The sequence below is a fragment of the Lotus japonicus genome, chromosome 6, assembly GCF_012489685.1.
Source record: "Lotus japonicus ecotype B-129 chromosome 6, LjGifu_v1.2".
NCBI lineage: Eukaryota > Viridiplantae > Streptophyta > Magnoliopsida > Fabales > Fabaceae > Lotus > Lotus japonicus.
In genome coordinates this window covers 667,520-789,185 of record NC_080046.1, presented here as the reverse complement: position 1 = coordinate 789,185, position 121,666 = coordinate 667,520, and the positions used below count along the sequence as shown (strand labels likewise).

General features: G+C 36.2%; 6 protein-coding genes and 1 long non-coding RNA gene across 9 annotated transcripts; 4 read left to right on the top strand and 3 right to left on the bottom strand.

Moving 5' to 3' along the window:
• The first annotated feature begins 37,301 nt into the window (after positions 1-37,301).
• LOC130724655 (phosphate transporter PHO1-like) lies at positions 37,302-47,006 on the top strand. Its single transcript, XM_057575932.1, has 14 exons — positions 37,302-37,622; positions 38,985-39,300; positions 40,416-40,764; positions 41,526-41,574; positions 42,666-42,737; positions 42,856-42,985; positions 43,710-43,830; positions 44,055-44,304; positions 44,456-44,560; positions 44,897-44,941; positions 45,052-45,204; positions 45,873-46,151; positions 46,244-46,380; positions 46,598-47,006. The coding sequence occupies exons 1-14, from the start codon at positions 37,392-37,394 to the stop codon at positions 46,686-46,688; spliced, it is 2,328 nt and encodes a 775-aa protein (XP_057431915.1). The 5' UTR covers positions 37,302-37,391; the 3' UTR covers positions 46,689-47,006.
• On the bottom strand, positions 44,455-47,392 carry LOC130724657 (uncharacterized). Its single transcript, XR_009014588.1, has 2 exons — positions 47,254-47,392; positions 44,455-44,645 (listed from the first exon to the last, which is right to left on the bottom strand). It is a non-coding gene; the product is annotated as an uncharacterized LOC130724657 (long non-coding RNA).
• A 3,331-nt stretch (positions 47,393-50,723) lies between these two features.
• Positions 50,724-55,008, bottom strand: LOC130724654 (KIN14B-interacting protein At4g14310). Its single transcript, XM_057575931.1, has 3 exons — positions 53,601-55,008; positions 52,146-52,759; positions 50,724-51,528 (listed from the first exon to the last, which is right to left on the bottom strand). The coding sequence occupies exons 1-3, from the start codon at positions 54,771-54,773 to the stop codon at positions 50,982-50,984; spliced, it is 2,334 nt and encodes a 777-aa protein (XP_057431914.1). The 5' UTR covers positions 54,774-55,008; the 3' UTR covers positions 50,724-50,981.
• A 6,254-nt stretch (positions 55,009-61,262) lies between these two features.
• On the bottom strand, positions 61,263-67,364 carry LOC130721876 (CRIB domain-containing protein RIC1-like). Of its 2 annotated transcripts, none has more exons than XM_057572463.1 (5): positions 67,066-67,364; positions 66,184-66,341; positions 65,678-65,775; positions 65,518-65,575; positions 61,263-61,834 (listed from the first exon to the last, which is right to left on the bottom strand). In XM_057572463.1, exons 2-5 carry the CDS (start codon positions 66,239-66,241, stop codon positions 61,434-61,436), a joined length of 615 nt encoding a protein of 204 aa, XP_057428446.1. In that variant the 5' UTR covers positions 66,242-66,341; positions 67,066-67,364; the 3' UTR covers positions 61,263-61,433. The 2 variants fall into 2 exon arrangements, with proteins under 2 accessions (XP_057428446.1, XP_057428445.1); XM_057572462.1 differs by having other exon boundaries at positions 67,070-67,363.
• Positions 67,365-68,025: 661 nt separating this feature from the next.
• Positions 68,026-69,521, top strand: LOC130726798 (probable 60S ribosomal protein L14). Its single transcript, XM_057578103.1, has 5 exons — positions 68,026-68,182; positions 68,287-68,388; positions 68,814-68,943; positions 69,020-69,132; positions 69,315-69,521. The coding sequence occupies exons 1-5, from the start codon at positions 68,180-68,182 to the stop codon at positions 69,366-69,368; spliced, it is 402 nt and encodes a 133-aa protein (XP_057434086.1). The 5' UTR covers positions 68,026-68,179; the 3' UTR covers positions 69,369-69,521.
• A 6,099-nt stretch (positions 69,522-75,620) lies between these two features.
• On the top strand, positions 75,621-89,373 carry LOC130726033 (putative protein phosphatase 2C-like protein 44). The gene is made up of 5 exons (XM_057577242.1): positions 75,621-75,653; positions 76,034-76,312; positions 87,789-88,047; positions 88,931-89,043; positions 89,137-89,373. The coding sequence occupies exons 1-5, from the start codon at positions 75,621-75,623 to the stop codon at positions 89,272-89,274; spliced, it is 822 nt and encodes a 273-aa protein (XP_057433225.1). The 3' UTR covers positions 89,275-89,373.
• A 1,592-nt stretch (positions 89,374-90,965) lies between these two features.
• Positions 90,966-99,692, top strand: LOC130723274 (COP1-interacting protein 7-like). Of its 2 annotated transcripts, none has more exons than XM_057574261.1 (13): positions 90,966-91,257; positions 92,303-92,482; positions 92,873-92,993; positions 93,069-93,108; positions 93,251-93,303; positions 93,374-93,429; positions 93,580-93,732; positions 93,869-94,065; positions 94,376-95,790; positions 95,964-96,914; positions 97,876-98,284; positions 99,027-99,092; positions 99,206-99,692. In XM_057574261.1, the coding sequence occupies exons 1-13, from the start codon at positions 91,196-91,198 to the stop codon at positions 99,274-99,276; spliced, it is 3,774 nt and encodes a 1,257-aa protein (XP_057430244.1). In that variant the 5' UTR covers positions 90,966-91,195; the 3' UTR covers positions 99,277-99,692. The 2 variants fall into 2 exon arrangements, with proteins under 2 accessions (XP_057430244.1, XP_057430243.1); XM_057574260.1 differs by having other exon boundaries at positions 93,069-93,126.
• The last annotated feature ends 21,974 nt before the right edge of the window (positions 99,693-121,666 follow it).

Genomic DNA, 121,666 nt, shown 5'->3' with positions numbered 1-121,666 from the left:
ATAGATGTCGGTCACCTAACCATTGAGAAATGTTTCTTAGTTTGATACGAAACACGCGAGTTTAAGAGTGCGATTGACAGTTTAAAAAATGATTTTCTTAATCTAATAATCCTGGACTAGCTATGATTGGTTTACACAGTTCCATCTAAGCAATTCAATGTTTTCCTGTTGTTTCTTTTTGTAAAACAGCAACCATGGGAGAGAATCAAAGAACCCTAAGAGACCTTTAATATATAAGCATCTTCACTCACATACGGATTTTGGGATCTAAGCCGAGTACTTTTTTCATTTGGACAAATTTCCACAATTTAGAGAGAATAAAATGAAGAGAAAAAAAGTATCAGGCAAAGATCTTCAACTAAAAAGGATAAAAAGTTTGTATGAGGTACATTCCATTGACAATGATTCCGGTTATGTGCATCTTTTTCCATGATGCTTGGACAAGTTGACTAAAAAGTGAAACTAATATTATCCGTCAAGTTGGCACGCTGCGGATGTGGAATGTAATGGAGGAATATAAAACGTCTTTTTCATTTGGAAAGAGATTTTTGTGATCATAGTTATGAACACCATTTGAAAAGATATGGTTTTGGTTCCACATTTGTACTTTTTATAGTCAAATTCAAACTATATGCTCTTGAAGTACCAGCAGCCTCATCCCAGATGTGCTTGCCCTTGGGAAAAAAAAATTACATATCTCTTGTTTGATTGCTCTTTCCTTTCTCTATCTCTCAACGAATCATGGGTGGGGTTGGTCATGATTTCATTTCTGAGCAGACTCTTAGCGAATTGGTATAATCAAAGAATTTTTTTATGCCATCCGCAAAAATTGATACATTCATCATGTGGAGATAATGGATCTATTAACAATGTGCACTACATGAAAAGCATACATTATACACTTACACTAAAAAAATGACACATATATGCTTAATTAGGGCCCCGTTCGTTGTTGAGGATTTGGGGGATCCCATGGGAAAATACTGAAGAGCTAGAGCATCTCCAATGCTAGGTTCTTAGTTCTTAGCACTATTCATGTGGGCTCGTACTGCCACATGTTGCTTAAGCAACTCTTTGCAGATTTTACTCTAACCATGCGTTCTTAATTCTTAGTTCTTAGTAGGGTTGGCAATGGGCCCCGTGGGTGCGGGTTTGATCATTCCCACACCCGAACCCGAACTTAACACCCAAATCCAAACCCAAATCCAAACTCAATATGGGTGCAAAAGTTAAACCCAAACTCCAACCCTTGGGTTTCAGGTTACCCAAACCCGAACCCAAACCCCGATGTGAACACCGAACCCGCAAAAAACTCAAAAACTCTGATCCGGAAACAACATGAACATAAGATGATTAAACCTCACCGTCTTTTCAATACAAAAGAAAAATTATAGTTCATTAACATAACCTGATAAACAACATAATTCATGAATCTATAAACATCACAATTCTAAATGTCTAATTAAACTTCCCAGTCGAAGTCTTCAACAAACAACAACCACAAATAATATAACAAAATAACAAAAACAACCACAAATTCGGGTTTGGGTTTGGGTGCGGGTTTAATCAATCCCACACCCGAACCCAAACAGATTTTAAAGTTCGGGTGAAACCCAAACCCAAATCAAAACCCAAGGAAATCGGGTTTCGCCCGAAATTTCGGGTTGGGTTCGGATTGTTTGGGTTTTCTTGCCATCTCTAGTTCTTAATTAGGACTATTCATATGCTTTCACAATACCATTATATTAAATTATTAATAATTTTGATTTAAATTTAAATGTTAATTCAATACTTCAATTAAATTAGTTGATGAATGAGAGAAAAAAATTAATTTTTTATACTAAGAACTAAAAAAATAAAACTTCCTATATAAGAACTAGTTCTTATTTTTAAGAACTAAGAAGTTCATGTCAGCCTCCTCCAATGGTTAAGAACTGAATTCTTAGTTCTTAGCTCAGAAATAAGAACTAAGAACTTTGCATTGAAGATGCTCGAATCCCATTAATATTATTCTTCTTGAATAATTCATTCCCTATAATGACATAACTCAAGGCTCTAACCTCACCTTTTATTTCAACTGCAACACTGGGATTTCGCGATATTCGACTAAGGGTTTTCTCCAATCATTTGGAACCATATTATCAATGGACAATATCTCGAAGCCTGATGGAGTTAATTTTTCTTTTATCTCAATTAACTTCTCTAACTTCTTCTTAGAGACTTTGTACCCAGAGGCAATATGTGCTAAGTCATTTGCCTCTTGATTCTCTATTCTTGGAACATGAGCAATTTTGACATCATCAAACTTGCCTAGCAAATTTGACGCTCGATCTAATGAAATATTTCATTAGATTTTCACTAATACATTTATATTCCTTTGTTAATTTTTTGGCAACTAGTTCTGAATCACCTCGACCCAAAACTCCTTTATCCCCAAGGGCCAACAAAATTTCAAGGCTATAGATTAAAGCCTCATATTCAGCCTCATTATTAGAAAAATTTCCTTTGACTCTAAACTTAAACTTGGTTGGAATTCCTTGTGATGAAACAATAAAAACTCCAAGACCTGTTCCCTTTTTTTGTCTTGATCCATCAAAATATAGTTTCCAAGCCTTCAATCCCACCAATGTCAAAAGCGCTTCTGCTAGCGTGTGCTCAACCAGAAAATCTTCCTAGGATCACCATTACTAGCACTTGAAACTAGTGGCGGATCCAGGAATTTTGTGTTGTAGGGGAAAATACACATACAAATTTCAATATGTAGAAGTACAGTATATTACTTCATCTGTCTCATATTATAAGTTACATTTTCTTTAAAACAACTATCCGAAAATATAAGTCACGCTCCAATATCTATGAAGCTCTGATAAATAAAATAAGAATATCAAAATACTAGAAACTCATGGTGCAGTTTAACGATTTACAAGCATTAAATGAAAATCTCAGTCTCTCACTCACTTGAATAGGTTTTTCTCCAATTTAAACAGTAGACATTCATCTTATTAAACGGAAAAAAAAAGCAAAAGTTAATCTCTCAGTGGCACTTAAAATAAAATTATCCAACTATGAGGGCAACTATTAAGTGTGTGGGGGCAATATAATATTTTATATTATAATATATAAATAGTATGAAGTAAAATGAAAAGTGAGGTGGAGCCAAATGACCCCATTCCCTTCAACGTGAGAGATTCTAATATTGCTTGTTCAGCCTCAATTATTCGGACATATAGAGCATAAATGGTTTTCTGAGTGAAAGTTTGCGAACCCTTATTACAACCAGTCATATATATATACCTATAATACAAACTGCCAACAACGGCTAATAAATTCAAAGAGACGCCTGGATTCTAACTTGTCTTCTTCGATGGTCTTTGAGCTCTCCAACTCCTTTCCAAATGATTAACTGGTTAACCACCTGTTACTCTACAGTCTTCAACCAAACAAACAACCTTTTTCGAGTACAAAATAGTTAACAATTCTCGACATCCCAACAAGACCGGTCGAAAATATCACATTAAAACACTTAACCAATTTTATATGTCCCATGATAAAAACAAACATTTCAATGTCGAGAAACATTGGCTACAACACAAATTAGCACTTCAACACAAATATTACTAAGTGTAAAATTTCAAGCCAACACCCGCATTTATCTTTTCCTTTTATTTTCATGCATTTACTTTTCAGCCTTTTAGCCTTCTTTACAGGCTTTCAGCCATTTATCATTTCAGCCGTTTATTTTTAACCGTTTTAGCTTTTATCTATCCATTTTTCGCCTTACCTTAGTATAGTCGCCTTTGCCACTAATACAAACTTCTTAATAACGATCATTAAGAGCTTTTTAGAGTGTTTTAGGAACCTGCATTGAGGAATAGAGTGTCTTCCTCAAGTAATCGCTTGATTAGGGAATCGTTACATTGGTTTCTCCCAACTGACCCAAACAGCTACGTAGTCCCTTTCTTGTAAACCAACAGAGAGACAGGGGGAGCTCTAACCATGAGACGATGCACCAATTGGTCAACACCGAAGACCACCAAGAGATTTTGACACTAATCCTTACCCAAAACCTTAAGACATGAATTTATGGGTCATCTCTCTTATAAAATATTTATCTCACTCATTCTTAACCATTGCGTGACTCCAACTAACACTTGAATGCTCAATATTCTCCCCTCAAGTGTGAGTCACCACCACATTACCATGCCCCCCCTCCACGGGAGTTATCCACCCTTACACCGTCGTTCACTTCTCGCGTCTGTGGGACACACTATCTAACCACACGAGAGGGGCTAGGGTTGAGAGGCTAAGGGTTAAAATAAAGTATATATAATGGGCTGGTCTGGAGGAAACTAGGGTTAGCGGGATATTGGGTTGTGCTGATTTTTTTTTTTCTTTCTAATAGCTGGTTTGGTTGAGTTGGAGTCCAAACTTAAACTGACCAATCAAACCAAGATGAACCCATTAAATTGGACCAGTCAAATCCGAGGCCAAACCGAACTGAACTTTCTTGTAAAAACCAACAATTTGGTCGGGTTTGGTTCAGTTCAATCCTTTTTGGATAGCTCTAAGACTATCACCAAAGAGAACCCGACGTCACCACATATTTACGTAAAACCGACATTTAATTACGAGTCATATCTTTTATAAAGTCTTCATCCTCATCCATCTTAATGTTGAAAGATTTTTTACCACTCTACGTTTGAATCTCTCAAGACTCAATTGTAGTATAGTAAAGGGTTTTGTCGTATCCACAGAGAAGTGTAATACTTATGTCTAGGCCTGTCCAACTTTTTTGGGCCCGACCGAAACCGACCGGCCCGCTACCAAAAAAGGCCTTCTCGGTTCGGTCGGGTCGGGTGGCGGGTTGAGTAATGGAGAAAACCGGCTCCATTTGGGTTGGTTCGGTCGGTTACGGTTTGGAGCCTGGTCCGACCGAACCGACAGAACCCAATATAAAAAAAAAAATTTCACCCGGCCCAAACCCAACCCAAACTAAACCTATAAAAAAAAAAAATCACCCGGCCCAAACCCAACCCAAACTAAACCTAATAATCCGGCTCCTCTCTCTTTCTCTTCACTTCTTCCTCTTCTTCTTCTTCTCTCAATTCTCAAACCCGCCGCCGTCGCCAGTCGCCACCACCACCCTTCTCCTCTTCTTCTTCTTCTCTCAAACCCGCCGCCGCCACCACCCTTCTCCTCTTCTTCTTCTTCTCTCAAACCCAGAAACCCTACCTCTCAAACCCGCCACCACCACCCTTCTCCCCTTCTTCTTCTCTCCAAACTCCAAACCCTAGCCGCCACCACCCTTCTCCTTATCCTCTGCGCCGCCATCCTCTGCACCCTCACACATCTCAAACCCTAGCGGTCTAGCCACTCCACCACCACACTCCACAGTGCAACAACATCTGCATGAGCTTCTTGCCTTCTTCCCTCACAGTCTCACGCATCTCAAAGACTCAAACCCTAAGCCTCTGAAATCGGTTCATCCTCCGTGGCTCCATGCTTCTCTGATCCGAAATAGCCTGTTCATCTTCATCAATCGATTCTGATGTGAAATCGCAAGGATGAAGTGAACATGCTCTTTCGCATGAGAAAAGCAATGGAAAACATTCTTGACTTCTTGGTAAGTTGATACTTGGTAGTATCTCTGGAATCTGGATCTGATCTGAAATTGCTCAAATTGAAATTTTTCATCTACTTGATCTCTGCGAAACCGACCCAACCCGCCCGACCCGCCCATTACCCGAGAAACCCGAAACCGACCCAAACCGAAAGATGTCACGGTCGGTTATGGGCCAAGTTTTGTGACATGCGGGTTCGGTCGGTGGAGCTTTTTGGGCCCGAAACCGACCGAACCCGACCGGTGGACAGCCCTACTTATGTCGTTTAATAGTTAACACACTTAAATGATGGTTTACAAAGATGATTGTTTAAGAGCATGAAAATAAATGAAAAGCAAATAAACTAACGGAGAAACAACAAGTATGAGGAATTGTTGGGATTAGATTTCATTGAATGGCCTTTGTACGTTCTAGTGATTCAAATACAAACCAAGCCTAAGAATATGATTCATCTACACCAGTTGAACCCTACGTCATTGATGTCTCGCATGAGTGGATAACAATAACTATCTAATCCTAAACATTGATGTCTCACATGATTAAGAAATATAGTTATCATGAAGTTTAGGTGTTTAAGTGACTAACAAACCTAACTCTATGTCTAGCAATTAGGATTATTAGGTGATTAACTCTAGTTCGGACTCAAACGTTGTAGCTTCCGCTCACAAGTCGAATCAAGCAAAATATCCTAAATGATCAATCTAAGATATAGCATGAGGATCAAGAGAAAACCACTAAACCATAAACAAGAAACATGCTTTATATAAAAGAAAATCACATAGAAAGCATAAGTATCATACAACTACATCAAACCCCAACAAAAGAGAGATTAAATATCCATTTTCATGGATAACTTTACAAATAGAGATGAAGAACATGAAGAAACGAAACCGTCGCGATGTCTCGCCGCCGAATCCGACCTCCGGAGCTTCTTCTCTAGCCTCCTAAGCCTTTCCCTTTGTTTATCTAGTGTTTCTCTGAGTTGGGTCGAAGTTCTGATCCAGATATCTCCGTCAAAATCTGAAAATGACCTTTTTATAATGTGTTGTCGAGTGCCAGAGCGCTGAGCGCCCCTTTTTGGCCGCTGAGCGGCCAATTACTTAAAAGGAAGGTTTCTGGAACCGCCATGGGCGCTGGGCGGCCTCTGCAACCCGCTGGGCGCCCTGTACATCTTCAAAGTCCATTTTTCTTGCCAAAACATGCCCTCTTTCTTGAATCTTCAATCCTACAATACAAGTTGAGATTAAAACAAACTTAAGCACATTTTAGCCTAATGTTTACCTATTAATAAGTTCTAATAAAAAAAAGTAAGATTTGATCAAGATTTCCCATGAATTTACAAAGATAAGTACTGTCTAAATTGCTCATCAAAACTAGGTAAAATTGGCACTTATCACTTAACTTATGTAAAACCCAAACTCACACTTAAATTGGTCTTGTAGTACTCCACTAAAATTTCCACCGCAAATTTTCAGTCACATATTTTCAACCTTTTATTGTTGGTTTTGAGGTCGACGTTGTGCATTGCAGCTAACTTAGTTGTTTTTTGTAGTGCAACATATGTTTTTTACATTTTTCTCAAACAGTTTATTCCTGGGGCATTGTTTCGCCCTTGTTCAACTTTTGTTTCGAGATTATCATTTTCTAATCAAATTGCATGAATTTTTGAAGGAAAGAAAACAGAGTTTGAGAGATGGAGGTTCAAGAGAAGATAGGTGACTAGATCGAGGAGGGAGAGGTTTGGGGATAAGAGAGAAGGTTTGAGTGTAGTGGTTCAACAAAAAAATTATTTTAGAAACAACATATTTAACCCTAAGAAAAATAAGCAAATGTACAAGACAAATTCTAATATAATTAAATTTTAGGATGATCTAAAAACACAGTGACAATTAGAGTGTTTATTATTATTATTGGGTAGGACTAAGCCCAAACAATTAGAGTGTTTTGAAAAGTGTGTTTATAGCATCTTTAAAACATGGTCGAAACCATTCAATTAAAATGATTTACATTAACTTCATGAATACATTATACTAGATATCATACTCGTGCGATGTACGGGCTTACTTAAAATATTGTTTAACATTATATAAAAATTATTATAGTTAAATAATTAAAATTAAAATATTTTTCACTATAAATATAAAAAATTATGTCAAGACATTTCAATAAATATTATTATAGTTCATTTTGTATAAATAATTAATATTACTCAAATTTAATTATTAGCATAAAATAATTTTAACAATTAAATTATTTATTTATTTAATAATATGAAAAATTATTAAGTTAATTGAAATATTTAAATTACTAAAAAATGTTAAGTAGTAAGTGTTTAATGTCTTGAAATAAGTTTTAATATCATTTTTTATATTTTTTTACCTGAAAAAGCCATTTGGTGTGACATGTCAAGACAAAGAAGAATAAATTAATTTTAACTTTTTGAATTATAATAAGTGATAACTTAAATAACCTTTTTACAAAAAAAAAATCCCAAAATATTATCTTGTGAATTTAATTTTTTTGAACTTATTTGGTTTAGGAGTATTTTCTCACAGTCGATAGCCATGAGACTAATTCCTTGAGGCTCTACGATCACGTTAAATGGATAGACCATGCCTCTCAAAGCAAACATTTATTTAACTTTGACCATTATTATTTTCTCTATTATGCTTCATTGAGTAATTTTATTAATATATCATAGATAAAAAAACATATATTTTTTTCAATAATGCACATATATGTTATAGTTAATACTCCCTCCGGTCCTTTTTATAAGAAACACTTTGGAGATTTTTCTTGGTCCTTTTTATAAGAAACACTCTTATAAAATTAAGTCAAATAATCAATACCAATGCAAAGGGACTTATTCCCAATACAAAAATATGGAGGGAAATTGCAAGCACCCAATAGGTATGATCAACATTTATGGTAATTAGCATGATTGTTCTTGTAAAAAGAAAAAAACATCATTGGAATTAAGCATAGTAGTTAATTTTATAAAAAATATTAGTTTCCTTGGTTTGTGTGATTTTGTCCAAGTTTTTCTTATAAAAAGGACCGGAGGGAGTATTAAATACCTTGTAGCAGCATTTTTCAATTTTAAAATAATTTTAATTTTTAATATTTGTAAAATGCAAAACTTAAATAATTTTAAATAAATATTTAATATTTGTCAAATGCAAATAAATATTTATTGTTTTATAGTTTAATGTATTTAATATAAAACTCAAGTCTCCCTCACATTTTTTTTGGTACATCGAAAAGATAAATTGCACTCGCCAGGAATCAATTCCTGAAACTCCCTCTATCCAACCCATATGTCCCCAGCTCTTATCACTTGAGTTATCATACGGGGACCAAGTCTCCTTTACATATAAACTCAAATGCACATATTTGTTTTTAATTGTATTTTTTGATTGTATGATCTTTATAAATTATAATTTTTTATAAATATAATAAATATATTAAATAGAATAAGAGTCACTATTTCCTTCCCTATTTTCTTATAATTTTGTTTTTTAATTAGTTAATGGCTTTAAACATTGTAATTTTATTAAGTTTTTAGAGTTATGGTATGTCACACGATTTCAGATTATAATCTCATTATTTTCTAATAACTGATACTTAAATTTTTTTTTAGTCGGTTACATCTCCATGGATATGCATGTAATATAATTTTTTGCGAGTTCATTTCATTGACCTTTCATTAAAAGAAAAATGAAAATACATCAGAAAATACAAATACATTCTAGGAGTACATTATTCATTGTATGTTGATTATACATATTCATCTATTTATTTATTTAATCATTATTGGGGACTTTTCATTTCTGTCAGTTTCTTAATCCTTACTCCCTCATATGCCAACTTACTAATGTGGATTATCATGCTTGTAAAAAAAAACTAATGTAGATTATAAATTTAATTCAATCTTTGTATTTAATACAATGATGAAGTCTCTTATACATATACACATTTAATGTTTAAAAAAACACAAGTGTGCTTTATATATATACTAAAAGTAATACTCGTGCGTTGCATGGGTTTATTTACACTATTTTTTTGATATTATATAAAAATTATTATAGTGTAATTAAATTTCTTTTGTATTAGCATTGAATTAATTTTAAAAACTTTGGTTTTAACCTATTCTATTGATTTGGGTTCTGTATTTTTAGGTTTATTATTGTGGTTTCAATTGCAGATGGGCCGATTCATCATATATATCTGGTTGTAATCATTGATACTCAATTAGGGGAAATATTGTCCCCAGGTTTTATTCTATTTTTCAATCATAACTAATCTTTAAAAACGAATTTAATAATTTGAAAAATCCTTAAGTGAATTTGAAATATTTCAAATCAAGTAATATGGTTTTAATATAATTTATAATAACATATTTTTTTATACACTTTTATCAACAATGAAATAATTTTAACTTAAAAATTATAATAAGTTATAATTTTAGTATCGTAAAATATTATTTAGTAAATTTAAGTTTATTCAACTTTTGTTGTCATTATTTTTCTCTGTCATGCTTCCTCAAGTTATTTTTACTTCTATATAATAGATCAAAAATTGTATTTAAAGATTTTTTTTAAATAATATATACATTCGATATAGTAATAATTATATCTTATAGAGACATTTTTTTTTAATTTTCATCTATTTCTTCGACATTATTTATCAATAAATATTTTTTTATAAGTAAAAAATAGTAATAAATTTTATTTGTTATTTTTGTTTTAAATTTATCAACTTATGATTAATAAATATAAGATTTATAATTATTATCAACAATTAGTAAAGAATATAAACTAATTATTATGAACAATCTATTATTGTCATTAATGTAAAGGTAGTCAATTTCAATTATTATTATTTTTTTAAAAATTCACCTCAATTTGTAATGAATAATTAAAATTTAAATATTTCATTTTAAATAAGATAAATTGAAATTTTTTAAATTTTAATATTTACTTTTAGATATGTGAAATTGAAAAGTTTAACAATATTTAATAATTAATATAATGAATAATAAAGTGGATTAGTTTTTATTTTAGTTTTCAATTTTTTTATTTAATATTTTTAATTCAAAAGAAACTTACTATTTTTTTATTTGTTTAATGCTATTTTTTCAAGTGTGCTTTACATATGAATATAGAAGATAGATATTTTTTATGGAAAAACCAAATATATATATATATATATATATATATATAATTACTTTGGGAAATAAGAGCCCCAAGTACAATATAGATAGATATATATTGAGAGAAAACTTTTTATTTTAAAAGTATTTTATCTAAATTATTTATTAATAAATATTATTTTGTTTTTTATTTTGATTTTTTAAATTTGTCAAATGCAAAGCTCAAGTCAATTTTAAGTCTATGAATGTTGTTGTTTAATATAAGTAGTTGAATAGTTTTTTATAATAAATTTTTTTCAGTTTTTAATTGATTAATTTTTTAATGTATTTAATATGAAGGTATGTGAGCTTTTATGGTTTAATACATTAATTGCATGAAAAAAAAATACAAGTGTGCTTTACATATATACTAGATATAAAACCCGTGCGTTGCACGGGTGTTTTTACAATTTTATCAACATAATATAAAATTTATTATAGTTTAAAAAAAATAAACATTTTTACTTATAAATTATAATAAAATAAAAATAATTGTGTTAAAACATTTCATTATGAGTATTAGAGTTTTCTTTAAATAATTAATACTATTCAAATTTAATAATTAACATTATAATAATTTTAAAAATTTAAAAATAAAATAAATTATAAAGTGCATTTCAAATATTTTCAATTAATAAGTTTTAATCTCACCAAATAAATTATATCAACATTTTCTTATACTTTTTATCAACAATTAATTAACTTTAACTTTAATAATTACAATAAATTATAATTTTAATATTTTAAAATATTATTTAGTAAAATAATTAATTTTTAATTTTATCCTTAATTATTTTTCTCTGTTATACTTCTTTAAGTTGATCTTTTTTACTAATATATAATAGATTAAAATTTATAATTGAATAAATTTCTGAAAAAAATACACACACGTCATACTTTTTTGACATCCACGTCATACTTAATAATGTTAATTTTAAAAATATTTTTATAAATTATTGCGGCATTTTTTAATTTTAAAACTATTTGCTAGTAATTTTTTATTAATAAAATTAATTAATTTTAATTATAAATAATGTTTCCATATAAAAATATTGTTTAATAAAATTTTATTCTAAATATCATCTTGTGTATACTCTATACACTTTTTAATGTATATAAAAAGATATTCTAAAAGACTTAAATAATTATAATATATTAATTTTTTATGTTTGTAAAATTATTTTATAAAATAACACAAAACAACATTATAATAATCTATATTAAACAACACATGTAACTATTAAAAAAAATTATAAGTATATATGTACGAAGAGTATTTAATCATTGACTATTTCTGATATTTCATATATTTATTTTATATAAATTTAATTTTTTTCTCAAGTTGAGGTCAATAATTAATATTTTAACTACATATGTTTAAATTTTTTATCATATTATATTTAGCTTTTACCTAAATATATAGGAAATTTTATAATTAATATATAAATAATTATAAAAATGAAGATAAATAACTTTATAAATATATTATTTAATGTTGGTAGTTGAATAGTTGTTGACATTACAATTTATTCAGTTTTAATTTTATTATTTAATATATTTATTGCAAATGAAATTCTTTATTTTTAATGTATTTTAATGTAGAGGTAGGAATTGTTTGATGTATTTAATGGAAAAAACTCAAGTCTCCTTTACATATATATATAGATAGAATTTTTTGAATTTTAAAATTATTTTATGTAAATTATTTGCTAATAAATATTATTTTCTTATTTAATTTAATTTTTAATATTTGTAAAATACAAAATTCAAGGAAAATTTAAGTTTATGAATGTTTTTATTTAATGGTAGTAGTTGAATAGTTTTTCACAATATATATTATTTTAATTTTAGTTTTATTATTGTTTAATATATTTATTACAAAGTTTTGTATTTTTTGGTTGCTTTTAATACACACTTGAGTTTTGCTTATGTATTTAATGCAAAAACTCAAGTGTGCTTTACATATATATATATAGATATATATAAATCTGACCAAGTACATTAATTGATGCGTTAGAATCCATGAAGGCTTTTTTTTTTGATAAATAGAATCCATGAAGGCTAACCTATACTAAGTTGAACATAAGACCTTTAATTTGCTCGTAGTAGGGGGAAGATAGGGAAAATGATATTGGCCTATTCTAAGGATAGGGAATGCCTAAGTACTTATAATATTAATGAATGACATAACAACTATATATGCGCTGTTTGTATAATGGATTCAGCCACGATTCAAATGTCTTCTTAATGTAAAAAACTTTGATATATTTTTCAATCGTCTCTGCAACATATTTTACTTTATGCAACCGTTTAAACGTGTAGTTATAAACATAAAAATAATGTTTTCTAAACTTTACACAACATTTTTTTTATGGTTTTATGTTTTAGCGTTATCTCTTTTTTTTTTTTCAACAGCTTTTCGTACTCTATGGCAGCACTAAAAAAATGTAACCTATTGTATAGAATAAGCAATAATTTTCACGTTAGAACTGATATGTGTTATAAATTAAAGAACACTTATTTAGTGTTGTTGTTAGAAGTCCCACATTGACTAAAAATAGAGCATAGATAGCATTTATAAGGGAAGTGCAAACCTCAACTCCTGAGCTAATTTTTGGGTTTAGTTAGGCCTACCTAATGCTTGAATGACTAGAGTTAAGAAAGAAATCTGATTGAGTTCTATGGAAGGTAATTCCTTTCTCCATTTTCTGGTCCATATGGCTAGAGAGAAATCAAGTTCTTTTTAACAATCACACAATGTCTTTTGATTCTATTTGGTACATGCATCTTTCCCGTATTTCTATAAGAATTCGCAATTGGTGGAAAGATTGTCTTTTCTCAGCTTATAACTTCACTCAGTGCTATGCGGAAATCTGTTCGGTCTGCTGAATAGGGAATTTGTGGGAGTATTCTCTGAAGCTCTGGGAAACAGTTGGGCGTGTGAAGCGGAGGTCATCGCAATCTTGAAGGCTCTCCAGTTCAACAAGCAACATTCTCTCAATCATCTTTTGATAGAATTTGATTCCTCTCTTGCGGTAGGGTGGGTCAACAATAAAGCTAATAGACCTTGGAAACTAAGAAGTGAGCTGAATCTAATTGACATATTAGCTAGTGATATTGATTGTACTGACATTGTCCATATCTATAGAGAGGCTAATTACATAGCTGACCACCTAGCCAAAACTAGTTGTGATAGACTATCCCTTTTATCTGTGTTTTTTGGTTTGGGTTTGGGCTCTATCTGATCCATCATTTGCTGTTGTTGCTGTGCAGCTTTTCCTTTGCTGTTTTTGGCTGAATATGTAAGCACCTACTTGAGAAGGTTGGTCTCAAGGTTATTATTATCAATATATATCTCTTCATCTTTCGAAAAAAAATTCTAATAGTTGTGAAAAGTTATGTTGCATAAAATGAACTGTTTATGGCACCATATACGAATTAATTTCTGATGCATTTTAGACAACACTTTCCGCTTGTTGCATAAACTAGTGTTACCAAACGTATAAAGTGGTGATCTCTTCCATCATTCTACCTATTTTATTTTATTATTTTCAATTATTTTTCTATTATATCCTTTATTATATCTCATACTTCTTTATTTGTCATTCATATCTCTCTTAGTGGAAGAGGATGGTTTGTCCCAATGAATTATTTTCCAAAAATTTCTTTTAATTTGACAACAATATTCCAAAGTCCATTCACCGTGCATTTTGTGACTTATTTAGCATCTCTTGACTAACAAGGATTCTAACATATTGCTGTTCGTATAATATTTCAATTTTATTATGAGATAATTGGTTAGTTACACCATTAAATTAATAGAGGTGCATTTCAGGATTCTCACGTTAACTATATGGTGGAAGAAGCTGGCAAATAGAAATTTAACCAATCATCGTGTAAAAAGAAGAATATTATACACAGATTACACAATAAAATGATAGCCATTGAGTCAAATTTTAGCTATCTCCTTATAAGGAAAGGGATCATACTCAGAATACACTAAAAAGTAGGCGATATTCTGTGTCTATATAATAATACAGTCTAATGTAGCAGAGGAATTTGGGAAGTATAAGGAGCCACCCACTTTTAACACATAAGGAAAAACTCAGCACTAGCTCAATTTTACACATGCAATGGATGTAGATCATGGGTAATATTGGCTCAATTTTACACATGCAATGGATGTAGATAATGGGTAATATTGGATTCTCTCACCACAAATTGTGTTTGAGGTAGACAATGTTATTTATAATAATAAAAGTACAGATTATGCTAAAAATATTATGAGACATATTACAAAATAAGTTAATAAATAAATAAATATCTCGTAGGATATTATGCTTATTTATCTCTAACACCCCCTGTCAAGCTTAGCGTTGGATTAAGACCAACTCGAAGCTTGGATCTAAAAAGGTCAAATAACGGACGAGGCAATGCCTTAGTGAAAATATCAGCAAGCTGGAGAGAAGTGGGCACATGGCGAACAACTAATCGACCAGAGGAAACTAGCTCACGAACGAAGTGACAATCCAAGTCAATGTGTTTGGCATGCTTATGAGCAACATAATTTTGAGCCATAAACAAGGCACTCTGGTTGTCACTAAGAAGAAGAGGAGTCGCTGATAACCGAACACGAAACTCATGAAGAAGATTAAGCAACCAAACTAGCTCATAAACAGTATTAGTCATGGCTCGGTACTCAGATTCACAACTAGAGCGAGCAACAATAGGCTGTTTCTTGGCACTCCAAGACAAGAAATTATCACCAAGAAAAATAGCGTAGCCATAAGTATAGCGGTGAGTGTCCGTGCAGGGAGCCCAATCAGCATCACTATAACCAAGGACAGAGAGGGAAGAGGTACGACGAAACGTAAGACCGAAGTGTTGTGTGCCACAATCATACGAAGAATCTGTTTGACAGCCTAAAAATGATCCACGGTCGGAGTCGGAAGGAACTAACTAACGGTATTAACAGCATATGACAAGTCAGGGCGTGTAATAGTCAAGTACTGCAAGGCCCCAACCAAAGAGCTATAATGCGTAGGATCGGAGTAAGCCTCACTGGAACTGACAAGATTAGAACCAACAGCTAGGGGCGTCGAAACATGATTGGCCTCAAGCATCAGAGCACGAGAAAGCAAATCATGTGCATATTTTTGCCTGCCCCAAGAACAAACCATCAGTAGTATAAGTGATCTCAAGACCAAGGAAGTAGCCAACCTTACCCAAATATTTAATGGCGAACTCAGCTTTAAGACGAGCAATAAGCTGAGTCAGAAGAGAGGGATCATTGCCAGTAAGTAGGACTGTTCATGGTTCTCTGAGAACCGAAGCTAACCAAGAACCGAACCGAAAACCGAATCGTTTAAGAACCGAACCGAACTCGAACCTAAATTGAAAAATCGGTTCGGTAACCGAACCAAAATATCAACTACCAATTCAGGTTCGGTTCGGTTCGAACCATAGTATATCGGTTCGGTTCGGTTCAAACCATCTATAAATATGCATATTTTACCAAACTAGTTACCGGTTCGGTTCGGTTCGAACCATACTATATCAGTTCGGTTCGGTTCTCTCGAACCAAAATTTTGGTTCAGGTTCGGTTCGGTTCGGTTCAAGCAAAGAACCGAACCATGAACAGTCCTACCAGTAAGAATGATGTCATCCACATACTCAAGAAGATAAAGAGTAATATGTCATTTGTAGAAAAAGAACAGGGATGGATCAGCCCGACTACACGAAAAACCATAACGCGGGAGAAAAGAGCTCAAGCGCTGAAACCAAGCACGACAAGAGATAAAATAAGGCGTACATTAGTAGCTTTGACAACAGGACTGAAAGTAAGAGAGTAATCAAACCTTGGAATCTGCGTGAAACCCTGAGCCACCAAACGCGCTTTTAATCACTCAACAGTGCCGTTACTATGGAATTTAGTGCGAAAAACTCATTTACTTCCAACAACATTAGTAGTGGAAGGACGAGGAACCAAGTCCAAGTACAATTCTTATGAAACATCTCACTGATTAGGATATTATGCCTATTTATCTTTAACGTCATGCTTCATTTTGAGCCTCAATATATGATTATAATTAGCTGTTATATGTATCTCTATCTAATTTGCGTGTCTAATTTTACTAAACATGCATTAGAAATATGATTTTTTATATATGGGATCTACGTCAACTGCATTTATTATTATATTGCGTGTGGAAAGTTATCAATCTGTTTATCAAACCGAATACGTATATTTTTTTTTTGATAAGCCAAAATTGTATTGATCAAGAAGAACAAGGGGTACTTCAACCCAACACAAGAGAAAAAAGCAAACAAAACAAAACAGGCTAAGCTAAATAAAACACCAAAATAAAAACTAAACACCAACCCCTGTGTGCAATATTACACATCACCAGACAAAACAACCACACCCACGAGCTGCTCAAAGGACAAAACCGAGAGCCTGCAACAACAGAGCATTACACAGACTGCACACAAACAAGTGGGTTGGAAACCCATTCAAAAAGTGAATAAGTAAAGCCTTTCCAATTTGATTTATTCCACATCCACGACCGCCATCTAACCAGCTCCATTGCAGATGAGAAACCAGCAGCCTCTCCCCGGAACATGACTCCATTCCTAGTAATCCAGATGGTCCAAACTGCTGCCAGCCAAATGGACAGAACACCCTTCCGCTGTGTCTCATTCCAACCAAAATAAAACTGCAAAAAATGTGGTTTAAATGTCCCTGGAAGAGCAGTGAAATACCCAATCCATTTATAACATTCGTTCCAAATGTCAACTGCAAACCGACAAGAAAAAAACAGATGCGAGGAAGACTCCTCAGCCTCATGACAAAGCTTACAAACAGCCGCGGCTTGGTTCAGAACCACACCTCTTCGCACCAAATTATCAAGACAAGGAATGCGAGCTCTCAAACATCTCCAGGCAAACGCTTTCACGGACGGGGGTGCAAATGAACTCCAAATAATGTTGTAGGCATGATCCACAGGATCGAGAGAAGGTTCCTGCAAAAAATCATATGAAGATTGAACTGTGTACCATCCTTCTGAGTTTGGCGTCCAAACCCATTTATCTGGGACACCCTCCATAAGAGGTGAAGCATTAACCTTGTCCAGCAGCTCACGGAGCCAACCGCGTTCCCTCTCCCCCAACGGCCTAAGCCAAGACAGCTCCCAATGCCACACATTCTGCATCCATGCACCACACTGAGAGACAGAAGCAAGTTTTAAAGAGGACAGATTATACAATCTATAGTGAGATTCACGAAGTGCTCCATGCCCAGTCCAATCATCTAACCAGAATTTTGTTTGGTCACCACACTTGACTGATTTTTGTACCCCTTCTTCAAACCAATTCACCTCCCCAAAACAACAAGCTTCCTGCACATCTTTCCACCAAGCTGATTCTTTCACATATAAGCCATCCCCATATTTTGCACGGATTACCTGACACCACAGGGAGTTAGGTTCTGTATGCCACCTCCACATCCACTTACCAAGCAGAGCTCTATTGAATAAATCCAGGTCTTTTATGCCCAAACCACCTACCTCCTTAGGTTGACAGATATCAGCCCATTTAACCCAAGCAATCCTCCTCTCATCACCACTCCCTCCCCAAAGGAAATTCCTCATTATTCGAGTGCAAGCCTTAACAACACCTGCTGGGATTTTAAAAAATGACAGGAAGAAAAGAGGTAGAGCAGATAAAACGCTCTGCACCAGACAGATTCGCCCCCCAAAAGAAATTACCTTCTGCTTCCAAGATGAAAGCCTCCTTGTCAGTTTCTTAATAACATGCTCCCAAGTCTTTCTACAATCAGCTCTCCCACCCACCGGAATGCCCAAATAAACAAACGGAATAGTCATAACCTTACAATTGAGAAAGGATGCAAACTGGTGAGTGACCTCCTGATTAAGTGCAACAGATGCTAGCTTACTCTTATGAAAGTTTACCTTCAGCCCAGAACAAAGCTCGAAGAACCTTAGGATACACTTTAAAACCACCAGGTTCTGAATAGTAGCCTCACCCATAAAAATAGTGTCATCAGCAAACTGCAGAAGAGAAACCACAAGGGCACCATGTAGTCCTACCTTGATACCCTTGAATTTTCCCGCATTAACTGCATTTAGGAAGAGACCATTCAGCCCCTCCGCCACAATCAGAAACAGAAAGGGAGCTAACGGATCCCCTTGGCGAAGCCCTTTCTCCATCTTGAACTCCCTTCCTGGACTCCCATTCACCAGAACGGACACAGTGGCAGATCTAAGGCATCCCATGATCCAAGAGATCCACTTAGCACAAAAATTCATTCTACCCATCGTATACTTGATTTGTCATATTTACTAAACAATAAAACAGACATGAGAAAGAGAAAGATACATGATCAGTTTGTGTGTGTAATGTTTATTGCCATTTCATCTAACCCACTTAATTCCTTGTCATCGATCACATGTTATATGTTATACTTTTGTGGTTCAAATAAAATGTGATCAGGATAGTTCGTGTGGGTCTATTAAGAAATTAAAGTAATGACTTCTTAAATAAATGATTACTTGAAAAATAAATTCTATTATTAAATGTCATTTTCTAAAACACTAGTGCAAAAGACTCTTAGTTATCGTTATTAAGAGAATATAAGAGAAACCATAATTAAGAAATAACTAAGGCAATAAGCAAAACAACTAATAAGGTTATAGGTAAACAACGGGATAAATTAAGATAAGAGATTAAATTAAATAGATAAATTTAAATAAATGGCATAAACAAATTAAAAGTAACGAAAAGGAAGGTAACTAGATAAGTATAAGATATTTGTATTTTGATTTCATGGTTTGAATGAGTGTTGTTACACATAACCTTATCCTTATTTATAAGGGTATTTCGGCAAGCTACTGTTTAGTTTGAATGGTTGAGTTCCATATTCGTCCTATAAACTCATAAACTCCCTTTTGGTTCTACCTGTCATTGTTTGAATGTGCAGCTCTAGCAGCCAACTTGTTTATGATGTCAAGTGCTGGTTGGGTTGTTAGAGCATCAAAGGCTCCATTTGTAGTTGTGTCCAACTTGTCTCTAGTGTAGTTATTGAGAGCTGCATAGAACTTCTCCACTTGGTCAGCAGTGGAGATGTTGTGGCCTGGACATTTCATCAAGAGTCTTTTGAACCTCTCCTATGTCTCAAGAGATTCTCAGAGTCCAGCTGAATGAAGGAATTGATCTCTTGCTTCAACTTCCTTATGCGATTGGAGGGAAAGAACTTAGCTGTGAATTTCTCAGTTAAATCATCCCAAGAAGTAATACTCCTCAATGGTGGTGTTCCCAACCATTCTTCAGCAACATCCCTGAGAGAAAAAGTAAATAACATTATCCTGATAGTGTCCATGCTGACATTCCTTCTCATTGTGGAGCAGTGTCTGGTAAAGCGCTCCAAGTGTCCATGAACATCCTCATTTGCACTCCCACCAAACTGATGTTGACTGACCAAAGTGATGAAGTGTGGTGGGATTTGGAAGTCTAGAGGAGCATCTTGAGGTACAACAATGCTCCCCTCAAAGTTGTCGTCCACACGAGGTGCAGTGATGTCCCTCAAGGACCTTTGAGCCTCCTGCTCTTCTCGAAGTTGCCTATCTCTTTCATTCTGGGCAGCAACTTGAGCAATGATCTCAGCACGAAGCCTTGTTTCCATCTCAACACGAAGCCTTGCTTCCATCTCAGCTGGTGTTTCTTCAGCGGCCATGTTAATAGCCTGAGTGCGTCTCCTCTATTTTGCAAGTCTGCGATGGAAAGTACGGTCAATTTCTGGATCAAATAGTAATGACTTAGGATCAACTGAACTTCGCATAAACTAACAAACAATTAATAGCACTTATTCACTCAGCAAAGATTTAAGCAAGCAAGTAACAAAGATTCTAAACAAAAACAATCCAAGAATGTTTGATAAAACAAAACTATCCCGGGCAACGGCGCCAAAAACTTGATAGCAATTCCGCAAGTGTACGAATTTCCCGAAGTAATACAAAAATATCGAACCACAGAGATAGTTGTTTATCAAATTGTTCAAGGACTTTAGTGTTCAAAATTGTAAAAGGAAAAAAGCAATATAAGTTTGAAGTTTGGTTGTGTGTAAAAACACTTGTAAACGAAAGCTAGAATTACAATTCAGAAAAAGAAGTATCCTGGGAAAAGCTCCACTTAGTCCAATTATGTTTCTCAAAATCAAGTTCTTATCTGAAGTTTAGAATCCTTATCCATGATGTTATAGCCTCTACCTCTACTTGTTAGTACCTTAATCAAGTAAATCATTCAATTTCATTTGCCAAACCTAATGCCTTAGTGCCTAGTCAAATCAATTGAAGAATGAAGTTTATAAGTTCAGGCCAACACAATAAGTTTCTACCCTTATACCTAAGTGGTAGCAAACAAATCAATCTAATCCCAAGTCCCTTAATCCTCACCAACTACCGTTGTGCAAGAAGAATGCAAGAAGAAAGCAAAACACTTGTGTGCACTCAAGAGAATATTGATTCAGGGAAAAGATACATGGAAAAGAAACTTTATTCATATAAGAAACTCAGAAGTTCAAACCATAATCAGAACTAAGGTTCACTTCACTCAGAGTACAAAGAGAAACTAGCCAAGCATGGCTAGAGAATTCATAATGCAAATTAAAAGAACAAAAACTTGAAATAAGAGTGCCAAGAAGCCTCCCACAAGCTCCAAGAAGCTAAAGTTCTAAGTTTTGTTAAGAAAAGTACAAGATACCTAAAAAAAATAACAAAAGCCCTATTTATAGAGTTTTCAGCGGCCTGCCACGCGTGTGCGTGGCCTCCCCCACGCACATGTGTGGATCATCTGTTCAAAAACAACCTTCAAGTTAGCTTACCACGCATGTGCGTGGCCAAAGTGGCGCACATGCGTGGCCTTGGACGAGTCTCCCTTTTCTTCAGACAGAACAGTCACGCATGTGTGTGGCATACCTAGCGCACATGCGTGACTCAACAACTTCTTCACCAACTTTGTAACTCCCTCTTCAACTATCATCATTGCTCATTACTTGGCCTTCAACCATCATCATTAGCCATAAAAAACCTATTAAACCTGAAATGAATCTCAAGAACCTATTAAAACAACAATGTAACTCATGGAAACATCTCATTAATCATGATAATTCATCAATCCTTCATTCAATTCAGCAAATGAAATCCCCAAAAGACCATCAACACTCATATTCTCACAAGATTTCAGATCAAATCTGACCATAAGAATTTACCTCAAACTAAAACTAATAAAAAGACCAAATAAATAAATTAAAAATACCTAAACTAATGCAGATGAAATTATGAACTAGAAAGGGACTCAACTTGACTCAAAACTCAATAAAGAACTTAAAAAGGAAAAGAAAGAAACAAGAAGGACTCGACAAACATAGAATAATTCTCGAATCATCAACGAGTTCAAGTCCTATTGTACTGGTGCTTCTCTATTGTTGGCTGCTTATCTTGTACATGGGTGCATCACCCTTTAGTGTTGCTATTATTTATTCTATTCATTTTTTTTGGCCTTTCAAAAAAAAAACTAGCTAATAGTTAAAAGTATAGGAGGAAAACATAAACAAGGACTACATATAGTCAGGGTCGGTCCAACACCAAATGAGGCCTAAAGCGAATTTTAATTTTGGGGGCCTTGAAACATGTTTGATCTAATATAAAATTTTGTAATTTTAATTTTGGGGGCCTTTTTTACTTAAGAAAAAAAAATTGGAGGCCTTTTTACTTAAGAAAAAACAAAATAATTTGGAGGCCTAAAGCCCTTGCTTGGGTGGCTTTACCCTTGGGCTGGCTCTGCATATAGTGATTAAATATATATAACTTAAAGAGAAAAGAATGAGTTGCTAAGTGGGATTGCATTGTGTGGTTTTGATAATTAATATAGTACTCTCGATTTAAAATGTGACCTATAGAGAAAGGATGCAACACAGAATGACAATGATCTGCTCCAATGTTGAAAGTGGGAACCAGAAGATAGTAATATATATATACTTGAGATACCTTATATAATTGAAAGTTAAGTTTCTTATATTAGACATTGGTAAGTTAGGTGAGACATGCGCCCCCATGATGCCATGACTCTTAGTAAAGGATAGAGCCATCTTATCATATAGGAGGGAAAACAAGGCCACAGGATCATTTTAGTTGGAAAGTAAACTCTATGCAGCACATTCCTTATTATTAGATATAGATGTAATGTAAGAACTGCATAAGAGTTAATTTTAACAGTTAATAAACTCAACTATTACTCAAGTTCTATATTGGAAGGACATGTAAACTCTGTTTCATGAATGATGAATTAATGAGTAGTAGAAACACAATCTTCTAAGAACACACTCACTGTGATTAGTTAATTTTTTTTTAAAAAAAATCAACACATTTCTCCTACTTCTTATAAATTGTGTTGACTATTCAAAAAATAAACCAATTAAAATGATTGTGTCAAAGTGTGCCTGTAAAAGTTGTGTTGCTAGTATTTCTCATGATGAATCTTATCCTTGTAGGGGAAGAGTATTATCCTTCATCCCAAACTTAGAAGTGAGAACAGTTACTGAAATTTAAATAATAACCATATATAACAAAGCAGATGCTCCAAAAGAATGCTATTATATATATTATGTTTTCTTCTGTTTCCAAACTCAGGTGTTCATGAACACAGAGACATTTATCTATCTGTTAACCCCAACTTTGTCCTTGATCTAAAAGGGTTTTCACTTAGCAGTCACCAGTGCCCCCACCCACTAAGCATAATTTTCTGCCCCCAAGTAATGGGCAATTTTTGTCCTTAAATTAAACTTGCCATTCATACCAAAGGCCATTCCTGCACAATCCCATTATTAACTTAAAGGCTTAATTCCATTTTGGGCCCCTGATGTTTTTAAAATGTGCCATTGACACCCCCCGTGTTTAAAATGTGCGGTCAGGGCCCCTAACGTTACAAAAACGTTAACTTTGGGCCCTTCCGTCCACTTCCGTTAGTTGACCAAACGGAAATGCTGACGAGGCACCCTTTAATTAATAAAAAGTTCATTTTCTAATAAAAAATACATAATAATAAAATTTGATTAATCAAAAATACAATTTAATAAAAAATAAAAGGCTTAATTCCACTTTGAAACTTTTTCCAGAATTCATATCATAATCTTTGTCCAGAACTCATCATCATCATTTTTTTCCAGCATTCATCACATTCATCATTTCCAGAATTATTTTTTTGTTTTCCAAATCATGAAGCTTTGAAACCATCATCTCTTGAAGCTTTGAAACCACCATCTCCTGAATCCAAGCAGCGAGAGCAAGAGCGAGGGAGAAAAGGATGAAGAATATCGAGTGAGAGCAAGAGTGAGCGAGAGAAAGAGCAAGAGTTCTGCAATTTTTTGGTCAAAATTGAACCCATAATTCTCCCAAAATTAACCCTACCTGATTACCCCCAATTTTTCCCCCAAATTGAACCCAGAATTCTCCTTCAGGCATGAACACAAAACCCAGAAGCCATCAATAACTGCCACCGCCATGACAAATCTCTAATCAGAACCTGAACCCACATCAAAGAACACAAACCTCAAACCCAATGTAACCACCAAATCTGCCTTACGACCCAAAAGCCATCACCTTCATCCTCAAACCAGAAAACCTCAATCAAATTAAAGCCCCAATTCCCTCAACCAAATCCCCAAATCCATGATCAGAAAGAGATGAAGGAGGAACAACAACTCCAAACTCCAATACCAGAATGAATGCCCGCTCGAGCCACTTCCTTACCGCTGCTTGTTCCACCTAGCTTGTTGTGACCACCGAGCTTCGACCATGCCGCCACGGTAGGGGTGTCGTGCCTCCACCAAAGTCGTCACTGTGGTCGTGGGCCTTCTAACCCTCAATCTCCCTTCCTCCTTCATGATCTTCTTTGCCTCTACCGCGAGTTCTAGATCCATCCCTCTGTCACCTCTGCTTCATCTCCTTGGGTGTGACAACTCGAATCTGTGTGTGTGAGAGAGGGGTTTTGGGGGATTTTCGGTAATGTTTTTTAGGGTGGGCAGAAGATTGGGTTTTGAGGAGTTGGCGGTGGTGGTGCGGAGGCGGGGGTTAGAGGAGCTGGTTGCGGTGTTGGGTGAGTGGGGTTGGCGGTGACAGTGTTGTGGGGGGTTTTTGTTGGTGATGGTGTTGTTGGGTGGGAATGGGATAAGGAGGAGGAGAAGCATTTGATATGAAATTGGGGTTAAATTAAGGTTGAAAGGGATTTAGGGTTAATTTACCAAAATTTAAAAAAAATTAATATGTTTTAATATTTTTTTATTTGAAAAATGAATTTTTTTTATTAATTAAAGGGTCCGACGTCAGCATTTCCGTTTGGTCATCTAACGGGAGTGGACGGAAGGGCCCAAAGTTAACGTTTTTGTAACGTTAGGGGCCCTGACCGCACATTTTAAACACGGGGGGTGTCAATCACACATTTTAAAAACATCAGGGGCTCAAAGTGGAATTAAGCCTAACTTAAAAAAATGTATTTTTGTCTTAGTGGGAGCAACATAATTTTGGCCATCCTTCCTACGTCATCATCCACACTAAACCCAGAAGTGTTAAATAAACTGACTCCACGATTACACTCCCACTATAGCTGGATCAAAGTTTTCTGTTCACGAATAGTATCAATATTTCTCATGCTGTTAATAAAATTGTGTCATATCAATTAAAAAAAAAGATGTATTTACAAACTTACATGAAGATTTTTTATTCACATATTTATCAGTATTTTATTGTTGAGACAAGAAATGAGATAGTAGAATCTGGATAAAGAAGATTATAATCCACTAAAATTCTTTGGACTGTAGAAAACAACTCTCCAATAGTCGAAGATCCTCTAAACTTCCTATTTGCAATTGCATACTTGGTGTATATTCTGGTGAAGAATCTGTACACGTACGTGGTTTGGTATGTTGAAAGCTTGGCACCACTACTGGTGGCTTGCCAAGTCAGATATTCTTAAACAATTCTCAGCTAATCATCGCTCTAAATTTTCAAGCTAATTATAGAGCCGTACATTAATCAAATGATTAAATATTTAACAAAAAAGTGGATATTATAAAATATTTAGGCTGAATATACATGACTATGAAAGATAGGATCACATTTTAATTTGTTAGGAGAAGTTCTCACATTTCTTCCTCCCTGTCAGCTTTTGATAGGCCTTCATGTTCTGATGTTCTCATACTTCATTAATTGATTCAGATCTTTCTTATTGGTAATGGTATTCTATGTAGATACAGATAAAGATTTTGATTAACCGCGTGCAAAGAAATCAGTGCTATTCTTGCTAGTTATTGCTATCAATATCATCAACCTTAAATCAGCCAATAATTTGAGAGCATGCACTTGAAGAAGCTCTAAAATAATTGGCCCAAGGCATTTCCTCTTAGGAGGAGTATATATAGATTTTTTACATAAAACAACAACTATACTAGCAAATCTTGACAAAGAAGCTGTATGATACTAGAGGGAGGAAATTTTAAAAATCGTAATAGTAACCCTTCATGAATATCTCGCCAAGCCAACGCATCTACGACCATGTGTTTATTCTGATTTTTTGTAAACAAATATTTTCTAGTTCTTAAACTAAAAACAAGTTAAATTGTGACTTCTTTAATGAAAACGTTTTTCAAAAGTGTTTCCAAACAAAGATTAAATTTCACAAAAATAAGATTGGATGATTTTCGAAAAAGAGTAGCCAAAATACAATAATTGAAACTTGATGTCAAAACATATTCCTTAATTTGTAGTTTTACTGCCGTCTTCTATTTATTATTTATCTTCGTTTTTTTTTTCTAGCTGTACTTTGTACTTTGTACTTTGTTCTTCGTAAAAAAAAAACATATTCAATAATAAACTTATCAACTTGAAGGTAATAACATTAAGCAAATGACAAAGAACATGAATCGAAACTACAATCAAACATGCACAATATTGTTTCAGAATAATGTAAGATTCAAGCAAACACATACTCTGTTAAATTTGAGAAAGCTTATCTAGTCGTTTAGAGCATGTGATATTTTGAGTGAAAGTTTGCCAACCCTATTGTTAGGAAATAACACAGCTGAAGAAGTAAAATAAATCAGGAGCGCAATCAACAACACAAGAATATAACGCAGTGTTTTAAGACTCAGTTAGGTGTGGTCGATTCGGTCGAGGCACTGAGTTAATGAGTCATTGATCGGCCAGTGGGTCAATGGGCGGATTGGTTGACTCGGTCTGTATTAAAAAAATTAAAAAATCAATAATATTAACTAACATTAATTAATTACTCACAATAAAAACACATAAATAATTCATTTGAAGTTTAATGTTAAATGTAACACATATATATTATCACTTTTTTGTTGTGCTTTTAGTTATTTTAAGTAATAACATTGATGTTCTATAACAATTTTACAGTGTATTATTGTATATATATAATTGAGTGCAACAAATATTGCAAAACAGCTATCCAGCCCAATGGTAACGTGTTCAACATAGAACCTCATGGGAACAGGTTCGAATCCCAGCGAGGTTTTTTTCCCAAAATTTTTCGCAATTAATATACTGGAAAATATTAATGACTCGCCGGTTCGGTTGAACCGGCCGAGTCACCGATTTAAACATAAAAATCGGCCGAGCTTACCGGTTCCCACCGGTTTGATAGCAGAACCGATCCATTAAGAGGCTCGGACCGGCCGGTCCGACCGGTTGTGTCAAAACCGACAACCAGAGAATAAACAATATGTGAAAATTATTACAACACATAGACTTCACCCTCAACGACCCCATAACCCCAGTACACCCACACTCTCCAAAGTAAATATTTGAACTACATCTCACAATACTCTAAAACAAGAGTATAAGAGAAAAAGAAAACACAAATATAAACTTAAAGTGTTTTCAGCTGTTACATACAGTAACTTGAGATGGCTGCGGAATTATGCTGGGGGTACTAAAGCTACTTTTCTCATTATGGCTTTGGTGATTACAAGAGAAGTAGGCTACCGGGAGTATTATACTTATCTGCTGGAGTATTTGTTGTAGGGTACCTTGAGACTACAACATGAAAACCTAACAGTGATCTAACGAATTGTGCCTTGGATGTGGGAACTGAATTGGATGTAAGGCTTGGCAGCTGGGTTTGGGGTGGGGTATTAGAATTCTTTGTAAGCTTCCTTGAAGATAACCTCTTGGCTTTTCAAAATTGGTACTCTTTTTCCTTGCTAGGTTTTCCCAAGGGGGTTTTATCCTAGAAAAGTTTTAATGAGGCCTGTTTTGTTAAGTCTATTTTCTTGGAAGTATTAGGTGGGGTAGTTTCGTCACTTTAGGGTCTTTGTTTTGTACATGTTAGTTCTTAGTCTGTCTCTTTTCTCTTCTGTATTGGGTTGAAGTACCCCTTGTACTTCTATTCAATATAATTCCCATTGCCTATCAAAAAAAAAATCTTTGGTGTTTTGGTGTGTTGAAACAAGGAGCTTGAGATCCCTATATATAGTCTTGGACTCTCCCACCCCTAACTAATCTAAGCGATGTGAGACTTCTCCAAGATGCATAACTTGATCTTTTTTTTCTCCTTCATTAGCAATGTGAGACTTACATTGCAATCAACCCCAACAATGTTCACCTTGATTGTAATGGTCTTCAATCTTCATTGTCTACACCGACAATCATTGTCTTCACCGACACACATAATTCTCATTGTCTATATACCGACAAATTAAATTATCATACTCCACTATAAAAGAGTACACTACACTTGGAACTAAATCATCCCAAGAATTTTCTTCACTTGGAACTCAACCATTCTAAGAATTTTCTTCACTTGGAACTAAACCATCCCAAGAATTTCCACATGCCGAAACCTTGCTGAAAATTTATGGTGCAACTTCCATGTTGGCTTTCTCCGGAAGTTCATCAGCCATCGACATAACCACGCACCTTGCATCAACGCCAACCAATGCCCGCACGTTATCACCACACACCTTGCATCTATATCAATCAATGCATGTGAGCCACCTGGACAATTTCATGCCAGAACGCCTTTTGTAATCATGATTGCATCAACTCCTCCATCACAGCATAATCGCAGCTGCAGGCCGACTGTAAACCGTGCACCAGGTTGGTTCCTAGCCAGAACCTCCCAAAACCGCACTTCACAATGTCACACTTCTTCAGCACCTTCGCAATATCACACAAAGTGATATCCATCGAACCGGAAGATCTGATACCACTTGTTGGGGGAGACAGGGGAGACAGGGGAGCCCATGGGCCTAGAAGCAAGACACCAAGAGATCTCGACGCCACATCTTAACCCAAAACCTTAAGGCATTAGGTTTATGGGTCACATCTCTTATAAAGTCTTCCCCTCACCCAAACTTAACCAATGTGGGACTCCAACTACGCATTTGAATTCTCAACACCTATTACATTCGAGAAAGCACTATAGACAAACTACATAAACTGCCAATAATGGCTAAAAGTCCTAAAATAAATGTGTGGATACTGACAAGTATTCTTCGATGGTCTTCAAACTTTCCATGTGTTTCTTCTCAAAGGGCAACTAGTTAACTTCTTATTATCCTACAATTTTCGACAAAAAGAAACAATTATTTTCGAGCACAAAATGGCTAACAATTCTCGATATTCCAACGATGCTAGTCGAAAATATAACATTTTAACACTTATCTTCTTGATTTTTGAATTTTTTATGGATGTGTAAACCGAACGAAACCACCCGAGGTAACCGGGCACCGCTCAACCCGAACCCGAGCCACCGTCCACCGATGACTTTTCAACCAACCAAAACTGGCGTTTGGGCCTGAACCCGCCCGTTGGACACCCCTACTATGAACACACTTGTTGCAAGTGCAAACCATGTGTGGTCGTTTATTCATCCATCGGCTATTCGAGTACATCAATATCTCATTGTAGCATTAGCACGATATCCTGAACTTCAGGGTTCGTATGTAAATCTTAAGATGTCGAATAAGAAGGTCTTCATGACTCACGTATTAAGGAAGAGACATCAGGTTCGTGACAGGCAAACACGGTATTGAATTGGTAGCATATATTTTCCCCTTCACATCATTTGTGTCAACCCATAATTTGGTAATAATGGATGAGGCAAGATATGTTGACACCCTGCAATGGGAAACAAGTGAGGATTAACTGATTAAGACATTTTTTCTGCATACTTAGCCTAAAATTAGAAATTAATATTACATATATATACATTACATTCATATTAAACGTAATTCAATATAAATGCTTAATTATGCATACTAAAGTTTTCCGGACGACTTCTAAGCTTTGCGGTTTAAGGGCTTCTCAGGCTACTGAAAAACATGAACTGAAGCATTTGCCATAAGGCTGGATTGAATTACTCAGTAAGAAACATCTTGTCCGACCAGCGTCCGCTCGGTCGCCTAACATCGTGAACTAAAGCAGGACATCCAAAGGCCAACTTAAAGGATTTCCCTCACACTTGAAAGGATAACTACCATAAGCTCTGACCTATATATATATATATATATATATATATATATATATATATATATATATATAGAAGTTTTATTGTTCAGTTACGTAATATGTTATTAATTAGCATTTACACTTGAGTTCTTACTGAGTCCCTGAGATTCTCTCCCGACACTTGCACTGACTTGAGCGTCGAAGTTTCTTCTGCAGGTCCCCGTTCACAATGGAACCTAGAGCTTTTCCATATCAACAAGGACAACAATCACATCATTCCACCGTGAACTACTATCGCGGCTTAGAGAGACATCGCTCAGACGATCAGGACCGAACATCAAGCATTTGCAAACCTTTTGTCAACCCTACTTTGGCATGTGTGTGTACGTTTGAAGACTAAATGGATATGTATCTCTCTGCCAAACTCTCTCGCCTAATGTTGAGAGCATAATTATTAAAAACACTTGTAGGCTTGGGTGTGAAGGGATGAGGGGCTTTCAACAAGGTCTTTTTGGGGAAGTGGCGGTGGAGACTTTGCATGAATAATCCAGGCTTATGGTGTACAATCCTCAAGGCGAAATATGGGGTCCAAATGGTGATTGGATGAACTCGCGGGCAAATGCATCCCTTTGGTGGTGTGACATTCGAAGATCATGTTTGGACGATCCTGGAGGCAGCTGGCTTTCAAATTCCATTTCTAGGCGCTTAGGCGATTGCAGTAGCACTCGTTTTTTGGCTTGACTTATGGGTGGGGGATGCCCCGTTGGCTGTTCGTTTTGCATGTCTGTACAATCTTTCTTTGCAGAAGTTTGGCTTAGTCTCAGAGGTAAGCAAATACATGGACGTGGTTAATTCCGTGGCGTGGAGCTCTTGGAGATTAGGAGAAACCACTTGCAAAGGAGTTGTACATGATGGTAAACCAGGTATCTCTGAAGCTGTCTACGCCTGATGAATGGTGCTGGAATCCTGATGCTAATGCAGGTTACTCAGTTCGTTCTGCATATGCTGTTCTTCGAGGTTTGGAGAATATGCCTTCGGTGCCGGTTTTCAGTCAGGTTTAGAGGGCTTGTGTTCCCTCGAACACTAAGGCTTTTGTTTGGAGACTGCTCTTGGGAAGGGTACAAACGAAGCTTAATTTATTTAACTGTGGTGTTCCTTTTTTCTGTTGATGAACTTCGTTGTCCCTTTTACAAGCTGGAAACATAATCTTTAGAACACCTTTTCTTCCTCTGCCCTCGCATCTTGGCTGTTTGGTACGATTTTTACAATTGGTTGGGTGTTTCTAGTGCGCTCCCGCGGGAATGTTGGGCTCATTTCCTGCAACATGCCCAAGGCTGCTGGAATCCTAAAAAGCAGCGGGATTGGTGGTCTATTTGGTGCTTCGTGGTTTGGACCATTTGGGTCTTGAGGAATAACTTGGTTTTCCGGAATTCGGAAACTGACTGGGGTAATGTCTTGGACTTTTTTTTTACCAGCAAAAAGAATTGTATTAAATAAGGGGTACTAGGTGTACTCCAAACTCATACTAGGAGAAGAAGTAGAAAGAAAAAAAAAATGTACAAGAATCCCACAACACGGTCAACACCCCATGTTTCCTAATAAAAACACAAGATAAAACCCGTTGTCCCATTGTAATGTCTTGGACTTGATTAAATGGAAGGCTTAGGTCTGGATCTCTTCTAAAGTGAAGGAGTTCTGTTGCTCCCATTTTGAATGGTTAATGAACCCACAGGTGTGCATCTCGCATGTCTGATTGTTGGGACGTGTTTGGGATCTTGTAATTTGGGTGCTCTGTTGCCCCATTTCTGTTTCGCTTATTTTCTTTCTCATCTTTTTATAACTCTTTCCCCCTCTTTGTATTGGGTTCTAGCACCCTTGTGCTAGTTTTTAATACATATTCATAGCTTATTAAAAAAAAATTATAAAAGTTAGAAACCTAATTAATAAACATTCAACCTGCATGCTCGGCCGTCGCAATGGAGCCACATGTGTGAAGTAATCCAGTATCATAAATTAATCTAATTAATTTGACTTTCCTTTTCATAAAATTTTAAATTATAATGCATATTAATGCATAGTTTTTTTTTTATTAGGTTAATGTTAGTTGTTACTCCGTTCCTTATTATAAGGCCATGCACTTTTGAGAGTTTTTCTTTTTCCTAAATATAAGTTCATTTACAATATCAATGGAGCATTAATTATTTTTTTCCAAAACTATATCCATATTTAATATGAAATAGACAATGTGATTTTGAAATAATAACTAGGAGAGAGAAATTTATAAATAATTAAATAAGGGTAATCTAGGAAAGTGAATAAATTCATTTACAAATTTATTGTTTGTAACTACTTTTCTTAATCTAAGAAAATTATGTAAAATGGACTTATATACAAGAACGAAGGGAGTAGTAAATTAGTTCCTTCATCAGGATTCGAACCCTGACCTTTAATTTCACCCTACAAATCTCTTTATTCCCTTAGCTCACCAACCTTCCCTACCATTGTAATGAATTGTCACCGTTTATTGATATGAATGTGTTAGGGCGATAAAACCCGTGCATATGATCCGCACGCAATTCCTACCAGATTACGATGAATTAGTAGTAATTCGGAGGTAGGATATATATCATTGAAACTTGTGACCAATCTTCAAAATTGTCAAGAAAATTTGAGCTGCGTTCAAACTCAAGCTAAACTTAAAATATATACTAATTTCAAAGCTAAGATATCAAGCAGAAAAGGAGTTCCAAAACCCAGTTGTGATAATTGTTACAGCTCGAAAATGCACGAGATTGAGACGAAATGCAAAACCCAAAACATTCTTGTATTTGCAGACATGTTTGACATTAATCACGGCATAGCTAGAGCCACGATGGATAACCTTAATGTATCACACACCTCTACGTCAAAGCAATTTGTAACTGTTTAATTATATGATTATTTAGTTTCAATGAGATTGCTCTCAATTCATTTTTTCTTTCTCTTCATTCTTTTTTACATCGAAAAAATAAAATCCATCCTTCAAATAAAGATTGATCACTAGACCTTTCTATCCTAACTCATATATTTCTCTCTCTTATCGCTTGAGTTATCCTTAGGACATTAATCACTTTTTTATTATGACCATGATTTTATTTTTTCTCTTGTATCGCTAATTAGTATGATTAGTTTTGAATTAAATAAGCCCTATACGGATAGGTGTTATTTAAGACATACAATAGGTTTAGATATGCTATGTGTCTTATTCCCTCAGTTAAGCAATAGTACCTCGGATTTGATTATGGTAAATGTAAAAAAGAAAGTCTTTGTAGGATTAGATACTTTTATACTATCGACCTTTTATATATATATATATATATATATATATATATATATATTTATAACTTTTGTTTTAAAAAAAATGTAAAAAAGAAACTAGGTGAAATTGAAATTTGCCTTCTGCCATGATATCATGTTCCTGATTTCAAAAAAAAAAGTTCCTTGAAGTATGCCTTTGTTTGAAATTTCCTTGAAGTATGCCTGATCTTTCTTTTGTAGTATTTTAAATTTGAAGTCTACTGGTATTTTAGGAAGTATGCTCATTTTATTTTTATTTCTCGGTTGAAAAATTATTTAAAATTTTCAATTTGCATAATAGCGTTGGCCGGGTATACCGCCACTAAATGTTGAAAAAAAAAATGTAACTTTTGCACATTAGCTGCACTTATATATACCACCATTAAGTTTAATAGCGGTTGAGCCATATCAGTTATCATTTAACCCTCGTTTATACATTTGTTTCGCCACTTTCCACGCTTGATTTTTAACTGACGCAAAGCGTTTTTAGCACCGTTCAATACCGATGTTAAACGCTAAAATTACCGCCGCTACTATTCTTATAGTGATAGCTCTTTTTCACACAATAATAATAATAATAATAATAATAATAATAATAATAATAATAATAATAATAATAATAATAATAGCTCAACAAAAATAAATGGCAAATTCTCACAGAAGTTAATTGCATGGAGATTCAGATAATAGTTGTTAAAGGCCAATAAATCCCAGAAAAAGAAAAGGAGAAGAAAAACCATTCGAACATTATCAAGCAGAGTACAAGTAATTGGGGCTCTAAATTATACGTCGTGGAAGATGACCTAGCTAGCATGCAAAAGCAATAATTGGGGGGTCCTGCATTTAGTCCCACAACTTATTTCTAATGTAGATGATGTAAGCCATTGCATTTAATGATTTTCCTTCATTGAGAATATTCCCCAAATAGATACTTCTTCACATTAAAAAGTATAAACCCTTTTTAAGTTTCCACTAAGGAAATGGATATATTATCTAGTAAAAAGTTGTATAATTTTGAACTGAATTGGCATCTTGACAAACTGTTAAAAAAAATTCAGCAGATTTGGATCATAAACCCGGTGTTCATTCTTTTTTTTTTCAACAGCAAAATATATTTATTTTAAAAATGACTTGAGAACAAAACTCTCTCAAATGAGTAAAGGTAAATATATATATATATATATATATATATGTAAAACAGAACAGAAATAAAAGTCACCTAAACCGAATAAGCCCACACAAGATAAAAAGATAATAGTTGTTTTTTTATAAGCAATTAAGAATATATTGAAGTGAAGCACAATGGGTACTTCAACCCAATACAAGAAAAGAGAAAAAGAAGAAATACAATAACTTACAAAGTCAAAGAATAGTTGTTAAAGGCCAATAAATATCAGCCAATAAAAACAGGCCCAATCACCAATATACTCCTATGCCCCCAAGAACTCAATCAAGCTTGGGTGCTCATTCATACTGTTTTAACTTTTAATGAACCATTTTCATCTCCTAAATTGAAAGGGCACTGTAGGATATTGTTCCAGCCAAAATGATCACAAAGCCCAAGAATAATTCAGCCAACCTAAATGTCTTACAACCATTTGCAAGTAAGTAAGCTAAGGAACATCTCATCCTAGCAATGGCTGAGTGGATCGTCTTGATATATTTAATGAAACATGACAAGGTTATTTAAAGATCATAATTATCCCGGAAGACCTTCAACAAGGCTTCCTAAAGACCTCGAGTTAAAGATACGATAAACTTTGTCCCTAGAAATACAAGTTTAGTCGTTCATTTACTCAAACATTATCATTATGAAAATTCTCAGCTCTTTTTAAAATTTGAGATTCTCTCTCTGATCTACAAACTTACTTAAGTGTTGGAGTGTCTTTTGTAGGTATACGCCACAATTCCTCGCTATGCTACATCGCGTTTATCTCTACCGAATCCAAAGTATTCAGCCTACAATCACCACGTGGTGGTACGGTGCTTCAGCGAAGTATAATCAAGAATCTTTATTTATAAAATTATTTTAATATGTTCATTCATTACAAGAATACTTATAATTATCGACAATTTTTTACTGGCAGCCACAAATTATATTCATTTGTAATTTTCCTAATTATCGAGGGCTTGACATTGATTAATTGTTGTTCTCTCAGGAAAAAAAAAACATTGCCGATGGCTATTGCCACCCATACCTGGCGAGAAGGCTTGGTGGTAAGTTGTAGGTGGCAGGAGCATTTGGCAGAAAGCTTATTAACGACATTTCCCGACGGTTTTAGTCGTTGTTAATGCCATCAGCCATTTTCTAACAATGTAGGTGTCTTTATGGCACTACCCATTTACCAACAGTTTGAACCATTGGTAACTTAACCTTTTATAGGTTATGGATGACTTTACCGACGATTCTTGCTGTTTGTAACTTATATAGGCCAGCATATCAATTTCATAACACTTCACTTTCTTTTTTATCTTTCTTTGGTTTTTCTATTTATTTTTTAAATTTTTTAATTATTGCAAGTTTTTTCCTTATTTGCTTTTGAATATGTTTTATGTTGTTTAGTGCTTGCTGTTTAAATGGAGCAATATAGGACGGACAAAGTCGTCGGTAATATAACTACAGACAAAATCATCGGTAAATTAATGATGACTTTTGAGAAACCATCAATACTTCCTCTTTTCCTTATTAACTGTCCACTTTGAAGAAATAATTGTGTTCCTATATATCTGTCCACTTAGAGTTTCAAGATAGCATTAATTGATGTTTTTCCAAGAAATGCCCTTACAGAAACAATAAATGAAGAAAGATAAAATACATTCTAAAGGGTGATATAGGAAAACAAATAATACTTTTATGAAAATCAACATAATTGTTTTCCTTAATTTGTGCGAACCTTCTCTTCCTAGACAGATAAATAGGAACGGAGGGAGTAATATTTTATGACAAGGTCCATACTTACGACTTTTTGATTGTCAAATTCCTATTGGTAAAGGTTCATTACCGACGACTTTTGCGGGTTATCAACGACAAAAAAAAACCATCAGTAATTAGCTTTTTTATCGAGTGGCCAAAATTTCTTAAGTGTGTGAGCTTAGATTTTGTCTAATGCAATAGTAACCTGAGTTAATAACATCGAATATATTTATTCCTAATTTACTAGTGTATCTGAGAATTGAGTTGTACAATTTTGATGAAACATGAGTATTGAAGGACTAAAATTACATGAATGCCTGAATTTAATTAGCATAGTCCTGAAAGTAGAGAAGTCAATTCTGACTTTCAGAGGGGATAACTCACTTGGTTGAGCTAAGAGTAGAAATAGATATTGGTTTCAGATGGGTAACTCACTTGGTTGAGCTAAGAGTAGAAATAAGTATTGGAGATAAAGGTCCAAGATTCGAAACCTAAGGAGGAGCATTTGTAATTACTAACAACTAACACTAGTATTTACCTATAAAAAAAATAACAAATTTGAATTAATTACTTTCGATGCTTCATTTATTGCATCTTCCTGAAAAGGGAACAGCTAAAAGCAAATTTGAAAAGCAAACACCACTATTAATGTTGTCCACACGGCTTCTTCTCTTATAAAACCCCTTGTGATCACCAGCTCAACCTCGCACCATGCTTTATATATAACTCATCTTCAATCTTCTCCTTCATCCACCTTCACCATCTCAAAACAAAACACACACACAAAAATGGTGAAGTTCTCAAAGGAACTCGAAGCTCAACTAATACCAGAATGGAAGGAGGCATTTGTGAACTACAAGCTTCTCAAGAAACACATTAAGAGGATCAAAGTTGCAAGAGTTCCAAAGCAACAATTACATGCCCCCAAAGGGGACTTTGGTCGTTCCATATTTGATTCCCTTTGTTTCATAACCAAAAAGTTTTGCACTTCAGACAACAATAAACAAGATATCATTCAGGTAAATTGAGTAAAGTAGTGTTTGGTTTTCTGCTTTTCAGTGTTTTTTTGTGTTTATCGTTCCGGTAAAATAGGAGTAGTTTCAGGGACAGGTCTAAATTAACATTTGCGTGTGTCTATGATTTTTTCTGTGGGTTTTGTTTTAAGTGTTATTTTTGTGTGATTCATGTGCATAAACCTTATTGCAAGAGGAAAGGTGATGTAATATCAGGACAAGGAATGTTTCTGAGTACTCTTAATTATAATGCTCTTCTTGCAATAGGACTTTTTATCACGTACCTCACGTGTTTCTCACCAAGGAGTTCAAATAACAGATTTGTTTACTTCTATATATGGTCATCTATGATGATGCGTAGATGTAATTAATCTTCAATATAATTAAGGGTCAATTCTATTGGTAGCACAGAACACTCTGAAACTTCTACAGGAAAAAATATTGAGAAACCAAATTATAAACCTCTCACTAGAGAAATGAAAGATGTGATAATTAAGGTATCCTCACAATCAATATCCGTATGTAAGATGTGATAAGTAATCTAATAGGAAATTAAATTTTGGAGAAAATGTGAACGAAAAATAAGTGCGTAAAATTTAAATTTAAAATGAAATGAGATGTTGTGTGTATGAATGAATCTAAACCTTTTACACCAAGGTGCAATATTCAAATAAATAACTTAGGAGTTAGGAGACAGCTTGTCTCTAGTCTAAAATAAAATAGTGATATATTTTTGAAGAGATGTAAATATTTAGTCATTAATTAACTAAAATATGAGTAATTAATATTGGCAAAAATATTTCAATCTTAAATTTTGGTAAAATAATATTAATATTGTTTTTTAGCCATTTATATTAATATTATATTTTTCATTCTTATCCTTCATTTTCTTCTCTGTTTTTTATTTTTTTAGTCTTTGACCCAATTGTATTAACCCGTTTGAGAAACTATAGGTACATCTTGAAATTAATAACTTTCTCAGGGTTTTAGCTTGTATTCATTCACTCTGACAACTAGTTTGCTTACCACTATGGTAAACACTCTGTTAGTTCTTCTCTTCTCCATTCTAAAGCAGGGTTTAGTGAGACTTTTTTTTCCTGAACACACTTTCTCCTTTATTTTTTTATCTCCTGAAGTTCCTCATTCTCTCACGAAAAGTAATAGGAAACGGATTTGGCGTTAGTGGGAGGCACTGTTGCTCACTCATCATATCACGAAACAAATGTGCACCACCACAGCCAAAACATGAAACACTAAACACATGCACATATGAATTATTAACTTAATAATTAAGCTTCAACAATAATGATTGAAAAAATATCTATAAATGTTAAATATTTGAGTGTACATATGTTGGAAATTAAACAGGTGAGGAGGAGAAAGATGGAGGAGAGCGAAGAAGAAGTGTACGAGACAGAGCTGGCGCAATTGTTTTCAGAGGAGGACGAGGTGCATGTGTTTTTTGCGAGTCTGGATGAGGAGCTTAACAAGGTGAACCAATTCTACAAGAAACAAGAGACTGAGTTTCTAGAGAGAGGGGAAATGCTTAACAGGCAGCTTCAGATCTTGCTTGACCTTAAGCAACTTCTCGCCGACCGCCGCCGGAAACATCCCCGGCCACCACCAAAAGCTTATTCTAGTGACAGTTTCCCTCCTTCCCCGGGCAAAAGTTCTAATTTCTCAGGTCAGTTCTTTCTTTTAATTAATTTATTTAATTAGAAAATTTTCAGTCAAGTGTCTTCATGCAAATGAGAATGACAAATAAGTAAATAGATGTGATGTAATCAAAGACATAAAGGGAAAATAATGTGAGATGTTACATAGAATAAATTTTTTTGGTACATGTTACAAAGAATAATTAAAAATCGGGTTTGTATTTATTTTCTTCCATATATATTAATTATTACGGGATTGTTTAAAGTCGTCAAATAATGATATTTTTAAAAGGTAGAATTTATCTTAGTTTTGAAAATTAAACTAGACTAGTCAGTCCAACCGGTTTAATTGAGAACTAAATCAAAGGATGGACTCGTTTAAAAGAAAAATTGATAGATTTTAAAATCAGTGAAAATCAATACTATTGAACCGATTAAAATTGGTGTTATTAAACCGGTTTGAACTGATCATATTTTAAAAAAGTTTCAGAAAATTATATTTTTATTGAGTTTAATGGATATGCACTGACAGTGTAAAATAGTTTTACAGTCATCCAATCAAAGCATGCCACATAGGAGAGATAATTACATTTGACTTTAATTTTAATTAAAATAATAAGATATTTTCTGATTTGGCGGAATTCAATTGGATGTCTGTGTAAAACTATTTTACACTGTCAGTGCATATTCATTAAACTCATTTTTATTTTAAATTTAGTACAATATATTTGATTTAAACAAAATCTAATATAAAGTTAGGAAATCCAAGTGTGTGGATTTTTTATTCACTTTTTATCTCATTCATTATGATATATGTCAGTTTAAAATTTAATTTACATAATTTCTTCACATGATAATCAAATATTTAGTATATTATATAACAATTAACAATATTTATTTACTTTTTGCCGGTTCAACCATGGATGAACAAGTATCTTCAACTGCTCAAGGACTGATATGATTTTTTAAACATTGGTTAATTATAACATAATTTTATGTGTGAAAATAAATTTACAAGTATGTCAAAAAAAATTACAAGGAAATATTTGTAATTTGGGAAGAAATTATTTTTTATGGTAGATTAAACTTTATTTTTCTTCACAAATGTATAGACAGTTATTGATTAATTTTTTTGTGTGTGCAGATAGTATTGGAGAATCTGATGAGACAAATTCAGAAATTTCACAAATGGATGATGTAATCTCAGCATTAGAAAGAAATGGTGTAAATTTTGTGAACTCACCAATGAGGAATAATATAAAGACAAAGAAGGGGAAGCCTAAGACGGCAATGAGAATTGACATTCCGGCCACCACACCAACACGGGCTATCACGGCGGTTACTTCCATGTTGTGGGAGGATTTAGTGAACAGTCCAGTTAAAGAAGGGTATGGAGATTTCATTAACAAGAGGAAAATCCAATATGCTGAGAAGATGGTTAGAAGTGCATTTGTAGAGCTCTATAAAGGTCTTGGACTTCTCAAAACATACAGGTAATTATTGCTTTTTTAAATTACATGTTCATTTATTATTATTATTATTATAATTTAATATATTATTGATTTTTCTAACCCATATTTTTTGGTGTAGAAAAAATATATGGGTAAGAAAAATCAATATTATATTGCACGTACATAATATTTTTTGACGGTATGTTGCATAATATTTTGGATATCCAAATTGGATTTCGTATATATTGGCGATAATCACTGAAAGAAACCCTTTCCAAATTCCTCGTTGATGGGTGTTTCTAATTTCGTATATATTGGCGATAATCACTGAAATTAAAGAAACCCCCGTTGCATGCTTCAAATCAGGAATGAATATGACTTGTACACCTAAGAACGTAATCTGGAAATTTCTAAAATTAATTGATACAAATTAAAGCAATCATTGAAATAAAAAGTTGCGGGTAGGAAAAGAAGGTACGTACGTATATATATAAAGCATTTTGTTTTGTTGGACAATCGGAACAGCTTTTACACGTGAAATATAGCTTTTGATGAGACCAGTGATATGCAAACATGTAATTGAAATGTGAAACTTTTTCTGTGTGAAAGAGTTTCACATTATTTGATCACGCTATATATGTCACTCAATTAATTTTCATTCCTTTACGTTACACATATGCACGTTTAATTTCATTGAACATGTGGTGGTTATAATTCTAAGCTTTCCCAACTACTTACTATAAGTGCAATTTTCATGACGACAGAGCAATTTCTAACCACATTCTCTGCTTTCATTTTGGCAGCTCACTAAATATGGTAGCGTTTTCAAAGATCCTCAAGAAATTTGACAAGGTGTGTAGCTTCAAACATATCATCACATGCATTATTACACTACTTACTACATGTGCAAATATGAATATGAATCTCTACAGTGAGGAATTTCAGATATTCCTCTTGTCCCTTGTCAGTTGCATGTTGGGTATACTTGCATAAGTCATGCTTAGATGTTACTCTAGACCGTACTAAAGATTGATTTTGCACGAGTGAAGACAAATAAAGTGAAACCAAAATCATAATCATACTTTGTGACATATATAATTCATCATTATTGGTAGAAATATAACGATTCATGTGTGTTTTAGAAGGTAAGTTTCTGGTTCATGACATTTTATCTGGGCTTTTATCACTAAGTTTATTAGAGTTTTATTCTTGTCGCCTCGTTTCTTCTTATAAAAAAAGTTAAATTTCAACACATGGTAAATGAGTTTGTACATTGTTCACGCTTCAACTCTAAACGAGCTCTTGTGTGAAAAGCCTTATAGAAATATGATCATTCATGTATCATTTACCAAATAAATTAAACATTTGAGATAATTGATTCATACAATCATATTTCAAACTAACTTGCAATTGTAGACGACTATTCCTGATGAGAAACTAGCAAACTATATTGAACATAGAAGGGCAGGCCCAAACTGTACTATAGAATTTGTGTGAGTGTGATTTGCTAGTGTGGGTGTGATATGTGGTAAAAAAAATTAACAAAATTGGACAAAACACTAAAAGTTATAAATCATTGTAGTCCCCTTCATTTTATTTCATGTGGGACTTGTTTTGTTTAGACAAAAATCAATTATCCCCCCCCCTTCATTTTTTTATGTGTATATCATTTTGCACTCCACTGCTTTTTCATAATGCATCTCCAATGGATTGGAATTTTAATTAATAACATTGTGGGGGTGCATTGGGGGAGTGTTTGGCACCATACATCAACTGAACATAATTTATTCGGCAAGTATGAGTCCATGACAAAAGTATAAATGATCAATTATTAGCTATAGTGGGAATTTCAGGTTGGTTTTAATAATCAAATATATGGCATTAAGGTGATTAAATTACATAGTCCTTACATTTTTATTTATAAATCACTTTTTTATGATTAGGTGTCTTGTCAAAAGGCTTCTGCAAATTATCTAAAAGAAGTGAAGAGATCGCATTTCATTAGTTCAGATAAGGTATGCTCGGATAATTAATTTGTTCAAAGTTCATTTATTTTAAAAGGATGGGAAAAGAAACAAGTATGTATTTAAGAATTGATGGTAAATTAATTGCAATATAATATTTTGACTGAAGATTGTTAGACTAATGGATGAAGTGGAATCCGTATTCACAAAGCACTTCACCAACAATGATAGGAAAAAAACAATGAAGTTTCTAAGACCACAAGAGCAAAAAGGTTCTCACATGGTCACCTTCCTTGTTGGTAATTCCCTTCTCTATCTCCCATATGACCTAAATAACCTTCCTTTAATAATTTCAATTATTATTTATGTATATTAGTGAAGAATCCATAGAAATATTATCCTTTATATTAGTTCCCTTTAAGTTTTCTTATTGGATGATAGTTATAAGATTCTTATTTTTGTTAATGAGAATCCATTTTTTACATGAATTTTATTTAATAATTACTAGAATTCGAGTTAGGTCTAGTTTTATCCCAAAAGCTAACTTAGGGGTGAAAATTACTCTATTCTATATAAGGACTTATTTGATCATATCTCTAGTTGGACCTTTTTAATAAAAATATATTCAATAAAATATTTTAAATAGAATTTTTTAATTTGTGAATGATTAACATAAAGAGTCTATTATATTATGATTATTATCCACTATCAAGTTCTTGTTTTTGCCTTTTTGGTGCTGTCAAAAGTCAAAACCTTGTAATATTTTATTGTTTTATACCTAATGAAAGCTGCATCATCAAATTGTAGTGCAGTATCTTAGTGATTGCACATAGGCCAACATCCAAATAAAACTTTCATGTATTACAACCAGCTAGTGGGCACTATAAGTGTGATTAATGAATCCACTAAGCTTAAAGTCAATTTTTATATTCATTTTTTTATTTTGAGATTTTGATTGGCTAATCAATGTTTTTCTTTAGTTTATATTAACACTTTGATGTTTCAATTTTACTGCCTCTACAGGGTTATGTACAGGTTGTTTTGTATCCTTATTTTGTGTGTATGCAATATTGGCCCATTTATGTGGCATATTCTCTTCTAGCACAGAGCCAGCTTATGTAGAAGCAGTCTACCCTGTTTTCAGGTACTACATCCCATGGTTCCTACTTGAATTTAGTTGATCCATTACTTTTTAGAAGGAATCTATGTGGGAGAGCTAGTCTCATCAGGATATGAATGTTCCCGACTCGAGCATTATTGCCTCCCATTGAGGATACCCTAAGGAAAAAAACTAAAACACCAAAATTACAAAATTTAAAACAAAGACACATATGTAACTACACTAATGATCACAACAATTTTGTGCAGTGTGTTTGCATTGTTAAGCCTACACTTGTTCATGTATGGATGCAACCTGTACATGTGGAAGGTTACAAGAATCAACCATAATTTCATATTTGAATTCTCACCAAACACAGCCTTAAAGCACAGAGATGCATTTTTGTTGAGCACTACCTTCATAACAGCTGTGTTTGGGGCAATGGTGATACACCTGCTTCTAAGAACTGCTGGATTTTCTCCTGGCCAAGTTGATGCCATTCCTGGAATTCTTCTTTTGGTAATTAGTCTAATTCAGAATTAATTTATTCCCCATATTACTCAAAATATTGAAATAGCATAGCAAGCTTGAGATTTTGGGAAATGATTTATCATTTCATTTCTAGTATTCAAGTTGAACCTTTATGCTAATTATGAACTGTTGTTTCCAGATGTTTATAGTAATGCTCATTTGCCCATTGGACATTCTTTATCGCCCAACTCGTTTCTGCTTCATCCGTGTTATTCGCAACATAGCTTGCTCTCCATTTTATAAGGTAAGTCCTTATATATACTCCAAATATGTGTATCTATAGTTGTATGTGTGTGTTGTGGGACTCGGATTCCTTGCAGTCAGCATCCCTGCATTCAGAGTCAGAGGTTCACTGCTGTCTGGTCAAGATCAATGGCTCAGATTTGAAGATATTAATATGCAGTTAAAATAGTTTACTTTAAATGTGAATCTGATCAGACATCTATGAACTTCTGACTTCCCTGAATTCAGAATCCTGCAGGGAATCTGATGTGTTGTATTTCTTTGACAACTAGATACATTGCTGCATGTGTGGAAAATTGAACTTATCATTGTTTGATTTAATTTTTCACTCCTACAGGTTCTGTTGGTAGACTTTTTTATGGCTGACCAACTAACTAGCCAGGTAATGTTACATCTTAATTTCAACAAGTTAATTTTGCTTTTGTCCTTTATTTTCTTTCTACTTCTAACTATGCATCCTAATCAACATTAAATTGGATGTTATGTTTACAGATTCCATTGCTAAGGCATTTGGAAACAACAGGTTGTCACATTGCTGCTAGACTTTTCAGAACACACCACCCTGAGACCTGCCATTCTGGAAGGCTGTACATGGAAATAACTTATATCATCTCATTCTTGCCATATTTTTGGCGTGCATTGCAGGTATGCCATAAATACTTATTTTAATCTATATTTTGTATTCGTTAAGGTCTTCACAAGAAATATACAAAGCAAAACAGTCATCACCCCTGAGCTAGATTTTAAGGTCGAGTTAGGTCTGGCCCAAATTCTAAGATTGTAGCAGAGTGTCTATTATAGATCTGTTTATTTTGAGAGCACTCATATAGTCATATATGCCCAAGGAAAACCTCTAAGCGTGTGTTTTGAGTTGAGTTTTAGAGGGGAGAGAAGGGAAGGGGGAGACTTATGAGAAGTCATCCCCTTGTTTGTGAGAGATTTTAGGAATGGGGAAGGGTTTTGGGTATTTCTAGAAAATCTCCAAAACCCTCTTGTAGTTATGTTTTTTAGTTCTTCCAAATTGGAGGGTTTTGGCTTTGCAAACAAGAAAATGCCTTATGGGGCCTTCTTTTTCACATTGCCTAGAAATATGGCAAAATAAATCCATATATAAAGTAGTACAGTACTCACATCTGAACTAGACTTTTTGGTAAAGTTAGGCTTACTCTAAATTCTAAGACTGATAGTAATGTAGGAAACTAATCATTTGCATCAAGAATTTTGGGACATGATATAATTGATAATTGAACTTTTTGCATTGTATATACTTCATTATGTCATCAACTAACATGCTATTTAAATGTCATTACCAGTGTTTAAGAAGATGGTTTGATGACAGTGATGTTAACCATTTAGCTAACATGGGGAAGTATGTTTCGGCAATGGTAGCAGCAGGGGCAAGAGTAACATATAACAGGCAAGACAACCATTTATGGCTTGCAATAGTCTTAATCACTTCTGTGGTGGCCACAACTTATCAATTGTACTGGGACTTTGTCAAGGATTGGGGGTTCTTTAATCCCAACTCCAGAAATCCATGGCTTAGAGATGATCTAATTCTGAAGAACAAGAGCATATACTACATGTCTATTGTAAGTTCTCTTAGATAATTACCTCTTTTCTGATCTAAATATCACAATCATGATTTAGTTTTTTAAAACAAAAAATGTGATTTGGATTGTAGGCATTGAATGTTGTCCTAAGAGTGGCTTGGGTGGAGGCTATCATTCATCTCAAAGTGGGTCCTGTTCAGACAAGGCTTCTAGACTTCTTGTTAGCTTCATTGGAGGTTATTCGAAGAGGGCATTGGAATTACTACAGGTACTTTCTCAAAAAATTATAACAGCTAAACATAAAATTTTGATTTTTTAAATTGTCCTTGTTTAAGTACAACTATTTCATTTTTTATCAAAATATCTTGATACCAAAAAAAAAGTCTCGTATACTTGACAGAGGCCTGGTCATGAAATTTTTCATCTCAAAACTCTGATCTTTTAAGATGAATTTTTCCTTATGAACTTGACAATTTTTTGAACAGGCTGGAGAATGAGCATTTGAACAATGTTGGTCACTACCGGGCAGTGAAAGCAGTACCATTACCATTTCGCGAGACAGACTCAGACAACTGAGGTGACTTTCTCATACATGTATAGATTGACATGTAAACATGTTGAGATCAAAGTGGCAAGGGCAATAGCTGCAAGGGAATGATATTTTGAAGATGGGAGATCCCAATTTAAGTATGAATAGACACCAATTGTAACATATAAAAATGCATCATAGGTAGCATTTGTCCTATAAATTGACTCTCTTAAGTCTCTAGTTCTTGTTCTGGATCAACCTGGTTAGATAAAAAGCAACAAAATTATTTCCTCTCTTGGTTTGTCATCTAACTCTATTTTGTTGAATTGGTTCTAATAATCAATTAAAAGCTTATTGTACATGCAGTCAAGGAGATTTGAGGTGTCAATTTAGTTTACTGAAATGAGCAGAGAATAATTGTTTGATGGTTTAATGAGAATGACAACCCCAAAGTAAGTGTAAATTTTGTAATCTAACAAGTGATACTATATTAGGCTTTTTACTTTTGGATAAACTTCTCTTGTCCAAAAAACATGATTAAACAGAAATATATCCAGAAGAAAAACAACAGAGTAGTTTTGAAGTGTGAAGAGATAAAATAGAAAAACAAACCTTGGAAATTGGTGATCCTGGACTTTGCCTTCCACTTACTCGCGTACCTATTTGAGGGAGACAAATGAACAAACAAGGGTGACAAAGCCAGTGAATCAATAAGCTAAAGGAGAAATAAACCAAACGATGAGTCAATCAAATCTCAAGGGAGAATTTATCATAAACAGCAGGAAGAATTTAGCAAAACAGCAGCAGAAAAAAAAAAGTAGATGTTGAACCTACTGTCCGGTAAAAATACTACCTATTTAACTGTCCAGGAATAGAAGAAACACACATATTAAGGAGTGCAATTAATTTTGTTACTTTTCATAAAAGTATTATTTGATTTCTTATTTCACCCTTTAAAATGTATATTATCTTTTCTCGTTTATTGTTCCTGCAAGGGCATTTCTTGGAAAAACATAATTTAATGCTCTCTTGAAACTCTAAGTGGATAGATATATAGGAACAAATTTTTTTCTTCAAAGTGGACAGCTAATAAGGAACGGAGGGAGTACATGGGAACGTGAGATTATGAACCTTAAGTGTGATCATATTGTCAGAATATTATCAGCTTACAATCATGTCATTATTCACGGGACACAGAGAGGTTGGGATGGTCTTTGCAGTCATACTCATTAGCATATTATTTTCACGAGAAGGGAAATGAGAAGAAATATGAAGGCAAAGACCGTCAAATCCCTCTCCATCATATACTGACATGATTGTAAGCAGATAACTCTGACAGTCACTGCAGGAGCTTGGAGAGCAGGTCACTTCTAGAGCTAGTTGAGCAGGTCCATGGGAGGCTCACTGCTACGAGCAGGTCACGTGTTCTCTGTTACGGAAGTGTCAAACGACCATTGTCTCTAAAGCTTAAGTTGTTGGGTAAGGGTCACATAAATAATTTTATATTATCATTTCTAACACGCTCTCTTACTGAAGAGCCCCTTTGAGCTTTCTTGTTAGGGCTTGAAGTGTTGATAATGCACTGGTTCACTTATCATGTGTTTGGATTCATTTTTTCATTAGAAGAATTGAGGGCAACAAGGATTAAATTCTAGACCACTTGGTCACAGAGAATCTGATACTATTTAAAATGATCAATTATCCCTAAGGTTTAAGCTTTTTGGATAATTGGTTTTATGACATGGTATCAAAACGGCGGTGGAGGAGCAACAAAGTCGTCAACAAAGTGAAACAGATTTTGCGAGCGGAGAAGAGATTCAACTCGTTTCTACCAAAGGAGAAAATTGGTGGAAAAGAGACGAACGGTGATCATGTGGGTCATGGTAGCAAAAGGGAGGGTTAATTGGTGGTGGTAGTTCATCGCTAGAGGTTTGGTTACTATTAGAAAAAATAGGGGTGGCAGCATGAAAGATGACGGCTAGAGGTTTTGTTACTATGGTTTCTATAACCTACCTGATACCATGTATAGTTTTGGGTTATAGTACTCAACACAAGGGTTTTAAATGTCTGGATCCCGCAACCTCAAGGATTTACAACACTCGTCATGCTCAATTTAATGTGTTAAAATTCCCTTTTGTAGGTACCAATTTTTCTTCATCGCGCTATTCTCTTGAACTTTCCTCTTTTCATGAACTAGTTGCTAGACCGATGTCTCACCCGGTTTTGGCTCATTCCACTAGCCAGCCTGCTGCGCAAAGTCTGAGTTCACCTCCATGTTCTTCCTGTCTTAACTCAAGAAGAATAGAGAACGTGTAGGATTTCAAATTTGGGGGAAAGGAGAAAAAAAATTGACAAAAATAGGGGTTGTAAACGAAAGGAATGAATGGCATACTCATGATTCCGCAAATGCTCCATGTGTCCATAATAAGGATGATAATTCTCACCTGAGTATGGGATCTCATGGGGACAAATGAAGGAAACAGGGACAGGGAGCGGGGAAGAATTCCTCGCCCTCGTCCTGCTCCGCCTCATTGTCATCCCTTGTTTAGGAAAGCTATTAATAGCGTGGTTGCGAAGGAGCGGTGGTGAAGCCGACAATGTGGCAGCCACACTCCCACAATGGTCATGCAATATAAGCTTCTCTTTGTGCAAAGTGAGAAACATGAATCCTTATGTTGGTGGGTCTCACCATTGTAGCACTCAATAGTGAGGACCACTAGACACCCATTTTTATTTATTTTGCTTAGAACTTTCTTGCAGATTTTGCTTCAAAAGCATTTCGCATGAAACTTTCAAAAGGAAACCACAAGAAATTTTTTATGTAATCATTTTTAAGATTTGTTGGAAAATTTTTAGAAGCAAAATTCGCAAGAAAGTCCGCATGAAATAACTTTTTGATGGTTTGAAACTCCGCTAATGTTTTAGCAAAATGATCTTCGAAATCCGGTCCACAAATTATTTTTGTATTTAGTTTTTTATAAGCCGAATATTATGCATAGCCCATAGGAAACACAACGGTGCCCAGCCCAATACAATACCGTGAAAAACTGAAAACTAAGATACCCTCGTAACGTAAAACACCTACTGTGACACAATTATCATAACTTGGAATTGAAATTGGAAACTTAATACAAGGACTACAACCCCAAGTCCCAACAGTTCCCGACCTGCAGCTCAGAATGTTACACTGGTTTTCTTGTTTATCCATGTCCATCACCTATACCCTTCCTCACAATCACAAAGCTAAGGTCACCCTTCATATCATGTTCCCATCAGTTCCACTGGGATAGCATTATTGCATTACCAGTATTGCCATCTTCATTGTGTCAATCTCAAAACCAATTATGTTTGGGAGGGTCACATACTAGTCCATGCCTTAAAGGTAGAACAGGCCATAGAGAGTCTAAGCAGGACAGATTTACAGAATTTCCAAGCAGGACATGGGATTCAATGTCCATTCATAGTGAGAAATTTAAATACTTAACCTTAGCTGTCAGCCATATCCACAATCTGTACTGGATCAAATCTGTGGAATTAGATAGATCAGTATCACATTCCCTTAAAACCACCATGTTTCTATGGTTCCAAATGAACCACACTGTTCCCAACCATATAATCCGAGCACCGCTTCTCCTGTGCAGGCACGTGTTGGAGGAAGTGGATTTGTCCTTTCTCAAGGAGAACCAACATGTGAAGTGTGAACACAGCAAATGAGAGAGGAAGAGAAGCAACTGTGATATTGAAAAGTGAAGCAGGGAAGAGAGCAACTCAAAGCCTAGTGAGAAAGAAAATTGTGATGATAGATTTGAAACAAATCTCCTATTGAGAGTTAGCTCCTTCAAGATGTGGATATTCTCATATCGAACAAAATTGTCTTACATGTGAAACATACATGTCTTATACCAGAGAAACAATAGAGCAACTGTGAATTTATCAAGCTGCATTCAACACTTTTAGTGGACTTGTCATAGGCCAAATTGAAACGCTCGATTACAAGTTTAATTCAGACTCAAATATTCAAATTCGGCAATTACAGGTTTGAGTTCTCCTACTGATCATTTTATTACCAAATACACAGATCAAGAAGAAAAACCAGTAGGTTGAGCTATATATAAAATACATATTCCTCTTCCAGTGTTGCCAGTCTGAAGATATAAGTTTTCACCCTGGGAAAACAAAGCTATTGCATAAAAAACTAAGACAATCAACACATCTAACACAAAAAACACAAAATCTAGTCCTTAAAAGCACAGCAAGGAAATACAAAAGCAGTGATTCATCATTTAAACCTAAAGAAGCAAATTCATCCTTCAAGTTAATACCAGAAATTCATTGATGTCTCAAACTATAAGATGCCTCCACATAGCTGGTCTATCTCTGGAGATCAGAAGAGCACGAGAACCCAGATAATCAAATGAAGGCCAATACAAGTCATCTGGACCAACAACTTCCCTCAAACTTTGAGCATTGGAGGACGAATCCATATTGAGATTGAGAACCCTTAATGGATCATCTTTCTGCGCATCAAACACATGTAGTCCTAGGCCGTTAACAGCCATGACAAAGTCAGAATTACCCCAAACTTGGCTGATTGCTGCATAATGGGAATGTACACTGGACTCTGGAAGAGCATAAGTGCTAAACAGTGCTTGTCTGCGCAACGAAAATTGTTGAACTTGTGGTGATGAGGACTGCTTCTTGCCCATTGAGCTTGAGCTGGTGCATCCAAGGAAGACGGAATCTCCACTAGAGAAAACTGATTGCACATTGACACCAAGTTTTGATATTCTGAGGCCCACGCCGGATGGCTGGCGAAAGTCCAAGACATTGATAGAATCTGAAGTGCAGAACACACCGTCTTTTCCTTCAGCCGCTGATGAGCTTACTCTGCATCATATTTCTTAACTTGATTAACAAAAGGGAGAGAAAGTAGTGAAAATTCATGACCATGAATGAAACACTTGTAAAAATTCTCTTTTCCTCAAAAGATGCTTTCCTCAACAAGTACAAAACAAATTGAGAAGATTTGACCCGGAAATTTCCTTAGATGAAAAGATAACTAAAATAAGAATAAAGAAGTCTTTGTCTACAATGACGATGAAAAAAATGGTAAATCAAAGAGCTTTCTTGCGCATTTATTAGCACATAACAAGCATACTATAAATGACATATATTAAATATCGTAGACCAACAAAAATCGGTTCACAAGCTAAAAGAACTTCTCTGCAAATTAATTTTAGCACATAAGGAGCATATTGTAAATAACATGTACTAAATGTTAGGAGAGGAAATATGGGTCATAGGTGGACCAATAGAATTGTTCCTAAAGTAAAAACATAGTTAACGGATGGACATGGTCCAACACAAAATTACCCTAAAGATAAATGTGTTTGGGTTGTGCTAATAGTTGATAGAATGAATACAGTAGCTAAGATAGTCTAATGAAGAAACAGAACATCTTGGGCAAAGGTTGAAGCAAGAAGCTAAGGTCCAAATCTACTCACCTTTTCCTAACCCCTCCACCCAGCTCTGCATCAGTATTGCTCACATGGAGAGCAGAAATTTTTCGACCACCAGAAGGAACAGAGAGCAAAGCCTGCGGACTGAGTGAGTTCACATCCCACAAAGAAATGGATTCAGCTTCAGCTACCACAACCTTTCCTCTGTTCCTCCACTGCAAGGGGCTGGAGTATTCCATGGCCAGAACAGGCTTCTGAACATCCCACTTCATGATTTGCTCTCCATCACGAACATCAAAAACTTTTATACTCCTCTGTGAGCTGGAAGTAGAGATGATAAGAGGTCCACAGGGTTTATACCACCATTGCCTTTCTGCTGGCATAATGCAAGACGCAGCAGAATTCCTTCTTTGCACAAGGTTATTAGGCAATGGTCGAAGTGCTGTTCTTGAGGAGGTTGTTCCAGACTCAGCTTGGAAAGCTCGAATTTCCTTGGTGTAAAAATCCCACGAGCAAAAGCCTGAATCCATTGTATTGCCAGCAGAGGCAGCTACTACAAATCTTCCAGAGCAACCATCTGAACCCGGAGCACGAATTACCCAGCAATCTCTCCATACATTACTTGAAACTCCAGGCGGTGGCATATATACAGCTTTTTCCTGAAAGGGAGATAAATTTTCAGCTGAAAAAATGTTTTTTCTTTCTTACACCAAGTCCATACATGAATCTGTTGGTATTCGTTGTGGAAAACATCAACACCAAATGATACCTATGTTTACCTTGAATGAATTGATTATATGTAAATGAACAGCATACTAGCATCATAGATATAAAGAGATGATAAATTCATTCCTGAGTATCTTGACGACAAACACATTAATCTACAAGTGTGACAATTCCATGCTACACCCTAATATTCTCAAATGTTTTTTTTTTTGAAATTAATATTCTCAAATGTTGATAATATACTACTGATTGCTAGAATACATTATTAGCCCTTAATTAGAACAAAAGGATTACCTTTAAAGTTTAATCACCAAATAAATAAATTGGCTCAATATTCAGCATTGTTTTCAGGTAAATCAGAAGATCAACTTGGTAAGACCAAAATTAATGATACGGGTTGCAATTTAAAGACATGATCATTAATCATATATTAAAACCATGAATTCATTTCTGAAAATTTTAGTGACAAATAAAAACATCAGTCTATACAAATAGAGAAGTTTCATTGGACACATTAGTCTTCTTCTATAATAGGTAACTATGATCAATATTTGAGAAACTAGAGTGAAATTTTTGAATAATTACTTCTCAGTTCCAGCCCCTATAAAGAGAATAAGAGCATCTTTTACTAAAAAAAATAACACTTCTTTCCATGTCATGTGACTTATGGTAATGGTCATATGAATCAACTACCTCAATATTCATGCAAAACAAGAGATCAACTTGGTGTCAACAAAATTAATAACACGGCTTGAGAATTTAAATTGGCAATACCTCACAATTGGCAATATCATAATAAGAGCAGGAAGCATCATCATGAGCAAGAAGAACAGCCTCCCCTTCAGAGACAAACCATCCAGCAGCCGCGGTTTTGTTCCCTATTTCATTCAGTTTGAAATTGAAATTCTCATCAATCTCCTCTTCCACAAACATCCCTTGCTTGTTCTCCTGATCATCAAACTCCTCAAGCTTCTCATCAGCAGCTAGTAGAAGATCAATGTCATACTTTTGATTGTTCAAAGCAGAAGCCTTGTTCCCATCAGAAGGGCCACCACCACAAGCATCAACCTTTCCATTCCCTTTTTCAAGAGAAGCCAAGAACTCAACCGCGATCGGATTGTCATCAACAAGGCTCAAAACCTCATCTTCCACCTTCACACAGTCCTTATTCACTGTCCGATCCCGAAGCAGCTTCTGATGAGGAAACAACCTGGCCTCAAGCTCCTCATTGTTCAACCCTTTGACCAAGCTCTTACCTTTCTCAGTTTCAATTTCAACCCCATCATTGTCATCAACATTAACAACACACACACCCAATTGCTTGCTGGTGCTACCATTATCACCATTATCATTTTCATTTTCGGTCGAAACGACACGAACCATGGCCTTCTCGATACCCGAGATCTTGTCTTGAATATCAGAAAGTATGACCTTTGAAGCATCAGGGTTGTTCATATCCAACATCTCCTTGGTCTTCTTGATATCAGAGGCAATTCTCTTCACCTTCCCTTCCAAAAACGCAAGCTTCTCGTGAAGCCTGCTAGGGTACTTGTCCTTCTCTTCACTTTCCTTCGAGCAAGTTTTCAACTTTTCGTTGCGGCTGGGTTTCTCGGCTGATTTACCGATCGGATCACCGCGGCGCTTCAGGTGGGTGGGGTCCTTGGCGGCCCGGTCGACGGAGACGCGGCGGGTTTGGCGGAGGTCGGAGGGGCTGGGGCTTCGGCCTCGGGGGAGCGAGGAGAAGGAGGAGGAAGATCTGCGGTCGACGCGAGGGACGGGTTTGGTGACGGGTTTATGGGTCGGGTTGTGGGTGGATCCGGATCCGCGAGAAGTGGATCTGCGAGGGTTGTTGTTGTTGTCCTTTTCGGTGGAGGTTGAGAGAGGAGTGACGGACCTGGTGGTGGATCTGAGGGCGGCGTCGCCTCCGCCGCCGCGGCGAGTGGACATGACGGTGGTTGAGTTGCTGGCTGATTAATTAAGTAAGATAGATAATATTCATTCAAGACTAATATGGTGTGATATTTGATGGATTCACATGACATGACATGACATGGATTGAAGAAGAACAACAAGAGATTGGTGAAGGAAGGAACTAGGAAGAAATGGAATGGAGAGATGAGCGGGAAAAGAGTGAAATTTTGAGTTTTGAAATTTTTCAGCCGGGAGTGGAATTTCACTCATTTTCATCATTTCAGTATTCACAGCATTTTCCTTAATCAAAGGTAAACAAATATTAATGATTATCATATTGATTGTAATAAGGTTCTCAATGTTTAATTTTTCATGAATTAAACTCATAGAGTAATTCATACGAGTTGGCTAATAATTGGTGATTGATTTGTTCAGTTTTTTAAGTTATTTCCTTTTTTTAAGGTAAAATACTATGAATCAATCAATATTTCTAAAAATTATTCATTACAATTATTATTAGGGTATTGGTCAAGTACCTATAAAATTAAAAAGTTCTAGTATTTCTAGGAATATTCTGTAAAATAAACCGTGAAGATAACGTAGCACACCAAACTATTATTTTTGGTGCATCGCAGAGACGGACCCAAAACTTTTGTAAAGTCTGGCCAAATTTGAGTAAGAAATTTAGTTTTTATGAAATAATCCTTCAATTTTGCCCTCACCTTTAAATTTTGCCATTTTTCTTCTTTTTTTTAGGCCCAAAATATGGTTTGCTCCAAAAGGAAAAAAAATGGCCAAAGCCAGGGTGTCTAAACGGTGCATCCGCCTATGGTGCATCAGAAATACACACCAAACTATTTGGTTTTTGTATACCAATTTCACTATAATACGAAATATAATTGAAAACGTTTTCAAAACGAGCCTAAAAATGAGGTGGTGGCCATAGTGTTATGAGTTATTATTGAAACTAAAACCTATAATTACAAAATTATTTTTTATTGTTTTAAATAATTGGTCGAAATCGTTTTGAAATTAAGTAAAAGTTAATAATTCTACACCATTTTTGTTGAACATGTTTTATCTTTAAGTTTACATTTGAAAATAGGCTCAAATTATACTCATCAACTTGTTTTAAATTTTGTGTTAAATTTTTTTTATAGGCAAATTTTGTGTTAAATAATTTTTGGTCCTTACAAAATAGTGAATTATTAGTTTTGGTCCCTAAAAAATTATTTGAAATACATTCCAATTTTTGAAAATGCACATGTTTATGTTTCTCAATCATTTAAGTGATGATTTGTCTGCATAAAATAGTGAATTTCTGAGTGATGTTTAAGTGATCATTTAAGTTGTTGGTCCCTATGAAATAGTGAATTATTAGTTTTGGTATCTTTAAAAAAATCTTTAAAATACCTCCCAATTTTTGGAAACACACATGTTTATGTCTCTCAATCATTTAAGTGATGATTTTTCTGCCCACTCATTTGAAGTACCAAGTTGATGACTTTGTAGGTCCTTTTCTTGTTGTTCGACTTTATTTCTTACAGTGAATTTTACATGACCTATATTCCTCGTGTCATTGATTGGCTATGAGATTTATGAAGATTGAATGGATAAGTATTTCATGATGTTGATGATTTATGTGGATTATGAGATTGGTGGATTTACCTTGGCTCTGTGAGCAAGGTAATGATTACGGATAAGCCTTGGCCTTGTGGGCAAGCTTAAGTCTCATGTGTCTCTTTGGCTCTATGAGCAAGGGCATGATTTGATAAATGTTTCTTGGCTCCGAGAGCAAGGATTTCGCAAGTCAATACTGGTTAGCTAGAGTGTTATCGACGTGATAATGCTTGGGTTGTCAGTGACACCCTAATTCTGGGATGGTCGACACCAATGAACTCGATTTCCCCCAAATAATGCGCACAAAAGGTTCAAAAAGGAATGAGTTTCCCAAGCTGCATGGAAACAAAAAAGGTGTGCTTTATAATCACATGTATACGCGTCGCTGATAAGTGCTCATTTTACGTATGTTTGGATATCATGTTAAACACTTATTTGACTTGTATGCTTGCATTTTTTATCATTATACTCCCCAAACGAGTTAACTTAGTACGTATTTAGCTTTAGCATAAATATAGTGAAAATATCATTAATTTCATGTTCTAACTTGGAGTTTTGATGTAGGGAAGAAATTCAAGGAAGAGCCAAGTTGGAATTAAGAAAATGAAGATTTGAAGGCTTGATGCTTAGCACGAGGAGATGGTGCTTAGCACCATTCTGGCAAAGAGACCATGGCGCTTAGCGCCAGAAAGTGGTACTTAGCACCAAAGGCGGTGGAGAAAACCCAAGGGGGAAGTAACAGGGGCGCTTAGCACCAGAAAATGGCGCTTAGCACCATTCTGAAGGATTCAACTTTTATTTAAGGGCCAGAAAACGTTTTTGTGGGTATCTCTCCATTTCCTCTTCGAATTTCTCCCATTTTTGCAGCAAAACAGAGCTAGGGAGTTGAGCTTCATGGAGGAGAGGTCCCTAGGTCTAGGATTGACGAATTGAAGCTCCAGAGCATGGCGGCGACCGCCGAAGACCGTGACAACCTCTCGGAGGCGATGGAAAGCTTGGGAAAGCTTCTATCGCCGTGGATCCTTCGTCGTTCTTCTGGGTTTCATATCTTCTTCCTTATCCCTTGTATATGTTGTTTCTATTTTTGTATTTAGCTTGTTGAAACTTGATTATTTGATTTGTTCTAAACTCATTCATTGATGTAAATGGAAATATTTCATGTATGGTGTTTCTTTCTATACTTCATGCTTCTAACCTATCAATTGATAATTAAAAGATCTCCACTAATTTATAAATAGATCGGAATGTTGATATGAATTAGTGCATGCTTAGTTCAGTGAAGGTAGAACGCCTATGTCTTAGGTCACAATTTGTGTGTTAAAGTCTTACTTTCTTCGCTTCAAGTATTGATTGGTTTGTGTTAGATTCTTATGGACTAGCATGAGATCGGGAGATAATTGCGGGTCCGGTTCAAGAGAGAAATCACTTAGTGAACTAGTTGTCTTAGGGTGAGAATATCTTGTGTAGGAGAAATAGTGGATTTACACGTGACCGGTGGGGTTCTGAGTTCTAACAAGAGTTTCCAGGGTGACAACGGAGATTTGCAAGCATACAGTACCTTGTTATAGGAAAAATTGGTCATTGAGAATGTCTTTGAGAGAGAATTCGAGTTGTATTGTTCCTTTTGGGCTTTCTAGATGGTAAGGGATTACGTCTAGGAATTCCAATTGATAGATTCACCTAGGCTAGGGATAGTTAGGTGCATAACTCTCGGCATCGTAAATGAAATGAACCATTGCAAAAGTGTTTGAGTTGAAAGCAATTAGAGAATTAGGGGAATGCATTCTAAATACGTTTTCTTCTTTGGTACCTCAGTAAATCTTCTTTTACTGTTTTCTTTTATATTCAAAAATCACAAAAATAATTTATCAAACATCTTTTTATCCGCTCAGATCGATATTTAACTGGTGGAACTGATGTTCACACAATCCCTGAGGACGATAAACCCGTATCTGCTTTACTACGATTGAATCATAAGGGTTTGGTTCCAAAGCAGTACAAACAATGAGGAAAAAACCTTTATCAGTCGCACATCACCAAAAGCGAGCAGTGATCATAGTATACTCGAAAGAGATGTTCCAGACATGCCTCCAAAATAAGTGTATCCAATCATGATAATGTCAAAGTTCTCGAGCTTATATTTGGTCCGTAGTTTTGAAACTTGTATCATCATCATTCAGCTTCTCCATAAAGATCTTGATGTTTCGCTTACGTAAACGCCAAATCTCCATCCTTCATCTCCCTCGGGATGACTGTGGTATCATATCGATGGGCAACCCTCTGATAGGATAAGTTCTATCTTAGCTCCCCCTCATGATAATTTTTACACATGATGGACATGATAGTGCTACCATATCCTGCTGGCGTAACAAACAACAGATAACAACAAGATATGATTACTATTCTGTCATATCATATTCTGTCCTGACCACCAAACGGACCCTACAACTATCTCTGAAGAATGTATTAAATGCTCAAGCCAAAGCTTTTAATCTCAACAGGAAGAGATTCTCAACGGTCAGGATTTTTTCCTTGGCTATTTAAGTTAAACGTATGAAGAATGAAGAGCAATATTCTTTCATTATTTTATTGCACATTCTTTCATTCTTTGGTTTGTTTTGCCTTTAAGTTTCTAAGTGCTTATTTCATATTCTTTTGAACTAGAAAATTTTGTAAAACTACTCATAGCTTTAAAAAGAATTATCATTATTTGAATTGCAAGTTTGATCTAGTTTAGAATTTATAAAAGATGGTATTTACACCGCTTACATCATTAAGAAGATAGTTTAAAGAAGCTATTGAAAGTAATGCTCATTTTAGCTTAGAGGAACTAGGTCCAATACTACTCAATGTTAGGCTGAAGAGTTAGGCTGTTAGGGTACCAAACATACTTGCAACTTTGTCAAATTAGTGAAAATACCCTTAAGAAGTAACAAGACTAAATGTAGCCAGAGGGGTGAACCAATGTAAACGCTTGCATGATCTTCCTTTTTCCCTTATCCATTTTTCTTTTTATTTTTTACCACTGATTGAGGATTTGAATTAAAAGTTAAAAAAAATTACTGTAAGTCTTAAGAAGTTATATATGCTGACTAAGCAGGGACGGACCCCGGTACTACTCCCTCCGTCCCTTATTAAAAGAACTCGTTCAGACAATTGCGCTTATCAATAAAACATGTAATGAAGCTATTTAATGTCTTGATTTAAAAAAGTGTTATACATTTTTACATATTTACCCTTTTCTAAATTAATAATTTGTGTTTTTTGAATTTCACTATCTCTCCAAAATTAACAAACTTTCTCTCCAAAATTGGTTGGAAAACAAACTTGGCATTAACTTTTTTAGAACAAAGCTGCACAGCAAACCGTAAATTAAGCTGTGACTACTAAAATTGGTTGGGAAAACTAATAAAAAAATATTGGATAATTTGAGGTAGAGACAGCGGCCGGCCCCCGAACTATGAGGCCAGGGGGTCTCGCCCATAGTGGTTCCCCCGCCTTTGGTGATTGACCTCTTTGAATAAAAAAAATTGGAGAGAGATTTTCAACCGAGCAAAAAGAGAATTGTGAGCTCACTTTTGAATTTTTTCCATCTCATCAAATTTTTTCTTCATTGACACTATGAAAAGAGAATTGTGAGCACGCTTGTAAATGAATCTGCAACAATTTTTCTAACTTTGAAACAGAACTCGTGACATCAGCAGGTTATATGTAAAATTGGTTGAGAAACACACTTTTGAAATTGAATTAAATCTGCATATTGCAAACCATGAATTAAGCAGGTGACTAATAAAATTGGTTGGAAAGCATGAAAGGTAGCATGAATAGTGAGTGATAATTAAGATTTTAAAATTTAAAAAACAAATGCAAGGGGTAAATATGGAACATTATAATATTATGTTTTAAAATCTAGTAGAGGGTCTTATATTAAGGAATAAGAAATATGCTACTAAAAAGTCTTATAATAAGATACAGAGTGAGTATTAAATAGGGGCAGTTGCCCCCTTTTCTAGATAAAAGTTAACATTGTTCTAAAATGGAATCCTCGCCCCCCTGCAATATAAAAGCACCCACCTTCCAATATTAAAATAGACTAAATGCTTTCTAGAAAAGTGTTTGTGCTACTGTATTCCCCAGCCAATAAAATATGTAAAATATTACATATGGTTTCAAAGTTTTAATAGCAAAAAAGAGTGGCAGTGTTTTGCTATTGTGAACCCCCACATACATTCTTTTTAAGAATAAAAGAAAAAACTACCAGAAGGAAAAAAGAAGAGTCACCTTACTAATGGTTTAAACTCTAAAGTTCCAAAATGTTCAAAAAATATATCAATAACTAGCTCTAGCGTTCTACTCTCTTGTTGTTTCACTCTTTAGTAAAGAAAATCTTCTTCTCCCCATTAAGTGGGTTTTCCCTTTCTTTTCAAACTTTAAAATCAGTTACTCCACGTGAGTTTTATTCTCATTTAGTATCATCCTTGGTCATATTAAGATGTCCATATTAATTGGATACTTGTGTAAATTTGTTTACCTGCATAGACATTTAAATAATCCTAATAGTACTATAAGTTAGTCATTGTAAATTTTCGACCCCCTCATCAAGTTGTTCTGGTTCCGTCCTGTGACTAAGGTTGCACTTTTGTGCTGAACCTTATCAGCACGTGATGTTCTATAGAATTTGCTTTGAAAACATCCTAATTTTCAACCTTAGCTGAATGTAATAGACAAAAAAATGTGAGTGTTTTGAAAAGGATTTTATAAACACAATTCAACCTCATTCTTGTGTTATTTATGTTTATTTCAATTTTTTTTATTACACTACCTATAATCTCCATTTAATTTTGGGCATTTGCTTGAAAACCAAACCAGAAAATATTAAAAAGATGTTAAAAAAATATTAAAAAATGGTAAGAAAAGGACCGAAGCCACATCCCAATTAAAAGATTGCACCAAAAATATGTAATTTACAACTTGTAAAACGAACAAATTTACCTTCCCTTCTTGACTCCCTAATTAATTAACTCTTGAGATGATGAGCATCACTTTCTCTCTCTCTTACTCACTCAATTTAAAACTCTATCGGGCCAACCCGGATCCAGATTCACCCGACCCAAAATCCGAAAGAGAGATTTCAGTTAGCGAATCCCCTTTGGATGACCTTCTGGACGATGGCTTTCGCACCGAACCACCGTCTTCGGAGTTCTTCGATTTCCTCCGGTGACCGTGTTTACTGCCCGACGCTGGAGCGTCCTGCGATGGCGAATCAGAGCCATGGTTCGAGCCGCGACGGTGCCGCCTGTGTCTAGAGCCACCCGACGATGAATCGTGTGTGGAGGAGTCCGCAGATGGATCTGATGCTCGGTGGTGGCGGCGCGTGTGCTTCTTCGCCGTGTTGGATTCAGTGTCGATGGATTGGTGTCTCGACTTGGGAATCAAATGTCGAATCTTAGACGGTTTGTCCTTTGTATTGTGATGTTCTGGAAAGGAAAAAAAACACTCCATTCATGATCATGTTTCAACTTTGTAACAAAGAAAATAAATACATAAATGTGAATAAATCTGGTACCTTAGTTTATTGGATTTACTTCATTCATTTGGTAGATTTTATTTAAACTAAATTATCTTATGCAAGTGTTTGAGAAGTTATGTATACAACTTATGATCTATTTAAAAGTTGTTTTAAGCTTGTTTTTATAATTAGAATAGTTTATGAATAAGAACTTATGTTGAACATATTTTTAACTTATTTTAATAAAAAAAACCAATTAGCTTATTGTTGATACCAAAATTTTATATATATCATGTGCCAGAACCTTATAATTTCTAGTCGAAATATGGTGCTGGTTTTGGTGTCGAAATTATATGTTGATGGAGCATTGTTCATGGTATTGGTTATCAATTCAACTATTTTTTAATGTGTCCAAGTTGTCTAATTGATTGGTGAAGTTCTCGACTAAAGACAAGGAAAAAGATGGCAACTGTCAAAGAAAGTGGAACGTGGCAATTATGGAGGTGGAAGTGGTGCAAGGAGTTACCTGAAGTATAGCTACGGGAAGTTGACACAAGTTGTTGCAAGTTATTTTATTTGTAATTATGCCAAGTATGTGGCTATAATGTAGGGAGTTATTTTCTAAGATTTAATCTCCACCGTAGGATTAAAATGGTAGTTCCATTTTAAGCTCTATAAATACTAGTTTGTAACTAGGACAAAGGGTTGGATTCCTAAATGACTGCAAAGCTCTAAAAAAGCCTTCAAGCCCACGGTTATGGCAAACGGCTTCAACGAGTGTGCAGTAGACGGATTCCTTCCACCATTTACCATTCCAGTAATGAATTTGCTTTGTTCTTATTTGTTTTCTCTTTGATTACCTTTTGATTCCTTGCAATCTTTTTTATCTTCTTTTAAATTTCTACTTGTTTCTACATCTATTGCAATACTCACCGGAGTGTTGTTTCTTTCAAGTTGTCACCGGGCAACTTCTTCACTTTTTCACTCTTGAAAACACACATAAATTGCCTGTAAGCCGTCGGACTTGGAGAGCCCATGAAATAGGATCTGATCCTTGAAATAATTAATTTACATGTGATTTTACGAAAAATCAGTGTAAACAAATTGGCGCTAGAAGGAGGGTCATTTCAAGTTTGAAGCAGGGCATGTGTGTTCGAAAATTTTGGTTTTTATGGATGTTCATGCTTCAAGTTTTGGAATTACAAGTCTGAAAATTCCATACATGATACATTCAGTATCACTTCCACGAAAGGGAATTGGATGAAGTAATTTCAAGCACTTAGTTCGAATTTCGGCTCACATAGCCGAAAATGAAATTAAACGGTTTTTCAAAGCCGCAGAAAAAATTGGCTGCGTTTTAAAGCTAATGAACATATTGTTGTGGAAGGCTTAATGGCATCACCAAGTTCGAATTGGCCTCATGATTTCCAATTTGGCCAAGTTAAAGTTCAAGAAGAGTCTTTTGAAGTCTCAAAATGACGTTGAAAATATTCATAGTTGAAAGAATATGGTGCTGTCCACAGAATCTGAATTGGAACTGTACAAGGAGAACTCAAAGAATATTCAAATGGGAAATGGCTAAATAATCATGGAAGGCCATGAAGTGTTTGTTCAAATTTTGGTATTGCAATTCAAATGTTATTCCTCTCACTTCCTTCGAGCAACAACATTTGGGGGGCCTCTGTTGATACCAAAATTTTATATATATCATGTGCCAGAACCTTATAATTTCTAGTCGAAATATGGTGCTGGTTTTGGTGTCGAAATTATATGTTGATGGAGCATTGTTCATGGTATTGGTTATCAATTCAACTATTTTTTAATGTGTCCAAGTTGTCTAATTGATTGGTGAAGTTCTCGACTAAAGACAAGGAAAAAGATGGCAACTGTCAAAGAAAGTGGAACGTGGCAATTATGGAGGTGGAAGTGGTGCAAGGAGTTACCTGAAGTATAGCTACGGGAAGTTGACACAAGTTGTTGCAAGTTATTTTATTTGTAATTATGCCAAGTATGTGGCTATAATGTAGGGAGTTATTTTCTAAGATTTAATCTCCACCGTAGGATTAAAATGGTAGTTCCATTTTAAGCTCTATAAATACTAGTTTGTAACTAGGACAAAGGGTTGGATTCCTAAATGACTGCAAAGCTCTAAAAAAGCCTTCAAGCCCACGGTTTTGGCAAACGGCTTCAACGAGTGTGCAGTAGACGGATTCCTTCCACCATTTACCATTCCAGTAATGAATTTGCTTTGTTCTTATTTGTTTTCTCTTTGATTACCTTTTGATTCCTTGCAATCTTTTTTATCTTCTTTTAAATTTCTACTTGTTTCTACATCTATTGCAATACTCACCGGAGTGTTGTTTCTTTCAAGTTGTCACCGGGCAACTTCTTCACTTTTTCACTCTTGAAAACACACATAAATTGCCTGTAAGCCGTCGGACTTGGAGAGCCCATAAAATAGGATCTGATCCTTGAAATAATTAATTTACATGTGATTTTACGAAAAATCAGTGTAAACACTTATCAATAAGCACTTATGTTGCTTATAAAAAAAGACACTTATACGATAACTTTAGTGTTTTCTTTATGAATTAAGCTCTTGTGTCAGTACCTGTTTTGTTTTAACCTCCTTTCTCTATGTAAATGGAGTAATGAATCTACAGATTTACAATCGTGGAATATATATATATATATAAAAATAAATTTATAACATGAACAACATAATATATTACTATTAAAAATTTAAAAATACATTATAATTATTCTTTACAGTTTTTCACAGTTTAAAAATTCTATACAATGTTATGGAAAGATATGGCAATGTAGGGACATTTTCTATTGTGTGGAGGCAATATACCACATAATGTTTTAATAGAGTTAAATAAGCTTTTAGTCCTTGTATAATACGTTAAGTTTGAAAATGGTCCCTCCTCAGAGCAAAGTTTAAATTCAATCCCTTCTGTTTGAGAAACTACATAGTTTTAGTCCCTGCAAGAGGTGGTGATCCGATAACATTTGCTACATGGTTTCACCGATCCTACATGTAATTGCCACATGGCTTCACCAATCTTGTCGGGGTGATATTGATTAGTGAGTTAGTGGTAAAGGTCACCGAACAACCACCTCCGACAGGGCTCAAAATCAGTAATTTCTCAAACAGTAGAGACTGAAATCAAATTTTGCTCCGAAGAGGGTTCATTTTCTAACTTAGCGTATTATACAGGACCAAATCGTTATAGTAGACTATTAGTTTATTATTTTAGAATCGTGTGAGGCTGTTGCCCCACCAACCTCTCCCTGTGTATATAGATTATCAAACCTCTTATGTTATCTTATATGCATGTTCTTTGACCTTTAAAAACAAAATAAACGTTTAATTAAGTTATTTTTCTTACATACCCTTATTCATACCCTTATTCATAGCCACTTATCATGTGGGTGTATTCTTAAATGAGATGTATATATTAAAAAAAAACTTAAATGCTATGTAGTTTTGATTGTAATGCATTAATAAGAAAATGAATAGGTCATTAATTATCATACATCTAAATGTGCAGTGTGTAATGTGTATGATAATGTTACAACTACACGCAAGCAAAAATAGTGTGAAGCTTATTCATAAATGTTGTGTATAGAGAAATGTATACAAACCTTCAGGTGCCTCAGGGGCGTTTATTGTTCCATCTTTAGGCGTTTTGAAGTCGCCCATCTGCATAAATTTTCAAATTGCACACAAAATAATGTTTCTTGAAGAAGAATTATAAACTAGTTATAAGATAAGATAGAAAAGTCTAAAGAATGAGAATAGTACCCAGCTTGGTGCATTTGCTGATGGATCATCTGATCCAATATGTGCCACGTGCTTCACATCTGTTGGGAATCCAATTTGAATCTCTTCCTCTTTCTCATCTGCAGAATGATTACCAATTACTCTCTACATCACACTTAATAATATGATTTTTCACATCCTAAGCATAACTAAACTAACAATAAGAAATTTCAGTGTGTTTGGGTGATGGATCTAAGTGAGGAAATGCATTGGCTGAGGTTCGAGTTTTGTGGGGTTAGAGTTTAACGGAAGTGACGAAGAGACTATTCACAATCTTAAAATATAATTGAAGGAATTGTATACGCCTTGAGTGTTAGAGTTTTCTTTCTTTTATTTTTAGGCTTGGTTCTCGTACATGTATTTGGTTTTTATTTTAAAAGAATTAATGCATAATTGAAAAAGAATAATTGAAGCATAAGAGTAAATGACTCCAAATCAAATCAGAGGTCTAAATTAAAGTTACTATCTTCTATGGAGATTTTACTTACCAAATATTTGGGATATGTATCGAAGTCCTTTAAGGAGGCCTTTGACCTTGGTCGACATTAATGATTATGGATGAAACTCGATGATATTTTTGCACCAGAAACCCTCCACCCAAAAGTTGCTGGTGCTTTTAATCTTCAGTGGAAGCTACTAACAGTTTCTGAAAGAACAACCAAATGGTGATGTAAGAAATCATTCTTTTTACCAATAATCTTTTGACCATTTTAATTGATGACACAATAAATTAAAGTTACTAAGTGCATGTTTCAGAAAACATTTTTACAACTGATTCTAAAACTGAAGTCAATTTTAGAGGAAAGTTTATGTGAGTAGCTTCTTGTTTTATAATTAATTCTGTGAAAAAAGTTGATTTGTCGATTTAAACAAGTCATGTCTCTAAATAACTTCTCAATTTTAGAATTAACTCAGAGGAAAAAGAAGGAGAATTAAATGTGTTACTAATTGCATGTTTGAAATTTCTTATAGAGTTGACTCTGCATACATAAACAAGTTTGGATAGAATATTTTAGTAGCTTATGATGTCATAATTAATTATGATAAATGAAAATTTGATTCAAACATCCTGTTTGCAAATTCTTCTACAATTAATCCTAAAACCATAATTAATTATGGGGAGAAACTTATGAGAGTAGCATTTGAATTTTTAATCATTATGAGGAAAAAAAGCGGAATTAAACATGCTACAAGCTAGCCAATCTCCAAAACTTATTTATCAGTGAAGTTTTCACAAAGGACATACACCCAATTTATTGTCTGGAACTACTTCCAACAGGGGACAATGTTTCATCATGGAAATGGAAATTTTTTGATTTGGAAAAAAGAATGAAGAAAAGAAGATAAAGATTACAACAAAGACACCTCACCTACCTGGCTATCTTCAGAACAAATTATTAAAGTAATCATCACATGACCTTATTGGCCACCCTAATGTTGAAACCATAAAACCTCAAAATGGAGAGGTAGAACACATGAATATATCAAGATGACAAGGTTGGGAGATGAGAAGCTATGCAGAAAAAGAAATGTGCATGCTTCTTGGTTGGTAGTTAGGAGAATAAACCAACCAAGAAGAGGGAGACTTCAGGGTGGAAAAAAAAATCTCAAAAGTTAAAACACAGAGAACTTCTGGTTTTTGATGCACCATCCCCCTGCCGGTTGAGAATCAATCAAAACCAACAGCTCAACGTATATTTAGGTGAACATCCAGATATGTAGCACTGCAATTTTCAGGTGTAAAAGCTATATTTGGGTTCAAGGTTTTTGATATAGCATTTTTCTAATGAAAGCACGGGAAAAAAGGTTGAAGAATGATCATTGGTGAAACATAAAAATTAAGCTAAATCCATTTTATTATTAAAAGAATTGTTGGGTTGGGAGTTTTGAAAGAGCAACATTTTTTTTTTACTTTTCTTTATTCAAAAATTAGTTCACAAAATTCCATTCATTTCATTTAATATTTTTCTTTTACATGATATGTACATATATTTTATTGAGAGAAATATTCAACATGTGCCCCGTAGCACAAAAAAGAGTATTTATTCATACAACTCTTTCTTACAAAACTCCAATAAAATTAGTATTTTGGGGTTGATTATGACTAGGGTAAGTCAAGTGAAATTCTGCCCTTATAGTATTGACGGACGCTCCAACACAACTGGTAGTTGAAATGTCAAGCAAACACTAAAGCAAGCAGTATAGTATAGTATGTTTTGATGATTAAAACATAAAAGAAGAAGGGTGTGGTAATAGAATAAAAAGGGGATTGTAAAAAATAATAATCCGAATTTTAAATAATGGGAATGGGCCTAAACTAAACTAAAGTTAGAAAAGAACACGAACACAGCCGGATCCGTTTGGCCCATAACCCCACACGCTGCTTTGTTCTTTATAATTGCAATTGCAACAAAAACCCTAATTCCTTCTTGCCTCTCCCTTCCTTCCGCTCTCTGTGTTTCACCAGTCATATCATAGGCGAAAATGGTGAGTTCTCTTCTTCGTCTTTCGTGTTTCTTCATCTTCATCTTCATCTTCGTCTTAGTGGTTTGTTTGTTTTCTCAAAATTTTCTGTATTTTATTATTTGTAGCCTTTCAAGAGGTTCGTTGAGATTGGAAGGGTTGCTCTGGTTAACTATGGCAAGGAGTATGGGAGGCTCGTCGTCATCGTCGATATCATTGACCAGAACAGAGTATGCATTACATTACATGCCTCTCATTTCATTCATTTTTCTAGATTCATGCCAAGATCAACTCTTATAGCTTTGCTTTAAGGGAACATTCCACATACACTATACTATGCCTTTTGTTTTGTTTCCGTAGGAACTTGAACCATAAAGTATGCCCTTTTTCATTGCTAATGTGTGTTTTAGGTTTTCTTTCAAGTTGCTGGTTTTATTGGATCATAAGGCTTTTTTCACTTGTTCATATGTAGCTTAAACTAAATGAGGTTTTGAGTAATTAGGTATCAATTATGATTGATATATGATAATATCAAATTCCATGAATCAAGTTAGAGGTGTCCATGCTGTTGATAAGTAGGATACGCATGTCACAGCTTTTAAGTATTTGATTTTACAACTGTTTAGAATCATTTTTGTTTATCATGCGTGTACAGGCTCTTGTTGATGCCCCTGATATGGTGAGATCCCAAATGAATCTCAAGAGGCTTTCCCTCACTGACATTAAGGTTGATATTAAGAGGGTCCCTAAGAAGAAGGATCTGATTCAAGCAATGGAGGCTGCTGGTGGGTACTAATTGCGATAAAGAATTTTTTTTGAAAGCATTCCTTTTGTTCATCAATTTGTTTTCTCATCATGCAGATGTTAAGAACAAGTGGGAGAATAGCTCATGGGGCCGAAAACTGATTGTGAAGAAGAGACGGGCAGCTCTGAATGATTTTGATAGGTTTAAGATAATGTTGACAAAGATCAAGGTTGGTTTCGGTGTCCATGTGCATACTTTTCTTATTTGCTATGTTAGAGTTCTAAGGCCATTCTTGCAGTTGGTGAAGTTCTTATTGTTAGTTATGACTTACGAGGGCTTTTATGCATATTGCAAATATTTATTCTACACTTTTTATGTTGAGACTAATATTTGAATTTTTAATTTGTGCAGAGGGCAACTGCTGTAAGGCAAGAGCTTGCTAAGCTGAAGAAGAGTGCTGCTTAGGCATGACTTCATGTGCAATTTTTGAATTCTATTACAATATTCCTTCAATTAGTACACCTTGGTTGTTATATGAGTTTTATATATCATTGAGGACTTCCTATGAAGTTTATTTTGAGATTTTTCATGTTAGTGGATTGATGTCAGTTTTTCCAATCTCATTGTTAAAATATCTAGTCCTATTTTTTACTTTTGTTTGCTTTCAGATGTTTGGGTGTTGATTTAATTTATGACGTTCTCAAGTTAACAAATATATTAAGATGCAACTGGAGCAGGATCTGCTTTTTTAAATTTTTTTGTAGCATGTAGGATTCATTTCTTTTCTCAATTATAAAAAACCCTTATCTGCATGATTTGATTGGTGTTTTGTGATTACCGTTGGGCATGTTGATTGATGATTTTATGAGCAATTTTGATTTCAAAAATCACTATAAAATTTTGGTTTTGTATATACGTTTTGAAATATTCCAGTAATTTCTTTTAGCTTCTTGGTTTTTAAAATAGAAACATGATTGCATACTTTGGCAATGTCCTGTAACTTTTTCTTTTTCTTATACATGTTATTTTCATTTCAAATTGTGATTATATTATGGATGTAATTTAGAGGTGAGGAAGTGTAGAACTGTAGTAATTAACTTATTATTGATCAGTAGTTTTATTGTCCAGTATTTTTATAATTTCATTTAACTAGGCTTCAGAATGTTGAATTTTCAACAATGAACTTTCACAATCATTATCATTGATACCCTATTCAACCTCCTCCAGGGGCATATCCAAATCCATTAAAGAAATTGATTCCTCACTTATGTCCTTTTTAGATAACCAAAAAAATTGTGGTATTTAAGATCCTTCAAATCTTCAGAACAATCAGTTCCGAAGTAACCTTAATCCGGTCACCAAATAAAGCTCTTAGGCTATGTATAGCCCTTTCATCTCCATGAGAAAACCCTGTCATGAGTCATGACAGAAAAGATTAGGATATTTCATCCCTAACAATCTTAGATTTACAAATAGTCCTGAAGTGTCAATGACGTTAACGTGATACTCACGTGCTTCCCTCTCTCCTCATACCTTCTTTTTCTCTCCAACTAGACGTCCACATAAGTCTCCTCCATTAAGAAATAAACGGTAGGACTAACGTTGCACACGACCTACAATGTCGGGGACCATCTATGTAATTAAATTAGGTGGGGGACCAAAATCGTGGCATTGATAAACGTCGGGGACCAAAGTTACAATTAAGCCTTTTTTTATCTCACTTATGCATGCTAGCTTATTGAACTATCAAATTCTCCCCCATCTGCAAAGGTTTCTTTCTAATGTGTGTTAGGTGTGAGACTTTTCCTTTCACTTTTTGCTTCATCTATTGATGGAAGACCTTTAATTGTAAGCAAATAATTGCCCCTTGCATTATTTGGCCTCAGGTTCGGATTCCAGAGACTCAATTTAGAAGATAAAGTAAGTTATTATAACCAGTGATTGAGTTGTTTAGTTGTTTTTTCAAAGTATGTAATCACTACTAATAATTTTAAAGACTTACTTTACCTTCTAAAGTGATTCTCATTTTAAATGAGTCAAATCTTTTAACCATTCACTATTCTCCGAATTTGAGAAGAATCCGACCACATAGTTTAATGTATGTAGTTTTACTTTGTGATTTACATAAGAATGTTTTCAGAATTTGAATTTGAGACTTCAGTCATATGACAATAACTTTTTACCGTCACTCGGACTTATTGGAGGGCCTTGAATTAAATTGTACAAACTCAAAACTATTACCATTTTAGGAAGACTGTGAATGGAAAACTCTTTTTGGTCAACCAGTCTTCTACTGTTTAGTACGATGACTGTGGGGTGAATGAGCAGTCTCACAGTTTGGAGATACTTTAGCTTAGACAAAATAAAGCATGCGGATGAACTAGCAAAGTTAATTTACTTTAAGTACACTATTAGATTTAAGCATTTTACACACATATGAATCAATCGGTTAGACTGAGAATTGTTAAAGTGACTAGTTTATTATAATGAATCCATTAACTAATCTCATAATTGGCTAGAACCGATAAAAAACTTGTCGAGTCGGGTCGGTCAAAACCCTCTATTAAACTAGTCAACGGCCGAAAAAGTTACAAAAGTTCATAATATAGATAATTATTATTTTTATCCTTCTCTTATTAACTTTTCGTATCAAAAGACATAAAATAAGTCAATTTGGGTTGACACAATTTGTCACATGTTCCAGATTTAACTTTCACCTCCTCATAAGTCGAAGGTTCGAGTCTCCTTATGTCTAAAGTTCTCAGTTGTTTGGCAACTCTCCTCGAGGAGATACTGACACTCATACCAAAAAGAGAGTCTCTACTGACCTCTCTAGCATGCCACTGATACTCTACCTGGTAGCATGAAGAAACTTTCTCTCCATTCAACCAATTTTGTAAAAAAAATATAAAATAATCAATTAATCATTTATGTAAACTTAAATGTTTGTTTGACTTCTTTTCTTACAATATAATATCATATATTATAAAACATTAAAAAAATAATTTTAGTATAAACCGTTTGACCATGTTCATCCAATAAACGGTGGACTAATACTTTCACAGATTCAATAACTGGTTTGACTTTCTTTCAAAAAAAAATTACTGTTTTGACTTTTAAAACATTAATTGTGAGCATTGAACTTAAGAGTAAATAATATATGTGTAATGTGTTAACATTATGAGTATTATTAATCAATGTCTTAGTTTAAATATCATTTAAAGTACTACACCTTTATCTGACTTAAAGTATCATAACTAAAAATTATTTATTACAAGTATATCACTGAATGTATAAAAGTTAGCTGCTAATAAATAAATATTTAATATTTTGAAAACTTTAACTTGGAGTTTCTTTTAAGTTATATGTGTTCTATTACTATACTGAGATAACTAGATATTATACCCGTGCGTTGCATGGGTTTCTTTACAACATTTTTAACATTAAATAATAATGATTATAGTTTAAATTATTACATAAATATTAAAATATTTTTCAATAAATATTAGTAGAGTTCAACATTTCAATCATTTCAGAAAAAAAGACTTTTCAATAAATATTATTAGAGTTCTCTTTGTAAATAAATTTATATTACTCAAATTTAATAATTAATATTTAATAATCAGCATTGGATTATTTTAAAAATATAAGATATTTATTTATTTATTTAATAATGTGAAATATAATACAGTCCATTTGAAAAAAATAAGCAATAAGTTTTAAATGCCATCAAAGACGTTGTTTAACCATTTTTTGTACTTTTTACTCAGAAAGTCATTTTTTGGGAAGGACAATCACAATTTCCCAAACAAATTTACACATATTAAAATTGAGAAAAATAAAGTAATATCATCTTTTTCAACTATAATAAGATATAAATTAAATAGATTAAGTATTATGTACATTGTAAATTTATATTTATTTAACTTTGGCGTAATATATCTATTAACCTTGCTCAAAATTGTTTTTACTAATATATTATAAGATCATAAAATTATATTGAGATTTGTACGTCAAATAAAACACACATACATTATAGTTAATAGTAAATACATTATAGTGTCGTTTTTCAATTTAAACAATTTTATTTAAATTATTTATTGATAACATTATTTTTTCATTAATCAAGTTTAATTTTCGTTATTTTTCCCTAATGCAAAATTCAAGTCAATTTTTAAGTTTATGAATATTATTATTCAATTTAGGTTGTTGAATTACTTTTGAAAATACAAATTTTCAGTTTTTTTATTTTATTATTTAATATATTAATTACAAAGAAATTTTTTATTTCTTCCTTTATTTTAATGCAAAGGTAGGAAGATTTTACTGCTTAATATATTTCATTAAAATTTTAATGATAATTAAATAAAAAATAAATTACTATGGATAACATATTTTTTAAAAATATTTTTGTATCTAATTAAATATTTTATTAAATGATTATATTAATGCGTAGCTATTGCTTATTAGAGTGTCTTGTTAATCTTTTTTTTCCGCTCTTTTTTAAAGAACTAAAGTATTATATTTCAGGAGTCTTTTGTCATGTTCTATTCTACCTTATACAACAAAAATGTAAATTTAGTTGGTAGTTGAATAAATAATTGATCTAAAAAATTTATTGATCAATTTTTAGTTTAGTTTAATGTATATAATACAAATAATTTTTTTTTTAGTTTTTTGGTGTATTTATAACAAAATTTCAATTGTGTTATACATTTTTGTAGGTAGTTGAATAGCTAATGACTTAGAAAAATTGATTCATTTTTAATATTTTAATTTAATTTATTTACTACAAAGGAAAATGTTAATACAAAGGTTAATTAAAAGTAACTTTTACATTTTAGTAAGTAGTGTAAAAAATATTAATAAGTTTTATTTGTTATTTTTTAAAAATTCCTCAACCTATGATGTATAATTATTATAAAATAAATTTTAATTTTAATATATAAAAAATTATAAAGTCTTAAAATTAAAAAGAAGTATAAAAATACTATTAACTATCTAATATTTTTTTTAGGAAGCAGGAATAATCAAATTTAGGAAGCAGAAATAAATCTAATATTTTTGTTAATGTAAAGTTAGTCAATTTCAGTTAAATTTCCCTCATGTAGAAATTAATAATTAAAATTAAAATAATATTAATATTTAATTTAAAATATTAGAATTTGAAAAGTTTAACAATCACTAATTAATAATTACTAATAAGTGGATGTATATTGGAAGTTGAATAGAAATTTTTTTAACTTTCTTTCTTTAATGCATTTAATACTTTTAGCTCAAGTGAGCTTTACATATATATATAGATTTTATTCAAGTTAGATAGGATTACAGACGTAAAAATTTCTCTACCTAATATTTAAAACAATTTTTTTGTTTACTTGTTAGCTTTACCCATTTTAGTAGGTATGTAATTATTTATAGATAATGTAAATATTTAATGATTTCAAATACATTTTTTCTCAAGATATCTTTTCCAGTTTTCCCAACAAATTTTTTCTATAGGTAAAAAAAAGATTTTTCTATTTACAATGTTTAGGAAAGAAAATGAATCAAATTCTAGATTAAACATTTTAAAAAATTCACCTACCTACCAACTATGTTACACAATATTGTCGGTTAATTTCAAATAAATTAAAGTAATAAAATAATAAGCTTTGACCTTATATTCTAAGCTCATTTAAAATTTTAAATCCTTGTACAATTTAAAAAGAAAGTTTGAATATAGTATATATCAAGAGATTACTTTTATTTATATATTTGGATGAACTACCAAAGAGGCGCGAATCATGATTTTGTATCTTTTGATCAGAACAAGATAATTCCGTGTCAAAACTACAAATTGTCTAGTATCTTTTTTTATGCATCGGAAAATTTAAATTGTCTAGTATCGAAGGTTATTTGGATTGTTAAAAAAAAGGTTATTTGGATAATCTGAAAAAAAAGGGTTATTTGGATAATCTCAATTTCAAACGTTTCATAATGCCCAAAAAAAGGAGGAAAAATAAAAATACAAAGCAAATCAACTCTTAGCCACTAAAGATATCTAGTTACTCCATTCTTTTTTAAAACGATAGTTAAATGTTTTAAGTAAAAAAGTTATTAGATAAGATCTCAATCTTTTTCAAAGCCTAAAAATTTATTAATGTGGTATTTGAAAGAATCCTAATTCTTAATGAAATTGATTTCTATGCACTGATGGGTGTAAAAGGTTTTACACCATCATTCAATCACAACCTTCTATTTTCTATTTTAGATATTATTAAATTCAAAACTAGTTGTCTGATAATAAAATAGAGGGATGTGATTGAATGATGGTGTAAAACTTATTTACACCGTCGGTGCATATAAATTAATCTCATCCCTAAATTAGCTTTTATTATTTGATTTATTTCTCACTTAATAATTGGAAATAATACTTAAAAAATGATGGAATTTTGATTCTTTCTACTTAATTCCTTTTTTGTTGTTGGTTCAAAGACTTCAAGAAGTAGATCAAGACGGTTACTTGTGATTCAAAATATCCTCCTAACGGATAATTAAAGGCAATTAAATCTTTCAATTGAGCAGCAACTTCTCTACCTGATTCAACACCTCCATTGAATTGAATATCACCACAAACCAATATAAGCAACGCCTATCTATTTTCCATCCGAAAATTTTGATTTTACTTTCTCGGATCATCCTTTACCCATCAAATCATCGTCTACTCATCTACACATGGGAATGAGAGATTTTCGTATCAAGCTCAAGGTAGGTCAATGTTTTTTCCCTGTTCCACTACACTGTTACATTGAAGTCTTTTCAAATATATGAGAAATATAGTAATAGTCTAATAGATATATAAGAATTGAGTGTCGTGGTTAGTTGTCTGTCGCGGCAGAGGATTCAAATTCGTTATAGACCTAATCTAAAGAAAATGTATTTAAAAATGAACCATGTGTAATCAAACTGGGTAGTCTCATCGAAGAGATTTTTTTCCCTCATAGAGTGACATTTAAACCATATCTTTGCTAAATTGGGTAGTGGCCTTCAAGAGAGAAAAAATTGATTACTTGTTTTTTTGGTTTCTTCTCCATGATATTGCTAAATGCTTATTCAATCAATGATTAGTCCTCCACTGGGTTGCACAGGCATTTAGGGTGAAACACTTTTTCTTAGGGAATGGAGGCAGAAAAAGGAATCGTGGGGTTGCAAATAAGCCTTCATGGATGATGCCAATAACACATGGTCATCATGTGGTGGAGCATAATGTGATCAAAGGTGATTCTGATGAGTTTGATTCAGTTGTGATACAGAGAGAGCAAATGGATCACACTGAAATTTGGTATTTTGGAATCTTTGATGCTCTAATTGGAGATGGGGTTACCAAGTATCTGCAATCCCATTTTTTTGACAAGATGCTCAAAGAGGTAATCAATCATTATATGCATACTGTGTTCTTTTTTTCTCAAGCATACTCTGTCTTTGCTTAACCAAAGGAATAATGCTTTTGCTTTGTGATTATACTGTATGGTTTTCCATAAATTCTTGTGACAAACTATATGCCTCGTCCAGCTATTGTAAATAATGTGATTGTGTCTATATTGGTATAGGATAGACTTTAGTATTCAGATTTGTTCTGTACTAGGGCAAGCTTATGTAAGAGAAAGACAAAAGGTAAACCCTAGCAGAGCACTAAAATAGCAAAACTACCATAAAAGGAATATTCTCATTAATGCTGAAAAAGTTGGTCTCGTACAAGTGGATGACCTCCCCTTTTATAGAGGGGGTGGTCATGATATGGATCTTTCCTATATTTGGGCCTGACAATCAGGGCCCAAATCCCCGTACACATAAGACAAATCCAAAGGAATCTTCCAGCTGGCTTGTGGGTCCATCACCTAAGGGAGGGCAATGAAGCTCGTCATGTTGCCTTTCCCGCCTTGGCTATCGTCAATGGTTTATTGTTCATTTTGGGCGAGACATAATCTTCTTTATGTCCCGCCCAGTCCACATGCCCCCAAGACATGAGACTCGAGTAAAGAGTTGAAATGTCTTCATCATGTTACCTAGTAGTTCGCCTCTATTGTTTATTCGTTCATCGCCATTTTACCTTCGTTGTTACATCGCCATTTTCACGCTTCGCCACCTTTGTTGCCGTTTCAAAGATATGTCGCCATTAATCATAACCGTCAACCACGTCTTTTCAACTGACGCACGTATCCTTATTTTCCGGGATTTCGTCATCATTTGTTATAAATGCAATCTTCAGTTGCGCGTCTCGAGGAGTAATGTCTTTTCGCTTCCTAACTTTTCGAATTTCAAATCCCACGATCCCACGATCTTCCCCCACTCATTCTCTCTCTTCCTTTCTCTCTATAAAATCCCCTTTTCACTTTTCATTTTTCACTTTTGCTCTGAAAACCCTTTTCACCGCAGCTTTCATTCTCTTCTTTGAACTCCGGTGAACCTTTTCTTCCTCCGGCCGTCGTCATTGCGCGGTGCTCCCCTATCGCCGACGTTCTCCTTTCTCAAATTCACGTTTCTCCCTCTGGTTAGTTTTTCTCTTTCTTGAGACTCTTCGTTTACTTCTTTTTTCTGACTCTGTTCATCTTCTTTCTTCTTTTAACTCTGTTCATCTTCTTTTTACTTTTAACTCTGTTCATCTTCTTTTTATGAAACTGCCTCGCATGTCTTTACCAAACGCTAGCCTTTCTTCCCTAGAACTTTCTTCACCCTCCACGGAGGAGGAAGTTGTCGCCCCTTCTATAATTGAAATTCATTCCTCGCCTTCTACCCATGATGATTCCGGTCCCGCCGGCTCTGTAGACTCAATTCTCTCCTCTAACGGAGATTTGTCTTCACCTGAATGGCGCTCTGACGTGCATTTAGTTGAAGATAAATGTCTGTTGCATTCTATCTGGAGCAGCGTTGGGAGCATTAGTTCGCTTCGAATTTCTGCTCAAGGGTTCACGAAGATAGATCCCGCCACCTCGAATAATGAAGATCATCTGTTGAATGTCCTCCCATGTGGCGAAGATGACTGTGTTCTGTTGCGTAAAGAACCAGACGATGGATCGCCCGATTTTTTCTTTGTTTATGGCTACTTCTTCTTAGATTTAAACATTAAACTTCCTTTCTCGCCGTTTATATGTCACGTTCTTTCTTTTCTGAATGTGGCGCCTTGCCAACTCCAGCCCAACGCCTGGGGTTTCCTCCGCTGCTTTGAAATTCTTTGTGAACACTTGAGTTTCACTCCAACCTATCCCTTATTCTTCCTTTTCTATAAATCAGTCACCACTAAACCTACTTCTGTGAAATGGGTTCCACTATTAGCCCGTAAGAACATGAGTCGGTTTACCGCCCTTAAAAGCCATTACAAAGTATGGCAGAAGAAATACTTTAAAGTTGTGGAGTCGCCCGAAATAAAGAACTTGTTCCGAGATTCTGACAATAACCCCCTCTTCCCTTTTTACTGGACAAAGAACCCTCGCCGAAAAATATCTGTTTCATACGACGCCTTGGATGAATCTGAACAAGGCGTCGCCGATTACCTCCGCACACTACCAGTAATTTCCGGTCACGACTTGATTGAGGCGTCGAAATCCGGCACTTTAAATCAATTTTTTAGTAAGTTTATAATCTTTGTACGTAACTTCTTTTTCTTTTTGTTCATGTATCTCGTCTAATTGATGTTTTCCGTACAGCTACGATGGGAAAAGGCAAGGTTGACGCGAACCCACTCAAGATGAAGGAGTACCTCGCCCAGTCTGCTGCGGCGGCGAAAAAGAGGGCCGCCGAAACTGAGCAGAAGAAGAAGAATGAAGGTACCTCGGGTTCTGACAACGTCAGGGACCCTAAACGTCAAAAAACTTCAGGTGCTGCTGGTGGTAAGCCTCTCCACCAATCAACTCTTGATTCAAAAAGTCGTCCCGCTGAGAAAAAGAAGGGACATGACAATGTCCCGCCCCCTCAACAAGATTCAAGCACGCTGATCAACCGCCCATCAACTCCATTTGGCCAGGCTGGGCCTAGTTCAGCCATTGGTGGCGAAGCTCCTCCCCCCTTGCTGAGCTTGTCGGATCCTCACTTCAATGGGCTGGAATTCATGACCCGTACTTTTGACAACCGGATTCACAAGGACATTTCCGGTCAGGGTCCCCCCAACATTGCTTCCATGGCGATCCATCACGCACTGTCTGCCGCCAGTACTGTAGCGGGAATGGCTCAGTGTGTGAAAGAGTTGATCTCAGCCAAAAACCGTTTTGAGAAGAAGGCAGCTGATTACAAGACAGCCTATGAACGGGCTAAAACTGATGCTGAGACCGCCAACAACAAGCTGAAATCTGCTGAGGAGAAGTGTGCTAAATTAACTGAAGACTTGGCTGCTTCGGACCTGCTTCTTCAAAAGACCAAGTCTCTTAAAGAAGCCATAAATGACAAGCACACTGCCATTCAAGCCAAATATCAAAAGTTGGAGAAGAAACATGATCGCCTGAATGCTTCCATCCTAGGGCGTGCTTCTCTCCAATATGCTCAAGGCTTTCTGGCGGCCAAAGAGCAGATCAGTGTAGTTGAGCCGGGCTTTGATCTTTCCCGCATTGGGTGGCTGAAGGAGATCAAGGATGGTCAAGTAGTTGGTGATGATGACATTAGCCTCGATCTCCTTCCCCAATTCAATGATGAGAGTGAGCCTGAGGAAGATGGCGAGGATGGGAATGAGCAGCACAGGAACGAGGATCAAGGGAAGGAAGATCCTCAAGCTGGGACAAGCCAGGGCAACAACGCCAACAACGAGAACCTGGCTTGAATTTGTTTTTATTTTACGAAGTTGAAATTTTTCTTTGGGCATTGCCCTGTTTTATTTTCATTCCAAATCATGTATGGGCATCGCCCCCTTTTTTCTACTTTAAATGGATATCATCTTAAGTTCATTCGTTGTTTTTAGTTGTTCCCAACTTTCGTTGTTATATACCTTAGCCGATTTTTCGACGAGGCTTGGTTTCTAGTGGCCACTAGAATTGCCAAGGCTTTTAACTTTTGAAGGCGATACTTTCTTATTCCGAAAGGTTTACTCGCGGTATTGCATACCTTGATACGATTTGCATTGCATGAACTCGTAATAAAAATTCAAAACATATATGATTCTGTTGAAATGATCTTTTCATTAATTTTCTTTCGTATGGGAACAATTGTCCCTTCATTACAATTGTCGCCTCATTAAAAACCTTTCCAAAGAAAGGGAAAAAGAGTGCGACCTTGTTCACATTTGTTGTTTCTACTAACTAAAATACTGCTTTAGATGAGAGGCGTTCCATGTTCGTGGAACCTTTTGACCGCTTAGTTGTTCCAACTTATAAGCTCCTCCTCCAACATCGCCAATAATCCTGTAAGGCCCGCCCCAGTTGGGTGAGAGTTTGTTGTGTTTATCGGGCATTGTATTTTTTCGGAGCACTAAGTCTCCTACCCTCATTTTTCTTGGCACCACTTTTGTTGAGAATTTTCTTGCCACCTTCACTTTTCCCGCCTCATTTCTTATGTGGGCCTCTCGTTGTTCCTCGGGCAGCATAATTAGATTTGCTATTAAGTTTTCTCCGTTGTCATTTTCATTAAACCGAGCCACTCGCCAATTTTGATTTTCAATTTCCACTGGGAGCATGGCGTCAGTTCCATAAGTTAGACGATACGGGGTTTCCTTTGTGCTTGACTGCTCCGTGGTGTTGTATGCCCAAAGAACGCCTGGTAGTTCCTCCGCCCAAAGCCCTTTTGCCTCATCCAGTTTCTTCTTTAAACCCTTCAGGATAACTTTGTTAGCCGATTCAGCCTGCCCATTGGTCTGTGGATGTTCTACAGAGGCAAATCGCATCTCGATTCCCATTTCTGTACAAAATTCTCGGGTAACACTACTTGTGAATTGTGTTCCGTTGTCCATTACTAATGCCCTGGGAACCCCAAATCTACAAATAATCCTTCGCCATAAGAAGCTCCTGACCTTAGCGGCCGTGATAGTTGCTACTGCCTCAGCCTCTATCCACTTAGTGAAGTAATCAACCGCGACGATGATGTACTTCATTTGTGCCTTCGCCACAGGGAATGGTCCTAAAATATCGGTCCCCCACATGGCGAACGGCCAAGGCGCCATCATGGTTGTTAATTCTTCTGGTGGAGCCTTGTGTAGGTCAGAAAAGACTTGACATTTTTCACATTTCTTAACATACTCCAAACAATCCTTCTTCATCGTTGGCCAATAGAATCCTGCTCTTATCACCTTAACTGCCAAGGATCGCCCGCCAATATGACTAGAACACACGCCTTCGTGGACTTCCGCCATTATTCCGAGGGCGTCCTTGATATCGACACATTTGAGCATAGGAGACATGATTCCTCGCCGATACAACTCTCCATCCACCAGTGTGTAAAAACTGGCTTCCCTTCGTTTTGCTCTCGTGTTCAAATCATCCTCCTTTGGTGGGTTCTCTAAGAAGGTTTTAATCGATTCCATCCAAGATACCTCGCCCTCACTGACTGACTTTACAGCTTTCAACTTTATTTCTACCAAATCAATGCTCGGGCGAGGCAGGGTTTCTTGAATGACTGTCTGGTAGTTGCCCAATTTCCCTGTGCTTGCCAACTTTGCCAACACATCAGCCCTCTCATTTTGTCCCCTCGGGACATGTTCTATTTTGATTTCTTTGACCTCCATCATCAATCTGCGCACCACTTCCAAATATTTGGACAGTTGCGGATCCTTCACCTGGTACTCACCTTTCACTTGTTTAACCACTAACTGCGAATCTCCTTTGATAAATAACTTCTGGACTCCCAATTCAATGGCCAACCTTAAGCCGGCAATTAGAGCCTCGTACTCAGATTGATTATTGCTCGCCTTGAACTCGAACTTGAGAGACTGTTCAATGATCATTTTATCTGGACTTTCGATTGTTATTCCCGCCCCACTTCCAGTGTTATTAGAGGATCCATCCACAGACAGGACCCATTCTCCTTGAGTCTTCTCTCCTTCAGTGGGTGTTAATTCCGCCACGAAGTCAATTAAACTCTGGACTGTGACTTGGCCCCTTGGCTCATATTGTAAGTCATACTCTGACAGCTCAACCGACCAGCTAACCAATCGCCCTGATAAATCAGGCTTCTGAAGTACTTGCCTTAAGGGAACATCAGTTTTAATTTTGACTTGGAAACTTTGGAAGTAAGGTCTGAGGCGCCTTGCAGTTTTCAGAATCGCCAAAGCCGCCTTTTCAATTTTTTGGTACCGCAATTCTGCCCCCTGTAAAGTATGGCTCACGAAATATATAACTTTCTGCTTTTTTCCTTCTTCCTGGAGCAAAACCGTACTTACCGCCTTGTCAGTAACCGCCAAATAGAGCACTAATGGAACGCCTGGTGTTGGCTTGGAGAGTACCGGTAATGTGGCCAATGTTTCTTTCAATTTGGTAAAAGCTTGTTCGCATTCCTCTGTCCACTGAAACTTTGAATTCTTTTTTAAACATGTGAAGAACGGGGCCGCTTTGTCACCCGCCATTGGCAAGAAACGTGACAAGGCGGCCATTCGCCCTGTCAAACGCTGAACCTCCTTTATACTTGTTGGGCTTTTCATTTCCAAGATCGCCCTTCCCTTATCTGGGTTTACTTCTATTCCTCTTGATGTTAACATAAATCCCAAGAATTTTCCTCCCTGGATCCCAAAAGAACACTTCTCAGGGTTTAACTTCATTTGATATGTTCTTAACTGATCAAACGCTTCTTTAAGGTCGCCGCCATGATCACTAGCCCTGGCGGATTTTACAATCATGTCATCCACATACACCTCCATATTCCTGCCTACTTGCTTTGAAAAAATTTTGTCCATGAGCCGTTGGTACGTAGCTCCTGCATTCTTCAAACCAAAAGGCATTGTCTTGTAACAATAGTTCGCCTGATTGGTCATGAATGCTGTACTTTCCTCATCCGAGGGATGCATCATAATCTGATTATAGCCCGAATAAGCGTCCATGAGACTTAAAAGTTCATTCCCTGAAGCTCCATCCACAAGCTTGTCAACATTGGGAAGTGGGTACGAATCTTTGGGACACACTTTGTTCAGGCTCGTGTAGTCCGTGCACATTCGCCATTTCCCATTGGCCTTCTTGACCATTACAACATTGGCGAGCCACGTTGGGTACTGTACCTCACGGATGAAGCGGGCCTTGATCAATTTTTCAGTCTCTACTTGCACAGCCTTGTTCTTTTCTTCACTCATTCTTCGCCTTGGTTGGATGACCGGGGTCGCCCCTGGTCGTATGGCTAGCTTGTGGGTGATCACCTTGGGATCAATCCCTGGTACATCATTGATGGTCCATGCGAAGAGATCTAGATTATCACCCAGAAGGGTGATTAGTCTGTCCTCTTGTTCTGTTGTCAACCCACTGCCAATCTTTAGAAACTTGTCCTTGACTTGCACCTGCTTGGTTTCTTCCAGCGGTTGTGGGCGAAAATCATCAGCATCATCTCTTGGGTCCAAGCTAAATCCTTCTTGTGGGAAGATTTCTGTAATTCGGTGGCTCTCCTTGGCGGCCTTCCGCCCATAGAGCGCCACGCTCCTCAAATAGCATTCCCTTGCTGCATTCTGGTCTACACGCAATATCCCGACCTTCCCGTTGCAGGCGGGATATTTAACAGTTAAATGAGCAGTTGAGATGACCGCGCAGACCTTATTGAGGGTGTCTCGCCCCAAGAGTACGTTGTAATTGGCTCTACACGCCAATACTAAGTACTTTACTTGAAACTTCTTGACAAACTCTCCTTCTCCAAAGGCAGTCGGAATTTCGACGTATCCCCGCACACTGACACGGTCTCCTGTGAATCCCACCAAAGTTCCCCTGTATGGTTTCAAATCTGATTCCTTTAGTCCCAGGCGATCAAAGGCGTCTCCATAGATGATGTCTGCCGAAGATCCCTGGTCTAAGAATACTTTCTTTGTCACATAATTGTTAACCCTAATTGTTACCACAATTGGATCGTTGTCATGGGGAATTACATGCGCAAAATCCTGAGGGGTGAATATAATAGGGGAATGATTCACCCAACACTCGCCTTCGTTCGACTCCTGTACTGAGTGTACTGCCGCTACGTAGCGTTTTCTAGCCTTACTTGAAATTGCACCCCCGCCAAATCCTCCTGCAATAGATGAGCATTCCCCAGCAGGATCGCCCAACTCTTCAACTATCTCTTTACCTTTACCTTTGTCCCCTTGAGTGATTTTAGCTACCTCCGGCGCTGCTGTGTCTTTGACAAAGTTTGCCAAATGGCCAGCTTTAATCAAGCGATCAATTTCCCGCCTTAAATTCCAGCAATTATCTGTCGTATGCCCCAACGCTCTGTGGTACTCGCACCACCTATTGGTGTCCACGTTAGCTGGCGGTCGCCGTGGGGGTGGTGGGTACTGCACAACGTTGGTCTGTCCAACCGCCCTTAAAATGGTACTTAAGGGTGCATTCAACTTAGTAAGTGGGATTGGCGTTGGCGAAGCACCAGGCTGACCAGCTGTGGCAGCAGCGGGACCTTGTGAATTTCTGTGCCATGTATTTTGAAAGCCAGGTTTAGAGTTGTGGTATGGTCCCGGTCTTGGTACGCGGGGGGTTTGCGCTATCCTGGTTTCCTTCCCCGCCTTAGATTTGTCTTGTGAAACACCGCCAGATTGAGACTGCTTACGTCCTTCCTCTCTTTCTTGTTTCTTCTGGTCATCTTGCTCAATCAATATGAACTCTTGAACACGAGCGCGAAGATCCATCATATCCTTCGCCGGTCGCCTTGTTAAGTCTCTATTCAAATCTCCCGCCCGAAGGCCATTTTTGAATGACGCCAAACAGACATCTGGATTTTCATCCTCCAACTGCACCGCCATCTTGCTGAAGCGTGCCATGTAGGTTTTTAATTTCTCGCCTGGTTGCTGATGTATGCTGATAAGATCAAACATTGTTGCTTTTGTGGTTTTATTGGCGGAAAATTGAGTCAGAAACTTAGTGGACAGATCAGTGAAATTATCAATGGAGAAGGGCGGTTGTCGAATGAACCACTGCATCGCCATGCCCTTGAACGTGGAAGGCAATAATCGACATTTTACCGCATCCGACGCCCCGCCGATCACCATTTTAGTATTGAAGTATCTAAGATGCTCCATAGGATCAGATTCGCCCGAAAAGGCGTCTAATGCCATGGTTTGCAGGTGCTTTGGAATGTCCACCCTAGTGATGGCTGGAACAAAAGGTTGGAATTCAACTACATCCTCCGCCTCCAGGCGTTGTTCTTGCTTAAAATTCTGCCGCTGAGTAAGATACTCAACTTGGGCTTGCAACTGCTCGTTTTGGGACTGCACCTTCTGCAAGGTATCTAACATTTGTTGCAAAGCCGCAGGCGTGATACCTGTCACTGCCTCTTGCACTCTCCGTGGAGCAGTTGTTTTAAGATCTTCCAAGTTCACGTAGTCAGGCGGCGTTGAACGCCGCCGAACACCTGGATCTGATTTAGCGATCAGATCTGAAGGTCTTCCCGGAGCTGCATTCACCAATGACGCCGGCGACGGCGCCACTGAGTGGACCCCCTCCGAGGAAGCTTCCTGCTCTTGGTCGTCCAGTACGGGACGGTTGTTGTTTCGTCCGCCGGCGCGACCGCCGTGTCGACCACCACCGCGCCGGCGATGATCGCGCCGACCTACGCCGTATGAACGAGTCTCCATGGCTCGCGATTCCTCCTTCTGTCACCGGAAGAGCTGAGTCTTCCCCACAGACGGCGCCAATGTTCTGTACTAGGGCAAGCTTATGTAAGAGAAAGACAAAAGGTAAACCCTAGCAGAGCACTAAAATAGCAAAACTACCATAAAAGGAATATTCTCATTAATGCTGAAAAAGTTGGTCTCGTACAAGTGGATGACCTCCCCTTTTATAGAGGGGGTGGTCATGATATGGATCTTTCCTATATTTGGGCCTGACAATCAGGGCCCAAATCCCCGTACACATAAGACAAATCCAAAGGAATCTTCCAGCTGGCTTGTGGGTCCATCACCTAAGGGAGGGCAATGAAGCTCGTCATGTTGCCTTTCCCGCCTTGGCTATCGTCAATGGTTTATTGTTCATTTTGGGCGAGACATAATCTTCTTTATGTCCCGCCCAGTCCAAGATTCATTGTAGGAAATTCTGTATTCAGTAAAGCCAATGGACTACAACCATCCGATCAAGTTTGTCCGATCTCAAATTTAAGAGGTTAGTAAAACTAAAATGTCTCTTTAGTTTTGAAATATACGAACTTGATTGGACAACTACGGAACCCAGACTTTACTGAATTTTAATAACCTGATTAAACTTTGACTGAAATAGAGTACCATGTTTAAACTTTAGGTCCCCCACGATTACAAAAGCCACGATTTCGGTCCCCAACAAAATTTTATTGCATGGAGCGTCCCCCACGTTATGCTCCGTTAGCAACTTTAGTCCGGACCCTCTATTCCGTTAGTTTTCAAACGTTTCTCTCTCCTAAAAAAGAATTAAAAATTAAATATTAAAATTAAAACTCATAAAACATGAATACCATCCACACTTTCAACCTTCTTCAACTTTTCCAGAACCACCAACCCTTTCCTCACCCCCACCGGCCACCACCATCACACATGCCATACCACCACTGAACTTGATCAATATCTGGGCAGAGATCACTTCTTCACCTTCAATTTTTCTCCTTCCATTTTCCTTCCTCTTGCACCCCCAATTTCTAAAGAACCAATCATGAAAGCTTTACTGAAATTCCTATTCAGACATACCCATTGATCTTGATCCCGATCAATCTCGATCTCGACCTCTCTCCCACAATCTCCTTGTTTCTCATTTTCTTACGTTCTCTCCTTTCACTCATTCTCATCTCCCCTCTCTTTGAATCTCTGGTTCCTTCCTCTCCCTCACTCTTTGATCAATCTCCCCCTTTCGGGAACACCTATTGACATCTCTCTCTTTCCAGAGATTTGCAACAAATCTGGGTTTTGGGTTCTATTTTCCTCTTAACTGGAATGACCATGAAACAGATGTGGGTTGAGCGACACCGCCAACGATCTCGAAAGGTTCTCACACTATGACCAGATCTCGAAAGGTTAGGTGATGGAGAGTGATTCAATGATGAGAGACAGGGTGATAGAGGGGAAAAAGTGTGGGTATTTTGGGTTTTACTTAATTTGGGGTTTCATAGATTTTCTGGGTTTTGGGTTTGAAGATGATGAAATTGAAGAGGAAGAAGATGATGATGAAGAACAATACTAATGTTTCTGGGTTTTTATTTTATTTTTATTTTAAAATTCCTTTTATTAGTTTAATTGCACTTTTGGTCCCTAGAACCGTTAGTTTTTGGATGGAAAAGAGGGGAGGGACCAAAGTTGTTAATGGAGCATAACGTGGGGGACGCTCCATGCAATAAAATTTTGTTGGGGACCGGAATCGTGGCTTTCGTAATCGTGAGGGACCAAAAGTGCAGTTAAGCCAAAATTTGGATTACCTTCCAATTGCGAATTCTGAATTTAATGTGCCGTTCGATCAAGATTGCACGATTTATATTAAAGAGACTATTTTAAGTGTATATCAACCTCTCTAAATCCTAACGGATTGCTACAGATCCCTTACTACACTTAGGATTCTACCTCGGAGAATCCGGGTCCAAACTTTACTGTGTTTTTTAGTTTTTGTCGTTGTGTAAACTCATTTAGGGAACTATAAAATTAAAAACCCATCCAATAAATAACTTTTCCGAGATTCGAGCTTGTAAAAATATGACATGTAAACAAAGAGATTTCGATTAAGCCGCTGTATCCCTATTTTCTCCTATATTTCTTGACTCTTATGTGTTTTTGATGCTTTAATTAAATATATCTAGTCTCACATGAGGAGAAAAATCAAAGAAACACTCAAGAGAGCTTTTCTAGGCGCAAAAACTAAGACAAGAGAGGGACATAAATTAGAGGAGGCATGCATAACAGGGTCAACATCTGTGATGGTGATAAATGGTGAGAAACTTGTGATAGCCAACATGGGAGATTACAGAACTGTTTTGTGCAGAGATGGTAAAGCTTATCAGAAAACTGGCAGATATAATCAATCGCCTAAGAGACATTGGTATCGCAAACTATTTTCAGGTATCATTATCAAGTACATACATCTTTTAATCGCTATTAGAATGCATGCAGCTGATTTAAAAGTAATTCATGTAGCTGATTCAATTAAGAGAATGTTTGCATCAATTTCTCTTTCATGAGAAACACTTGTCAATTATAAAATTCAGAAGCTACTCACAGCTCAATTGATACTGAATTCAGAATTAATTATGAAGAAAAACTTATGTGAGTAACTTATGAGTCTCAGAATTGATTCTGGAAACTGAAAAAAGAGAAGATGATCCGAACATGAAAGGTTTGATTGTGGTTGTTGTTATAGTGTGTGTTTGGATTTTGGAACAATGTTTTGCGCATTGTTTTTGGATATAATTAGTTTTGGTAAAATTGATTATGGTAAAAGTGAGTTGAAACTCGAGATTTTTAATTAGATATGTTTATAGGGAAAGTGATTTTTATAGGACAATGTTGTGAAATAAAGTTATAAAATTCCGTAGGCGATATTTACTGCAAAAGTTACTCTTTCTAACTTCTCGCAAAATTGGTTGTGGAGCTAAAGTCAATTTTGTATGTTGATGACAAATATCTATATAACCACTTAAAATTGATTTTATTCAATGTAAATTAATTCTAAGATTCTCAAATATGAAACCAAACACACGTTTATATCAGTTAATTGGGCTTGCTTTATTTTTTATTTCTTTCTTCTTTTTATATTGCATCACTATTATATCACTCGGGTTGTGGGTGAAAATTGGGTGTGAATCAAACTTTTTCCTCGCTTCACTGTGCTCCTTATTATCCCTTCTTTTGCATTCAATTTGAAATGAGAATTTTATTTCTTTTGTTCATTCATAAGGGCACAAGTTTCTGTTCACACATCTCATAAGAATAGCATGTGAATCAGGAAACACAACAGGTAAAAAACAGCATTGTAATGGCTCAGAAGTTGTCGTGGGAGGGGATTGGATCGATTCTGACACTGAATTTTTGATTTTAGCAAGCAATGGCATATGGGAGGTAAACCTTAAGATTAAATATTATAACTTAGTATACTTGGTCAATAGAATGTGGTTCTTTAAAAATAGCTCATGAATCTAAGTATTTTTACAGGTGATGAAGAATCAAGAGGCTGTGAATCTTATCAGGCACATAGAGGATCCACAAGAAGCAGCTGAGTGCTTGGCAAAGGAAGCATTGATTAGGATGAGTAAAAGCAACATTTCATGCTTAATCGTTCGCTTTGATTGATTTCTCTCCATAATTAAGCTACTAAGCTAGAGTATATCCATAAGCTTTGTTCAAGCTTAGTAAAAAATGTTGTTCATATTGTTTGAACCAACTTATTTTATTCTCCTCAAAATTTTGTTACTTACTTTTAGTTAAACTTCAAGTAACTTTTTTTAATAGAAGTTTTTTGATAATTTTTATTTCCTTAACTTAGAAGTTAGGGTAAATTGCACTCAGCTCCTATGAGATTTATTATTATTGTAATTACATTCTATTTTGTAAAATACATTGAGATCGACTCATTCATAAATCATTTAGAATGATAGAGAGGGTGGTAATTTTTATAATAATAAGTATTAGAGGAAGTCGATGCGATAATGATAAACCTTAAAGGAGGTTATTAGTGTCTGTTAATAATAAGTAGGAGTTCAGTGCAACAATGATGAATTTCAAGTGAGTGAGTGAATATGACCCAAAAGTTATTTTAACCCGGACAATGGCATTCAAGCTATTCGTGGGTTAGAGGAAGAACTTAAGATGATGTTCTCTTCTTAGTATCTGAGAGGGGTTGTTTTGTTTGCTTGTTTTTTTTGGCTTTGTGAGCCTTCTTTCTCTGTTGTGTTTTTATAAGTTGTATTTCGGTTGGGGTATGTGTTGGGTAATGCTTTGGTGAGCTTTTATTTTTTCTGCTTTGTAAAAGTTTTGGGCCCCTCTTTTATTTTAGTTGTCTCCCCTTCTTGTCCCTTGTTCGGGTCTCGAAGGTTTTTATGATGAAATAAAATTATTTTCCTTCTAAAAAAGGTAAAACTTCAAGACTGTTGCTTTAACTTGAAAGTAACTTTTAAGAATAAAATATATGAACATTTTTTATCTTAAAACAATTTAAAAAAATAAAATTATGGTCAAGTATTTGAGTCACATTTCTAAATTTGTGAGTCACACTTCTAAATTTGTGGCACTCAAAATTTTAAATAATAAATTAAAGAGGGTTAGAAGGAAACAAAAAGTGGGGAGACTCATGCCACTTTTAAATCTAGTTGGGAGGTTCAAATCGCACAATCACGTTAAATTATGATGAAAAATACAACTAAACGTATTGTATAGTACATTTATATGTCAAGCTGTGAGGTTTATGTTCTAGTTGACCCAAAAGACCTCTAAGCCCAACATCCTCATGCCATCTCAAATGACTATACGATAAAGTAACTGTTAAGTTGTTTGTCCATGATGACTTTTTTTTATAGGGTTCATGATGACTAACCATATAATTTTCACGTACTAACCAACTGGCTCAACATAAAACATTAACTCGCACATAGTTCAGGGACGAAAAACATATTTAACCCACATTACTAAAAAAAAAAAAACCCATAATCGACCATTGTTTAATAATCCGATTATTTTGAAAGTAATATCCGACATTAGGTTGCAATGAATTACTGCTTGAGGAATTATGACACACCGAAGCAACTGACCAAACAAACAAAGCGTTAAATTAGAACCCCCAACGGTACAACTGAATGAAATTTTTATTCCAGGGCAGTATCGTAATTTCTCCGGAAAAACATCGGTATCACAAGACATGTGTTTGCCTGATTCAGACATGTGTTCGTCTCACTCGGTCGCCGTTTGTCAAATGTCAATGAATTCCCCCTTATACCCTCGTTACTTTTCCATAATTCCGAACGCAGCCTCTGATATCTGTGTGTGAAGAAAGAAGCAGAACATTGATGGTCCCTCTTCCTCCTCCTCCTAAGAAGAACAACCTTGGATCCTGTCTCACACCCCATTTTCCTCTTTCTAAGCAACTTTTCTCTTTCCCTTTTGAGCTCTGAAGCTTAAACCCATCTTGGGAATGTGCCTTTTCTTTTGCTATCTTGGCTTCATATTAAATAGTTATGTGTGATCACTGAGAAAACCCACTTGGTGGTTTGTTGTCACAATGAACTCTTCTTCACCTAGGTTGGATTCAGCTGTGTTTCAACTCACACCAACTAGAACCAGGTAACAGTAGTAACACATTCATCAATGGATTTTAGCATGTTATCAGGTTTCTTCCATTTGTGCCATTTCTCACCCAGAAAGAAAAAAACAATGAACCAAATGAATGAATTTGGTGAAGGTTTTAATTTTTTGGCATTTGGGATAGTATGTTGTTTCTGTTGTTTAAGCATCAAGATGTTCAGTTCAGTTTTGCTCTCAAGTGTGCTGATTTAATTGATTCAGCAAATATGGAGTTATTAATATCTTCCTGAGTGATCTAACCAATCAGCTTAGTAACAGGAAATGAAAGCTAGTCTAACTTATTAGCTAACTAACTATACTGACTTGTACATTTGTGACATTATGGGGCTGATGTCATTGATTTCATCAGTTCAAACTTCAAATTTGGTAGTAAATTTTTCATGTGATCAAAATTGAAGTTCTTTTGATATATTAGTGCTGTTGGTTATAAGCTTCAGTACTAGAACTTAGAGTTTCTGAAATGGACAGTTACTAAGTGACTGTAATTTTGATTTTACTAATGACTATGTCACTAATCTCTGAAACACGTACCTATCTTTCAAAGGATTGTCTTGGTGTCGGACACCAACATGATACCTTTTTAATGCGTGTATGACACCTTTTTGTGGTGTCTGAGCACAATAATTTTTTTATATTATTATTTCTAACACTTTTCAATGATGATGATCAAGAAAGATGCGAAAAATGTTAGATAGATTAGCTCTTTCTTTTTGAGACATAGTGCTTACTTTGTAAAATGTGTTAATTTTTTTCAAGCTCATTGGCGTAGGGCGGTAGGGCCTAAGAATTTGTTTTCTGTTTTCTTTATGTATATGTGTGTGTGTGTGGTGTTCCAGTGTCCTACTTTTTGGATGTTAGCTGTGTCACGTGTCTGTGTTGTGTTGCGTCTGTTGCCCGTCTCAGAGTTGGTGCTTCATAGTCACTAATTGATCTGTATGAAAACTATCGCAAAACAATGTTAAAATGTTAAATTGTTTTTCGCCTGACTTGTTGCTTTGAAATTCTAAACTCCTTTGTAAATCAGGTTTGACTTGGTTATAACTGTGAATGGAAAGAAGGAGAAAATTGCCACAGGTTTGCTAAACCCATTTCTATCCCACTTGAAGGCTGCTCAAGATCAAATGGCTAAGGGTGATTATTCAATTGTCCTTATTCCTGAGCATGCCAGTCAGGCTACATGGTTTACCAGGGGAACTGTCGAAAGGTATGGCTTGTTGTCATAAAAAAATTTCCTTAATTATCCTTCATTTAAATAGGCTTATTCAAGGTTATCATTTGGCATTATTTCTCAAGTTCTCAACATGTATCTAGAATGCCTTTCTAAACGTCCTGTTTCAATTTGTAATATTATCTGGATCAAAATTCCTTTTATATCTCTTTTTTCCTCACTCTTTCAAAAGAAGAGGGAAGTACTCAGAAAATGGCAGTGAAACTATGCCTTTGAAAGTTAAACATCCTTTGAAAGTTAAACATAGATTTATGACTTGTAACTCTAAGGTTGGAAACTTAAAGTTTGTCTTGTTACAAATATTTCTATGCAGCATTTAATTTCATATAATTTAATATGATGAACTGCTTTTCGCTGCTTTTGTAGGTTTGTTCGCTTTGTGAGCACTCCTGAGATATTGGAACGTGTGTATACTATTGAATTAGAAATCTTACAAATTGAAGAGGCAATCACAATTCAAGGAAATAAGTCTATAGGGACTAGCATTGTACGTAAATATTTCAGAGTTTTTAAAATGGTGAAAGCAATTGACAGGTCTTAATAAGTTATCATGTGTTGGCAGGTGGAAGAAAACCAAATAAAACAAGTAGAAAGCACTGAAGGTACTTTTGAAAGAACAAGTACGTCAATTGCAATTTACTATTATGCATATTAACTAACTTGTATTTAACATATGGGTTTATTAAAAAGCTTGGCTGAAACTTATAATTGTTTGCAACTAAGAAAATTTGGTACTTTGCTTAGGCAGGAAGACGAAGCAGGATACTAGTGAGGAAAAAGCAATTGTACTTTACAAGGTTAGAGGTCTTGAATACCCTAAACTTATATTGGTTCATTTTTTAATCAGTCTGTGTGGATATATGCCAGTCTGATGCACAGTTGCCTGAAGCAAATGGAAGCACCAAATCAGAAGGAAACTCAAAGTAAATTATAATTCTCTTCTAGTTTTTTTCCTTCTTGTCTAGGATCATACCTTACAGAATGAGTAGATACATAATTGGTGGTTTATGAATTATATAAAATTCAATAGGTGTCCATTTGTGTCGTATTCACTTCTTTATTTACTCTTTCAGAGTTCAGATTTTGAAAGTCCTGGAGACCCGTAAGTCGTCATTGCAGAAAGAGCAAGGAATGGCATTTGCACGTGCTGTTGCTGCTGGTTTTGACATTGACTACATGCCAGCTTTGATGGCATTTGGTGACTGCTTTGAGGCATCACGCTTGATGTAACTATACTTTCCTTTCTTAACCATTTTTGACTTAGAATATTGATTAGGGATATGTTGGATTCTTCACCAACTGGCTTTTGAAACCGTATTATTTCTGAACAATCTTGCTAATACTACTTCGGTTACATTTCAGGGATGCATGTATAAAATTTATGTCTCTATGGAAAAGAAAACATGAAAGTGGTCAATGGCTTGAAATTGGAGCTGCCGAAGTGCCACCCAACCGTGCTGACTTCTCTGCAATAAGTACATCAGGCATTGTACTTCCCAATAGGGTCACTACATCCCACACTGATTTGGACTCAGAAAATAACGGGAAAACTAATTCAGGTACCTGACAACCCCAGCACATTTTGGTCTTGTAAATTCATGCACTATACTTGACTTAATGGATACAATTACAATAATACTCATTTTAAGAGAGACTCTTTTATGCACAAACTCATGCATACACATACTTGGAACAAACTTGTTTTTTGCATTTACAAGAGCCTTTCTTCTTTTCAATTTCATCAGCTGCTAACTCAGAATCTAGAGGTCATTGAATTGGTTTCTATTTTATGTACTTCCCCTTAATGTATTTAGGTTAATGTTTTCACATTTGCAGATGTGTTTTTAATGGACTGACAACCAACTGCAGGTTACCAAGAAAACATTCAAGGTCAATTTCCGCATCACGGGCTCTCCCCTTGGCCTGTTCATTCTGTCCCAGGTGCTTTACCAGTGTTTCAGCCATATGCTGTACAAGGAATACCCTACTATCAGACTTATCCAGGAAACAGCCCGTTTATGCAGACGGGCTGTCCACCTGTTGAGGATTCCAGACAAAATCGTGGTCAAAGTATGAGGCATAGAAGACATTCCTCGGACAGTAGACACAACCATACTGAATCTGAAACTTGGGATATGGATTCTTCAAAAACAAGGTTTCAGGATGAAGTTGATATGAAGATTGAAGGTTTACAGTCTGGAGAACGGCAGAAGAAGGCTAGTCGATCAGGCAGACAGAAATCTGGCATGGTGGTCATCCGGAACGTTAATTACATAACAAAGACCGAACGTTCTTCTGGCAGTAGGTCTTATTCAGATTCTGCATCCGAAACTGATGAAGATAAAGATGCTCAAGAATCTATGAAGGCCTCCAAAAGAAGAGGATCCCGTAAGGAATCTTTGAAGAGGTTGAATTCATCTGAGAAGGAAGAAACAAACCATAGGATGGATGCAGATGGAGGGCACTGGCAAGCATTCCAAAATTGTTTACTGAGAGGTTTAGATGAAGATACACATGCCATGGACCAAGATCAGTTTGAACTGGAAAAGGTTGATCGTGAGAGAAGAAGAAAACATGTTTCAGTCAATGATCCTTTCGATTTTACTGTGCGGGATATGCATGAAGTTCAAGAAGGTGGCACCATAGATTTGCAAAGCATTAGCAAGGGATTTCCTAAGTCATCCAATGATGATTTATTGTTACCTAGAAGGGCAGGCCAGTCTGGTAATTTGCACCGCTTCTCAGATGTGACAGCTATCAATGGACAAAATTATTCAAGCAATAATTTGGAAAGAAAGTTGTTTCATAATGATGACTCCTACATAGTTGAATGTAGGTCAGTTGGTGTCTTGGATGCAGGAAATACTGAGAGAAATGCTACTAACATGCACTTTGACCACCCAAAGGTCCATACAAAAGAAGAAAAAGAAAAAAATTCCAATTATCAGCTTGATGAATTGAGCTTGATGCCCGAACGAGGAGCAGAAAGAGAGTCAATGGGTTATGACCCTGCATTTGACTATGAAATCCAGGCGCAGGTTGAAGGTGGTCCTTCCCAAGATAACAAGAACAAAGGGGTATTGGTCCGCACAAAAGCAGGGTCTAAGATGTTGGATACAGAGCAGAAATTAAGACCTACTCCAAATAGTTCTGATAAAAGAAAGTCTGTTGGTCCAATAAGAAGAGGAAAGGCTAGTAAACCGAGTCCATTGGATGAAGCACGAGCACGCGCTAAAAGACTGCGGAACTACAAAGCTGATCTACAGAAAATGAAGAAAGAGAAGGTACTCATTTATATTCGGCTAGCTACCAACCCTCCTTCCCCTTTCAGTTTTTGTATTGCAAATGATTGATATAAAAGTAAATAAACTTTACATATCTTCATATTAGATTAATTGGAGTTTCATGTTTTCAAAGTCATTCATCTGTTTCTCAATCTACTCATTATAATAACTAGGAAGAGGAAGAGATAAAACGCCTAGATGCTTTAAAGATGGAGAGGCAAAAGAGAATTGCTGCCAGAAGGAGTAGCTCAATCACCACTAACATACCCATGCCATCACAACTGACCAAGAAACATCTTCCAGCGAAAATTTTACCAAGCTCGCATAGAGGATCAAAATTTAGTGATTCAGAGCCTGGATCATCCTCGCCCTTTCAAAGATTCCCCATTAGAACTGCTTCTGTTGGATCAAATGATTCTTCAAAAGCCTCAAAAACCAGCAGGTTGAATTCTGGAAGCAACTCAGTCACAAGAAAATTAAGTCGATCAGTGCCTTCCCTGATTGAATCTAAGCAAGAGAAGGCTAATGGTACAACCAATACAAAGGCATCAATGGCACGCATTAGAAGATTGTCAGAACCTAAAATGAGTAGCATTCGACAAACTTCCTCAGTTAAAGTAAGAACAAATTCAATGACTAAAGTAGCGGATGAGACTCGGACCAAAAAGATTTCTGCTATTGTGAATCATGATAAAAGCAAGACTGCAACTCTTCCAGAACTGAAAATCAAAATATCTAAAGCAAGTAACATTTTCCAAGACAGATCATCAATTAAAGAGAAGACACAGAAGCTGAATGGTAAAAAGTCTTCTATGAATTCAGAAGGTACCTTGCCGAAAAAGAATGAAATTTTAATTTCACACACTGATGATGGAGATGACAATCCTATAATTGAGAAGACTGTTGTGATACTTGAGTGTGAAAATACTTGTGCCCGTGATATGAAGGATGTCAAATCAAGGGAAAAAAGTTGGATACAGAAGAGACAGTATGACAATGAAAAAGTTATGGTGAAAAATGAGAAAGTATCAAGTTATGTTGCTGTCCATGCATCAGTTTCACCTCGAAGTACAGGCATAAAAGCCTCAGAGCACCAGTCACGCATGCAACCCATGTCCACCAAGGTGCGTCTTCATAACATTGAGTAGATTTGTTAGTAGATAACTGTCTTGTTAGTTTATACTGTTGTAAGCTGATTTGTATATAATAAAACTATGCAACCATGATGATCTTTCAATTAAATTAACAGTAAATATGATGGATATTACAACCAACTTAGGCTGCCAGTTACATTATCTAAATGTTATTATATGCGAGGCTTGAAAGTTGAAACTATTATTTATGCTTGGCTGAGCACAATAAAGTACTGACAACTTACAGTTCTTTATAGCTACCAGAATTGAAGTTAGATCCACTCTCACCACAAAACCTTAAGGCAATGGGTAAGTCATATTACAATTTGGGTTAGACCTAGAGGTGAGGATTGCCTTCCCATATATAGAGGCTATCTCTTGGCCATATCTCTAGTCAATGTAAGACTACTAACACTCCTCACGCCCAGGGCTAGACATCTAGAGCGTGGAATTTGCAGAATTGGGCCATCTGCAGGGTGACCAATATATGAGAGATCTCCAACAAACAAATCTAGGATAGACTTTGATACGATATTAGAATTTAAGTTAGGTCCACTTTCACCACAAAACATTAAGGCAATGGGTGAGTGGGTCATTTAACTTATATGCTATTGTACACTTGTATATTTATACAATGTGGGACTTCTTCTAGTCACACTTGTTACTCTAATAATAGCATAACGTTGCTTCGCTTTCTTAAAATTTCTCTTCTCCACAAATTCTAATATATATAATTCAGATAGTATGTAGGGGAAGAGTATTATTACAAAAAAATCTGATGTTTGATTTCTAATTTCAGGAATGATAATTTTAAACCTTCAGCTGTATGAACAGGAAAAATTAAATTTGATTTTATTGATATGCTCGTGTTGTTTATATATAGTGTTCTTCATTCATGGGATAAATTCTTAGTACATCAGTTAATTTTGAATATATTATCTTCCAAAATCAGGTTAAAATAGATAATATAGAAAAAGAACCATCAAGGTCATCTAGCATCTGCGTTGCTCAGGAAACATATCATGCCCCGTATGCCCGAGTTTCTTCTTTGGAAGACCCTTGTACACAGAAATCAGAGTATGGTAAAACACCTCCCACAAGCTTGGAGACTGCATCTTTTGGTACGGAGACCTTCAGAACCCATGTGTCTGATACCAGAAGCTCAACTCTTGAGAAGATTCCTGAGGTAAATGAGAAGCCTCTGGTTAAGGACCCATCAAAAGGGTTGAGACGGCTGTTGAAGTTTGGAAGAAAGAATCATAACTCGGCTACTGCTGGAGGGAACTTGGAATCTGATATTGCCAGTGTTGATGGTTCTGAAACAAATGGACTTGGATCTAATGGTTGTTCCTCCAATGAAGGTAGCATAATCCTAATGCTAGTTTTTTTTTAATGCTAATCACATATGATGCAATAGCATATACAGATTAGGATTTAGAGATCACTTGCTAATATATGGAATATGACACTTGCACTTCTAAGACCTCAATTTTACAAATCACATTGTTGTTACATGATCCACCCAACACACATAACCGTGAGCTACAATCTATTTGTCCTTACCTAACATGCATTCCTCTTTCTTTCATGGCCATAATGATCTGGTTTTGCATTTCTTACATGCATCCAACATTCAGAAATGATTTGCTTTCTCTATTTTGGAAACTGCAAGTTAATTTAGAGTGAATGAACATAACTATTATTAAAAAATGTCTATCATTGAATAATATGTAAAAACAGATGGTGAAAACATCACTTGTCAAAAAAAAAGATGGTGAAAACATCATTGAACTGTTTTCATCATTTCCATTTTTTTTGTAATATGAAACATAGTGAAAATAATACTACATTTATTTACTTTGAAATAAGTTAACTGAAAATAATAACAAAAGACAAAAGAATACATTATGAACTGTGCATTTTGTTCATAATCTAGACATTTTACTAAAAAAATTAAAGCTTTTTCTTTGTTTTATTCCTACTTACATTGTATACTCGCGTTTTGAAGATTAAGTATATTGCCATGTTCTATTTTATTGTCACATGATTAATAAACTCCAACGGACCACCATGATTTTGAATTTGCTGTGGTGTCTTAAATAGTCCATTCTTTGAAGAATTTGCTCTCTCGAGATGAAACTCCCACAACGAGTGCAACTCCTCAGAAGTGTAAGAACTTGCACTATTTAATCAAGTGAAATTGAATGAGCTCTTTATCTTGCCATCTAGATTGGTATTTATATTCTGAATATGATCATAATATACTTACTATTCTTATGCAGCTTCTCGCTCTTTCTCCTTGTTATCACCATTTCGAAGCAATATCAGAGAAAAAAAGATAATGATGGCTTGATACAATTGATGCTTCTATCTGAGGTTGATGCAGTGATCACTAATTACTTGATTATTATTTTTCTCTCCTTTGAGCCTCAATGGACCAGGGTTGTGTTATTCTAGCTGAAAATATCGAGTAATGTTGCTGTTAGAACCCACCTCTTTGGCCATGCACTAAAGACATCGGTGGAAAATCCACCTCTTTGACAAGAGCTAATTTAGATACTTTTTGACAGCCCTTTTGGACTCCAAAACATTGACCAAATTATTGGAAGTCAACACTGGAAGATTAATTATGGTTACCATGTTTATCAGTATAAGAACCAAGAGGAATCATGAAACACATTCCTTATGGCTTAGACTACATCAAGCCTCTGGCCGGGAAAAACAAACTAATAAATAAATAAATAAGACTAATACTTTTTCAAAAACTTATTTATTTATAAAAAAGCTAGGCTTATCTCATTTAGAAAGTCTTATATGGCTAATGTTTTTTTTGCTACATCGGAAAATTAACGGCAAAACAAAAAACTAGAAAATAGCCAAACGATCCTGCAGTAAGAGGATCTCTAGCTCCGGGGGAGGTCTCTCCAGCAAGCAGATAGACAAAGACTGAGATGCCGCTCCCCTTTTAGCCAACCAATCAGCTGGTTGATTACAATCCCGATTAATAATTGTTAATTGTACCCTCCACCCTTGTCCCTGTAGCTTCCGGATTTCATCAAGGATGGGCATAAACAACCTGCTCTCTGGATCCGCTAAGGCGCTCACCAAAGTTCTGCAGTCCATGTTGCACTCCACACTCCGGAATCCTCGATCCCATGCCAACTGAAGTCCAATCTTCAACGCTTTTGCTTCTGTGAGCAGGGCGTTACCTCCTTCCTCAAAGCTGTGAAACCCGCACAGCCATACCCCTTGAGAGTCCCTAATAACACCACCCAACCCCATCTGATTGCTCACTGGGTTGAAGCTGCCATCCGAGCAAAGGTTGACAGTTCCTGCCGGCGGCGGTATCCACCTCTTTGCCATCCAAACACTGTCATCGCTGCCCCCATGCTCCCCCCTAAACCTCACGAAATCATCATGTTCAAAGCACAGCCTACACCACGCCTCCTGTATGGTCCAAGGAACTTCCTCAAAAATCATATTGTTGCGCCACTTCCATATTCCCCAAACTCCCGCAATAAACCTAATGCCATTGCACCCGTGTGACTGACGCTTCATCCATTCTCGTCCATCCGCAATCAAGAAGCCAGGCCACGCCAGGGCTCCCATTCGAATCCACATTTCTCTCGAATGCGGGCAGTCTCGAAGGCAGTGCAAAACGTCTTCTTCCTCCGCTGAGCACCGAGTACATCGAGCAGAAGTAGCCATATTGCATGTACTTGTTTGTTTGGATGGAATTTTGCATCACCAACCAGATAAAGAGACGCACACGTTCTAGGACCTTGAGTCTCCATAACCAGCTCCAATTCTCCATCGTCGCCGACGGATTCTGATGATCCTGAAGCCAACTGTAGCCGTCTTTAGCCGTGTAGCAGCCACGACCATTAGCGTCCCAAACCCAGAGGTCGCGACGGTTCTGAACGAGGAAAGGTTTGACCTGTTGCAGGTGCAGAGTCAGGTTTGCAGGAAGTGGAGTATACAACCCTCCAACATTCCACCTTCCTGCCTCAATGATGTCTTTCAGTGACAGGTCCATATCATGGATGTCTACATAAGGCATGGCACCAGCAAGAGCACCCTCCCCACTCCAATCTGCATACCATATTGACGTTTCTCCCCTCCCTAATCGGAATTGGTATCCAGGTTTAAGCTCATCACGGGCTTTTATTATTCCTTTCCAAACTATTGAATCTGAAACCTTAGCTTGGACCTGCAAAATAGACGAAGTTCTTAGGTATTTATGCCTCATAGCCTGAACCCACAGCTTCTGAGGATGATGCAAAACACTCCATACAGATTTGCCAAGAAGAGCTGTGTTGACCAGGTTCATGTCCCGTACTGCTAACCCACCCTGCTCCTTAGGGCTCGTGACCTTGTCCCAACTAACAAGGTGCCATCCCCTCCCCTTTACATTGCTGTCCCAAATAAAGGAACACATTATTTGGTTAATGCGGTTGGTGACACTCCTAGGGAGATAGAACATTTGCATGGTATACGTCGGAATGGAAGCTATTACCGACTTTGCAAGACAAACACGCCCCGCAAGGTTGAGCATATTCCTCCTCCAAGTGCCAATCTTTCTCTGGATATTCTCTATGAGGAAGTTAAACTTCCTGCTATGCATTCGTCCCCCTGAGAGTGGAAAACCCAAGTATTTTCCCAAATTTGTGACAAAAGGTATGGGAGCAATATTTGAAATTTCCTCCTTCACTGCCGCAGTGACCCCTTTGGAAGTGATTGCTTTGGATTTATTTAGGTTGATTTTTAGGCCAGAGCTGTCACAAAACGCTTGCATTGTTGACGCCACAAGATTAACCTGATCAATTGTAGCCTGACAAAATAAGAGAACATCATCTGCAAATAGCAAATGGGAAATCGGTGGACCTCCCCTTGATATGGTCATCGGTTTCCACTCACCTGCATCCACACGGTTTTGAAGAGCAACTGAGAGGCGCTCCATGCAGAGAACAAACAGGTACGGGGATATGGGATCCCCTTGCCTGAGTCCTCTCCCAGGTTTGAATTTGGGAATACGGGATCCATTCCAAAGAATAGAGATATGAGAGGAGGTGACACAACACATAATCAGGCGAATAGTCCTCTCCGGAAAGCCATAGTATTGCAGGGTCTCCTCAAGAAAAGACCACGAGACACTATCATAGGCCTTCTCCAAGTCAATTTTGAAAGCTAGAGTACCCTTCCTAGCAGAGGAGCGGTACATGTGGTGGATGATCTCCTGGGCAAGGACTGCATTATCCATGGTCCCTCTTCCTGGGATAAAACTATTTTGCATTGGGCCAATCAGATCTTGAAGGAAGGGCCGCAATCTATTGACCAACACCTTCGTGATTAACTTGTAGGTGACGTTACATAGACTTATAGGGCGAAATTCCTTCACTGTAGAGGGGTGATCCACTTTAGGGATGAGGACTACCAGGATCTCCATCAAGTCAGCGCTTACTTTGCCCTCTTGGAAGGCATCTCTCACGAGGTTCCAAAGAGAGTCTCCCACCTTGTTCCAATACTTCTTGAAGAAGAACGGCTGGAAACCATCCGGTCCTGGCGCCGTGTAAGACTTCATGCTCATCAAGGCTTCCCTCACCTCTTCCTTCATGACAGGTTGCACCATGTTGGATTTAGCTTCTTGCGGCAGGCCTGGAAATTGGTCATGATTAAGCACAACTCCATGGTGGGGAGGAGGGGCAGCAAAGAGGTTTTGGAAAAAACCTTGGACTTCCTGCTTGAGAGTCTCCACATCTGAGCACCAAGTACCATCCCCAAGTTTGAGTTTGTGTATGTAATTTCTCTTCCGTCTGATAACAGTCTGAGTATGGAAGTAGGAAGTATTCCTATCGCCGAACTTAACCCTGTTATCTCGAGCCTTTTGGTACCAAAGTAATTCCTCTTGCTTCAGGATGCACCTGTATTCCCGTTGCAATTCCGCTTCAAACATCACAAGGTTGGACGTGACCATGTGATCGAGCTCTCTTTGGATCCCTTTGAGACGGGCCTCCACATGACGTTTCTTCTTAAATATGTTACCAAAAATTTCCTTATTGAACACAAGAGCCGCTTCACGAACTCGGGTAAGCTTCTAGTTGATATTCTCCTCACATGTTCGCCACGAGTTTTCTACCACAGTTTCAAATTGTTCATGCTCCGCCCATGCAGCAATGAATCGGAATGGACGGTCCTGGTTATTGGTTTCAGGATTTCCACAATGAACCAGGAGAGGTGAGTGATCAGAGTGAACTTTATTCAGGACCTCCACAAAAGCATCCGGAAACGCCACCCTCCAGTCGGTGTCACCAACCGCTCGGTCCAACCTTTTGGACAAGATCAGCCTATTATTCATCAGTCTAAACCAAGTAAATTTGCGTCCCACCGAGCCTAGGTCCAAGAGATTGCATCGGTTGAGAACTGACGCAAAGAGGACCGCTCTATTAGGGAGGAAGTCCCCACCTCGAACTTCAGAGGGGGAGAGGATTTCATTGAAGTCCCCCATGAGGAGCCATGAGTTTATATGGTTCAAACCTTCTTACTTGTAAGTCATTGTCTTATGGTTTTAAGTTTTAAATATATCTTTTTTCGATAACTCATGCTAAAAGAACAACAAAAGAAAAGAAATACGCCTGTTGATGTACTCCATCTGCAAGCAATCTGGGAGCAACATCACAACAATGTCCGGTGGCAGCTCATCCCACACCTTCAATTTTAAATATGACATCAATCATTAGGAAAATTTTAAACTTGACTAATTATTGGACTTAAAAAAATTAAAGGCTAAAAAGTTATACACATTTTGAAAAAGAGAGAATAAAAGGAAATTTGCTATACGATTATTGAAATCTCACATTGACTACATATAATGTTAAGAATTAACACAGCTGAAGAAATAAAGTATGCATGAGCACAATTAATAACATAATAATATTATGTGGAAAACTTTAAAATCGAAGAAAAATCATGGGCGTTGTCAACCGACAACCAAAATGTGAAAATTATTACAATACATAAGTTTCACTCTCAACTATCCTATGACCCCAATACACCCGCACTCCCCAAATTAAATGTTTAAATTACATCTTCTCACAATACTCTAAAACTCTTGCATAAGAGGAAAAAAACACAAATATAAGCTCAAAGTGTTTCGCGGTTGTTGGTACTTAGTGTGTTGAACAAGGAGCTTGAGATCTTTATATATAGCATTGGACTCCTCCACCATTCACCATGCTAAGCAATGTGAGATTTCTCCAAAATGCTTTCATTGACCTCTTTCTTCCTTCATCAACATTAGCAATGTGAGACTTACATTACAATCAACTCCAACAATCTCCACCTTGATTGCAAGGTCTTCGGCCTTCATCGTCTACACCGAGAGTCATAACTTTCATTGTCTTCATCGACACTTAGAATTCTCATTGCATATGCCAACAAGGAAAATTATATCATATTTCATCGTGAAGAGTACACTTTTTCACTTGAAACTAAACCATCTCAAGAATTTATTTCACTTCACTTGAAACTAAACCGCCCCAAAATTTTCTACATGTCGAAACCTTACTTAAAAATAATGGTGCAACTTCATGTTGGCTTTCTCTGAAAATTATTTAGCCATGAACATAACCACGTACCTTGCATCCCAACCGATGTATGTGCGTTATCACCACACACCTTGCATCCATGTCGATAGGGATGACAATGAGTCTTAGATCCATTGGAAACCCGTAAAAATACCCACAATGGGTAGGTAAAAACCCGCTAAATGGGTATGAGGCTGGGCATAGGTAAATGCCCACAAAAAATAGTGGGTACGGGTATGGTACTATAGTACCCAACCCGCCTCATACTCGCACACATATTGGTACTCCATATGTTCCATAAACATTGTTGTATTAGCCACTTTCCAATTTTTTCAAAAAATTTGTTGCTTTAGAAAATCAATGCATTTGTTTCTTATTTTTCCATCAATACCCTCATTTAATAATTTTTTTCTCTCACTTATCACCTTTCATATTAACCAACCACAACTCTTCTCTATCAACTACATTCATCTATACCCAAGGTAGAATTTAATAGTTGCACATTTTACTAGTAAAATTAAATAGGGGTATTTTAGTAACATTCAATAATTATCATCTTACTCTTTGTGGCACAACCTTAAACATCAATCTTTTTGGAACGGCGGGAGTAGTATAATAATAAACTTGAAGTGTAACTTTTGAACTTCTTTTAAAATATTAGTCAGCGAAGTATTAATATTAAATATATGATTGTTAATTTATTCTCACTTATTTTAAAATAAGTTAGTAACTCTAACTTTAAATTTTATTAACAAATCTAAACTATAAATTTAAAGCTTAACTTTCTCACTTATTCTTTTTTATTTCCAAAATGTTATACTTATTCGAATGATTTTACTTGTTAAATATTTGGATGGTCTTTTACATTTTTAATTAATGTTTTTTATTTATAATAACATTTATATTTCAATTTTCTATTGGAAAAATCATAAAAGTTAAATTTTGTTAACTAAATTGCGGGTAACAGGTACGAGTACGAGCATATAAGTACCCAGAGGATGCGGGGACGAGTGCTCAGGTTGATACTCACGCGGGTATGAGTACGAATACTTTTTATAAACAAGAGTATAGGTACCCTAGTACCCAGTGGCGGAACTAGGAAAAATAATATGAGGGGGCTAAAATAAAATATGAAACAGAAATATAAAGTTTTTTATTTGGAATGAACTCAAATATACACAAAAATTAATGACTAAATTATATACTCATTAAAAATTTATTATAATTATATTAATAATGTTGGAAATTTGCTAGTTCATTTTTTACAAATGTTTCTCTTGAAAAAAACATAGAAATTTGTCAAAATGGAAGTATTATTAAAAAATCCTTCTAAGAGAGTTTTGAACCACCAAGAAATATTTTAATTCTTGAACTAATTAATTGTATAAAAGTTATTAAGTATTAATAAGTGAATTATCTTTCAAAAATAAATAAATAAGTGAATTAACATAATAGCAGAAAAAATAAGTTTGTCAAAATGGAATATTAATCAAAAAATGACTTGGGGAGGATTTGAATGTAAGATCAAGATTTGGTCATGTGGTACAACTCTATGTTTTGATGATAACAAGTATTTATTTGTGGATGAACAACTATGATACTCTAATGTTTGTCTTGAGTGTTTTGACAAACAGGTTCTGATTCTGACACCAGAAGATATATTCGTCAGAAGTTCTGAAGATCAGAAGATCTGAAGATCAGAGGATCTGAGGATCAGAGGATCTGAAGATCAGAAGATCTGAAGATCAGAGGATCTGAGGATCAGAGGATCAGAAGCTCTGAGGGACCAGAGGCTCTGAAGGTCCAGAAGCTCTGAAGGTCCAGAAGCAGAAGTTACGAAGGTCAGAGGATCCAAGCATCCCTCTGACTCTGATCACCAAGCTTCACAAGTTCCAACACGAAGCATAACTCTGATCAGAAGTCAATGGTTAAAGGCAAATGTCTCTATCGAGAAGTACAAGAGCAGTGTACTATTCTGAAATGCCTACCTACCAAAGTTCAGCCACTGCAGGTTCTGGAAGTTCCAGAAATGCCCTCCAACGGTCATATTCTCTCAACAGAAATATCCTTTGCACCTTGGACTATAAAAGGCTGAAGAAAAGAAGAAAGACCAAGAGAGCGAGAAAAGTGAGAGAAATCAAGAGCTGCAATACAAGAAAAGATTCAAGCCTCTACTTTCTTCATCTGTTCTTATTTAGTTTACACTCAGCTTATTTAGAAGCAAACCTTTGTAAACACCAACCTCAAACAGTTGTTTGATTTTCCTTAAGGGACCGGGTAGGTCAGTATCCTTAAGAAGACTAAGAGAGTGAATCTTAGTGGTGATTCCTTTAGGAGATCAAGGTTGATCGGATCCTAGAGAAGACTAAGAGAGTGAATCTTAGTGATAGCTAAGTCAGTGTATTGTTAGTCACTTGTAGGTTTCAAGTGCAGTTGTAACAATTATCTGATTAGTGGATTGCCTTCATTCTAAGAAGGAAGAAATCACCTTAACGGGTGGACTGGATTAGCTTGAGGGATTTATCAAGTGAACCAGGATAAAATACTTGTGTGCTTTTCTCTTCTCTCTATCTTTATCCGCTGCACCATCTATCTTAGAGAAACCGAAAAGATTTACTTTAAATCCTAAGGGGAAAGTTTTTATATTGAAAACGCTATTCAACCCCCCCCTTCTAGTCGTTTTTCACACCTTCAATTGGTATCAGAGCGCAAGTTCTGATTACCACACTTAACAGTGTTCAGTAGATCCGGGCCAGTGTGAAAAACTCATGGATTCCACCACTACTACAAGCAAATATCAATACAGTGCAAGACCACCTATCTTTGATGGTCAGAGATTTGATTTCTGGAAAGATAGAATCAAAAGCTTCTTTCTTGGCTTTGATCCTGATCTCTGGGATTTTGTTGTTGATGGCTACACCCCTCCTGTTGATGAACATGGTGTAAAGATCCCAAGGGTGAAGATGAGTGAAGATCAAAAGAAGGAGTTCAGAGATCATCACCGATCAAGAGCTATTCTACAAAGTGCCATTTCATATGAAGAATATGAGAAAATTACTGATCGTGATTCCGCCAAGGGCATATTTGATTCCTTAAAGATGACACATGAAGGAAACAAAAAGGTGAAAGAGACAAAGGCGTTGTCTCTGATCAAGCAGTATGAATCCTTCCAAATGGAACCTGACGAATCCATTGAGGATATGTTTTCCAGATTTCAGTTGCTCGTAGCTGGAATAAGACCCCTCAGCAACAGCTACACCACTGCGGATCATGTCATGAGGATCCTTAGAGGTCTTCCTGAAAGCTGGATGCCTTTGATAACTTCCTTGGAGCTAACTAGAGATGTTGAGCAGATGAGTTTGGAAGAACTCATAAGCATACTGAAGTGTCATGAATTAAAGCGTGCTGAACATCAAGATCACAAGAAGAAGTCTATTGCCTTGAAATCCAAATCTGAAAAGGCTAAGACTCTCCAAGCTGGAACAGAAGAATCCGAAGAAGCATCAGAAGATTCTGATGAAGATGAGCTGACTCTGATATCCAGAAAGTTCAACTGCATCTGGAAGCACAGGCAGAGCAAATACAAATGTTCATCAAAGGACGAAAAGACAAAGAAGCATTTCAAACCAAAGAAAAGTCTGATGGTAACTTTTGATGAATCAGAATCAGAGGATGTTAACTCTGATGGTGAAGTCCAAGGACTCATGGCTATTGTCAAAGACAAAGGAGCAGAGTCAAAGGAAGCTGTTGACTCTGACTCAGAATCAGAAGGAGATCCAGACTCTGACGATGAAAATGAGGTATTTGATTCTTTCTCAACTTCTGAACTTAAAGATGCTTTGTCTGAAATTATGGATAAATATAACTCTCTCTTGACTAAGCATAAAAGGTTGAAAAAGAATTTCTCTGCTGCCTCTGAAACTTCTGTTGAACATGAGAAAATTATATCTGATTTGAAAAATGATAACCATGCTTTAGTTAATTCTAACTCTGTGCTTAAGAATCAAATTGCAAAGTTAGAAGAAGTTATTGCCTGCGATGCCTCTGATAGTAAGCATGAATCTAAGTATGAAAAATCTTTTCAAAGATTCCTGGCTAAAAGCGTAGATAGAAGCTTAATGGCTTCAATGATCTATGGTGTAAGCAGAAATGGAATGCATGGCATTGGCTATTCTAAACCAATTAGAAATGAGCCTTCTGTGTCTAAAGCTAAATCCTTGTATGAATGCTTTGTTCCCTCTGGTACCATATTGCCTGATTCTGTACCTGCTGAAGTTGCTAAAAACCCTCGTAAAAAAGGATCTTTCTCCATGTCTAAATATCATGCAAAAATTCCTGTATATTATCCTGCTGAAAGACCCAAAGTTGTCAGAACTTCTGGGCTAACTAACAAGAAAGGACCCAGAAAGTGGGTACCTAGGGATAAGATTATATATGTTGCAGATATCTTCAATAGGTCCATCGAAACTCCAACCATGGAACCTGGACAGTGGATGCAAGCAACACATGACGGGAGAAAGGCATATGTCCCAAGATCCAAAACTTGAACCTGAAGGTGAAGTTGATCTTGGAGGCATCAGTAGAGTAAGATTTGGTCAAGTCAAAGCTAGCTGAAAAAGCTTGTAGAGATGAGCATGACCGGTTCAGAAAGTAACAAAGACTCAGAACTTGACGAACCAGAAGCAACAACATCAGAAGATGCTACTACAACTTCTGACTTGCGTCATCAGAAGAAGAGTAGGCTCCTAGCTTCTCATTCTGAAGTATCTAAAGATGAAATTTTGTCCAGAACGGAGATGTCACCAGAACCACACTTCTGCTCTCATCAGAAGATATGCTAATCAGAAGCCAAGTATCCCTTGGTATTCCTTCTGAGGGGGAGTATTTCGTCTTATGCTCTTACTATTTTTTTTCCACCTTCATTCTTTTTGCTTATGACAAAAAGGGGGAGAACTTATAGTATCTTGACAACTCCTATATTATTTAGCTCAGAATCTATATATTACTAACGTTGATATTAAGTATTAGATTCAGGGGGAGCTTAGCTCAGAATCAAGCACGAGTCTTGGATTCAGAAGGAGCAAGATAAACTATACACATCAGGATAAGTTTTAACTCTGATACCTTATACTCTGAGTGTATTCAGTTTATTTGTTTAGAGTTGTTCATCAAAATACATGGTTTTGTCATCATCAAAAAGGGGGAGATTGTAAGATCAAGATTTGGTCATGTGGTACAACTCTATGTTTTGATGATAACAAGTATTTATTTGTGGATGAACAACTATGATACTCTAATGTTTGTCTTGAGTGTTTTGACAAACAGGTTCTGATTCTGACACCAGAAGATATATTCGTCAGAAGTTCTGAAGATCAGAAGATCTGAAGATCAGAGGATCTGAGGATCAGAGGATCTGAAGATCAGAAGATCTGAAGATCAGAGGATCTGAGGATCAGAGGATCAGAAGCTCTGAGGGACCAGAGGCTCTGAAGGTCCAGAAGCTCTGAAGGTCCAGAAGCAGAAGTTACGAAGGTCAGAGGATCCAAGCATCCCTCTGACTCTGATCACCAAGCTTCACAAGTTCCAACACGAAGCATAACTCTGATCAGAAGTCAATGGTTAAAGGCAAATGTCTCTATCGAGAAGTACAAGAGCAGTGTACTATTCTGAAATGCCTACCTACCAAAGTTCAGCCACTGCAGGTTCTGGAAGTTCCAGAAATGCCCTCCAACGGTCATATTCTCTCAACAGAAATATCCTTTGCACCTTGGACTATAAAAGGCTGAAGAAAAGAAGAAAGACCAAGAGAGCGAGAAAAGTGAGAGAAATCAAGAGCTGCAATACAAGAAAAGATTCAAGCCTCTACTTTCTTCATCTGTTCTTATTTAGTTTACACTCAGCTTATTTAGAAGCAAACCTTTGTAAACACCAACCTCAAACAGTTGTTTGATTTTCCTTAAGGGACCGGGTAGGTCAGTATCCTTAAGAAGACTAAGAGAGTGAATCTTAGTGGTGATTCCTTTAGGAGATCAAGGTTGATCGGATCCTAGAGAAGACTAAGAGAGTGAATCTTAGTGATAGCTAAGTCAGTGTATTGTTAGTCACTTGTAGGTTTCAAGTGCAGTTGTAACAATTATCTGATTAGTGGATTGCCTTCATTCTAAGAAGGAAGAAATCACCTTAACGGGTGGACTGGATTAGCTTGAGGGATTTATCAAGTGAACCAGGATAAAATACTTGTGTGCTTTTCTCTTCTCTCTATCTTTATCCGCTGCACCATCTATCTTAGAGAAACCGAAAAGATTTACTTTAAATCCTAAGGGGAAAGTTTTTATATTGAAAACGCTATTCAACCCCCCCCCTTCTAGTCGTTTTTCACACCTTCATTGAAGACACTACCTTATAGTCATAAATCACAAGTACCAACCACTGAGACAACACACATCATTTGACAAAACATGCATCGTGGTATATATATAACAAATAAAATATGACGTTTGGGGGGCTGCAGCCCTCCCCTGTCTCAACGTGGCTCCGCCACTGCTAGTACCCTACCCAAATCATACTCATTGCTACATGTCGATCAGCCTGTGCGCCACCTAGACAATTTTTCTTTACATGCCTAGAGCACCCTGTGCAATCTTAATTGCATTAGCTCATGACCTATCACAAGCCAAAATTTCAATTGTAAACTGTGCACTGGTAGGTTCCCACGAAAGAGGTGTGAGTCACAACAGACACGCTTAACTACCAAGCTTTCCTAGCCATAACCTTTCTAAGCAGCACATTCACAGTATTACTCTTATTCAGCATCTTCGCAATATCAAACTTCCTTTCTAATGTGAAAGATCAGACATTACTGCAACCACAGAGCAGACTAAGAATGTGCTATATCATCGAACCGGAAGCCCTCATACCATATTAGGAAATAACATAGTTGAAGAAATAAAATAAGTAGGAGCACAATCAAGAACACAAGAATATTACGTGGAAAACTTCAAAATTAGAGAAAAATCACGGTCATTGTCAAAATCGACAGCTAGAGAATAAACACTGTGAAAATTATTATAGCCCATTGACTTCACTCTCAATCACTCATGACCCCAATACACCCATACTCCTCCAAGCAAATATTTAGCATAAATCTTCTCACAATAGTCTAAAGAACAATAGCATAAGAGGAAAAGAAAACACAAATATATGCTTAAAGTGTTTCACGGTGTTGGTACATAGTGTATTGAAACAAGGAGCTTGAAATCTTTATATATAACCTCATACTCATCCACCCTTCACCATGCTAGGCAATGTGAGACTTCTCAAAGATGTTTTCCTTGACCTCTTTCTTCTTTCATCAACATTATCAATGTAGGACTTACATTGTAATCAACCTCAATATATATAACCAAGATAACTCTTATCCTCAATTCTTGAGTTAGTTTTTGAATTTAGTTAGGACTCCTAAATTATAATAACACTCAATTACCAAATCACTATAATCGTTTTATCACAGGTTTAGGCATTGCAATTACTCAGTTTTACTCTGCTTTGTTTTTGCAATTACTTATTCTATTTATTTCAGAATATGCTTGGCTCATAATGGGCTTGGTTTTTCCAAAAATGTAGAAGATATTTTCTTTTCAATTAGCTCTCACATCCTTCTGGCATCATGACCCATGCGAGGAACGTTGTTCTGATGGGGAAACATCTTGTTATGGTATATGACTGCTCAAACGACGTTACCCACTGTCAGATTGCTTATTAGATCTCGGCTAGACGGTAGTAGAGGATTTTGGTTTTTGTAGGGTTTTGGGTTTCTTGAGTGGCTTTTAGCGAGCTGTGAGGGTTTTTGTGGGCTTTTTGCAGGCTTTGCGGTTTTCGGTAGGTGATCTTGTATAGGTTTTGTGGGATGTTTGTTTGGGTTCTTTTGGAGAGGTTTGGCGTTTTTGATTTCGTTCTTTGGGGCTTTTTTCGGCTGTTTCTGACTTTTTGATCCCTTTGAGGAGGGTGTATATTGTGACTATTTCCTCATCTTTAAAATAATACAAATTTAGCTTTTGAAAAAAAAAACTTCAATTTATTTATTATTTTAATATTAGCATACAATGTATGACCAATGAAAAATATATTGCTGGGTGTTTTTTTACTACCAACTTAGCACATAGAAGGGAAAAGAAACATGCTCAGTACTTACTACTAATCAATGAGAAGGAATCTCCTTACAAAAAATCATTCAATATTTTACTACAAAACATGACTAATTTCTTCCAAAAATGTAGTATATGGAGATTATTTTCATTAGTAACTAATTTCTTCATAGTAATAGTTTATTTGTCTTTTTAACAACATATAATATATGGATAATAACACATAATATATTGTTAGCTTTTCTCACTGCCAACTTAGAACATAAAATGGCAAAGAAAAACGACCGATAAACAAGGAAATGATAATTGCTAATACATTGCTATTCAACACATCACATCAACATTTATTGCATTTCTTGCAACATTCTTTCGTAACATATAATATTATTGAAATGATTTCTAGAGCTTGAGTGTCAAATCCAATGGTTGCGCCTCAGAATCGTCATCGTCATCAATGTTAACCAAATCAATGAAATCGATCTTCTTGATGGGCTTCTCGAGCTGCGTGATATATGCTTTAGTGCCATCATATTGAGATTGATGAATCCTTGCTGGTGAAAGAACATGAAGTTGTGGTGGAAGTTGCATTTGCCTAATTACCGACAGTGAAGAATCAACTTGGCTACCAGGACTGAAAAATGGGTTCCTTCTTGGCTGAGGCGTCATGGCCATAGGTTGTGGTGGCGATGGTTGTGATTGGAAAAACCAACCATCATTGATGTTTTGGTGTGAATAGAGCCTTCTTATGGCACCCTCTTCATGCTCAATGTGGGAGTCAACATGGGTTATGAGGGCTTGAGTGCTTGGGAAAACCCTATTGCAAAGTGTGCATGGATTTTGGCTTGTGTTATTGTGAGGTGGATGTTGTGCAGAGTTCGACCCTTCATGGCTCGAGTTACAAAAGCCATTGGCCATGGTGATGAGAATTGGAAAAGGGTTTTGGATTGATTTGATATGATCACAGCAACCTCAGTAAACTAATTGAGCATTACACATATAATAGGGTTTTTTTATAGCTGACAAATGACAGCGTGGGTATCTCAAATTGATTAACTTGCATAGAATGGCTTTTGGCACTTATGGTTACTTTTGTTTATACAGAAAATCTTTTATGGCATTCTGAAAATGATAAAGTGTCTGATTTATTCAATCTAGCTTTCGTGTATCATTTAATGTATATAAATTATTTGTAAATTGTAGAGGCTACTAATTATGGAAAGAAAAATATACTCAATAATCTCATTAAATTTAATTGATGTTCTTCCCTTTTGTACATTTATTTATTTTAATTCAATTTAATTTTTATATTTGATTCAAATAGTGTTGAAGATTGGTCAAGGATATTCCATATAATCTATATTTTATTTATAATAAAAAAGGAAACAAATGATAATTTTCTATATAGAGTTATAAGAAAAAACGTAATGATTTGGAAAATATATGGCATGCCGTCGATAATTTATTTGTATGTTTGGATATTGCATTTCTAAAGGCTCATTTGGTGCGTCGTATTAGGCATAATAATATAAGGATTCTTTTTGTGCGTCGTATTATGCATGATTGTATAACCTTATATAATACATTATGAGTTTATCCATTATTTGGTGCTGACATTGAATTTGTTAATCTTATCCATCAATACACTCTTATACATTAAAATGATGGATTATTTAATCCATTATATTGATGATGTATAATACATGATAAGATTATGACGTATAAACTACTTGAAATTATTTAATTCACTGCTACAACCACCTCCACCACTGCCACCAACATTGTAGTCGCCACCGCCACCACCATCGCTGCCACCACCACCAACTCCATTTCTTCATCACAACCACCCACCGCCACCACCGCCCTAAAGCACTGACGGCGCCACCGCCACCACTACTATCACTACCACCCCCACCATAACCAACTTCACCACCATCCCCACCTCCTCCTCCACCACTATCTACCACCACCACCACTCTAACTGCCACCATCCATTATCACTGTTGCCGCTCCCACTATTGCCGCAACCACCACCACCATCGTCACCGGAGTTGTCGCTACCACCACCTTTTGTCACCGTCGCCACCACCGTCGTACAACATTGTCACCTTCGCCACTACTGCCACAACCAACCCCACTTCTTTCTCACAATCGCCTCAACAACCCTCCACCACTACCATCGCTACCCTTACCACCAACACTATCGCCACAAACTACAACCCTCCATCGTCGCCATCTTTACCACCACCATCCACCAAACATATGATTGTATTGATTTAAACAATATGATAAGTTAGACAGTGTATCACCAAACATTGTATACTATTAAATTTTTATCATGTCTTATCATAACATGCCTAATAAAATCAAGTTAATACTATCAGACCTTATACTATAAGCATACCAAATTAGAGCCTTAAGCTTATACAATACATTACGAGTTTATCCATTATTTGGTTTTAATAACGTATTGTATAAGCTCATCCATCAATCTACTCTTATACATTAAAATGATGAATTATTTAATCCAACATATATATCATGAATAAGACCTAATAAGGTTGTGAGGTATAAGCTACTTCAAAATATTTAATTCACTATCATAACTGCCACCACCACCCTCTACAACTACCACCATTGTCATTGCCACCAATGCAATCGCCACCCCACCACCACCGCTGCCGCCATCATCACCGCCACCAACTCCACCGCCATCATCGCCCTACAACAATGTCATCACAGCCACCACCATTCTCTACTGCTACCTCCGTTGCCATCACCATTGCCACCACCGTCATTTCTCCATTGCTTCCACCACCACCACCCTTCGCCACCACCAACTCCACTGCCCTACAATTCTGCCACTACCACCGCCACCACCACAAAATTCCACCACCACCATCGCCACTACCACCACCATCGCCACTACTGCCACTACGACCACCTTGCACCACTGTCACCTTTGTCGTCGCCGCCACTGCCTTTTGCCACCACCATTACCACCACTACCGCTCTATAACACTGTCACCACCACCACAACCAATTCCACCACCCCCGTTCACAATCTTCCTCACCACCCTCCACCACTACCACCCTCCACTGTTGCCACCACCACCACCACCATTGTCATCACTACCCTCCACCAAATTTATGATTGAATCAATTTAAATGATATGATAAGTTATCCAGTGTATGACCAAACGTTATATGGTATTAAATTTTTATCAGACCCTATTATAAGATCAAGTTTTGATCGAGTAGTACAACTCTATGTTTTGATGATTTCAAGTTAACATTTTAGTATGAACAATTATGGTACTCTAACGTGTTTTTCTGAGTGTGCTATTTACAGGCTCTGACCTCAATTTTATCTCACACAAATCAGAAGCATTGTGCTTAAAGAGTGACCCAAGCAACGCTTTCGCAACATCTATGTTCACTCTGAACAGTAGAAAAGCTTCAGAAGATCTGAAGCCATACAAGCTCTGATATGGACTCAGTCACTTGAAGTTCTGAAGATCCAGACGTTCTGACAACCCAGACACTCTGAAGGTTCAGATGTTCTGATGGTGTAGAAGACTCTGAAGATCCAGAAGCTGAAAAGTGGAAACTCTGATGTCCAGAAGCAAGATGACTCTGAAGACCATGTACTTCCCTCTGAGTTCAGAATCAGAAGATACAACGGTCAGAGGATCTCTGCTTCCCTCTGACTCTGATCAACTAGCTTCACAAGTTCCAACATGAAGCATTCCCCTGATCAGAAGTCTACTAGGTTTAAAGGTCTTGTCACTATCCAAGTACAAAAGCAAATGTACTATCCTGACGACCTACCTAACATTCTCAGCCACAGCAGAAGCTGGAATTTCCAGAATTGCCCTCCAACGGTAGCATTCCCATGCAGCGTTCAAACCCTAATCCTTGGAGTATAAATAGAGGCTGAAGATTGAAAGATGCTGTTGGAAGAATCTCACACGCGCAAGCTATATTCAAAAACCTTCTAAGCATTCTTTCATCTGAATTCATTGTGTTTACTATTAGCTTTTCAGAAGAAAATTCTTTGTAAACATTCTTTCTTAAACAGTTGTTTAGTTACCTTTAGGAGATCAAGTTTGATCGGATCCTAGAGAAGACTAAGAGAGTGAATCTTAGTGTGAGCTAAGTCAGTGTATTGTTAGTCACTTGTAGGTTTCAAGTGCAGTTGTAACATTTACCTGATTAGTGGATTGCCTTCATTCTAAGAAGGAAGAAATCACCTTAACGGGTGGACTGGATTAGCTTGAGTGATTCATCAAGTGAACCAGGATAAAATCCTTGTGTGCTTTTCTATCTCTTATCTTAAGCACTTATTTCTCGAAAGATTTGTTAAAATCTTTAAGGTGGAAGTTTTATTCTGAAAACGTTATTCAAACCCCCCCTTTCTACCGTTTTTCATACCTTCAATTGGTATCAGAGCGCAAGTTCTGATTACCACACCTAACAGTGTTCAGTGATCCGGGCCGGTGTGAAAACAATGGCTACCACCAGTGAAACGCAAAAAGATGGTTACAATGCAAAGCCTCCCATGTTCGACGGTCAAAGGTTCGAATATTGGAAAGATAGACTTGAAAGTTTCTTTCTGGGTTTCGATGCAGATCTCTGGGATATTATTGTGGATGGCTATGAGCGTCCAGTTGATGCAGAAGGCAAGAAGATCCCAAGGTCAGTGATGACTGCAGATCAAAAGAAGCTTTACTCACAACATCACAAAGCTAGAGCAATTCTTCTAAGTGCTATCTCTTATGAAGAGTACCAGAAGATTACAGATCGTGAGTATGCTAAGGGCATCTTTGAATCCCTGAAGATGTCTCATGAAGGAAACAAGAAAGTCAAAGAATCAAAGGCATTGTCTTTGATCCAGAAATATGAGTCCTTCATCATGGAGCCCAACGAGTCCATTGAAGAAATGTTCTCCAGATTTCAGTTGCTTGTAGCTGGAATACGACCTCTCAACAAAATCTACACAACAAAAGATCATGTCATAAGGGTCATCAGAAGTCTTCCTGAAAGCTGGATGCCCTTGGTGACTTCAATAGAGCTTACGAGAGATGTTGAGCGTATGAGTTTAGAAGAACTCATCAGCATACTGAAATGCCATGAGCTGAAGCGCTCAGAGATGCAAGATCTGAGGAAGAAGTCAATAGCCTTGAAATCCAAATCTGAGAAGGCTAAAGCTGAGAAGTCAAAAGCTCTCCAAGCTGAAGCAGAAGAATCTGAAGAAGCATCAGAAGATTCTGATGAAGATGAGCTGATTCTGATCTCTAAAAGACTCAACCGCATCGGGAAGCACAAGCAAAGCAAGTACAGAGGCTCTGGAAAGGCCAAAGGAAAGTTTGAATCCTCAGGCCAGAAGAAGTCATCAATCAAGGAAGTCACATGTTTCGAGTGCAAAGAATCAGGGCACTACAAAAGTGACTGTCCAAAGTTGAAGAAGGACAAGAGGCCAAAGAAGCACTTCAAGACCAAGAAAAGTCTGATGGTGACTTTTGACGAATAAGAGTCAGAGGATGTTGACTCTGATGGTGAAGTCCAAGGACTCATGGCTATTGTCAAAGACAAAGGAGCAGAGTCAAAGGATGATGTTGACTCTGACTCAGAATCAGAAGGAGATCCTAACTCAGACGATGAAAATGAGGTATTCGCTTCTTTCTCAACCTATGAACTGAAACATGCTTTGTCTGATATCATGGATAAGTATAACTCTTTATTGTCTAAGCATAAAAAGTTGAAAAATGACTTATCTGCTGCTTCTAAGACTCCTTCTGAACATGAGAAAATCATTTCTGATTTGAAAAATGATAACCATGCTTTAGTGAATTCTAACTCTGTGCTTAAGAATCAAATTGCTAAGTTAGAAGAAGTTATTGCCTGCGATGCCTCTGATAGTAAGCATGAATCTAAGTATGAAAAATCTTTTCAAAGATTCCTGGCTAAATGCGTAGACAGAAGTTTAATGGCTTCAATGATCTATGGCGTAAGCAGAAATGGAATGCATGGCATTGGCTATTCTAAACCAATTAGAAATGAGCCTTCTATGCTTAAAGCAAAATCTTTATATGAATGCTTTGTTCCCTCTGGTACCATATTGCCTGATCCTTTACCTGCTGAAGTTGCTAAACCCCCTCTCAAAAAGGGATCTTTCTCCATGTCTAAATATCATGCAAAAATTCCTTTACATTACCATGTTGAGAAACCCAAGGTGATCAGAACCTCTGGGGTAACTAACAAGAGAGGACCCAGAAAGTGGGTACCTAAGGATAAGATTATCTATGTTGCAGATATCCTTGATAGCTCCACTGAAACACCAATCATGGTATCTGGACAGTGGATGCTCGCGTCACATGACGGGAGAAAGGCGTATGTTCCAAGAGCTAAAACTTAAGCCTGGAGGCGAAGTTGGCTTTGGTGGCAATGAAAAGGGTAAAACTGTTGGTACTGGTACTATTTGTGTAGATAGTAGTCCATGCATTGACAATGTTTTATTGGTAGACGGCTTAACTCATAACTTATTGTCTATAAGTCAATTAGCTGACAAGGGTTATGATGTTATCTTTAATCAAAAGTCCTGTCGGGCTGTAAGTCAGATCGATGGCTCTGTTCTGTTTAACAGCAAGAGGAAGAACAATATTTATAAGATCAGATTATCTGAGTTGGAGGCTCAGAATGTGAAGTGTCTTATGTCTGTTAATGAAGAGCAATGGGTATGGCATAGACGGTTAGGGCATGCCAGTATGAGAAAGATTTCTCAGCTGAGTAAGCTAAACCTTGTCAGGGGCTTACCCACTCTGAAGTTCTCTTAAGACGCTCTTTGTGAAGCATGTCAGAAAGGCAAATTCACAAAAGTCCCTTTCAAGGCAAAGAATGTTGTCTCAACCTCAAGGCCGTTGGAACTTCTGCATATCGACCTGTTTGGACCAGTGAAAACTGAGTCTATAGGTGGCAAGAGATATGGGATGGTCATTGTTGACGACTATAGCCGCTGGACATGGGTAAAATTTCTAACCCGCAAGGATGAGTCTCATGCTGTGTTCTCTACCTTCATAGCCCAAGTGCAAAACGAGAAGGCTTGTAGGATTGTGCGTGTCAGAAGTGACCATGGTGGAGAGTTTGAGAATGACAAGTTTGAGAGTGTGTTTGATTCCTATGGAATTGCACATGATTTCTCTTGTCCCAGAACTCCTCAACAAAATGGTGTTGTTGAGAGGAAGAACAGAACTCTTCAGGAGATGGCTAGAACCATGCTCCAAGAAACTGGCATGGCTAAGCACTTTTGGGCAGAGGCAGTAAACACAGCGTGTTACATTCAGAACAGAATCTCTGTGAGACCAATTCTGAATAAGACTCCCTATGAATTGTGGAAGAATATAAAACCCAACATTTCTTATTTTCATCCTTTTGGTTGTGTATGTTATGTTCTTAATACTAAGGATAGATTGCATAAATTTGATGCTAAGTCTTCTAAATGTCTAGTACTTGGTTACTCTGAGAGATCTAAAGGTTTCAGATTCTATAATTCTGATGCTAAAACAATTGAAGAATCTATTCATGTTAGATTTGACGATAAGCTTGACTCTGACCAGTCAAAGCTAGTTGAGAAATTTGCAGATTTAAGTATAAGTGTTTCTGACAAAGACAAAGCTCCAGAGGAAGCTGAGCCAGAGGAAGATGAACCAGAAGAAGCTGGTCCCTCTGATTCACAATCTGAGAAGAAGAGCAGAATCACTGCAGCTCATCCTACGGAATTGATTCTGGGCAACAAAGACGAACCAGTCATAACCAGATCAGCCTTCAGACCCTCTGAAGAGACTTTGCTTAGTCTGAAAGGATTGGTGTCCTTAATTGAACCCAAGTCAATTGATGAAGCTCTTCAGGACAAGGACTGGATTCTGGCTATGGAAGAAGAACTGAATCAATTTTCCAAGAATGATGTTTGGAGCCTAGTGAAGAAGCCTCAAAGTGTCCATGTAATTGGAACCAAATGGGTGTTCAGAAACAAGCTGAATGAGAAAGGTGATGTAGTCAGAAACAAGGCAAGGCTAGTTGCTCAAGGCTACAGTCAGCAGGAAGGAATAGACTACACTGAAACATTTGCTCCAGCAGCAAGACTAGAAGCAATCAGACTGCTGATCTCCTTCTTAGTGAATCACAACATAATTCTACATCAGATGGATGTTAAGAGTGCCTTCCTAAATGGATACATATCAGAGGAAGTCTACGTTCATCAACCCCCAGGTTTTGAGGATGAGAAGAACCCAGACCATGTCTTCAAGCTGAAGAAATCTCTTTATGGTCTGAAGCAAGCTCCCACAACATGGTATGAGAGACTCAGCTCATTCCTTCTGGAGAATGAGTTTGTAAGGGGTAAAGTAGATACAACTCTCTTTTTCAAAACTTACAAAGATGATATCTTAATTGTGCAAATTTATGTTGATGATATTATATTTGGTTCTGCTAATCAATCTCTATGCAAAGAATTTTCTGAGATGATGCAGGCTGAATTTGAGATGAGTATGATGAGAGAACTCAAGTACTTTCTGGGAATACAATTTGATCAAACACCAGAAGGAACATATATCCATCAGAGCAAGTACACTAAAGAACTTCTGAAGAAGTTCAATATGCTGGAATCTACAGTTGCTAAGACTCCAATGCAACCTACATGCATTCTGGAGAAAGAAGATGCAAGTGGTAAAGTTTGTCAGAAGCTCTATCGTGGTATGATAGGATCACTTCTATACTTAACTGCATCTAGGCCTGATATATTGTTTAGTGTTCATTTATGTGCTCGTTTCCAATCAGATTCAAGGGAAACCCACTTAACTGCTGTTAAGAGGATCCTAAGATATCTGAAAGGCACCACTAACCTTGGCTTGATGTATAAGAAAACATCAGAGTATAAGCTTTCAGGTTATAGTGATGCTGATTATGCTGGAGATAGAACAGAGAGAAAAAACACTTCTGGAAATTGTCAATTTCTGGGAAG

Excerpts from the sequence above, each read along its gene's own strand:
- LOC130724655 (XM_057575932.1), top strand. The coding sequence starts at position 37,392 with ATGGTGAAGTTCTCAAAGGAACTCGAAGCTCAACTAATACCAGAATGG. Across the intron at positions 42,738-42,855 it reads ATTTCATTAGTTCAGATAAG|ATTGTTAGACTAATGGATGA; the intron begins GTATGCTCGGAT and ends TTTTGACTGAAG. Across the intron at positions 46,152-46,243 it reads GCATATACTACATGTCTATT|GCATTGAATGTTGTCCTAAG; the intron begins GTAAGTTCTCTT and ends TTTGGATTGTAG.
- LOC130726798 (XM_057578103.1), top strand. Across the intron at positions 68,389-68,813 it reads ATATCATTGACCAGAACAGA|GCTCTTGTTGATGCCCCTGA; the intron begins GTATGCATTACA and ends ATGCGTGTACAG. Across the intron at positions 69,133-69,314 it reads TAATGTTGACAAAGATCAAG|AGGGCAACTGCTGTAAGGCA; the intron begins GTTGGTTTCGGT and ends TAATTTGTGCAG.
- LOC130724654 (XM_057575931.1), bottom strand. The coding sequence starts at position 54,773 with ATGTCCACTCGCCGCGGCGGCGGAGGCGACGCCGCCCTCAGATCCACC. Across the intron at positions 52,760-53,600 it reads ATGATATTGCCAATTGTGAG|GAAAAAGCTGTATATATGCC; the intron begins GTATTGCCAATT and ends TCTCCCTTTCAG. Across the intron at positions 51,529-52,145 it reads GGTGGAGGGGTTAGGAAAAG|AGTAAGCTCATCAGCGGCTG; the intron begins GTGAGTAGATTT and ends AATATGATGCAG.
- LOC130726033 (XM_057577242.1), top strand. The coding sequence starts at position 75,621 with ATGGGAATGAGAGATTTTCGTATCAAGCTCAAG. Across the intron at positions 76,313-87,788 it reads TTGACAAGATGCTCAAAGAG|TCTCACATGAGGAGAAAAAT; the intron begins GTAATCAATCAT and ends AAATATATCTAG. Across the intron at positions 89,044-89,136 it reads CAAGCAATGGCATATGGGAG|GTGATGAAGAATCAAGAGGC; the intron begins GTAAACCTTAAG and ends GTATTTTTACAG.
- LOC130723274 (XM_057574260.1), top strand. The coding sequence starts at position 91,196 with ATGAACTCTTCTTCACCTAGGTTGGATTCAGCTGTGTTTCAACTCACA. Across the intron at positions 93,430-93,579 it reads AAATCAGAAGGAAACTCAAA|AGTTCAGATTTTGAAAGTCC; the intron begins GTAAATTATAAT and ends TTACTCTTTCAG. Across the intron at positions 93,733-93,868 it reads TTTGAGGCATCACGCTTGAT|GGATGCATGTATAAAATTTA; the intron begins GTAACTATACTT and ends GTTACATTTCAG.
- LOC130721876 (XM_057572463.1), bottom strand. The coding sequence starts at position 66,241 with ATGTCGACCAAGGTCAAAGGCCTCCTTAAAGGACTTCGATACATATCC. Across the intron at positions 65,576-65,677 it reads CAGCAAATGCACCAAGCTGG|ATGGGCGACTTCAAAACGCC; the intron begins GTACTATTCTCA and ends AAATTTATGCAG. Across the intron at positions 61,835-65,517 it reads CGCCCCTGAGGCACCTGAAG|AACATCACAATACAAAGGAC; the intron begins GTTTGTATACAT and ends TTTCCTTTCCAG.